The sequence below is a fragment of the Rhipicephalus microplus genome, chromosome 4 (genome assembly GCF_043290135.1).
Source record: "Rhipicephalus microplus isolate Deutch F79 chromosome 4, USDA_Rmic, whole genome shotgun sequence".
Taxonomy (NCBI): domain Eukaryota; kingdom Metazoa; phylum Arthropoda; class Arachnida; order Ixodida; family Ixodidae; genus Rhipicephalus; species Rhipicephalus microplus.
Window position 1 is genome coordinate 142,735,101 of NC_134703.1, and position 122,717 is coordinate 142,857,817.

Here is a 122,717-nt window from a genome sequence, read left to right on the forward strand (position 1 = left end):
CGTTTCACGGCAATGAGTTTGGCCACAAAAAAAAATTGTTTCACCTTGAACACGTTCAGTGTTCTATTGGTCCACGTCATAACCCCATGTATATACAAGTAATATTCATCGCAATAATATGCCTCTCACCCTACAACAGCTAAGTCCCTTTTGAGGAATTCGTCACCGGAAAGGGCCGCACTTATTGAGCGTGGTAAATGCGTAGAAACACAACGTGGGCAAGCATCGTGTTTTTTTTTTTACATCCATAATTTCTCAAAATGTCTTTCTTTCTATATCTGCTTTTCTTTTTCTCTCTCTTTCTTGCTATCTCTGTACTCGCTTTCACAGCATTTTGGAGTTGATTGATTGATAAGCGGGGTTTAACATCCAAAAACCACCATATGTTTATGAGAGACGCCGTAGTGGAGGGCTCCGCAGATTTCGACCACCTGGGGTTCTTTAACGTGCACCCAAATCTGAGCACACGGGCCTACAGCATTTCCGCCTCCACGGAAATGCAGCCACCGCAGCCGCCGTGACCTGCGGGTCAGCAGCCGAGTACCTTAGCCACTAGAACACCGCGGCGGGGCACTATTTCGGAGTTACCGTATCCCATGTTGGTCCAATCACCGTGCGAGTTCTGGGAGCGAAGCACAGGATGAAAAAGAAGACGTGGACGAAGAAGAGAGCCCGTGCCCGTTCATGATCCACCTCAGATATTCAACAAATTCTATTATTTCTCTCCTCCCCCTTTTTTTCCTTTTTTACATTGCGCCAAAATAATTTCACAGCCAAAACACAGTAATCATATATCCCTAGTCAAGAAAACCTAAAAGTATTGACTTGCATTAACCACCGGCTTCTTGGCCAATCCCCCTTAGTGGGTGAGAGCCACAAAAGAAAGGAACAAGCAAGCAAGCAAGCAAGCAATCATGATTTATCTTCGCGCGTCGCAGAACATGACTAGGCTTAAAAAGGGCCGTCCCTACAAGCGAGCATATAAAATTTCGTGAGCAGGTTATACCATCAACAAAAATGGACAACTTATAGCATGAAAATAATAATTAAACTCACAGTAGCTGTCATTGCGAAGACACTGTATTTTATAGCCTTTCGTTCATGCATGCGTATATCATATTTTGCAAATAAATATGGCGGGACATGTATCCCACGCACGTATTTTCCCAGCAATGCCCCTAATAAAAAGTGCTTCTTATTATCCCACGTGCATCACCCCTCTCTTGTAGCTAGCTTTGAAGCTATTTCATATGTTAAAGAATAACATGGATGGGTGTAATATCTAACAGCCACTTTCCTCAGATGAAGTCCACTATATATACTGCCATCTACAAACCGCTACTTATTGCCAAAACTTGCAAATAAATGGAGCAAATGTACTGAAAAGTTTACATTTGTGCTTTTTGGAGCTCGCTAACAAGTCAGCCCAATTTAAAATATCAGTTTTGCACATTTGCACATTCAATGCCATCGATTCACTGGAGTAGCGAACTGAAGTGCTTGGCATTGTGACATTATTTCTTCGTGTAAGTTATAAATATGCCACAGTATTGCGATAAGGCGTGTTTCCCGTTCACGTATCATTTTTTGATATTTGGATACTCGGCGTTTGGCGTTTGCATACTCATCTCGACCGTATTATCAGGCTTCGTCTCAAGTCTATTGACTTGCCCCTCCTGCCTCTCTCTCTCTCTCTCTCTCTCTCTCTCTCTCTCTCTCTCTCTCTCTCTCTCTCTGTGTATGTGTGTGTGTATGTGTGTATGTGTGTGTGTGTGTGCATGCGTGCGTGTGCGTGCGTGCGTGCGCGTGATTGTGTGTGTGTGTGTGTGTGTGTGTGCGAGCGTGCTCACGTGTTTATATTTTTGCCACTTGTAATATCACCAACAACTGATAACCATAGCTGACGTTTTACGTCGAAAAACAACGATATTATAATGACAGACGTCATAGTGGGAGGTCACAAAAATTTTGGCGACATGGGCTTCTTTAACTCGCACCTTCATTTGAAGTGCATCAGTGTTCTTTCCATTCCGCGCCACCTAAGTGCGGCGACTGTAGCCAGGAATCAAACCCATGGCCTGGAGCCTAGCAGTGCGACACTGTACGTGCCAAGTTATCAAGGTTTGTCCACTTTTAACCTCATTTTCTGAAATAACGATACACTAAGCTAAAGCTTAGACATGGCTACGACAGTTCCATTGAGAACGTTGTGCACAGCGCTTAATACGCAGTTTTAAGATGGGATCATTTGTAGTCCATATTAGTCGGCCACTAAGCTGTCGCCTGTGAGATATTCCACTCTTTGCAAATAACTTCCAGAACAGGAGTTCACGTTCGCCATGCTGACGCACCGACGAAGGCTCCACAGGGAAATTCGCGGCGAGCCAGACTCGTCCTCCTTCCTACCGAGCCGAATATTCGCAAGAATGGTAGTATCACATTAGTTCCGAACCGCCTATGTAGGCCAAGGACTGGGCTACATGCGAGCTTTCTTATTTACAACTGATAGCTTTTATCTGTGGGAGTGTGCACATACGAAGGCCGGTTATCGCCCGCAAAAAAGAAAAAAAAACAGGTTCTACACCCTTTTGTCTCGCCTCTGTTCGCGTGTGACTAAAACAAAGGAGGCGCGCAGAGAAGCCGTTCGTGGTATATTTTCTCAAGGAGTTTCTTGTTCGTGCGAAAATAAAATAAAAAATCGCTCACTCTGCCCATTCTTTCGCTCTCCCTTAAAAAAGCGACGGGATATACTAACTTCGTAAAAAATGGTTTCAATGGCTTCCAAAAATAAATGAGACTCATAATTTCGTCTTTCTGCTGCTGTTTCTGCATATCACGATTTCGGTCCGAAATCGGCCAGCCTCACAAAATCTTTGCCTCTCACTCAAACTTCAGAACGCAACGTTACGCTGTTAAGAGAACTACCGTACGCTTTGTAAGCACCCGCACTCGACTCGGTCGGCACGAGTCGTCGGCACGGTCAGTGTTCTTGCTGTACAGACTGAGGAAAATGATACTTTAACGCGTCCAGCGGCACGTTCTGGAAGTAAACAGCCCATATTTTCTGGCGAAGTGCAAACGTATTTGCCGACGAGACGTGGCATTACTGTTTGCATGGTCCTGTTTGTCTCGTTCCGAAGTAGACGCTATTTTCGTCGACAGAAAAGACCATTTAGGCTGCCCCGAAAATAAAAGAAAGAAGCACCCAACTCAGTCATTAGGTCGAGTTCAGCGAACTTGGGATCATTAACAATTCTGACGAGAAAGAAAAAAGAAGTTGAATCCTTGGAGTTTGTAAAATAAATATTGATATCCCATATTACTTGTAATTGTAAGATCGACATCTAATATGCCAGAAGGCAAGATTTGAAGTTTGAAGTTGTAGTTTGAAGTTTATGACAAATATGCATGAATGGCAAGGACAGTGGGATAAAAACTGCGTACAGGCTTCTCGTACACTAATACCAGTAGCATTAAAAAATTCTCAATAAGCAGGATACACTTGCTGCAATGTTAAAATAGAAATACACAGAGCAAACTGATAAAAATAGGCACACATTTTGAAGAAACACAAAAGTAAATTTAACATTCACAATAACAGTTCAAGTAATGCGTTTTCATGAATACAGCATATTAAAGATACTTTAAGAATATGACGTGTGTGGATACAATGCGTACCATTTGCTTTAGCATATGGTAGACATTGTATATACAGTGGTGTATTTGCGTACTCTTTGTGAAGTAAAGCAACCACTCACTATATATTTTCACATTAGGGATAAATATTGTACGTGTTAAGTATTTTAGGAAATAAGTCCTGTAGGTTGACGAGATATTCGCATATGTACAAGCGCCTGATGATGAAGCAGTACGAACGTGGAAGGTGAAGCTCGCCCTCGAGGATCTGAAAGACCAGCGCCTGCTTGTCGCCAGGGCCAAGAAAGCAGTCGAAGCCAGAGGACTTTGGACTAGAAAACCCTCCCATCCCAGGGCTCCCTATAGTCTATTGCTTGGTATACTGTTTTCAGAATAAATGTTTGTTTTGGGGCGATGCTTCTTATGGTCGACGCTTGTTCGTCGGCGGCGTTGGCGTTGTGCGGTGTAGCCACTGCTGGCGACAACCATGACGTTGATGCTCATGATGATGAAGAACAAGTGAAGACCACATATTCTCTTGCTGCCATCACGGAACACCACATTCAAGGTACCAACTATAAGCCATGACGATGACGCTGGTGACGATGATCACGGACGACAGGCTTGTGCAGTATATGACGTCTCTATATGCTCTACGATGCATTGCGTCATGGCCGTAAGCAGCCAACAACCACAAGGAGATCGTGCACACAGACCTCGCCTTTGCGAATTTCAGGGTATATCCGATAAAACATCCTTTTCTAAACGTATTCGATTGGTAAAACAATTTTATTCTTAAGATAAGCAGACGTACGTTTCATGGCTGATCCGCCGTGGCGAGTTGCGCCAGAAATCCAATAGCCAATCAACCTACCAACCATAAAGCAGTAATAATGAAGGCAAAACGAAATTGACAACTCAACACAGCGTACCATCTATGGCCACTAAAATTTTCATAGGACTGCGCACCCCTTTGTTACTTCTTTGAAATGTGCTCAAACCTGGTCTTCGCCGATTTCAGGCTAGGCATAATACCACAGAGCAGTAATAAAGAGGGCAAAACGAAATGGACAACACAGCAGAACAGATCACTTATCACCAATGAACATTGTATATAACTGTACACCGCTTGGCACACATTTACATGCGCAACTGGTCAATGTCATGAGTGATTTGCGGTAACACCGAACGATGGCCCCCTGTTTCACCCATTGGTCGTTACTCATTTCGTGGATAAGCCGTGATTTTTCTCTGTCTCTCCACCCGCTCAAAATCTGTCTTTTCCAATACACGGTTTCAAATATTTACCTCATTGCTTTCTTCCGATATTACTGCGGCAAAGTGCGGCTGCAAGTATTGCAGCCAATTGTCAGTATATAATGATTCTTTAGTCATGCGCCCCTGTCGTTTTTGTTGAGTGGTCTTTGGAGTGCACACACACAAAACAAATTAGGTGAAACTTTTTTCTCATGATGATTCATGTTTATATGACTTTTTACAGCGCTTCATGTTATGCGAAGGAAAAATTCATTGTCAAAAAAAAATACTTCTACAGGTCAAAGTCTGAAAAACAGGACATGTAGGGTACATTTAGTCACTTTTTAGTTTGCCACCGACAAATGATTTGGGAAGACGTATGCTTAAGAATATAACATCCCCCAGAGAATAAATGTTTGCTGAATTTCTGTCTCGTTTGGCGAATTTTCAGACTGCCTACCGACTTTCTCTCTGGGCTCGGCAGTTGACCCTATGGTCACAAGTTCGATTCCACACGTGCTAGTCGATTATCCATGGAGGGGAGATGCTACAGGTCCATGCATAGTGCGATGCCAGTGAAAGGAAGACACCACATAGTCAACATTTCCGGAGCTCTCTACTATGGCGTGCCTCGTATTCATATCCGTGTTTCAGCATGTCAAACAAAAGACACTGTATCAGTGCTTCTCTCACCTCTATTTTCCGCATATGTACTGACATCAGCAACGATAGCGGCTAGAGGTGAAGACAAAACTTGGCTGATACAGAAAACGTGGTACATATACAGGAGGTTCAACTAAAAGAAAAAGGGCGCTCCTGTCTCACCTCGTAGTAGTTTTATACATCCATACCTGTTATGGTGACGTGAGGCTCTGATACGTCCCCCGCCCCCCTTTATAAACTCCCTAAATGAGTTACGTTATGGGAAATTATTTACCGAATACATCCAACTTATTCGATGAAATCAATGTGCAAGAAGAAAGTGCACATTTATAGTAAAACTTTTGTGGGAATATACAGTCGTTACGGCTACAATTTGGGCACGTTGCTTAAAGGCGTCCATTCTAAGGGCAAGCGTTGTCAGAGGAACCAATGCTCAAAGAGCGTTGCCAATGTGTTCATTTATTAAGAGCAACAAACCTTTGAGCCTGTTCTACTCAACAGCAATTGTGTTATTTGTGACATTCAATGGCGCTTCCCTTTGGCACCGGTTTTCTGCCGACTGTAACGGTGTATTCAGAAACACTCCTTGATTTGAACTTGACTTTCCAAAGCCTCAAAAGCAGCGCGTTAGAAACGTGTTTGAGTGTTTCAGCTGTCTTACACCTTCTCAAGCATCGCGTCCAAAACGGGTTTGTGCTGCAGTGTAGGCGATGGCAAGTGAGGGAGCGTTTCTGAATAGCCTCTTCTTTAATGACCCATTGAAGTTTTAAGGAATGAAGACTTGAAGAAACTGCAAGGAGGAAGCGCCCTTTCCCCAGTCTCCGAGAGCGCACCCTAATAATCTCTAAACACGCCGTAGATTTCTGGCGCGGGTGCACCTTCCAAACTATCCACGTTGGCCGCAATATCTGCGGGCGTTCACAACCGGGCGCGGTAGCACTAATCCGGCCAAGGTGGAAATGAAGCGGAGCAGCAAAGGGAAATAAATAATACCTGCTCAGAGGCAACGTTCGGTGGTCCGCATTCGCTCCAACTCGGGGGGTTACCTCATTTTTTCTTTCACTATTTTGCTTCCTCTCAGAAATGACATTATTCCTTCTGCGCGTGCGCAGAAGACAGCCGTCGCAAGGCTGAGCGAAAGCGCCGCTGGTCCCGGCCTCCTGTTCCCGCACGCGAACTGCGCCAGACATTAACGCCCTCCAGTAGTCTCTTCCTATAATTTTGGCGACTATGATATGGCGTTAGAAGGCTACGGGTGCCTCTACTTTTGGGAGAAGAGATGGTGGTGGCGGATGCCTTATATACGTCGTCGCCTTCACTGCTGCTTCGACAACGCGCTGGTTGGTTTTCCCGGCATCGCCGCTGGCTGATACACGCTCGGAGGGCCTCCCAGCGCTTTCATGGCCAGACGCGGTAGACTAGTTGTCGTTGTTTGTTCTTTCTCCGCACTTGTGGTATAGCTTCCTTGTGTCCGTTTTTTCGCGCCGAATTGTGCGACCATCGGTGTACGAGAGCGTCGGTTTTCGCTGCTACCCGTATGCCCAGATGTAGGTGGCCGGTCAATGACGCCCTTTTCGCGGCAGCGCGAGCCAGAAACGTCCGCGCGAATAGAGAAGAAAACTTGAGCGATACAAGAGAGGCGCCAGCCCGTGCCGTATACCACTTTCAAGCGCATGATCAGAGGCGTTCCAATGAGTGTTTGGGTTCTTCATGGGCATGCTATGTACACACTTGCAGCATAGTTATTTGTTGGTGAGTCGTTTTAAAACTGCCAGAACATAAGAAGTCAGTTGTATACTAACACGCAACACGAAGTTTTTTTACCGATCATCATGAGCCACCAAACGGTCAGATGTGAAAAACGTATGTAGACTGGCAGGTACGTAGAAAGAGGTGGCGCATGTTTTCGCATTCACAGTAACAGTAAAACTTCTACAGCTCAGTGAAAATTTCAAAATTTGCACCTGATATCTCTGAATGTCTGTTCCTGATATTTTAGGTGCTGGTAGCCCAAACGTTTACGATTTGCTCCTACTGCCTAATAAGAAGTGCATGTAAGCCTATATCTGACAGACGCAATCTTTATTAGTGTTTTCATAGATAAGGACGAAAAATCCCGACGTACTGGCTCAGTAACATGGACGAAAAAGGAGGTGATGGTTACTGGCTTCCATCCAGACAGGGACGGCGCCATCGAGGGGCACAGGGCGCAACCACCCCAAAAATTTTCGTCCGCCCCCTCTTGCTAACTTCGCTCTATCGAGCATGTAGTCAACACACCAAGCGTAGCTTTCCCGCCTACATTTCCCCCTGAAGAGTCCCACTTGTCGTGGATGCTTCCCTCCCCGAAAAAAAATTCTCAAAGGTGCCCCTGCAACGCAAGGATAACGTTACGAAGTGGAAATGTAGTGCAGACGGTAACACATTTGCTGCATATTGCTCAAGGCAAGAGATAATTAATGAGCACAGCTATTAGCCAATGAATTTACGGCAAAGACATGAACATATTTTCGGTTGCCCACGCAGCTCTCTTGTTATATACGACCGCTGCTCCTTTACATTGCCATCCGCAGCACTACATCAGCCACAGAATCGTAAAAGAATCGACACGTCAGACATACCAACTCCAAAGGTGCTTAGCAACGATAAGACATAGTGAGGGCGGGAGTTCCTCTTGGAGAAGAAAAAGTGGTGGTAAGTTGTCGGGCAACGCGATCTGCGCGAAAGGTTGAAGTTCGCTTATTTGGAGTTGCTCGGCCGTGACTTGTCACGGCGCAAAATGGTGCGCCTTGACTCCCCGGCTGGTGTGCGCTACGTTTAAGCTTACTTCTGAGTGTGACATTCCAGTGTCTTGCGTTCGTCAATTACCACTGTCTGTACAACAGATAAGAAGTGGACAGCACTCGTGTTCCACACAAGTTGTCGGAATATTTGAACATGCGTCAATCAGGTACACTTAAACGCGATAAAATTTGTAAAAGATAATTAAGTGTTCCCGGCTACAAATAATCAGGCACAAGCGCATAAGTTATTGAAAGTAAGATCATCATCATCAGCCTGACTACGGTCACTGCATTGCAAAGGTATCTTTCATGTACCCCCAATCAACCTGGTCCTGTGCTTTCTGCTGCCATGTTATACCTGTAAGCTTCTTAATCTCATCGACCCTCCTAACTTTTTGTCTCCACTTGGTGCGTTTGCCTTCTCTGGGAATTCAGACCGTTACCCTTAATGACCAGCGGTTATCCTGCTTTCGTGCTACGTGCCCGACCCATGTCCATTTCTTCTTCTTGATTTCAACTATGCTATCCATAACCCCGGTTTTCTCCCTGACCCACTCTGCTCCTTTTTTGTTCTTGAGGTTACACCTATCATGTTCCTTTCCATCGCCCGCTGCGTCATTCTCAATTTGAGCTGCACCCTCTTTGTAAGCCTCCAGGTTTCTGCTACGTATGTTAGCACTGGCAAGATGCAGCTGATATATACCTTCCTCTTTAGGGTTAGCGGCAACCTCCCAATATAACGGCAGTATCTTACAGCAAGTAAGATACTTCCGTTATATTGGTGATGCGTATGTATACTACGGAACGGCGGTACTACGCGTTGCCCTCGTATTGTATTCATGTGCCGCGAGCAGTGGTTTCCTTTTTTAGAGCGGGGTATTTAGTGTGATATGGCAGGCGATTTCTGACGGCATAATCTTGCGATTACTGCAGAAACAGATGACAAAACGACTATGTTCATGAATTTTTTAAGCTGGAGAAGAACAATACATTTCGACATTAGGACATGTTGGTGCTTTTTCCTTAAACTTACTGTTTGTTAGCTTGCATCGTTTTACGCCCGAAAAAGACATTAGTTTCATCAAACATGTTGAACAATAAACTACCAACGCACTGGTCCCTTTCCTAGTGAGGTATAAATGCCACAACAGATAAGTAAGGTAATGTAAACTAAATATGACAATTTCTTTAGTGATTCGAAGGTATACAGAGAGCTCTACGAGGAAGACAAGTTGTTTGGGCAACGTTTAAATGGTCACTGTTGGGAATAAAGAAAACTAACGACAGGTACAGCATGAATATAAGCCATGAGTGCTGGATTGCTTGGTTGCTACCAGACAAACGAACCAGTGGTCTGCCTCCGGGTCTCATCCTGCCTTTTACTACAAGTCTACGAATTACCGAAACCCGGGATTGAACCAGAAGCCTTCAGATATACTTATTTATATATATACGCTATTTATTTTGCACATCTTAATTCTTGCATGAGCCTAAAAGCACTGCTTTATATAGGCGCGAGCGCATAAATATGAAAATATTTATGCATACTAAAGTAAACTAGTTGCGATGATGTTTATTAGAACAGAGGAGTCGCAACGAGGTCGCGACGGAAAATGGGCGAACAGCAAGTCTGGCAAAGGCGGCACAGGTTCTCGCGCAATCAGAGCACGGGCTTTTCGTTGTCTTCCGAAGGCGCATACGCATTGGTGCGTATGCTCCACTACAATACCCCCGGGGTGAAGGGTAGCCATCCTGGTGACTCAGGGAGTAGGCACAATGAGGGGGTCGTAGTAGGGCTTGAGACGGTCGACGTGTACGGTCTCGCGTCCTCGACGGCGCAAATCTGGTGATTGTGTTAATGGCTCGATGACGTAATTCACCGGGGAGGTCGCGTCAATGACACGGTAGGGACCATGGTACCGGGCCAGAAGTTTAGACGACAGGCCAGGAACGTGCGGGGGCACCCAAAGCCACACAAGGGAGCCAGCACAAAATGTAGGAGCTATGCGGTGAGCGTCGTCGTGTCGAGTCTTTTGTAGGCCTTGAGCCTCACTTGTCAGAGACCGAGCCAACTGACAGCAGTCTTCAGCGTATCTGGCGACTTCCGAAAGCGGGGAGCACTCAGATGCATCAGGGCGATACGGTAGTATAGTGTCGAGTGGGTGGGAAGGTTCGCGGCCGTACAATAGAAAGAACGGGGGAAAACCGGTAGTCGCTTGCGTCGCGGTGTTATAAGCGAATGTAACAAAGGGCAATAAATACAGCGTCCCAGTTAGTGTGGTCGGAGGAGGTGTACATCCTCAGCATGTCGCCAAGTGTGCGGTTGAACCGCCCAGTAAGACCGTTTGTCTGTGGATGGTATGCGGTAGATTTCCGGTGGATAATGTTGCATTCAGCGAGGATAGCTTGGATGACCTCCGACAGGAACACTCGACCCCTATCATGTGAGTAATTCCCACGGAGCACCATGGCGTAGAATGAAGCTGCGGAGAATGAAGAGTGCAACTTCGTGGGCGGTCGCTGCCGGTAGAGCTGCAGTCTCAGCGTAGCGTGTCAGATGATCGACTCCGACAATAATCCACCGGTTTCCAGAGATACTATATGGGAGGGGGCCATAGAGGTCTATACCCACGCGGTCGAATGGGCGAGCCGGGCACGGGAGCAGCTGTAACATTCCAGTAAGGTGCCGCGGAGGTGTCTTGTTCTGTTGGCAAGTGGTGCAAGACTGAACGTATTTCTGCACAAAGCGATACATTCCTCGCCAGTAATAGCGTTGGCGCAGCCTTTCGTAGGTTTTTAGGACACCTGCGTGAGCACTTTGGGGATCTGCATGGAAATTCATGCAGATGTCAGAGCGCATATGAGTTGGGACAGCAAGGAGCCACTTCCGACCACCAGGCATGTAGTTACGGCGGTACAGAATGTTGTCTCGTAAGGAAAAGTGGGCTGCTTGCCGGCGTAGCGCTCTCGTGGAAGGGACAGCAGACGGATCGGTAAGGTAGTCGACTAACAAGGCAAGGTGTGGGTCTTTACGCTGCTCCGAAAGCATGTCAGTCGTGTCGAGTGGTGACAAGGTGGTAAAAGGGGGAGACAGAGAAGCCACATCTGGTGTTAATGGCGATCGCGAAAGTGCATCGGCATCCGCATGCTTGCGACCGGAACGATATACGACACGGATGTCGTATTCTTGCAATCGAAGTGCCCAACGCCCCAGGCGTCCGGATGGGTCTTTCAAGGTGGACAGCCAACATAGAGCGTGGTGGTCTGTGACCACGTCGAAAGGATGGCCGTAAAGGTACGGGCGAAACTTCGTCAACGCCCAGATTATGGCCAAACACTCCTTCTCTGTCACGGAGTAATTCAATTCAGCCTTCTTGAGAGCGCGACTTGCATAGGCGACTACGTATTCAGCTTGGGTGCCTTTCCGTTGTGCCAAAACTGCACCAAGACCGATGCCACTTGCATCGGTGTGAATTTCTGTGGCCACAGCAGGGTCGAAGTGACGAAGAATAGGTGGTGAGGTCAGCAGGTGGCGCAGCTGGCGAAATGCGTCGTCACATGCAGGTGACCATGCAGATATGCCTTTGCTTTTGGAAAGCAGACTCGTGAGAGGTGCGATGATGGACGCGAAGTTGCGCACGAAGCGACGAAAGTAGGAGCAGAGACCGACGAAACTTCTTAGGGCTTTCAGTGATGTGGGCAACGGAAAGTCAGTGACAGCTCGAAGCTTATCGGGATCCGGAAGAACACCGTCTCTGGTGATGACATGTCCCAAGATGGTTAGTTTTCGTGCTGCGAAGTGGCACTTCTTGAAGTTAAGTTGTAGGCCTGCAGAAGTTAGACACGTCAGAATCTCGTGGAGGCGAGCAAGATGTGTCGGGAAATCAGATGAAAAGACTACGATGTCGTCCAGGTAACATAAGCAGGTTTTCCACTTGTGGGCACGCAAGATGGTGTCGATCATGCGCTCACATATGGCAGGCGCGTTGCAGAGCCCAAATGGCATGACTTTGAACTCATATAGGCCATCCGGCGTTACAAAGGCTGTTTTAGGGCGATCACATTCAGCCATTGGCACCTGCCAATACCCACAACGCAGATCCAAAGATGTAAAGTACTCGGCGCCTTGTAAACAGTCAAGAGCATCGTCTATTCGTGGTAGCGGGTAGACATCTTTTTTCGTAATATTGTTTAAGCGGCGATATTCGACGCAAAATCGTACGGTGCCATCTTTTTTCTTGACCAGAACCACAGGTGATGACCAAGCGCTTTGAGAAGGCTGTATGACTCCACGTTTAAGCATGTCATCTACTTGCTCCGTAATGACGCGGCGCTCTTCGGCGGAAACGCGGTAAGGACGCTGTCGCAGAGGCGAATGTGAGCCGGTGTCAATAGTATGAGCGATAGTGGTGGTGCGGCCCAAAGCAGGTCGAAAAAAGAACGAAACTTGTTAAGGAGAGCAACAAGTGGGCGGCAATGCGAGAGGGGAAGGTCTGCGTCAATAGCATTGCCGAAGGCTGACGAACTTGATGGCTCAGACGGATGAATGATTGCAGCAATGTGACATGGCGTTTCGTCGGGAAGAATAATATCATCGATATGGTCGACAGGTTGCACATATCCTAACGTTTCACCACGAAGTAAGCCAATGGGGTAGTTGCAGTGGTTGGTGACCAGCATTACGGTTAAACCAGACGCAATTGTAAGAACAGCAAATGGGAGAACGATGCCCTTGCGTTCAGTAAAAACCGGAGATGGCGTAAACACCACCGTGCCGTCAGGTTGCGCCAGACATGAAAGGCTAATAGGGACCGAAGCTTCAGGAGGCAAGGTGATGTCGTCATCAGCGATGACTTTGCAGAGCAGAGGAGAGCGGTCGGGTGGTGGAAATTCACATGTTGGCACAAGGGACACTTCGGCACGGGAACAATCGATGATAGCTTCATGACGTGATAAGAAATCCCAACCCAGGATAAGGTCATGAGAGCAAGATGGTAGAACAAAAAACTGTACGACGTACAAAACGTCTCGGATGACGACGCGCGCCGTACACACAGCCGAGGGATGAATGCGTTGCGCGCTAGCCGTGGACAGCACCAAGCCACTGAGAGATGTGGTCACTTTCTTCAGTTTCCTACAAAAGTTTGCGTTCATCACAGAAACGGCGGCCCCGGTATCAATTAACGCTAATGTGGCGACTCCCTCAACATCGACGTCAACAACATTTTGCGGCGAAAATGGAGGCCTTGGGAATTGCGCACAAGTTGCAGTTCTTGCCTCCGGAACTGCACTGATTAGTTTCCCTCCTCAAGAGGTGGTCGACGACGCATGGGCGATGGCGATCGGCGACGAGGTGATGGGAAACGAGCAGTCGATGGGTGGCGATCCGAGTCGGAGTGCTTCTGTTCATATGCAGACGTGGTGGTCTGCTGCGGTGCGTAGGTAGGAGCTCCGAAGTATGCGTGCGCAGGCGTGGGACGGCGGCGGCAAAAGCGTGCAATGTGGCCAGCGATGCCACACGCGAAGCAGATGGGACAATTTTCTCGGGTGCGCCACTCATTAGATGGACGGAAAAAGCGAGGTGGGGGCTTGTAGACTGGAGGCGAGGCCGGAGGAGGTGGAGCCGATAAGGCGACTGGATGCGGTGGGGGCCGCGCGACCACAGCTGCGTAGCTGAGAGGTGAAGGCGGCGCAGTTGGTGCGTAGCCAGCAGTTGAGAGATCAGATGGCACCAAAGTGCACGGGTAAGAGGCCGGAATTGTAGGAAGTGCATTGCAAATTTCAGTGCGTATGGCCTGCTGCATATTCGAAGGGAGGCTTGTCGTGAGCGCGTCACTATGCGGCAGCAGGGAAAGCTGTCGGGCGACTTCCTCCCTGATGAAGTCTTTAATCTGGTTCGACAGAGTTCCTTGGTGAACGTTGCCATTGGCGAGTGCGACGGCCGAGATCGAATCTAGTGATGGGACACTCTGTCGGGCGATGGAACGCTGACGACGCAATTCATCGAAGCTCTGGCCCAGGCTTACGAGGACTGCCACCGTGGTCGGGCTCTTCGCCAGCAACATCTGGAATGCGCCATCCTCGATGCCTTTGAGAATATGTCGAATTTTCTCTTCTTCAGGCATGGATGAGTTAACACGCCTGCAGAGGTCGAGCACATCCTCAATATAGCTAGTAAAGGTCTCACCAGGTTGCTGGGCTCGGTGGCGCAGACGCTGGTCAGCGCGGAGCTTGCGGACCTCTGGTTGGCCGAACGCTTCGGTCCCGAGGGTCTTGAAGATGGACCAGCTGGCGATGGCGGTTTCGCGGTTGGTGAACCATAGCTTGGCGACGTCAGCCAAGTAAAAGATGACATCGGCAAGCTTAGAGTCGTTGTCCTATTTGTTGCTGGCACTTACGCGTTCGTACAAGGAAAGCCAGTCTTCGACGTCTTGCTCACCACTGCCGCTGAAGATTGGTGGGTCCCGCTGACGGGTAGCACCGGGGCAGGTCGACGGGGCAGCCGATGGTGCTGGCTGTGCTGGGATGGGCTGGTTGGCGACTGCGTCAGTCATGTTGTACGGTAGTCTTTCGGCCAACTTGCGAGAGCGGAGCTCCAGGTCTGCTTAGGGATCTCAGCAGCCTCCACCAAATGCGATGATGTTTATTAGAACAGAGGAGTCGCAACGAGGTCGCGACGGAAAATGGGCGAACAGCAAGTCTGGCAAAGGCGGCACAGGTTCTCGCGCAATCAGAGCACGGGCTTTTCGTTGTCTTCCGAAGGCGCATACGCGTTGGTGCGTATGCTCCACTACATAGTTGACAGACAAGTTATCTTAACACATCAACCAGCAGCATGACATTGGAATCTATGCATACAACATGAACAAGTTTTCGCCGTCATTATGTCCTTTCAAGTATAGTGATCTAATCACTGACATTGTAACTAATGAAAATAGGAAGACTTTTCGCATGATAGAACAACAGCACTGCTGATAAATTGTATTACGAGCAAGAATGAAGTAAATAAGTAAGTAAAAAGATTATCCATGACTGTAACACTTAGCATAAGTAGTATAATTACAACAAATGGCGTGATTTTTTCGCATAGCAGTTTTGCTGCACGTTTTACTGAAGGTGATTCAACCTTTCAGGAATATTTTCTTTTTGTTCTTATAACTCTGTGTGAAACAGCAAATAAAGACGTACTCAACAAAAAATACGCAACGTCTGTCCTTAATCAATTATTGCTTCACCAGGGGCACAACTACAACCATCTCTGTCCGATGTACAGTAATATATTTCCAACACAACCAGACATTTTCGTTTCCATGGTACTGAAACTTGACGCACCTCAGTTACTTTGCTGTATCTGGAAAAGCTAACCAGGCACTATTGTGCGTAAGAAGTGACATTGCTATATAAATCGACGAAAAGATGACCCTCCAGCGTTCTTCACTGGTCTTAAGGAACACAAATACTAGAAAAGGAAGAAGCTGGGGACATGCAAATCAGGCTTCAAGACACCAATACCTGAAGTAGTTTTATTTGCAATAAACGGGCCAGACATGGCTTAACTTAAATCCTTTCCTATAGTCTTATCATCATGAGCTAAGAAACTGATGCTTTGTGTTGGACCAAACGCGATATTGTGTCCAACTCGATAACTATTTTCTCCTCCGCTTCCACAGAAATAAAAGTAACTTTATTGTCATAAACAAAAGTCTTGAAGCACTTGTTCAGGTTCTGTGCAGCTGCAGCGGTACTTTATCTTATTAATTTTTGGTAAAGATTCAATATGGCCCAATGTATCTTATGCGAGTTGAATTTACAGCCACGCTGAACATGACGGTGTCTTGCTAATGATAGCTTGGGCCAAGATATATTCACATATTTCTACTTGCAGCACCACACTTACCGAGTCACATTCACAAAAGTTAGTGTGCTTCGTTAACCACGAACACCATTCCAATAGGAGCCCATCACGTTACATGCTATCCATTGCCCCATCGCGGTGGTCTAGTGGCTAAGGCGCTCGCCTGCTGACACGCAGGTCGCGGGATCGAATTCCAGCTGCAGCGGCTGGATTTCCGATGGAGGTGAAAATGCGGTAGGCCCATGTGCTCAGATTTCGGTGCACTTTGAAGAAACCCAGGAGGTCGGAATTTCCGGAGCCCTCCACTACGGCGTCTCTCATAAACATAGGGTGGTTTGGGGACGTTAAACCCAACATATCGATCAATCATTACAAGCTATTCGTTACTTTGGTCTCATATATTATGCATATCAATGTGAAAAAGAGAGAGTAGAGAACAACCTATGAAAAGATGCACATTGCTGGAAATCAAGGAAACTGCATGGAGAGCCTACTTCGCAAGCATAAAACCTTGAGGTCTCTCGCGAAGCCTTTTTACGCGTATAGTTAAAACAGAACTATATTACTGCTTGAAAATGTTCAGGGGGCTTGAAAACACCTGCGCATAGTGCTGCACAGAGATTCAGACAACATTTATCAAGACAAGAATTACTAGAATATAATACATGCAACGCTCTCCTATCAAGAGTAGTGTATAAACGGGGAACCTAAAAAAGCCTCAACACCTTAAATTTAAACATTTTTGTGTGCTCTAAAATGCATCTACCATTAAAAACGTTTCCTTAAGAAGCGGGGTGTTGTTGATTTCATTTCTAGTAAAGCCACTTTTCTGAAAAACTCATGAGTAAATCAAAACACTACAGTTAATTATTCTTCACATAGAAACGATCTCTTTAATTTTCGTCTTTAGAGGCTGCCTCATCAGTCGGGCTTATACGATTTGAGCCCATACAATAACGACGCGAACATTTGGGTAGTTGGCAATGCAACTGTAGAAACTGTGTTGTATGGTTTGTGTTGTTGATATAAAGGTCGTACAAGTGTCTTTTCAAGACCTGGAGGAAATTTTGAGTTAGAGCAGTGCGCTCTGAGAACTTGCTTACTGACGAATCAACCACTGAGTCGATGTCATGCCGTGAATAACATTCAAGCAGACACGAGAGGCGATGATTAGTATTCAATGAAAACAATTTATTGGCCAGCTGGAAAAATACACTACATAAACAAAAAAAAATGTCGGTGACGTCAACCGGTATAGAAGCGCATGCCTATTTACAGCAGCAATAAGTGCAGAAGAAGAAAACATAGCACTAACAGAATATCAGAAACGATGCATCGTTCACCCGTACGGAAAACGTTTTCCCACCTCAACAGGTCGCGTAAATGCGTAGTGCACAACGCAAAAGGTATCCCCCTAGAATGGAGAAAACATCAAAACAAAGTACAAATAAAACTGATGTGTCAAGTTCACGTGTTCACGCTGTCTGGTAGTTTAATGGGGCCGATGGGGCAGTAGTGTACCGTTGACGGGTTAGTAGAGGCTGCAGCGGCGTGGTGACTGAATTAAAAAAAACAGTTGATTGTACAACGCACCAGAGCAAACTATGACAGAGATTAGGTTCCGCAGTGCCTCAGGTCAAGTGCTGCCTGCTTCCACCGGCCATATTTTTTTTAACAATCAAGCGGTTAGTTTGCCGCCTCGTGACTTGACCCGCCAGTGAAACGTTGGTTAGCCTCTTGAGAGCTAGTTGAAAGAAATCAAGCAAAAAAAAACATCGTTGCGCTAACGCGCAAAGGTCGAACAGGTGTCAATATAAATTAGAAATACTCCATGCTCTTTCGTGTCAAACGCCAAATGAACGGGAGTGATTGCCCTGAGAAAGTTAGGACAATAATAGGGGCAGCAGTTAGAGCACCGCGACTATCAAATGCCAACAGCGAAGAGTGGTAGGGAATAAATGCACACATTGGTCAATAGCGAAGAACGTGGAAGTGGTGAGAACTTTGTTACATAAATACGTATTAACACACAACATGAAACCAGTTCACGACTAGCAGGAGAGCAGAATGTAGCAGCAGGAAGTGGTCGGGTAAGGGCAGCGGCTCCTGGGCTCGAGTGAGGACAGCTTAGTTATCGACATACGCTCAACATTCACAAGTTCAAGCACACGAAAACGGTGTTCCTAAAGGCGCACTCACACGGTCATCAATCATACGTTCAGGTGAGATGAATTGGGTGATGGTTGTGATGGTCAGTGGAAAGTAGGGAAGGAAGAAGGCATGGGGACTTGTGGCGGAGGGTCAAATGTCGGGGACATGACAGGGAACACAGAAGTGGCAGAGGAAAGTTATGAGTCCGTTGGTCTGCTCAGTCCTGGAGTGTTGACGATGAGGCTGCTTTCGACTGGGGGGGGGGGGGGGGGGTAGCGTGGAGGAGCCGCTCGCCAGCGACACTACCACCAGCCGTGGCCGCCACCGCCGCCGAGGAAGTGTGCGCCTCCGTAGCCTCCGCCTCCGTAGCCGCCGCCTCCACCACCGCCGTGGCCGCCGTAGCCGTGAGACTCAGGCAGAATGACGTGCTTGTACGCGCTGTGCGACTGTACCGCGTAGTAGGCCGGATAGTGCACGGGCACCTTGGTGTGCTTGGTGATGTGGAACGGGATGATGGGTATCACCTTGGGATGCAGCGCCTTGGCAAGGATGAGCAGCTTGGCAAGCTTCTTGTGCTTGAGCTTGTGCATGGCGTGGGCGTCTTGCACCGCTACCGTCGCCACTAGTAGGGCGACCAGGGCTAGAGCCACTATCCTCCTCGACTGCTGCATGGTATCGGGTGGCTGCTACGGCTTCTGCGGGACCCTTCGTTGGCGCTTTGCCGCCACTTCTTCGCTCTGCTCGCTCACACGCTGCTGCTGTTTGGACAAGTGCTGCGAGTGCTTCCCCAGAAGTGGAAACGCTGCCTTCTTATACCCGCACGGCTCGGCTGCTTCGCCGGTTGACCTATATGAAGTCATTTCCATTGACATGGTAAGGAAGCCGCGACAACGCCTCTTCCACACACATACGCCGTCAGAGAATGCACTCGAGGCGAGGAGGATCAGCTGAGCGAGCTAAAAGAAGTGCAGGATGATGAAGAACGGGCTTCCCTCTTTGACTTTCTCCTCCACCCCCACCATGCCTCTCGGGATCACTGCACTGTTGCACCTGGAGCCAAAAAAATCTGCCAGCGAAGGAAAAGGAGTGGGTGACGAGAGTGAGCTCTGCCTGTGTTTGCGAGATGGCCGGCTGGCGGTAGTGCGAATCGTCGGGGCCCCTCCTTTCGTCCGCCGCCCCAAAATTTCTTCCCGCACCGGCAACTAGAAATAGCATCCGCACAGTGGTCCACATATGCAAGCGCGGCGGCCGCCGATCGCCGCCGACGAGCGTGAGGGCGAGGCCCACACAAAAGCAGCAGGAGCAGCGCGGCAAACGGCGTCGGCGAAAAACGCTTCCTGCTCGCTGCTGCTGGTCGGTCGGACGCCCTTGGTCCGCCTTTCCTGTGCGCCGTTTCCCGGCGGCGGTCACGGAAAACAGCTCACGGCATCCACCGGAGAGCAGCCGACGAAACGATGAGGGGCCTGGAAATGGACGACGGCCCCTTTCTCTCCCAAACGGACTTCTTTTTTTTCTTACGCTTTCCCGGCACGGCGGCTGGAAAAGGCGTTTTCCTTTGCCGCCGCCAGCGTCCACTTTCACTGCCGGCCAGGCCCGGCGGGGGAAACGTGCCGGCGGCAGCGCGGAGCATCAGGAAAGAACAGAAAGAGCGTACGTGCGAACTGCGGAGACGATCGACTCTCCCATTTTCCGCGCTTCTCCGGAGAGGAACAGCTGTCGGCTCTATCCGGAGGCTGCTTCCTATCGGCACACGTAGGCAAGAGTGTTTATACGCGCACTCGCAACCGCAAAAGAAGGTCAGCCTTCCTCTCCTGTACAAACGTGGCAGCAGTTGCAGGACAGAAAAAGAAATAACGGCCGTGGAACTATAGTACGTGTCGCATATAACCTGTCGATTCAGTTTGGCGGGACGACGTGTGTCGGCAACGCCAGTACCCGATCACGGGAGTCAGGCATCTCTCCCCCACCTCGCGCTGTTCTTCGTCCTCCTCACGGCTGAGCAGCGAGCGTGTTTGTAGAAGAAAATGGATCACGGCTCACTGGGGTTGAGAGGCGCACTCTGCGTACGTGCATGCATGCATGTGTGTGTATATATTTATATATCTCTCCACCAACCTAGGAAGTGAAAGTACGGTAACGGAGTCAGAAATAAACTTGGCACGGGCTCGCTTTAATCGCTCGGCCGCTGCTGACTTCTAAAAGAGAAGACAGACGTGCTGTGGGAGGCCGAGCGAGAAGTATTGGTTGCGTGGTGGCGGAGAGAATATGCCTCTTATTAGGAAGCCGTTGTTTGCGAGCGGCAGCTGCCGCTTCCTCGAGACGCCTTCCTTGCGAGCGCCCGTTTCCTCTGCAATTCTCCCTCTGCTTCAAGCCCGCCCGCTGTGCTGCGCCATCACGGACCTTCTCGAGTCATCGCGCTGAGACATCGCACGCGCAGTTCTAAGGGCGCCGGAAAGAGACTGTGCAGCGTTGAAACAACGCAAAAAAATGCAGCCCATACTTGTCACAGTTTGCCTCTGTGCGTGCGTACTTGAAGAGGGTGCGCACGCAAATAAACACAGTAAAGTTGGAGCATGGCATTCCTTGCTTTCTCGTATCCTTGGCCTCCAAACGGCTCTACCGACGCAATGATAGCGGGTGGAGATTTGAAGTTTTGTCGATTTTCTTTCGTTAGTTGTTGCATTTTTCTTTCGTTTACCAAGCCTGGCTAAACCCGAAAGTGGAGCCAAGACAAGGCCATGGTCACTGGCTCGCACGAGCCCCGCAACCGCGAGGAGGCACCACCATCGCCCTACGAGCGGTGCTGCCACGCGGCAGATCACGTGGGTTAGAATGAGAAGTGGCAAACAGATTGTCTGCACAACTAGATTCGCATAGGTCATTGAAGGCGACGGTCGGAAGGTGCACTGCCTGTCGCGAGGTGTAAGTGTAAAAGGAGTGGTCTCTCTTGGCGGATGACGTGAACCGTGACACAATTGATGCCCGATGCCTGAAGCAGGTGTGTGTTTCTGACACATGGATACCTAAGCATCCCGAGAACTCCAAGTTGAAGGTAAGTAAAATGCACATTTTTGAGAGAACTAAGCATTGTGCGGCAAATTGATTGGTATGTGGGCTCTAACGTCCCAAAACTACCATATGATTATGAGAGACGCCGTAGTGGAGGGCTCCGGAAATTTTGACCACCTGGGGTTCTTTAACGTGCACCCATTCTGTGGCAAATACTACATGGATCATGTCACCTGTGTAGTTTCATTGATCTCGTTATAACTACGTTAGCACAACAGCATTTTGTTAATTAAAGCCAGGAGTCCATGATTGCCATGCCCACGTCGATTCCGAGAGTAAGTACGTGTGATGCTGTTCATTTATGCCGCCGGTTCTGTCATATATCACTCATGCAGCCATTTTACATATCCTCTTCATATACGCATATGCCTGCTATATGTTTACACGAGATAACGCAATGCATTATGTCTGTTTTTGTTGAAGCAACACAGTATTACCTAGGTCTAGAAAATTCTTGTAGTGTTTTCGCTGGCACATTTTACCTTACGAAGTTTTTGAGTGAAGGACGTATTGCACACGCATTCGGACCGTCGAAAAGTCGCCACCTGCCATTGCCGAGTGTTCACTTCCGAAAGCCAAACGCTGATAATGCATTGCTTCACAACATTATGAACTAAGCACACATGACCTCGAAATATACGCGTTAACTATAAAGCTGTGCCAACTTTCGTAACGTTCTATTGCTTTTCAGCGCATCTTGCGCAGTGCCTTTGTTCACAAATTTCGATTAAGCATTCTTACAAATGTCCTCCGACATATGTACTTTAAAAACGCATAAACACCGCAGTGAAAATGTTGATTGATCTAATTAAATGTGGGGTTTAACGTCCTAAAAGCACCATATGATTATGAAAGACGCCGTAGTGGAGGACTCCGGAAATTTCGACCACCTGGGGCGTGGTAAAATTGTAACTATGGCGCGAATCTTTCTAAGATCTCAAGTCAGTTCTCACAATTACAAAGTCGGTTAACTACTTATGCTGATCTTCATATATATTGATACATTTAATCATGAGTTGAGGTGCCGTACCTATTAAACATTGATACGTTGATAATTAGGGAGATGTAGGCATTACAGAAGGAACACTGAATAAGTGTAGCAATACAAAACACGTCAAATTTCTTGGTAAACGTAGCAGTGCATGTATTCAATATGCAATCACTCCTGATTACATTCTTTGCACTAAAGTGTAGTACGGCGTTTTTAGCTAGCAGATCACTATGGTGTCCTGCAGCGCAACGTTCCGAATTTTGTTTATGTTTTCACTGATGAGGAACAATCAAACTCTGCGTTTCGTCCCATGTGCCATAATTCAGAAAGACAATGGTTACTTCTAGGGTTACAACTCCCGATGAAAGTCTCTCTTTTAGAGAAGCATGCATACCATAAGACGCTTTCCAACTCCTGAGGCTACTGGCCGTCCCTGAGTGCTTCATAGTCGTACAGTCATAGATTGTTTAGATTAGAGTGCACCCATGGCGCACAACGCTACCCTTGCAAGTCAACCACGTATCGGCAGTATGTGGCTTGCGCAGTTAGAAAACATCTTTTAATCTTGTATTGAAATGAGCTCTTAACAAACGTGTCAAAGAGGGCATATATTTTAGGCTGCGTCATACTGCATGGAAGCCGAGTGAATACAGTAGACTAACTTTCTGTAATATTTTCAAGATGAAAATGAAAGCTACAGATAAAAGGTTCATTTGGTGCTCAAAGCGTTTATATCAGTTTTTGGTAGGATAGCAATAGCACATCAGAGCAGTAGTTACTAGCACCAGGCTTCAGAAGAAAGGCAAATAAACTTTTCCCCCAACAGGAATGAACATCGAAGTGACTTAACGTCGCTGCTAGTGTCGTCACAGAAGTAGGCCTGTGTCCACTAATGAAATTGTCATCGAGTATGCAGAGTTACTCGTTGCGCAACGTCGGGCATTTTGTGTCCCCACTTCTGCGAAGTTCTGACTAGAAATTGGCTATTTATACGAATGTGTTTATCATGACAATGAAAGCGATTTCACTTTGATAAACAACATGTCAGCGCGCAATGTGTATTGCGCAAGTGGTCGTGGCAAAATTATACATGCAGTGCGAATGTTGTACGGGGGACTCAAACCAGACAGTATCACTTCAATATCTCTCCTATGCTAATCATATATACCAGTGGCAGGGTGGTACCTAATGATTTTGCTCCTGTTTTTATTACGTACATATTGAAAGGACCTAAAGAACCAAGTGCATTTATTTTTGCAATGCCTTCGAAATCTAATTTACGCTTTCCTCACTATCCTGCGATACATTTGTAATCATTGCAGCCGTGAAACGCATTCCATTTAGGTACCACTAAGAATGCTGGTATTAAAATGCTATACGATGACCCAGGAATCAGCCAGAACTAAGATATATCTGGTCACATTCACAAGCCACAGTATGCGTTCAATGTCAGTTTATTATGCTTAACAGGATTACCTAACATAATTACAGGGCCACTAGTATATAAGCAGAGCCCTTCATCACATAATGACCACTGACAATGTTATTTTATCGCAACGACCATTTCCTCCGGTTACATCACATTTCGGTAACGTTATAAACATTTGCTTTCCAGAATAAGATACAACAGTGTGACACCTCGCTTTATTCTCACGATAATAGCTATCTGCTGCATAAAGCTTACAAGTACAAAATTAGATTTTTTTGTTTTCCACAAAGGCCAACTTGATGTTTGCTCAATGTAGCTACAAGATAGTTGAATTCCGATGGTTCACATGAACATGTACGTATGCTCCGTTAAGTGAGAAACGGGGCGATTTCAAGGGCTTAATTTTTTTTATTCGACACAGCCCTGATGTGAATGAGCAAGAAAAGTGGTTACAAGGGCCGCTGCTTTACAACGCCTGGTTGAAATGCACAGATAAACCAGGTAATGTGTACGAGACGACGACCACCGCCGCAGCTCAATTGGTCCAGCATCGAACGAGTCATTCGAAGGTCGCAGGTGTGCTCCCTCCGAATAACAGTCTCCCTTCTTTTTCGCTTGAAGATTTTCACGTTGATATCGTAATTAGTATACCAATAACGTCCCCCGTACTTTCCTTGGCTTGATTGTGTGTTTGCTTCCTTTACTGTTGTATGGAAGTGCACTGTACGTCTCGGCATACATCACCAAAATTTCTAGAAGACCGGTGTATTTATTAATACCCTATCATCAGTTATGCTCAGTTCAGGAAATATAAACCCACAATTTCTCCCTTACTAGATCAGTCCTGATAACGTACATGCCGGCAAGATTAGTGCACGGGCTGTTGTATGAGAGTGTAGGTTCGCATTTCCCAAGCATGCAAGACCATGATTTCGAATTCATAAGGCCGTAAGTTTTTCGAATATTTGGTTTCCATGTTCGTTTAAAATACCACTACAGGTTCCGCTGTTCACTGAACACTGAAATTGCGATGTGCCTTAATTTGACTGCGTTAGCGTTATGCATTGTGTAACAAGTGTAGTTTATTAGCAATAATAAGTAGGAAACCTTAACAACGAACGAGACGTATCACGAACACAGAAGCTTAGAGAAAAATTGCGAGTCAAAGGAAATGTCTGACAAGGAGGAGCGTTGCTGGAGCAAACGAGTGGGATAAGCGTGAGTGAAAATTAAAGGAAGGAGAGAAGAAGGGTGTGCAGCTCACGAACACACACAGGCGCTAAGTAGATTCTTGAAAATGCACGAGGATTTTGTTACTTCACTCGCTTGAGGAGAGTGAGGGCATGGCTTGACAGCCACGAGGTTCAAAGTTTGAGAAGCCTCCGAATCTTTTGTTCATTCAGACCACGATTTTCATCACACTCCTCAACATATTACCTTTTTTTTCTCTTTATTTTTCATCTTTTTTCAAATCGTAACGAGGACTACTAGCCAGAAATTTTATAAAGCCAGCATTTTCATTTTTTTTGCTACTTTCGCTGCCATAAATATGTTGAAATCACCCTCGGCAATCCCACAATATCTCGCATTCTGCGTTTGTACTTTTTCCATTCATGTGGTATCGCTGGATTTTATCTTTAATGCACAGTTTTGTGTTATTGAAATGGTCAAGAATTCATCTGATTGCGAAGCCTTACTTGGCGGACAGAAGTCCTGTTTACCGTCGCTGTGTGGCCTGCTATACGAGATGGTGATATACACCCTCATAGTTGGCTATATATTTAATTATTTATATGTACGTGGGAACAATGCTTGTATGATGAAGGAGAAGGATACGTGATGATGGCGGGTCTTGATCAACCATTCTGACCTTACTGAAAAGGCCGTCGAACGCAGTCGTCTATACCTCCACATCAATTAAATGACTTGCCTGATGCGTGTGTTACAAGAAAGTTTGTTCAACATTTCATAAAGCGGAATATCCAAGGCAAAGATGAATCGCAACTACGACATGACCTTCATCATATTACATTCATTTCACACTCGGGATTCGAAAATGGGCATGTAGTAGAGGCGACGTCATTTCCTTTTTTGGCTTATGGATGTAATCACCAGCCTGTTCCCATACGATTTAGACACCCAGTGGTGACACCGGCACCTTTTATGCACACCTGAAACCTGATTGATTGATTGATTGATTGATTGATTGATTGATTGATTGATTGATTGATTGATGTGTGGAGTTTAACGTCCCAAAACCACATGATTATGAGAGACGGCGTAGTGGAGGGCTCCGGTAATTTCGACCACCTGGCGTTCTTTAACGTGCTCCCAAGTCTGAGCACACGGGCATACAACATTTCCGCCTCCATCGGAAATGCATCCGCCGCTGCCGGGATTCAAGCCCGTGACCTGCGGGTCAGCAGCCGAGTACCTTAGCCACTAGACCACCGCGGCGGGGACACTTGAAACCTTCCTGCAAAACTTTACTTCCCATAGCACTGAAAAACCCGGACGCATCTTCTATAGCCTGTTTTCACACACATCCATTTGTTATGAACGAAACCAATGCCTAATTACACGGCCACCTTCGACTTTCTCATTACAATCTACTTTACCCCAAGCGCCTCCTTCTTTGTAAGATCTAGTCAAATAATCAAAATGCTTTTTTTTTGTAATTTCTCCCTCTCTTCGCAACATTTATTTTTAACATCTATCATTCCCCTCACCCCTTTCCCCAGCTTAAATTTTCTTCCTCCTTCCTTCTTCCTCCTGAAAAAACCTTTGACGAGTTTATTGATTGAGCCCTCACGCTGAAAGAGTTAGCGGCTTTGTGTTAATAACGCAAAATAAATGTATATTCGTTCCCTTTCCCTGCTCGCTCTTTCTCTCCTTCCCTCAAAATCACCAAGTCAACCCACACCTTTCATTGACCATGTTATGTGTTTTCCAGTGGTTCGGGGCCTCGAGTTTTTATTCTGAGGTGTTCAATGAACCACAGGGTGCTTCCACGTGTCATAAGAGTGGGCTCCTGAAATCAAAACTGCACACATAATGATGTAACCTGCCGCCGCTCCGCTTGACCTGTGTTACCTCAGGGCTCTTCAAAGGCTCGTGTGATCCTTGAAAAATAAGCTGCCTCTGGGAGCCGCATAATGCATTGCGATCTCAAGGCTGGAGGCTGCTCAATTGCAATCGCACTTATTACGCGCAAGCGAGGTCGCAAGTGGGAAACGCATCGGTTATATACTCAACCTCGACAACCATGATCACTCTTTTTCGATGCGCCTGTCGGTCTGCGCCCGTGACCTTCTGGCCAATTTTAGCGGCACGGGTAAGCAAACTGCGGGCCACGGTCACTCTATAGCGTCGGAGTCTTCAATGTACAATTACGACATGTCCAGCGAAACGTAATCGGCGGGCTACTGTCTCGAGCGGCATAGCACAACGTTTTCAACGTCTCGCAAAAGTGGATGCGGGGTCATCGTCTGAAGATAGCCGCATGACAGAAGCTGCGCCGTCGGCATCCCGATTGAGGAAGGCGCATCTGTACATTGAAGGTCAGAGAATTCCCGTGACCAAGAAACCATACCATGACGTACAGAGACCCATAATTACGTCACTGTAGCAATACAAAGTACATAATTTGTGGCTCATCGGCATTACAATAAAGAAAAGGTTACGCAGATCGTACAGCACTTACCGTGCACTGTAGGAGAGAGCTAGGTTATTTATAAATAAGTTAAAATAAAAATATTTGGCACAAAAGTATTCTAAACATGTAAATAATAAATGATAAGACACGACGGTAGCACAGAGAAAGTTACACCTGGCTGCAGGGTATAAACTATAACGACTTCAACCTAACAGAAACAAGAACGCTGCCCGCGTGAAAGAGAAACATGGACTGTTCTTCTCATAGTTTCAAGACTAGTGCATTACAATTGGCTCTGCAAGAGATTGATATGTGGGGTTTAACGTCCAAAAACCACCATTTGATTATGAGAGACGCCGTAGTGGAGGGCTCCGGAAATTTTGACCACCTGGGGTTGTTTAACGTCCACCCAAATCTGAGTACACGGGCCTACAACATTTCCGCCTCCATAGGAAATGCAGCCGCCAGCTCTGCAAGAGAAAAGACAGCGCTTCTCCTTGATTAGCAAAATGTGAGCATTAATCCGAAAATTTCCTCAGCATTATCCTTCATGGCGTGAGCTTGCGAAGACAAAGAATCGTCATGTGATTTGCGTTTACGAGTGGGTTGTCCATGGAGTTTTGTTTAACGCTCTGGGACAGTATTGGCGTCACTTAAACCTCTCATATTTGTCACTGCTTCGAGAACTTCGATTTCTAAAGTAGATTACGGGACGGTTGTGATGAGGAAAATGGGGTCCAATTATCCTTATCAGCACTGAGTCTATGAAGCTTTCTCGGCATACATCACCAAGATTTCTAGAAGACTGGTGTATTTATTAATACCCTATCATCAGTTATGCTCAGTTCAGGAAATATAAACCCACAATTTCTCCCTTACTAGATCAGTACTGATAACATACGCGCCGGCGAGATTAGTGCACGGGATGTTTGTTTGGATGGATGAAATTCATTCCACGACTTTGAGTTTTGCTCCACGCAGATAACGTAATCAGTGCATTTGGCTTATCACAAAACTTTGTATAGCTTCATAGACGCAAATAAGCAAATGTACAAAGTGCCAAAGTGCATTGTATTTTGGTGGACTTGAGAATGATCCGTTTCTCGTTACCCGTGGTGTTTGTCGAGAGGGGCGCTTTTTTCAGTAGTGCTAAATGCTCAGCATCGAGCCAATTCTAGGCTCCCCACATTTTTGTGCCTCCCACTAGTCGGTGATACCATGACGCTGCAAGCCTTGGCCACAACTTCACTTCACACTTTTACAATGAAGACAGCTTGTCCCATAGCCACTGTTTTTTTTTATTGGGGATGTCAAATGTCGCACTGCACTTTTCTTCAATGGTTCCCCACATTGATATAAAGGTTCCGTGTGCGATATACAAAGAAGCGACTGTATTTGTATTTCACGCCTTCAGTATTTCCATTTCCGCATATTCAGCCCTCAGGCAAAAAATGGAACTTTTCAAGGTCGATGCTTGTCCGCTGGCGTGCGCCGTAGCCATGATGACGACGATGATCATGAAGAACAAGATGATGATCATGGACAGTGACTGGCTTGTGCAGTGTATGACGTCGTGGTATACGCTACGATGCATTTCGTATAAATTGAAACAACCAAGGACCACCGGGCGAACGGGAACAGACCACGTCTTTGCGAACTTCAAGTTACATTCAATACCACAAAGCAGTGATAATGAGGGCAAAATGGAACTCACAGCTGAACAGAACATACCCTTTATGAACAATAAGCCTTGCGTATAGCTGTACACCGGCTTTGCCACTCACATGCGTGAGTGGTCAATGTAACGGATGATTTATGGCAACGCCGAATAATCCCACCGCTTCGCCCACTCATCATGATTCACTACGTGCTTATGCAGCGTTTTTTTTAATACTTCACAATGTCAAACAAAAATTTAAAAACAAAACTTGAAATTATATGAGTGACAGCTGCTGCGAGATGAAAGAAAGGCCATCTTAGCACTTTGTGGCTGTGTATGGTACGTTTGACTCGTAAATCCCATCTATGGTGCTAATGAATGTAGCGATTTCATACTTTTTTAAAAACTCTGAATCTCTCTAGTGCTTCATGAATTCACCCAAGGGAACCAATGTCGCATTCAGGATATTTTATTGCCCGCCGGGCAGAATTTAACTATTTGGTTTGCTGTCTGATGTGTTGTCTTTTATGCGCAACAGTGTAAGGCTTGGAAGAAGATTTTAACTTGCGGAGCTTTAGTTTGAGTGCTGGACGTGGTATTGGTGATAACGGTTCCCGTATCTACAGTATTCAGAGTTAGAAAAACAGCTTGGATTGTATGATTTGCAACAGTACGTCCTTGAATCTACACGAGAAAACTCAGTGCTGGGCCTTGGTGCATTGCAATGAGCCAAACTTAATGTCACAGATTACTGTTTTCCCAGGTTCTAGTGACCACAGGGCCGTTGTCGCAGAGATTAGCGTACAGCGTGCACAGACATCACAGGATCCACGAAGAAAAGTGTTAGGCTACGACAGAGGAGATTATGTTGCCATTATTACTGAACCAGAAGATTTCTTTCCTACTTTCCAGCATAAGTCAAAGGTGCGCTATCCGTTGGCTATGTGGTCAACATTCCACGACAAAATACTCCGATTGGTCGAAAGTCATGTTCCATGTAGGTACTTGCGCAAAAAGAAAACGCAGACACCTTGGTTTAAGGCAGAAACACGAAAACGTGTTAGGAAAGCTAGACACGCGTATGAAATATTTTCAGCCAGCTATTGTTTGGTAAACCACAAGTGGTGAGAATAAATAAGTAATTCATTAAAATTAACAAATATATCTGCGAAAGATTTTTTGTTAAATAAGCGAATACCTAAGAAAACCCAAAGTCATTCTGGAAATAAATAAAAAAAATGCACCGATAAGAAGATATATCTATACCAGCTATCACTGTCGATGGCAAAGCCTTGACATCAGACTACCAGAGGGCGGAAGGTTTCAATCGATATTTTCAGTCAGTTTTTTTTTTTGCATGAAACTACTGAGCAGGTATTGCTTCTGAACGATACCACTCGGAGCAATATGATAGCAGACGTTGAAACTGATTCTACGGACGTCGATACATTATTACGCGCTTAGATGCAACAAAAGCCATTACGCCTGGTGGACTGTCCCCATTAGTTTTCAAAGACTGTGATGACATAATCGCTCCATATTTAAATATTATCTAGGAACTCTTCCTCGAAACTGGTCCTATTCTCCATGATTGGAAGACAGCAAACGTTACACACATTTTCAAATCTGGCGGTAACAAAACTCAGAAAATTACAGGCCGACCTTATGGTATGTTGTAGAATATTTGAGCACATCTTACATAGCAATATATTTACATTCCTTGATTCAGACGCTTTCTTTACTCCCCACGGTTTTCGAAAAGGCTATTCCTGTAACACACAACTAATACAATTTCAGCATTTCATATCCAAAGTCTTTGATTAGAATGGTCCTGTAGACGCGATTTTTCTAGATTTTTAAAAAAGCACTCGACACTGTGTCCCTTTAGCTCTTGGATATAGGGCTCGCTGCATTGGGTATAAATAAAAGCATTTAAACATAGATATGGAGTTGGTACAACCCAGTCCGTTCTCTTAAATAATGTCAAATCTTCGTTCATAGCCGTAACTTCGGTCACTCCCCGAAGGAGCGTTTTAGGACCCTTACTGTTGGTAATCTACAGAAACAAGTGTAAAACCTTACATCATTCATAAAGTTAGTTGCTGACGACTGTGTCATACGCAGCGAAATCACGACTGAATGTGATAATCACATTTTAGAAACTGACCTACATCATATAGAAGACTGGTGTAAAAAATTGAAAATAAATTTAGGTATTGAAAAGTGTTGTAGCATGAGCTTCTCAATGAAAATATATAAATAACATCATCCATATAACATCTACGGCATACTTATGAGTATACACTAAGATTATAGGTATCTCAGTTTTCATTTCACTGAATCGTTTACATGGAACTAATACACTGACATGGCCATAGCAAAAGCTAGTAGGATGCTTTACTTCATTCGCAGGAATTTCAAACAGGTGACACGCGAAATCCAAGAAAGCTTATATTTTTTGCAGGTCAGATGTGTACTTGATTATGCATGCGTAGTATGGGACCCCCCCCCCCCAAGACTATCTTATGAAGAATATAGAAAAACTTCAGAACCAAGTGGCACGGTTTCTTTTAAATAATTATAGCCCCTACGCCAGCGTTTAGCAAATGAAAGCCACTCTGGGATGTGATCTATAACGTGTGCGTAGACAGAATCTACGGCTTAAACTGTTGCACCAGATGTATGTCTCTAACACCAGAATTGATCACCACAGCTACATTGCTCACCCCCCCCCTCAACACACACATACACTGAATATGCTAATAGCAAAAAGGTATCTACCTTAAAATGCAGATCTAACGCTGTCTGCTACTCATTCTTTACAAAAACAATAAAAGTGGGACAGCTTAACTGACGACTTAGTAATTATAACAAATAGTGATTTATTTTTTTCTATGCTGTGAGATTGTTCTTGCATTATGCATGTACTACGCCTACTGAAAATGTATTTAGTGATCCATAGTTATGTTCTGATAAATGTGACGGTGATTTTGGTATCCATGTTCATATATTTTGTTACGAATTCTTTTGTACTGATTCTTCTGAGAGTGAATTCCCACTTACGTAATGTCTATATAGCGATGTAGGTAATCTGTAAATAAATAAATAAATAAGTCTTCCATCAGGAATAACAATAGCAGACGGGACACTCGTGCCGCCTATCGCTCGGGGTAGCTTTGAGCAATGTTTACTCTTTTCGAATTGGAATGGCCAGCTAGCGGCCCGACATGTGACACCTAGCTTCGAGGAGACAACCGGCCATCTTTGTGAGTGTCCCCGCTTCAGTGCGCCAAGGACTGAGCGTTAGATAGGCTGATAGGCTTGGCAATCACCCATTGTCAGAGGATAGGCTATTAGGGCATAGGCCGCGACTGTCTTCGGCACGGAAGGCTTTCAGTAAGGGCCGTGGCGGTCAAGGACTTTTCGCGGGCTCGCTTCAAGAAGCTCCTCGTCACAGCTCACCGAGATCAGCGGGTGACCAGTGGACGGGGACCGAAACTTCTGCAAGAGATGGACCTAACCAGGGAGAACGAGCCACCCTGCTGAGACTCCGGACCAGCTGCGTGCGGACCGCAGCCTGCCGCCACCTTAAGGGTTTGTAAAAAGTCCCCGGCCTGCAGCCGCTGCGGTGACACGAGACCCTCAAAAATTTCCTCTGCGCCTGTCCTGGCGTGACGCAGGAACATTCTAGATTCACCACAGCCTACCGGAAACAGGGCATTCCTGCATCCACACTGGAGCACTTCATCTTTCCGCCCCGTCATCCACCAGCACTGCGGAGCCTGGTCGTGTTCCTCGACAAGACGGGAATATCAGCCTACCGCTGAGACCAGGACCCCTGCCACCCCTGCCCTTGCTGCCGGCTTGCCATCCATGCTGATGATCGCCTGGCCACTTCACCTATAACACCTACACCGCTATTCACTTTTCTACCACTTCCCCCTCCCCAAGACGCTGCGCAGTGGTTCCTAATGGGGTGCAGAAATCGGGCGTCTCAATCGTTTTCGAACCACCACGACCAACGACAACATTTCAATGTTGAGTTATTTTTTTGCACACAACTGCTTCAAAAAATGACTTCCAAAGGGCCCTGCAACACTTTATAAGAATGGTCAGAAAACACTGCCGATCACTATAGTCGAGGCTCCGGGAAGACGCAAGGCAAGTATTAAAGTGCAGCATGCGGCCTGAAATTCTTAATGATTTCTCAGTCAGCTAAAAATGTCTTTCTCTGCTCTTGAAAAGTGGTGATACAAGCTAAAGATTTACTATTGCATCCGCTATTGGTTGATTTGAGCATGGCGCGCTTGGTCGTTACCCAGGCCACCGCTAAAGGCCGCGACTTGTCTACGCACACGCACGCACCAAAAAGCCGCGTATTTGAAGAAAATAAAAAAAGAGAGCGAAAATGCTCAAGGTCGCAAGGCATGCATGACGTATTTTATATTCCCGTGCCATTCCTTTCTGCTTACTTTGAGCCAGGGGTGTGGCCACAATTTTTTGTGGAGGGGGGGAGAAGGTGTCACCTATTTAATTTCAGGGGGGGGGCACCACCTTCAAATGGTCATTTTTTGCTCTGCTCTCTATGCTATGGTGCGAGAATTCGGGGGGGGGGGGGTAGGTGCGGGCATAGGCTTGGTGTGTCGCTAACTAGCCACGCTACTGCTTCCAGTGATTTAGTCGAGACGAGAGAAGAAATTATGCAATTCCAACGTGCGACAAATCTACTGTGCTCCCACTAGACAGATTCTGAAAATCGTCGCGGCAATGAGTTCGTGAGACAATAAGCTACCTTAGTGCGTCCATTTCGTGAATAATTTAGAAAGTGTTGCAGGGCCCCATTAAGTCATGTCTGTTTATTGTATAATTGTTCTTCTTTTCTCCTTCTTTTAACGAATTATCTGTTTTCTATCATCTGGTTTTCTCATACCCTCTTCCGAACACAGTGAAGCCAGTCAGTCTGAGACTTGGCTTCCTTTTTATAGTCTTTCTTGGGGACCTTCGACGAAAAGGTTTTTTGAATAGAAGCTACTTCTGCTAACTGCGGCGTATTTCAGTTGTAATTTAAGTCTGTTGATCAGTTTTCGCTGCTGCCTTGGAGGGGATGGATGTAGACCACCCCGGGCGCCTGCCGGCACCAGCGGCGTCAGCGGTGGCCGCCTCCAGGAAGCGGATGGGACAAGCGAGCGACAGCGACAGTGAAGATACTCATGCTTACTATCTCAGCAGTGAGGACTTCTCAGATGACGGTTTCCAACCTGTGCTGAGCCGCAAGGCGAAGAGAAGGAACATGAGGACATCCTCATCCTCAACTATTCAAAGTGTAAGTGAAGCGCCAAATTCGAACACTTATACCATCCTGTTTCTGCCTGCACTTCCTACCATCAGCATGAAACGCCTTAACAGACAGTCTATGTCTAGGTCTCTGGAAACGCTCGTGCCAAATGAGATCACGGACATAAGAGTGAACGTCAGAAGTAACATACTGGCTGTGGACGTTTTGCACGCAAGTGCGTTGGACGTTCTGCGCAGTGTAACTGACTTGGACGGCAACCGGGTGCGCTCTCATTATCCCTTGGGATGTGATGTAGTAACCGGCGTGATCTACGACATTGATGTCCCTATTTCCAATAAGGACTTAGAACTTCTTGTCAAGTAGACAACTGATACTCCAATTGTTGATGTCACCCGGCTAGGCAAGTCTTGCTGCGTGAAGATGGCGTTGAAGAGCACATCACTCCCCTCTCATGTGAAGGTGGGGTACTTCAGACATGCTGTGCGGCCTTTCATTCCAAAGCCTCTCCAGTGCCGTAAATGCATGAAACTTGGACATGGGAGCAGCGTCTACGAGAATTCAGTGGTATGCCACCGCTGCGCCGAGCACCATGAAGCGGATAAGTGCGTCGCAACTGTCAAGAAATGCTCTAATTGCAATGGATCCCATGAAGCCATATCGAAGGACTGCCCGCGGATTCAGAAGGAGATTGCCATATTGAAAGAGATGGTGCGCGATCACTCATCTCATTGAGAAGCCGCAGCCAAAGTCAGAAGGCGTCGTTCACGTCGACGTCGGTCTTCGAGGACGCCCGCTACCTCCTCGACACGTTTGCGTGATCCCTCATCAGTACCACCTCCTTTGCCTCCCAGACCGCATGCCGTGGGAAAGGCTGTAAAGGACAAAGCCAGTGAGCATACCCTAACTGCGACAGAGTGGCCTGCACTTCAAAGGGAAGCAGCATCAAGCGAACCGAAGGAGCTTCATGACGGCCAGTCCGCGCTCCCGGTTCGAGATCTTTCCAACCAAGACAGGCAAGTGACTGCAATCGTCCCGGTTCGAGATCTTTCCAACCAAGACAGGCAAGTGGCTGCAATCGTGCAACAATTAATTGCCACGATTCGCACGCTACTGAGCAGCATACAATCTCCGTCTGCTAAGAGTGCCCTGCAAATACTGGATGCACTGAATCCAGTTCTTGCTCACTTCGTATAAGCACAATGGCTCAACAAAATCTCATCTTCCGCACTGAAGTTAAAAGTGCGTCGATTTTTTAGTAGAATGCCAGAGGCATGAAGTCCCGTATCTCGGACTTTCGCCAATTTGTTCGGGCCAATCAATTCCCTATACTTGTCATATGTGAACCAAACGTATCAACACCTTATAGATTGTCTGGTTATGAAGCTTTTTGTTCAGCCGCTTGCGAAGAACGAAGCAAAGTAATTGTTTACATTCGCGCAGACTTGACTTATCTTTCGCACCCAATAAGTTCAAATGACGACAATCAGTACGTGTGTCTTCATGTGAAGAAGAATGCAGTTTAGTTCACGCTTATTGGTGGATATATATCTCCGTCATCGCGATTTGACTGCGACAGATTAAAAGACATCCTAATGAGAACCGATGGGCCTTGGATCATCGCCGGTGACTTCAACACCCATCACATGCTTTGGGGGAGCACTGGGATGAATGCCAGGGGCTGGAACATTGTTACATTCGCTTCCGATTACTACCTTTCCATCATGAACGACGGTACCCCCACATATCTGCGGGGTCTCACGTATGGCAAATGCCTTGACCTGACATTGGTGTCAGGGTGCTTCTCTCACAAAGTTAAGTGGTTTGGCGATATTGAGACTCATGGGAGTGATCACATACCACCTACGTCATGATCGATGGTATCATAAAAAATTTCTCTTCCGGTGTTGCAATCAGCACTGACTGGTCGATGTTTACATTGCGTGTTGAGAACGCTTGCCAAGAAGGCCTCGCCTGCAGCCTGGAAAATACCATAGCGGAAGCTATTCAAGCATCCAAATGTAAATAACCATTTTTGTCTAAAGTAACACAGTTTGACATCGAACTGGAAAAATTACGAGCTATACGAAGGCGTGCTGAACGACGATACAGACGCACAAGATTAATTTACGATCTGAGGGAAGCAAGGCGGCTCCAAAAAAAGATTTAACGACGCATTTACAAACTGGAGAGCGAACGCTGAAAAGCATTCTGCGAATCTCTAGACCCTCATAAACCGCTGTCATATATCTGGAGAACAGTTCGTGGTCTTCGCTCCTCTCCACAACAACGGCACCCCTTTAAAGCTTTGGCACTCCGTCATGGAAAAACAGAACTCGAGGTGGCTGAAGAATTTTGCACGAGAGTTGCCGGGAATATTATGAACGAGAGCATCGACGCCGTGATCGTTTCTGAGACGCGATTACCAGAAGTGGACATTCCGTTCACCATGGAAGAACTGGAAGGTGCGTTAGTCGCTTCTAAGCGCATGTCATCGCCAGGTCCTGATGGTATTACTTATAGTGCGTTGGGACACTTTGGACAAAAACCCAGAAAAGAACTTTTAACATGCTTCAACAACTCCTGGCTCAGCGGCAGTGTTCCCCGAGAATGGAAAATAAGTCAATTAAAACCACTTTTGAAATCGGGAAAATCACCATTGGACTTGACAGCGTATCGCCCTATTTCCCTCGCAAGCTGCCTCGGAAACGTGATGGAAAGAATGGTTCTATTTCGCCTCAAGTGGTACTTGGAATGATACACAAAATACCCTTCTTGCATGGCAGGCTTTCGTCGGGGCCGCTCCTTCATTGACTGTGTCCTTGACTTATCGACATTTGTTCAACAAGAAAAAAGTCGCAAGCGCATATCAGTGGCACTCTTTCTTGACGTGAAGGGTGCATATGATAATGTAGCTCACGATGCCATCCTCACTTTTCTCGCAGCAATGGGCACTGGTGGACGAATGTTTCAATGGATAAAAGATTATATAACTGGCAGAGGTTTCTTTGTACAAGCATGTGAGGGTACAACTGCCCAACTTTACACCTACTGTGGAGTACCTCAGGGAGGTGTTTTAAGCCCCACATTGGTCAATGTGTCCCTCATTGGTCTGGTGAAGGTTCTGCCAAAGTCGGTGTACCTATCCACATACGCCGATGATATTTGCCTCTGGAGTGCTGCAGTTACTCGCCCTCAGGTGCGTGCATGGACACAGTGGGCAGCAGCCCTCACAACAGCCTACCTTCAGAAACAAGGCCTAAATATATCAACTGTGAAGTGCGCGTTGATGGCGTTTACACGCAAACCAATGACGCCATACCCTGTTTATATCAAAGGGCAGAGTGTCAAATATACACGGACGCATCGTTTCCTGGGCATAATAATCGACAGAAGCCTTTCGTGGAGCCCACATTGTGCGTACTTGAAGAAGAGACTGCTATCTATTGTGCATATAATGAAATTCATGTGCGGGAAAGCATGGCGAACTTCTTTGGCCCCTATGCTACAGCTGTACAGGGCCCTATTTCTGGGTCTATTGCGCTACAGCTTGCCGGTACTGACTAACACTTGCAAATCGAATACTCAATCATTGGAGAGTTTGCAGGGTCAGGCACTGCGTATCTGCTTAGGACTGCCCCGATGCGCTTCTACTTATGCCACAGTCATGCTTGCCAAAGACCATCCGGTCAGGACATATATAGTTGTGGATTGCCTCAGAGCACACATTCGACATGCTAGCCGTGTCCCCGACCACCACTTGACCCTTCTACCCTCCGGAAGACCACGTGCTACGTTTTCAGACGTCATAGCCAAGCACCTAAACAGCTTTTCATCAGGATATACGCCAGCTACGAGAATGGCATGTCCTTTGTGGTGCCTCGACCAGCCGCAAGTACGTCTAGAAATTCCGGGTATCGAAAAGAAAAGCAATCACTCCAGAGTAGCATTGAAGCAAGCAACACTGCTATTATTACATGAGTTGTACTTGGACCGAACGCAGATATAAACTGATGGGTCCGTCTCGTCCCATCAGGTGCCGCTGTAATTCCGGCTGCAGCAATGACAATCAAATTTAAGTTGTCACATATGACTACATCTATGGCATCAGAGCTTGCTGCTATAAGGGCTGCTTTACAATATCTCGTTCAAGAACGTCCAGGAAAATGGGTCATATTCTGTGATTCGAAGGCAGCGCTTCAGAGTTTGCAGTCTGCAATGCGTAGGAGGAGTCATGACCAACTGGTACAAGAAATAAGACATTGCCATCATGAAGCTCTAGCACGAAGGCATGATATTATATATCAATGGCTGCCTGGACATATCGGTATTACCGGAAATCAATTAGCCGATGATGCAGCCCGCTCAGCCCATGAAGAAACCCGTGTAGTCCCGATTCCTCTATCAAGGAATGATGCAGCAAGACAACTTTACCTGCTGGCTTGAGATCTCACACGCACGTTCTGGTCGTCTACCAGCTTCCAAAGGTGTCAATTTTATGAACCGGATCCTTCGCTCAAGCTAAAGCTACCATCACAACTTTCCCGCTCCGATGCGACACTGTTATGCCGCCTTTGGTTGGGTGTTGCATTTACAAAGGTGTACTCCTTTCGCATTGGTATGGCAGACACTCCTACATGCGACTTCTGCGGAGCTGAAGAGACCATCGAACACGTCTTGTGCAGCTGCGCTTGCTACGACACACAGCGATGCCAGCTCCGGATGGTTTTGAATCGACTTGACCCCGGACCATTTTGTGTGCAGAATATACTAGGACCTTGGGCATCTGCCTCAGTTGCGCAGAAAGCAACTAAAGCACTGGTACTTTACCTCAAGTCAACAAACCTGAGCGACCGCCTGTAGACTGTGTGTGCTCCCCGAGTGTGCTCGTGATTGTGTGTACTTTCTCATCTTTCTGCAACCTCTTTTCTCCCCTTTATCCCTTCCCCAGTGCAGGGTAGCAAACCGGATGTGCGTCTAGTTAACCTCCCTGCCTTTCCTTGCATCTTTATCTCTCTCTCTCTCTCTCTTCGACGAAAAAATTTTGGTCTCTCTGTTTGTCTTTACATTTGTCTGTTTGTCCGTACTAACGATACCTCAAAGGGCATCAAACGGTCAACCCCATTCACAGCGCCCACCAATATTGCTCAAGGTTTAGCGTTCGTAGTTGTGCGATTGTCAATTATTAAAGCAAATATTGCGCATATCTGAGGCGCCATAACATGTCTATGTTTTGTATTTCTGCCTTTGTACTAGAAAAGGACATACACAAAACACTCTAAGGACTGTAGCGTTTATCGCGCTGCGCTGACAGTGCAACGCGATGCTCAAAAAAATCGGTCCCGTATCTGCATGTAATCCGCAAATGTCGTCGAAAGACGATAGTTTTGCGGGTAGAGAGAGTGAACGAAACATTTATTTGATGTTCTGCGCAAGAAAATTGGTGAATATTCCGGAGGCGCTCGTTTGATTGCCTCGAGCGTGAAGCAGAGGCGAACGAGCGCATCAAGTCACGTCACACATCAAACATGAGCGCCATCTGGCAGTTTTGTATAATTGGAAAACAAAGCGCGTGGCCCTGAGACGGGCGTGCGCACCCGTCCCGTCTCAGAGGTGATAAGGTGGAGAACGCAAGGCGGTGGGTAGGTGCTACCACCGTGTCGTCTTAGCACAGCGTTGGAAACACTCGCTTCTTCGTGCAAGCGTTGCATGGTCAGCGCAGCGTGATAAGCGCTACGGTCCTTAGAATTACTTATGTATGCCTTTTCTAGTAAAGGACGAACATGCAGAATATATACGTGTTGTTATGGTGCTTCAGATATGCGCATTGATGGCTTTTTAATTGACAATCGCACACATATGAACGCTGATTCTTGAGCAACATTGGTGGGCGCTGTGGATGGGGTCAGCCGTTCGGGGTATTGGCTTGTGCTGTTTAGAATACCCGGTTCGCGGTAGGGGTGGACAAACAGACAAATGTACAGACAGACAGACAGACAGACAGACAGACAGACAGACAGACAGACAGACGGAATGACCAAAATTTATGCGTCGAAGGTCCCCAAGAAAGGCTATCGTCTTTGAAAGGTATTTCCAATGCTTTGCTACCTGCCCGTCACTTTGCGTTCTGCACCTTATCACCTCCGAGACTGCCGCGCATCTTTCTCCGCAAGCTGCACACCTTCGTTTTCGAAGAAAACTGCCAGATGGCGCTTGTGTCTAACGTGCCTCGATGCGCTCGTTCGTCTCCGCTACACGCTCGAGGCACTCTAACGCAGCGCTTTCAGAATAACATTCACCGATTTCCTTGCGCAGAACATCAAATAAATGTTTTGTTCACTCTCCCCAGACGCAAGGCTATCGTCTTTCGATTACATTTGCGGTGTAACATGCAGATTTGGCACCAATTTTTCTTTGCTCACTTCTCAATATTCATAACATAACATGATTGGCTAGATACGTGTGCTACGACATGAGCCTTATTGCCTAGAGTAATACAACAATAGGCAGTTCAACATTCAGCTGGTGTGTCGTAATGGCGTTTGTGTTGACGAACTGTCGTCGAAAATTGCCTAACTTAGTTCTGGCTAGTGCTGGCTGGTAATTGCTGATATTGGCTAACTGTCATTTGGTGCTGGCTAACATGGGTCAGCTTTGGTTTGGGGTTACTGATGTTGGTAGTACTACATAATGAATGCCAACCATCAGCTAGCAGTAACTAATGCTGTTTGATGATGCCAAGTGTTGAAGTGCTGAAGTGGTGATTTGAGTTGGACAGTGATGAATAGCGCTTGCTAATGGTGGCTGCTGATGGCTAAGCTTACACTGATATTATCTTGCTATCAGATGAATGATGTTGACCAGCATTGGCTAATTTTAGCTGATTGTCATGTATTGTTTCCTATTGCTTTCCATATGATTTGCTAACTGGTAGCTAGCGCTCTGCAAACTTACCTAATTGTTACCAACTGTTTGCTACCCCTGAATCGCATTCGCTAAATGTCAGCTAGTTTTGTGTCTAGTACGTTCAAATTACCACCCCTTATTGCTATGGGTGGCTAGCACCGGCTAATGCTCCTAAAGTGTCAGCTCATGTTGGCTAGCACTGGAAAGTAGAATTGAATAACTTTCAGCGTCGTAATTCTGGCTAATTTTTATTAACTGGTGGCTAGTGCTGTTTATTGCGGTCTATGGTCTCGTGGTGTTGCCTTTCCTAGTGTCGACGCAATGAATACGCATTACTCTGCCCACCACTTACGGCTTGGCGTTGGTAGACTGCGAAGGAAAGCGCCAACTTGCACTATCTGTAACTGCCGTACTTGTCATAGTACAGGCTAGTGATGCTATGAAAGAAACCCGGTGCTCTATTGGTGATGGTAGTGAGCATCAAGGAGATAGAGAACGCATTGGGAAGACGAGGTAATTAGAGAAGAAAGTGATCGAGCCGCAGTTTCTAAGGAAATTTTTTTCCGCGTGGCAATGTTCATTTGCCATCAGGGATGCGTCATAACGTGCAAAAAGTGTTCACCAAAAAGCTTAGTTTTCTTTTTCGTTTTCTTTTCAGTGGACCGCCAAATCATTGTTTAACTTTTCTCATTTCAGAGTCGGCGAATCGCAGGAATACCATGGTGCCCACAGTTATGTTGGCTTGATGAAAAACGCGAACCACTGTGCGTTTATTACGAGCCTTGTTCCTGTTCTGTTCATAAACCCATCGCTAAGGTCACCGCACATAATTTGCTTCAATAGAAATCAATGACTCAGAACCGTAAGCTTGCTGAAGTAAAAATAACCGTAGGCATAATTCGTCCATCGCAAAAGCAGCGTCAGTAGGTGGTGGCACTGCACAGCACGTAAGCCTGCAAAACGCTTGCCCTTCGAGGAACATATATAGTTTATCGATACTTACGAATATTTACTCCAGAAACATGTCGTTGCTTTGAGCACTTGGAGTGAATGTGGCCACCTAACAGAAAATTGTTTTGTTTTGCAGAATCGGCCGTGACTGTACGCGGTGGCTGGCAGTGGTTCCACAGTACATGCACACGTGATTCTTTTACTGTTACGGGAAGTTGTCTTCACCAGTGTATGTAAGCAGACGCGTGGCTGTGTGGCAGAACACCTGCTCTTTGCATCTCTCTAGATTTTTTCAGGCCCGCACAAGGTGATTTCTCCCTCACCACCAACAACTCCGACCCCTCACCGACACCAAAATCACGTTAACACATGTTTGGATAGCCACGAACGCACAGCAGTGCCAGCTAGCTAGCAAGTTATTATTGTGATAGCAATTGTATGGACACTATCGGCTGGATTTCGCCGTTGGCGTCGGCGTCGATATCATGCACCGTATATAAATACGTGGCTATATATATATATATATATATATATATATATATATATATATATATATATATATATATATATATATATATATATATCAAAACGCAAGAAAAAATCCCAGTAAAAAGGACTTCGGCGTGCGGAATTGAACGCGGGACCTCCGCGTCGTGAATGTGGGGCGTTAACCACTGAGCCATCGAAAGGTTTTTTTTTTCTTTATTGCCTTGCAAATCATGACTGTTCACATTTTACATATTTACATATTGGTCCATATTCAAGTGCGTCACAAAATACACCCACAGAATTCATTGAGGTACCGACAGCTCTTGGCTGACTATTAATCAATACTTGGGCATTCGTAACAATCGCTCAATGCACCCAATCCAGTCTGGCACATCCTCTTGGCTTTTCAGCATTTCAAGAAAATGGCACACAGATTTGCAAAAATATTGGCGCACAGCTAGAACTTCTACATCCGCGTTTTCAAAGGCACATCGGGTTTTCCATATACTGTGCAGGCCCAGAAGCATGATAAGATCATAAGGTACAACTGCCTCGTTTTTAACCGAAAGAAAACGGATGCCATGTGGACGTAACGGTAATTCTTTTTTCAAGGTTCTTTGCAGTATATCCCAGAAAAAGACCCCGCTCCAGCAATCTATAAACAGGTGTTCAATTGTTTCCGGTTTATTACACAAGTGGCAATTTGTGCTCCATGGCACGAATATTCCCTTATCCTGCAACCACGTTTTAACTGGTAAGGTACCAGTATGTAATTTAAAGAAAAAAGTTCTGACCCCTGGCGCTACAAGCATTCTTTTAACACGTTTAAGAACATCCTGTCCTGGGCCTGCACAATATAGCTGACGGTACAATGGAACAGGCAGTAAAACATCGACAAGGTCTCTATACAATTTTTTACGTGGTACTTCAGCCAGATACTCTAACGAAAATCTTACTGACAAAAAGCGGAAAGACGAAACAACTTCTTTTAAATACCCTTGTATTGGTCCTTGCATATTTGATGATGATACGAGAAATCCCGGCAGCACTCTAGATAACCTTAGTTGTATAACAGTTCTCAAAAAGGGGTCATCCACATCACGCAGAAAAAGGAAACGATTGACAAGTTGTCTTATGTACAAATGAACTAATCCGAATCCACCATCTCTAACTTTTCTGAAAAGGTTTGTGCGGCTTGATCTTTCCCATACAGAGCTCCATATGAAAATTGCAAATACTCTGTGTATTTTCTGTACACTTATTCTACTGCAGTGCCAAACCTGCATTACGTACCACAGCTTGCTCACCAGAAACAAGTTGCATGTTGTGGCCCGTGCGAATATCGAAATACCCCAACCTTTCCATTTTTCTACATCATTGCGCAATGCCTGTGTTTCTTTTTTCCAATACGGTTCACTGTCATGATAGAACTCCAGCGGCACTCCTAAATACTTCACTGGTGTTTCCTGCCATTTAATGTTTAGAAATACTCTTGGCGTGACGTCCCATTCCCCATGCCAGAAGCCAAGGCACTTATCCCAGTTCACGGCACTACCACTCACCTAGCAAAAAGTTTTCACGGCATTTACAGCATGCATTATACTCTCATAATTTGTACAGAAAACTGCAATGTCGTCTGCGTATGCGAGGAGGCTAACCTCAGCTTCATGCAGTTTAAAGCCGCTTATTGCAGGGTTATTAATTACACTTAAGCAGAAAGGTTCAATGAAAATAGCAAAAAGCAGGGGCGATAGTGGACACCCCTGTCTCACTGACCGCAGCACAGGTATACGCTCACCCGCAGTTTTATTTAATACCAGTCTCGTCGTGCATCCAGTGTAAGCCATGCGCACTCCTTCGCTAATCAAACTCCCTACGTTAATGTGCTCAAGTAATGAAAGGAGCACGTCGTGCGGCACGCGATCAAATGCCTTTTCGAGGTCAATTTGAAGCATGGCAACATTGAGATGCATAACGTCACAACTTTCTAGGATTGATCGTGCTATGTTTATGTTGGTCGTTATTTTCCTTCCCTTTATGCCACAAGTTTGGTGGAGCCCAATCAATTTTGTCATAACTGTCTGGAGTCTTCTGGCCAATATTTTCATCAATATTTTATAGTCAACATTAGTTAGGCTAATTGGTCTATATGCAGTAACACTTCTTAACTTCGCGGGATCTTCTGTTTTAGGTATTAAGACCGTGTGGGCTGACAAAAACGATGGTGGAAGTTGTTTACACTTAAAAGCCTCGTTAAATACCTCCCTCAAAATAGGTGAAACTACGTGTTTGAATTCCTTGTACACTGCAGCACTAAGGCCATCTGGTACTGGAGACTTACCATTGTTTAACTTATCAATTGTTTTTTCAACTTCTCGCTCTGTTATAGGCAATTCTAAAATTTTCTTTCTTTCGTCATGAAGTCTTGGCATTAATGAAATGAAATCGCTATTAAAACGTTCTGCGTGTACACTGGTTGGTGTGAATAACTCTTTTTAATATTCGAAAAAAGCACCGGCTATTGCTTCTTTCGTATGGCACCTTGTTCCTTTATATTCTATTTCTCTTATTTCATTCTTACAGGCATGTCTCTTCTCAGCTCCAAGAGCTCGTTTTGTTGGCATTTCTCCCGATACCAAGTTTTCTGCTCGAGCTCGAATCAATGCTCCACAATAACGTTCTTGGTCTATCAACTCTAGCTTCTGTTTAGTTATGTTTATCTCCTCTGAAAATGTTCCGGCCTGAGTACACTCAACCGCTACTAACTGTTGCAAGTTTTCACGCAAACGCACTTCAAGTTCTTTTTCAGCATGTCTCAGGATACTGGCTCTCTCAAGTGCTTTCAGTTTAGTGGTCTGTTTAAATATTTCCCACTTATGTCCCCAGGATTCAAGTGTTCTATTTGCTAAGTCTTCTATGCCCTCTAGAAAAATCCGATTAAACTCTTCATCCTTTAGTAGCTTTACATTAAATTTCCAGAGGTCCCAAGAGAAATGTTTGTTATTTCTTTTATGTTTACCCATTGAGAATGAAACCAAACAATGATCACTAAACGTAACAGGTGTAACTCTGTAATCATGGCACGAAGGAATGATTTCGGAAGACACATATACTCTGTCAAGTCTAGCATGGCTTGAACGCTGAAAGTGGGTAAACATAACCCCTTTTCCACTGCAAAGACATTCACCCACGTCCTCTAGCTGAGCTTTCGCCACCATATCAATTAGAACGGCAGTGCTTAAATCTCTGTGGGCCTGGAACTTGATTTATCTATACTCGAACAAACGCAGTTGAAATCCCCAGCCAAAATCAGTTTACGTTCACATTTTAAATACACATCAAGTTTTTCAAAAAACTCCTTTCGATCTTGAATTACAGTGGGTGCGTACACACAGATTACTCTCCATTTTCCTCTTGGTAGGGATAAATCACATATAATAAAACGACCCGCCTCGCAGGTAGTTACAGACTCCACTTTCGCATTAAGGCTCTGCCTAATTAACAAGAGGCAACCTGCAGATGTACCCACTGCGTGACAAGCGCACACATCAAACACTCTCGTGAAAGGCTGCACCATTCGCTCAGCGTGCTCTTCACTCTCTACTTTAGTTTCCTGTACAGCGACGATGTTCAGATCTTGTTCTATAATCAGGCGGTAAAGCTGGTTTTGCCGCCGTTTGGCAGAATGCCCACGTACATTTAGCGTCGCCAATCTAATCGTCGCCATCGTGATGAGAGAAAGCCGAGCGAAAGACGCTTACCTTACCAACACCTGAACAACTGTCCGGCCGACGCTCAAGGCGTCGTCCCGTCGCCGCCGCGTGAAAGCGACGACGAACGCAGGCGGCCAGCACCCCGAGACTTTTTGGAGCCAGCCACTCGCCACTTCCCTTGATCTTCCTGGGTCAGACGCTGCTGGGACGCCGCGTCTTTCTCATTCAGGCGTCGCTTTACTGGCGTAGCTTCAACTGTATCCATGTCCGAAGTAGCGTCGGACCCGATGACTGGTTCAGCCTTGTGCTGGGTTTCCATTTGAGTCGAACGCCGTTGCGTTGGAGTGCCCACAACCGTATTTTCATCTGTGCCTGTGTCTTGCTTAGGTGTCTCCGTCTTTTCCTCGCTGGTCGCCACTGCATGAGACGCCTCCTCTCCTGCCTTCGACGCAGCGGCCCTCTCTGCTTCCTCTTCATCCATGAGCAATTCACTGTGGTCGGCATTTGTTGCTCGACTTGCTGCACTGGCATAGGAACGAGTACAGCCCGCCTGCTCATGCCCAAAAGCGCGACAACCAGCGCACCTGGGCACCCTGCAGTCGCGACGAATGTGTCCCGTGTTCCGGCAACGCAGGCACAGCGGTGCTCTTCCTGGCACGACCACCAGTGCCATGCCGCTTCCGAGACGCATCTGGTGGGGTATGCGATCCGTAGTAACGCCTTCTTTAAGTAGTAGCCGAACGAATCTTGTGGTTGACTAAACTCCTTCGAAGTCTTCGTCTCTCCACTTGTCGCTGATAACTTCTTTCACTTCACCGTACTCCCGGAAAGCACGCCGTACAGTCTCTGCGTTGACGTCAAAGGCTACCCAATGCAACTTGAGACGCACCTCTTGCCTTTCTGGGTCGACGACGACGCAGGGCCGGTCTTTCACGGAGAGTAGGCCAGCGTCCAGAACTATCTTCTTGGCTTCATCTGTCTTCATGTTAAGAAGCCAGACGTGCGACATCTGAAACGCTCCTATGCCGCTTACCTCTTAAATGATGCCTAGTTCCTTGAGCGGCTTTCGGAAATCATTAATCCCGTACGGACGAGCTGCGATGTCGCAGTGCAGAACCAACGTGCGTCTGAGTCCTTCTCCTGTGGGCAGTGCTGGCAGAATTAAACGGTAGTCCTTGGGAAGCGATGTGCACGAGAAACCACGGCCAGCGTCGGCCGCTGTAACAGCTCTTGAGGAGCCTGCCATCCTGCGTCCGCACGCGTCGGTGACCAGAAGCAGAATGATGAGCCATCGAAAGGTACCTCCTTCAATGCTCAAACGGCAAGCTATTCATATCTACCACTTACCGCTCTTGGTGGGCATCTTGGCAGGGGGGTGGGGGGGGGGGGCTATCAGGTTTTAATCATTATCAGTAAGCTGACGCAGTGAGCGCGCGGCGGCTCTCATCTCTCACGCGTAGTTTGGCCCGCGTAGAGAATAAAGGGGTGTTCGCTCGATTGCGCGCCCTTATCTTGCAATGCAGATAATCATACGTCTTGGCTAGCCTTTGGGTTTCGTTGAAACGATTCTGTTGTAGCTACCACACAAAGGTCACTGCAATCGTTGCAAAGCTTCTGTTTGCGAAAAGAGTACGCTTTTCAGACAGAGCGAAGTAACAACTGGGATGCTTATGCACGTTCATCTGTACCTGTGAGTACGTTTCGTGCGTCTTTGTTCGCGAGAAACACGGGGCACGTTTAGATCTCTTTGCCATTCTGCACGTGACCTCCAAATTTGTTGCTATCTCGTTCATTGCTCCGGCTTTGCGGCAAAGCTGCGACTTTTTTTTGTTACAATGAATCTCGTATTTCATAACTGTAGTGGCTTTTTTGGGTTTTTCTCTCTTTTCAGAAAAGTGCCCATCCAGATGTTTGGCGTGAAGTGGTGCTTTCAAGGTAAGGAAACAATGTGGGATAAGCTAACAGAAGTTCATCCTCCATTGTAGATGTACAATATATACCTCTATGTATAAAAATCACAAAATTCCTTCGGGGCCTTGAACAATTTCATCAGCCCTAAGAAAGTGGCTGACTTCACATCCTTGTTACCGTGATGTACACAGCCTTTGCTATTGGAAACTCTCACGTAACCTAAAGTGTACGCCTGGTGTTGAGAAAAGGACAATCCACCGTCCCCATTGCGAAGCTTACCGTTGACCTCTTGTCTATTTGAACATACCCAAACCCAGTCCACTTGTCCTGCCTCGACTCCACTACGCTCCTTCATCTTTATGTCGACGCCGTGTACAATTTCTAACATCCTCCGCCCCGACAAATTGACTTAGATTTCCCTGAAGTTCTTGAGCTGTCTCTATCGTTCTTCTACAAATTTGACTACATCCTCCGTGACCCCACAGTGACGCCTGACGATGAAGAACACTCAACACGCATTCGGATTCTAAGTGCACGCAGATTGTTCGACAGTATTCCTACGAGTTCTAAGCCATGTCCTGCGGGTGTCCTCTTGCACCTAATCTTCCATCGATGCTCCCGGCGCTTGTGCCATATCCGTGATTTAGAACGCGTTGATCTTGATGAACTCGCGTGGTCGATAATCGGTTCTCTTTCGCACGAACATTAATGTACAGTCTCTTCCATGAGATTCTTCATTTTCTATTCTTGGATGCGTACAGCTTCGAAGTATCATCCATCTGTGCCCTCCTTACTCTTTGCCGTTTCCATCGCCGCTTTTATACCGTATCGCCATTTCGCACTTTCACTGTGACAGGCTGTACAATCGACATTCTTCTCAACCTTCTCGTCTGTAGCTTACACGAAGGGCAGCGCTTATGACAAGTACGGAGGACATGCTTCGGTCTCATGATATTTTTTGTATGTCTTCTCGCTTTATGAATACACTTTGATTTGTCTCCGTCCGGTACTTTCGCACATGGCGGCGGGAACTTCGTCATATCTGAATTTGTAGTCTTCGGCGAGCACCCATTCTGCAAATCCGGTGGATCACCTTTTAGATTGGTTACTGTCTTGTCAATAGAGTAGTGCACGCTGACGAGAGTTATGAAGTCGTGGAAACGGTCTCGAGCCTTTGATGTTTTTTTTTTCAGTGGTTATCCTCGAGATTGTAATTTCAGCAGTGGAAATACTAGGCTGTCTGCTTTCAGTGTGTTTCATTATTCGTCGTGAAGTTGACTCATCAAGCGTATGTGCACATGTGACAAGATCACCATTAAGGAAACATTGGCTAAGTGTTAGTGCTATACAACAGGAGCCGATTTTTCCTTTCGCTTCTTTTAAATCCATTCTTTGATAGATTCCAGATCAGCTTGTCGAATTTTTATTGCATCTCCGATCTTGTACTCTGCTCTGACAATTGCTCGAATAATCTGGTCAACATAATCGTCTGCTTTCTCCATCTCCGCTACTTAACGATCAATGGGAACAGAATCTTCTACCTTCTCGTCAATTTCTCTGAGATTCCAATACTCGTTTGTCAAAATTCGGTGAAATTTCGTCGACTCACTTATTTAGGGGCGTTCCAAACGCAGGAGACTTGATGCTGACAATGTCTTCCATGACGGTCTTTCGTATGTGACTACGCCTTTCGATTAGCGCCTCCATAATGCAGTCCAGTGTCTGGAAACGTAAAAGCAAACGGCCGGCTACGCTACGAGGTGAAGAAGGCGTCACCGTGCTATCCTTCACAAAGCATCACACGATGGAGCTCCGGACGTCACCGGACGTCGCCGGACATGTCACGCTCCATGGTCTACCTCAAGAGTAGGGTTAGGCCTCGCATACGAGTTTCACCCAACGGCGGCTTCAACACACGTCTTGCTGGCGGCAGATCTGGTCAAGATATCGTGAAAATCCACTCTGTGTCTCCTCTAAAGAGCTCCTTCCTCCCGGGTTTCACGGCACCAAAATGTTGAGGAAAGGACGAGCCACTATGCCCATAGCGAAGGCACCGTCGCTGATGCTGACGCTGATGACCTCAGATGGATAGCGCTCACCCACAAAAAGGGGATGGGCCAAGAAACAGGTGGCAGGATACTTAAATGAAACTAAAATGAAATAAAGCCATTCTGAAAAACTTGTTTAGAGATAAAACTGCCAATAAACAAAAATGGTTGCTGAGCAAGTGGTCAAACCATCGATCTCTTGTTTACTCGAACATACCCAAACTCAGTCCACTCGTCCTGCCTCGACCCCACTACGCTTCTTCTTCTCTTCATGTTGGCGCTGCATACAATTACCAACACCTGGTTTTTGTAGGGGGAAAACAAAGACTTCTCCAAGTCAGTGGTATTTTCTTAGGTACTTCTATTTACTGTACACCATGCAGACTTGATCGATAAGCGAACAACCACAAAATGGCGTGCACTTAGGGGGCAGGGGGGAGGAGTGGCGTAGGGGGTGACTACCCCCCTTAGTTACTATAAAAGGGGGAAGGTGCAAAGTTAGACTCATACATAGACATAAAAGAGAGGGGAGGTGTTGCAAGAAACCTTCATACCCATCTGTAAAATGTAAGTCCAGTAAAATAACCAGTCAAAACGCACTTTAAAAACAAAACAAGAACGCTTTCAGTTGCAATAATACACTTGAAGCAATGATATTATAATAGGTAATTATAATATAATTTTAGTAGCATTAATTACAACATAGTTTTCACACTTAGTCTGTAGATGTTCCTAAAGGGGCCATGATAAAGGAAATGAAGCTGCCCGGTTGTAATGCTCACTACTTCTCGTCTGTCGATTCCTGAATGTTTTCGCACAACATTAAGCTTATATTTATTATGATGCGTTTCAAATACCAGTCTTCATTCTCTCCTCAAAACGCCAATGTGTCTGCAGGCCGGCGTTTTAAGTGGCCAGTGACGGCATCTTAATACACGTGAAGTTGTAGACACATCAACATCCTTCAATTGCTCTAAATTAAAATCCATGTGAAAGCTTCCAGTTGAAAGAAGAATACGGTACTTTCTTAAAGTGTCGCTTAAGACACAAAAGCCTACTACGTTACAATAAGGATGGGAGAATATGAGTGGTCTCCCCTCAATGACGCTCACCCAAGCATGCGAGTATAGCAGTTTATAGCAGTATCTGCCAGGCGGCGCACTCTTCAGGAGCACATGAGAGACATTAGGATAATTTGAATGCTTACGAAATCATCCCTGGAGACCTACCGAACTTTCAAGCAGGAAATCGCAAAAGAAAAGATCTACGATAATTCTCGGGGTAGTTATCTGCTATTTGAGGCCAGAACGGGAGTACTGTGGACCAAGACGTACCGAGCCAAATACGAAAGCATAGACCCGTTATGTAGCATGTGTGGAGGGGAGGAGGAAACGGCTGAACGTTTATAATGTTCTGTAAAAGGGCTCCACCCTATAGTCCAAACAATGGCTCGGAATTTTTCAAAGCATTGGGGTTCAGGGACAGTGAAGGCAAAATAGACTTTAAACGCGTAGAAATAACCAGGAGGAGGCTAACTGATTGGTGCCTACAACCAAGGCGCGAGTGAAATTCAACCCTTCAACCCATAGTCATAGTACTTAACTTTATGGCTAGGTGGCGTGAGCCGCTGCCCGATCTAAAGGGCACAGTCAAATACATCCATCCATCCATCGATGAAGCAACTTGAGGGGACATGCAGCGCGATACGCGTGGTCATAAGCGTGCGGAAGGGGAAGAGAGGCAGGAGGGACAACTGCCTCTCCTAGTCACTTTGGAGGGGGTCCAAAGTCAGCCCCATACATTTACATGATAGGAAGAAGGGCCGTGTGACTTGGGTGGGGAAAGGGGGGGGGCAAAGTCAGCCCTATACATCAACATAATAGAGAGAGCAGAAGGTACTGCGAGAAACATTCCCTCCCCCCCTGCAGCGTAACCCTGCGCATGCCTCTACACGTGTCCGAACATCGAAAATGCTTGTTTTGTCCGGCAGCGGCGAACTAGAGTACTTGTTTCATATGAATTTCACCTAGTCGAGCAGCGCAGGGTAAAACATATTTTCCCTATCGTGGCCAGTGCTGGACTAAGATGCTTTGAAATTGCATCGTGATTCAATGCAAGATACTCGGACGAAAACTGTTTTATATAGAGGTACAAGGTACTACTACTACTGTTTTATCCGATATGACACTTTCCAAATGTATCTGGAGACACATTCCATACATTCGCATATTTGTTGTTATAGACATGTATAAGGTAGCTGCGAACGCGAATGCACAAGAATGTTCGTTTGGAAATTGCTAACTGCAGCCAACGTTGTTTTACATAGCACATGTTCAATCTTATACTCATGATATCGTTCAAATCACTGGCGGGTGAAAGCCACGGGATACGAAGCAACCCCATTCTTATATTATGCAGACTTCTTAGTGAGGTACCACGCCGGAGACACTCTGAAACTCTAGCGTACCCCAGATTTACGCCATAGACGCCTGACACATCGGAATACGAGGTGAAGGACAGTGGCTAAGAGCAAATGTCATGACACAGACACGGCTGAAAAGGAAAAAAAAACAAGGCAAAGACGATAGAAAAGGGCAACTTTTCAACTAAGAAAGAAAAGGGCAGCTTATGTCGCGAGCGCCACGACGTGACCCTAGTCCACCAATAAGGACCGGCCTACCTTATCGTGTGCCCTCATTCGCAGACTCCGGCAGAAATATAAATTATGTTACTGCCTTGGGTTTCATTTACGTGTCTTAGCGAAGCAGTATCACCTTCAGAAGTGGAGTTCAGCCACTGTTAAAAGTTTTATGTGGAGGTGTGCCGGTTCATTAATTTTGTATCGTAAAATGCCCGATGCATTACTTACTTTATCAGAGATACATATACTTATTCGCGTTTGGAAGGCGTAATATTCAACTAAAAAATAATAAAAAGTGTCTATGACGGCATTTAAGACGCACATATCTTTAATACTGCCCAGGATTGATTACAGGCTCATGAAATATTTCAGGCGCAAAAGAAAGGGAAGGGGAGGGGCAAACAGAAACAAAGACGTGCGCCCACTCAAAGCGAAAAAGTTCTCGCAACCGCATGAAACGGGCGCGAACAATGCCCCTACCATCATCCCCGGATGGATGGATGAATGAATGTGATTGTACCCTTTAACTCGGGCGGCGGCTCACGCCACCTAGCCGTAATACTTAGTGAACTAACCATTATACTTATTTTTTTTCCTTTAAATAGTGAGGTTGAGGATTCGTACTTTGCAGTGAAGGGTTTATTTTCACTCGTGCCTTGACTTGAGCCACCAATCAGATAACCTCCTTCTAGTTAAGTCTACCCGCTTAAAGTCTATTTTGCCCTCTCTGTCCCTAAACCCCAGTGCTTTGAAAACCTCTGCGCCATCATCCTGTACTATAGGGTAAAGCCCTTTACAGAACATTATCAAGTGTTCGGCAGTTTCTTCTTCCTCTCCACACGCACTGCATACTGTGTCTATCCTTTCGTATTTCGCCCGATATGTCTTGGTTCGCAACACTCCCGTCCTGGCCTGAAACAGTAGAGAACTACCCCGAGTATCATCATAGATCCTTTCCTTGGCAATTTCCTGCTTAAAAGTTCGATAGATCTCTAGTGCGGACTTCTTAATCATGCCAATTCTCCACATGTCAGTCTCCGTTTCCTTCACTTTCTTCTTAACCAATAGTTTTTTTGGTTTGGCCACCTGCTGGTTTCTAAGTATTTACCAGTCGATTTCCTGGTTCGCTTCCTCCATTTTGTATTGACATTCTTCATGTACAAGTAGCTGAAAACCTTCCCAACCCAACGCTCCTCCCCCATTTCTCTCAATCGCTTCTCAAATTTCATCTTGCTGCTAGCTTCCCTGCCCTGAAGTGATGTCCATCCCATATCACCTTGTACTCCCTGATTTGGTGTATTCCCGTGAGCTCCTAAAGCAAGCCTACCTATTCCACGTTGCTTAATTTCTAATCTTGATTGAACTTCTGATCTCATACACAAGACCGCATTGCCGAACGTCAGCCCAGCAACCATGACCCCTTTCCATATTCCTCTCACAACATCATACCTATTGTAATTCCACAGTGCCCTATTTTTCATCACTCCTGCATTCCTGTTACCTTTAGTCGTCACGTATATTTCGTGTTCCCTTAGGTACTCGGTCCCATTGCTTATCCATACGCCCAGATATTTGTATTTATCTGTTATCTCTAGCGTGACCTCCTGTATGCTAAGCTCACTACCTTCATTATCATTGAAAATCATGACTGCTGATTTTTCCTTACTCAATCTAAAATCTAACCTACTCCCTCATTACCACGGATGTCCATCAATCTCTGCAAATCTTCCTTGTTGTCGGCCATTAGCACTATATCATCTGCGTACATTATTGATGGTAGTGCCTGATCAATGAGCTTTCTTTGTTTGACTAAAGAGAGGTTGAAGCCCAGTCCACTTCCCTCTAATTTGGCCTCTAATCCTTGTAGGCACATCATGAATAATAAGGGTGACAGGGGACACCCCTGCCTGAGTCCCCGTTTTACCTCTGCAGGCTTGGATACCTGTTTTTCCCACTTTTTAACTACCTTGTTAACTATATAGATATTCTTTAAAAGATTAGTGACTTCATGTTCCACGCCTAGTGTGTCCAGGATTCCCCACGATTCCTCTTGAACCACGCTATCGTACGCTCCCTTGATATCCAAAAATGCTAACCACAGGGGCCTGTGTTCCTTTTCTGCTATTTCGATGCTCTGCGTCAGAGAGAACAGATTGTCTTCCTACCTCCTGTGTTTGCGAAACCCATTCAGCAGTTCCCCCAGCACACTCTCATCCACTATTCATGCCTGCAGTGTTTCCTTTATAATCTGCATCGCCAGCCTGTAGACCGCTGATGTCACTGTTATAGGACGTTAGTTGTTTATCTCAGCTTTGTCCCCCTTTCCTTTATAGATCATGCTCATCCTTCTAAGATTCCATCCATCGGGAACTTCACCATCAATTATTAGTTTGCTCACTGCCTCTCTCAAAGCCTGCTTAGACTTCGGACCTAATGTCTTTATCAGCATAATTGGAATGCCATCTGGGCCTGTTGATGTACTACTACGAACCCTTTTCTCAGCCCTTTCGCACTCTTGTTGAAAAAATTGAGCCATTGCACCACTTGATTCATCTTTGTCTATTGTGGTGCATAAAGCACTTCTTTGTTGCAATTTTTCTGTCACCCTTGTTCTTATTTATTCAGTAGTTTTGTTCGCTTCTAGCCTAGCACCTTGGGCTGTAGTTAAAAACCTCTGCTCTAGGCTCGTCTCATTTCTTAGGGAGTTTAGATGGTTTCAAAATTTCGCAGCTGCCTTTCCAATTTTTTTATGTACTTCTGCCAGGCACTGACCTCCCTTTCTTCTAATCTTTTCATTGATCAGAAGGGATGCATCCCTTCTACAGCTTAGAAAAGTTTCCCATTTTCTTTCAACATCATCTGTCGGTTCACCCCGCTGCTTAGCATGTCTGTGTTCCCTAGAGGCTTCCTGACGTTTTGCTATGGCTCTCTTAACTTCCTCATCCCACCAACTTTTGGGTTTGTGTCTTCCTTTTCGGGGTGACTTGTCACGCGTCTTAGCAAGCTTTAGCTCAAACAGTACAAATAGATTCGTGTATGTCCACACTGTTTTATATTCCTCCGTGATTACTTTCTTAATTTGTTTAGTGGCTATTTCAGTTTGCCTCTCTGGATAAAACTTTTCCTGTAGTTGCTCATCTTGTCTCCTTCCAACTTTCACTGCTCTTCCAAAACTTAGCTTGATACGTTTGTCATCACTACCGAGACTTCTGGAGCCACTTTCATCTATGTGCATTCCCCTGAGCTTATCATACATCCTATGTGACATCAGTGCATAACCTATCGTCGACTGCAGCCTTCCTACCTCACATGTTATTTGCCCTTCAGTACTGTTGCAAATGATCAAATCAAGGCTTTCAAACATATCCATGATCATTTCACATTTCACACATATCACACATATCACACATTTCGCACATATCCATGATCTCTCACCAGTACATACAGCGCCACTCCTCGGAGGATGGCCGAAACGCACGCAAGTATAGACAACGTTTTCATAGCAAGTGAAGTGCAGCCGTACGGAGACCTTTCATTATCGTTCCCCGTGGTTGTAACCACTGTAAAAGAACCCTTGGCTCTATTGTACGACCCTGCAGCTCGGCAACGTTGACGATTTTAAAATGGCGCAGTTTTTGCGTGTTTGTGCACAGTCCATTGTTGAATCGATTTCTATACAAAATTTCGAATACAAGCGTGGTTGAAAATATTCGAAAAACGTATCATGTCTCCTCTAAACTTTCAAATACAGACATCCAGATAACACATATCTACGTACATTATGGCTTTCGTCACTGATGCACTAACCATCTTTCGAAATGTAGCCCTCATGGTGATGTGTTTCCCGTGGGGCAGCCTAAACGAGAAAATATCTCCGCTTGCACCCTGAATACGGCTGTGATCAGTTTGGTGTCCACGTTTCACGGTTTTCCTGAGAAATAAAGGGCTGGTCTACCGCGGATATTTCGCTTTAGAAATCCCAACATCCACCACACAGGTTGTCTCTTCTTGTTCACGACACCCTTTTAAAGGATATAGGAAAGCCACCAGAGGGACGCGGGAAAAACAAAACAGACAATCAGGTGCGTGCGTGGTTTTTTGGCGCGTGCCGTTATTAGTGCTCCGGGCTCGGTGAGACCCGGAGGCTGTGCTGGCAATGGCAGGGGATAGGCCACTGGCTGGGATAGACGTGAACGTTGACAGATTCTGCCAGGCCTTGCTTTAAAGCTAAACGCTGAGGCGCATGCGTGGCCAGCTCCCACAAGGACAACCTCGTTTTCACAATATTCTCAAAGGAATCCACCAGGTGGGGAAACACACACAAATAACTTCATTGGAATTCTGAAGGAAAAGACTAGAAGAGGCAGAGGCCTGCATATCTTGCAATGCTCTAAATCGGCCGGCCCCGCGCCCCCTTATTCATCCAGTGAAAATTATATTTAGAAGTGAAGTTGTTTGAGCTGTCGCTAACTTGTGCACTGTCGAAAAAAACTATTGTTATCTTGACTGGCACGCACTCACTTAGTTTCCTTTATAGTGAAGCCATTAAAGATGTTGGTAACTTAGCTGGGACTGCGTCGTTTCAAACTTCTCATGTGTGTGTGAGCCACAGCAAATAGACAAACGCCACTGCCCTGCAGGTACAACAGGGGCGAATGTCAAACGAAAACGAAAACGTGGAAAGGCGAAAGAGAAAGATAGAGATAGAAAACAGAGAAAGTACAAGAAAAACAAGGGGATATATAAAAAAGACCAAGAAAAACTAAGAGAGATACAAAAGAGATAAAGACAACAAAACATTAATTTACAAAAACACAGACAGAGAAAGTACGAGTAAAGAGAAAGACATACTGAAGTGAAAAAAATACGAAAAAAATATAAAGGCAATAAATATATGAAAAAACAGAAACGCAGGGAAATACATTAAAAGAGAGAAAAACAAGCAGTGAGAGAGAGAGGCTGAAAGAGAACAAAGAAAAAAAAAAGATCGAGCGTATGCCGGCTGATGAAATAATGTAGACAAAAAAATTAAAAAAGAAGAAATAGAGAAAGAGAAAGAAGCAGAAAGGAAAAAGGACGCAAAAATATATAAGAAAGGAATAAAGAACTAAAGAAGAAAAAAAACGAAGAGAAACGCGGAAGGCCACCCAGCTGCCTTTTTCTTCAGGCTTGTCGCGATTACTGCGACGTTGCCATAATTTTTTTCTCCGAATGTTTTTGTAGTTGTTGAAGCATATGAATCTTTTTTTTTTTTCAACTTAATGCGATCCTCTTTTTTTACCAATATATTTTGGTGGTTATTGCGGAGCTGCAGAAAACCACTACTCAGAAAAGTTGTAACATATAAAACCTCGAAAGCACTGAATGACTGACGTCACAAAAGTGGGTTTAGGCCAACTAGGCGCCTCTTGCCAGTTTATTAGATGGCAACACGCATACTTTATTTGTGGAGTGGCTGTGCTCCAACGGTTAAATACGACATGACTTTTCTGCCCCACAAACGACGAGCTTTTATAAACGCAGGTTCACATTACTCAGCTTTTTGGCATTACCATTACTGCTCAGTTATCTATCATCCCTCATCAGTCCACATGAATCACTCGCACATTAGTACATTGGTCACTTGAGAGTAAGTTTCATGTGTGGTCGGCGCTGGACACAATGTTGACATGCCAAACCGAATGGACTTGCGATCTTTAACCGCCACCCGTGGTTTAAGAAGAACAAGAACTTCTAAAGGCTGAACAGGTTTGTGTTATGCTTGAATTTCCCGAACTGGACAGGCCTGGTCTAAATATTGCACACTGCAATGAAGCCCGCCTAAATTTAATAGACACTTCTGAAGTTTTGGCAAATAGTTCGATGAAAGTGAACGTAGGATGCGTGCGATGTTAATTCTGGAACTAATACGAGCTCGAGTGACAACGTTGCGTGTGAATAATTAGGCATTCATAAAACCCAGTGCGTTACCCCGATGGTCAATTCTATCAACGATTGTCGACTGGGCTGGCCCCTACCACTGCACTGCGATTTCATAGCACATGTTCAGTGCAGTGCACTCAGTGCAGTGCAGTGCAGTTCAGTGCAGTGCAGTGCACATGTTCAGTGCAGTACACATGTTAGTGCAGTGCACTCCACTGCACTGCACTGCACTGCACTACCACTGCACTACCACTGCACTGCACTGCACTTGAACTTGGGTATTGAAAAAAAAGTAACAAGTAATAACGAGGTTCATATTTAACGCCTTGCGCTTTGCTTTGTCCGCAGTTACAAACACGTGAAAATATCAACAAGCCACATCCTGGGCTATTAACAGCCGCCATAGCTAACAGCCTAAAAACTAGGCTGTTTACTTTGCCGTTTTTATCTCTATTAACCAAACAAACAGCGTTACGGTGGATACCTACGCAAAAAAAGAAAACAATAGGCCTAGTGCATTCGGCTTTTAATGATCTTGGCAGTGTCCCATCAGGATGTACAAAAATAAGAATACATTCATATGACACGACAACATGGCAGCGCCCGTGCGCCCATAGTAAAATCAATTACGTGTTATGTGCATAGTTTGCGTTATTAAAACGGTGTTTTTACAGGGCAAACTATGCCAAAAAATCTTCATAGAGTTAATATACAGACTCTAGAGGAAAGCTCTGCATAAGGCCCATGCATTAAAATCTATAACCACTTGGGTGCCGCCATGATGGAACGATACTCAGCTTTTGGATGACGTTATGCACTCGCACTCTTTACTGCATGCTGCAATAACCCCTGGACATTTTTTTCTGTTTCGTGGATCTTTGTTACATTGCAGTAAGAGACTGTCACATGAAGTCGAGTTTCTGGTTCATGAAAACAAAAAAAAAAAACCACAGACGACGAGACATTGTATACGACCGGGCCGGCGCGCAAGCAAGCCTGCGCAATCAACTTCATGCCAGCAAACGCTCTATCCCGCGCGCAGCAAATTGCGGAAATGGTCATTGGTATCTTTTTGAAATGTTGTTGATACAAATTTCATGCAATTTTAGGTGGTTTATAATACGTGAGCACGCTTGTTTTCGGTTTGTACTGCGAAAAAGTAAGTGCTTTTGGTGTCTAAACTTAACGCTTCTTCAAAGGGGCCCTAAAACACTTTTACAGCATGGTCAGAAAACGCTGCCAATTGGCAGTGAAGTCTCGCGACAACACGCGAGCTAAACATTATAGCCCAGCACGCGGCCTGGAATTCACAATAAATTATCGAAGTCAGCTGAAAATTGCTTTCTCTTAACAAATCACGGTGTGTGCCCAAAAATCACACGTCAACGACCCATCTATCAGCCATTGGCTGATTTGAATATGGCGTGCTCGCTAGCTAGAAAGATCGCCATGGGAGGCCGCTACTTGTCCATGCATGCGCGCGCAATCACACTGAGGAAGCCGTGCATTCGAAGAAAGAAAAAGCAAAAAGTGCTCAAGGTCGCGAAGCGCGCGTGACGTTTTTCTTTGGCCCTGCCATCCCTCCCTGCTTAGCTTCCAGTGCTTTCGTCGGGACAAAGAAAGAGAGAATGCAAGGTAATTGACTAGAGTATAAAGTTGGGCATGTTGGTAAGACATACTTAATCGAAATGATCCCATTTTTTGTGCCCTATAGATATCCTCACCTTCATCAAGGAGCGGTTTAGTCCCCTTGTTTTAACCCATGAGTTGCCTGTTCATAACACTCTCAGACTTTTAGATATCACTCTCACGTTTCACCTAGACCACATTTGTTGGATGTACAAACCGAGGAGTAACAAACCCTTGCTTCCGTACCATTCCACCCATACTAAGCTCGTAAAACGAGGCATTGTAAACATGTGCTTTAGTAACGCCTTGCATAATTCTTGTCCACATCTGATGGCAGCTAGTTTCAAGGAACAAGCAGAACGACTTCTGGACGCTGGCTACCCCTCTCCCGTACAGGTTCCCGTCGCGGGAATTCTGGTCAGGAAGCTTCAGTCCTCGCATCAAGGTCTCCCTCATGTTGAGCCAGCGAGTCGTCAGAAGCTGGCCGTAGTGCCTTATCTGCATTGAATTTCCCACAACTTGAAAAAGGTTGGAGAGTGGGCCAATGTAAAGGTGGTGTTTTCTGCCCCGAAAAAGCTCTCGTACTTGTGTATGAAAGTTGTTTCACCTGCTAAACCGGGATGCTCTAAAAAGCACTTAACACTGTTTGTCACATGCGCGCAATTTGTAATCTATCAGATACCTCTTTCATGCGGTAAACACTGCATAGGACAAACTGGCAGGTGTATTAATGACCGGCTCCGCGAACACGCTTGCAACGTAAAAAATGGTCGAGATGGTTTTTTGGCACTACATTGCAGCACGTGTGACTGCAAACCACTTTTTCATAGTTCGGTAATTATAAGAAAAAACAGAAATAAAGTGACAAGGGAGATTATTGAAGCAGAAAGGATCAGTAGATTAGGGCTGAACTGCGTCAGCAATCCTTCTCTCGGTCTTTGTGATAAAGAATTGTCGTTTTTGAGATCATAAGTTTTTAGCGCATGGCAACAGAGGGTTTTTCATCTGTTTGTCTGTTTTCAAATTTCATGAGCATATATATGTACGCTCCTCGAAATAAAGTTTTGTTGGAAGTAAGCGCTCCCTTCTGACCCTTCCATTGTCCTATGTTTCAAAACGCGCTACGCCAATTAAGAGAATGCAATTGCAGCCTGTGACAAATTTTTGTAACTACACTCGCACTGGACGTATTCTTAAAATATTCTTGTGGCGTTGACTTCGTGAGGCAATAAGCTCTTCCAGTGAATTCATTCCATGGTTACTTGAAAAAGTGTTCCGGGCCAATTTAAAGTATTGTGAAGGCAACATCGGCAACGTTCTAAGATGTGAGTGCTTTGGGGGTTAAGCTTCTTCGACACTGCTGGTCATCTAGAGTCAGTATATGAACTCAATGATTTTATTTGGCGTATGTAGTTTCCGTCAAACGAGGGTAAAGAAAAACAATTTTTTTTCTAGATACATGACTAGCGCCAATACGAGAAGTTTTCGACAATGACTCAATTAGTCTCCAATCGACACTCGCTTACATTAGTAGTAATTGTTTGAGGGGTCGAATTAACGCCATGATTATTATGGGAGATGAGTTTTGTTGTTGTGACGATGTATTCTGAAGAGTGGAACTTTGTTAAAGGCATTGCCCTTTCATCTTCGATAAGGAATATAATATTTGAAACCGTTTTTTTTTTCAAAGTGAAAGTGACTACATGTTACGGAAAATAAAGAAGCACGGCAATCGGCTGTGCCTACTTTTTTTCTTTACCGTAACCTTTAAATGGGTACTTAACCGGCCTTCGGGCTTGGTGGGAAGACATAGCCATATAAAGTGCTTATGTTCTTTGAGTGTACTGGATCATTCCCCAAGGCAACATGAGGACGAAACATGTGTGTTTCCCCAATGTCGCTATTGGTCATTAACCTTGTCTCCTTAAAACGTCCGTCCTGTGTGTATTCTATCAGTGACCTTTTTGTTTCTCTATTTGATATGTTATCGTCCTGTATATTTCTCTAAAGTGTCGCAGTTCCGTCACTGCGACAGTTTCCTGAAGTGTCCGCCTTCTTTGTGTCCTACAAACAGCCTCCCTTAAGCAGGCCAGCTATTAAGCCATATTATTGTTTGTATGGAGCGGAATATCACAGGCTGCAACAATTGGGATGTACATGTGCGTGCATAGGAAAATCTGCCAAATTACTCATTTACTTGGATTCGTGACGAGCTGTTGTTAATGCTATGATGCTTGTGGGTTCTAACACCAGAATAAACGTTCGATAATGTGAACTCAGAATACTGTAACAAGACTGCACGATACAATTGCTCGCGGGCACTATCCCTCACCCCTAACCTCGGCCCATGCTGGGCACACCCCTCCCGTGCGCACAGTAAGGCCCGTTAGCGGGCCACGCACATCAGTGGTGCGCAGCACGTGTCGCGCCTTCCATGGTATGGGCGTTATCCCCATACTGTATGGCTTAGAGCCTTTTATATATAATATTCAAACCGGCAAATTGTATTCATCCAAAAAGCACGATATGATTACGAGAAACACCGCAGTGGTGAGGGGCCCCAAAAATTTTGTCCTCATCAGGGTTTTTATTGTGAAACTAAATCTAAGCACATGAGCCTCATTTTTGCGTCGACTGAAAATTTGGCCGCCACTGCCGAGATTCTTTCTCATGCAACTACAGCAATGTGCACCGCGCACTGAAAGCGGAGTCCATTCTATGCCATATCAATCAACGTGCACTTTTCCGACCATCACGAGTATGGCTGAAATCATTTCCAAATGTTTCTCGAAGATCGAAGCTCGAGCTGCTGGTTTACTTATGTTGTCCACATTTTTCCTGTCCGTTTATGAGAGTCTGTAGTCTTGCGCCGACTGAGATAGAGGGTGTCGTACATTTTTTTTTCTAGACACATTTTTGGGTGCACTCGATAAAATGTTATTTGCTGCAAGGTAATGAGGTAATGACTCACTTATGTATAGAAATTCTTCGAGGGATTTTTGCACGAGCAAAGTTGAATAACGATGCGGAGTTCGATCTTTTTCCCGGCAACTCATGAAGCTCAAAGAGCACAAATAAAATATGCGCTGGTGGCCTCTTTTACATGCTACAAGTGAAATGTGACTTAGGCACTGATGGTATAGTATATCGTCTGAAAAAATGCAAAATTGACTTTTTTAATTGAGAAAAACCTCTGTATTCAGCGTCAGAAAACTCACTTTGGTGTCCGTATTGGAATATGCACGGTCCAGATTGCCGTGAACAGGCCGCCAAGCTCGGCTTGGCGATCCCTACGTGGGATTAGCAGGGTGTCGTGGGGTCCCCACTGCGTCTTCTCTGGACCAAAATAAAGTTTTATTAAGCGTCATCATTATCATCATATCTCATTTAAAAACTATGTCTCATATAAACATAGAGGAAGTTACTAAACAGAATTATTTTTTGACCTGTGAAATGTATTTTTTTAACTAATGTATCTCCACCAGCTTCTGAAGTATACGTAACTCAAGCGGTACGATGCACTTGCAAGGGCAATCTTCAGCCGAGCCCACTGACCTGAAATGCAGACGGCAAACTTTTCCGATCTGTTACAAACTGAGGTGGACTACAAAGGATGTAGCCAGAGTGTAGTTACCAATTGCATAGAAAAACAATATTGGGGGGGGGAGGCTGTGAAGGGGGGTGATTTTGACCATACCTTATGTGCATCTGTGTGTGCGTATGTATGTGCGCGCATCTATGCACGTGCACAACTGCGTTGTGAGGAGCGAGAAGAGGGTAAGTCCGGCAGCTGCTTTGGTGTCCCTTCCTGTCTACGCCAGTGTTGATGACTCTCAGATGAGTCATTAGGCCGTTGCAAAAGTATGCAGTATACAACAATATTACGTTACCCACAACCTAAACGAGACTGTCGGTTAGGCTACTATAGTTGTTATTGTAAAGTTTTTCTTCACTTGTGTTTTCCTATATGACAGGCTTTGAGACTTAGGGAGCAGGGTGCTCTCCTGAAAGCAGGAAAAAAAATCAAGCATTTGTATTACGAGAGCGTTTATCAGTGTACTGCGGGAATACTACTAGTGTCCTATAAGACTTATGTACTGAATATGAACAAATATTACTATGAAGTGCATAAAACACACATTATGCATTGTCGAAACTCCGCAGGGAAGCAGTGTTGTATATAGGAAAGAAGATGAACCAGTACGAACAAACCGTTAGCCAAGCTGAAGAATTTTGTGACGACGCTTCAGTTCGCCACGTTAAAAAGGCGCAAAGCTTATCTACTTTCAGAAAGAAGAAATGAATGTACATGTTGTGTTAAGTGCAAAGTCAAAGCAATGGGATATCCTGTACAAGGCACCGCAAACTTTCGAGCTTGTCATCATTGTGGAGCGGCGGATCACCTTGCGAAAAATCCTGCATGTAAGCCTCGCCGGCGCAGATGTCGTCGTTGCAAGAAAATTGGGCACTTAGACGTTATGTGCAGGTCGCCTGGATACTCTGCGAAAGTTCGACAAGTATGACTACAGCAGCTCTCAGTGAAGCGGCAAAACAGTTTGTGTTGTCAAGGGACACAAGCATGACATTTACGCATACATCGTCGTAGATGGTCACATTATCTTGTTTCTAGTTGATACGGGATCTTCTCTCACTATTTTTGTTGAAGAACTCTATCGTTAGTTTTTGGAAAGCACTTGCCCTTTGAAGTCGACCACAGTGTAGCTTTTCGACTACTTCAAGTCAAAGATAAGAGTTCAAGGATGTTTTGTCGCTTGAACTGTGTTTCTCGACAGAAGTATTTGCATTCTTATGTTTGTTGTATCTGAATGCACTACTCTATTGGGCTTCGACGACATATGGTCAATACAAATGAACATTGAAGGTAAATCCTTCCAGTGCCTCGCATTGTCCTCCGGCACTCCTATATTGCCAACTGAGTTACGTTTAGAGTATGAGCATCTCTCTGACCAACATCTCGGACTTTCCAAAGGATTCAAACACAAAGATAAGCTTCGCTAGTCCATTCCATCCGTTGCCAGCGAATTACGACAATTGCCGTTTACCCTACGTGAGCAGGTGTCAGCTGAGCTGCAGATACTTGAAGCTCAAGACATAATTGAGTGCGTTGATGCCTCTCAGTGGGTTTCTTCTATAGTGGTTGTTCGGAAAAAGGATGGCTCAATACGAATGTGTGTTGATCTGCGAGAGCTTAATAAAGGTATAATTATTGATAGCTTTCCACTACCACAGACAGCTGAGCTGTTGCACAGCTTAGCCGGCGCCAAGCGACTCTCGAAGTTGGATTTGGCGTCTGCTTACCATCAACTTGAACTCAATCCTGAATGTCGTAATCTGACTACTTTCATTACGCACGACAGGCTTTCTCGCTTCAAAACAGTATGCTTCGGCTTGGCTTCAGCGCCATCGGCGTTTCAGAAGATGATGCATCTCATACTGAAAGGGTGCAAAGGTGTACTTTTTTGCCTAGACTACATTACCGTCTATGGCCGTTCTCGAGAAGACCATATTGCAAGTCTTAACAATGTTTTGCAGTGACTTCCGAAATCAGGCCTTAAAACTAATTCACGAGTGCGTTTTCGACGTCAAGGAACTCATGTTCCTGGGCCATGTTGTGAATGGCGAAAGACTCTTTCCACTAGCTTTATCTATCCAAGCGATCAAAGAAGAAGCTCTGGCGCCTTCAAACATAAATGAAATTCGTTCCCTATTTGGCCTGGCGGGATTTTATGCAAAGTTCGGTCCCCATTTTTCGGATGTTATGGAACCTCTACGGGCATTTATTTCATGCAATGAACCATTTGCTGGACGTCAGCTGCCGAAGAGAGTTTTGTCCACTTGAAATCACTCCTGAAAACTTGCAATGTTCTACATTTCTTTGATTCGAACCTTCCCGTAATCGTCACGACCGATGCCTCTGGATATGGCTAGGCGCTGTGCTACAACAAGAGAGCAAGGTAATTATACAGACGGTTGCCTTTGCCTCCCGGACTTTGAGCTTACTAGTACGGAAATATCCTGCAAGAGAACGCGAAGCTTTAGCATGCGTTTGGGCTTAAGAATATTGGCACGTGTACCTTTGGGGTTGCCCTTTCGTCCTGCGAACTGATCACAGTGCCCTTGTTACCTTCTTGTCTACTAAAGGTGTTAGACATCAGCCATTATGCATTTCTCGTTGGTCAACGCGACTGCTGTGCTACAACTGCACTGTAGAGTACCGCAAGGGAAGTGAAAATGTGGTGGCTGATGCACTTTCTAAACTGCCTTTACCTGGAGAAGCCACTCAGGTCTGTGACGATCAATTTTCTTTGCCTTTTTCTCTGATGCTAACCATGGCATTATTGAAAGCAGTGAGTGCATCTCACAAGATACTAGCAAAAGTCATGGAATTCCTTTCATTATCCTGGCCTGAAAAAAATCTCTGGAAGCAGTGCCGATCCCACATTTCCACGTGCGTGCAGAACTATCCATTGTGCATGACTTGCTTCACCATGGTGAATTTATTGTAGTTCCAAGTAGCCTTACTCGCCGTTTGACTAAAGTGACACGTGAATCGCATCCGGGGATCAGTCATACGAAAAGTAGACTGCGAGAGTTCTACTGGTGGCCTTGAATGGATGACCATGTAGAAGAACTGGTTAAAATATGTCTTGTTTGCCAGTCATGTGACAAATCTGCACGGCCTACTGCAGCCCCTATGCAGCCAGTAACTTTTCCTGACAAGCCTAGAAAGAAATTTGCCATTTATATTGTCACGGGGGTGAGAGAATGAATGAAATAAATATATATACAGAGTATACAGGGAGAGTCAGAGGCCGCTGCAGCCAAGATGGAGGTACAACAGCAACAACAACACGAGCGTGGTCGCTTTCATCGTCTTCGTCGTTTACCTGACGCTCTCTCGTTGCCGATGTCGTAATATGTGACCCCCCCCCCCGCCACTGATAGCGCCGCCTCGGCGCCTAAATGAGAGTAGGATCATATGCGGAGATGTGTGGTTTCAGGCGGGTCATGTGGACGACGTCAGTGGCAGGTACGGACGAGGACGACTGACTGTCCAATGGAGCGATCTCGTACGTGACCTCAGTAAGCCGGCATAAAACATTGTAAGGCCCTGAGAAGCAAGACAGGAGCTTCGAAGAGAGGCCAACGCAGCGGCATGGTGTCCAGAGGAGGACCAATGAACCTGGAGAGTAGGAAACTACTCTGTGATGGCTATCGTAGCGGGCCTTCCGAGAGAGCTGGGAGCCGAGAAGACGATCCCGTGCAATTTGGCGGGCCACTTGAGCCCGAGCTGTGGCATCCCGGGCGTACTCTGTAACCGTTTTTGTAGTTGATGGGAGAAGAGGCTCGAAGGGTAACGCTGGACGGCGGCCGGATAATAAATAGAAGGGGGAGAAGCCAGCAGTGTCATGGCGTGACAAATTGTATGCGAATGTCACATAAGGCAAAGTACTATACCAATCAAGGTTATTTTCAGAAACGTACATGGAGAGCAATGTTGCCAAGGTTCGATTTAAGCGCTCGGTAAGACGATTTGTTTGTGGGTGATAGGCTGTAGTGAGCTTGTGACGCGTCGAACACGAGCAAAGGATGTCACTTACTACTTTCGAAAGAAATGAGCTACAAGATCGGTCAGCAGCTGTCATGGAGCGCCATGGTGAAGAATTGCGTCATGAAGCAAGAAGTCCACGACGTCAGTGACACAGCTTCTCGGTGGCACTCTTGTGATAGCGTATCTTGTGGCGTAATCAGTTGCTACGGCTATCCACTTGTTTCCAGTGAGAGAAGTAGGAAATTGTCCAACGAGATCAAGACCAACGCGGCGGTAGAAGAGGACGGTGGGTACGCCTTTTGGTTGTAACAGACCAGCTGGTGGCAAGGTGGGATGTTTGGAGCGCTGGCTGGACTCACAATCAGCAACGTATCGGCACACAGAACGGTAAAGGCCAGGCCAGAACAATCTACGCCGCATGCGATTGTATGTGCTCGTGACCCCGAGATGTTCAGCGGTTTGGGCGTCGTGAAGCTGTTCAAGAACAGCGGAACGGAGTGTCGCAGGAACTACGAGTAGTAGCTCTGGTCCCTCGGCGCTGGTGTTGCGTCGGTAAATAATGCCATCGCCTAGAACGGACAAGTGTAGCAACGGGTGTACGTGGGACAAACGTAGACTCTGCATGATAGACTACAAGTGGGCATCGCTGAGTTGTTCCTTGCTTATGTCGGAGAAAGCCGACATGGTGAAGACAAAAGGGCCAGAATCATGTGCTGAAAGGATGGGTGGGTCTACGGGGTGACGGGATAGACAGTCGGCATCCTGGTGCATTTAGCCGGATTAGTATGCCATGTCAAAGCTGTATTCTTGTAGTTTCAAGGCCCAACGGCCAAGTCGTCGAGTTGCATCTTTAATGGACGACAGCCAGCTCAAAGCATGGTGATCTGTAATTACCAAAAAGGTGCGGTCAGACAAGTATGGTCACAATTTTCCCACTGCCCAGACTAGTGCGAGGCACTCACGCTCTGTAATGGAAAACTTGCTCTCCGAAGGAGAAAGGAGGCGACTGGCATAAGCGATGACGCGATCCTGTCCTCCTTGCCGCTGGGTGAGAACAGCACCGATTCCATGTCCACTGGCATCCGTACGAACTTCAGTATGGGCTGGCGGGTCGGAATGGACCAAGATGGGTGGGCAAGTAAGTAGTGTTGTAAGGGTGCTGAAGGCAGTTGCTTGGTCAGTACCCCAATAAAAAGCGTGTCTTTTTTCAGCCGTTCTGTGAGTGGTCGGACAATGTCAGCAAAATTCTTCACAGAATGTCGAAAGTAAGAACAAAGGCCGATAAAACTCCGTACATATTTTGCGGAACGTTGTACGGGAAAATCTTTACCAACTCGAATTTTGTCAGAATTAGGTGGCACACCTTGAGCACTGACATGGTGGCCAAGCACAGTGATTTCCAGACGACCAAAGTGACATTTGGAAGAGTTGAGCTGAAGTCCTTCTGTCTGGACAACCTCAAAAACAGCCAATAGGCGGCAAAGTTGGCTTTCAAATGTAGGTGAAAATCAGGTGACATCATCGAGATAGCAAAAGCACGTGGACCATTTGTATCCAAGCAGGAGAGAGTCCATCATCCCTTCAAATGTAGCTGGGTGTGATGGTTAAGAGACGTTCGTCACTATGTTTGTTGATAGCGGACGAGAAAGGATTAACATCAACAATTGATGCGAACAAAAGAAACTTTATATTGCACACTAGAGAAGAAAGTGACACTTTCTTGTTGATGAGCTGCGCGAACCAATGGCTCTGCGCCTCCTGCGCGGGGAACACGCCCCCAAGCAGCTGCAGCAGCCCGATGAAGGCCAGCGTCGGGTGCGGCAGGTGCGGCGGAAACACCTACTTGTACAGGCACACCTTGTTCTGCTCGAGTTTGTGCACTTCCTGGTCCAGGAATGGGAACGTCGAAGTTTGGGTCCCCGTCGTCCCGACATGATGCGGTCGTCGACGTGCGCGAGGGCAAAGCACACGGATGCGCTACCGTGTGCAGCGCCATTGAATCGGACGTCGCGACCAACCCAGCAGCCTGGGTCGCAACTCCCGAGGTCCAGGATCAGGCCATGGCTCACGAGGACAACACCCGGTAGGCCTCGCCCACGAACCTGCTCGCGGCCACTGCACCCAGGCAGGAGCCGTTCAGCAGGCCCCGTCCTTGGACCTTGTACAGGCCGAAGGACTCGACCTCGAACCGACACACCGGAGCTCGACCTGGCCGACACGTACGTGTCCCACGTCCGGCTCAGGAACGCTCCCAGGAACTCGTCCTCTCGAGCGGCGCACTTCTTCGTCTGCCTTCGTGGCCTCAACCCTCGAGCTCGCCTTCGCACGTTCCTTCTTCTCCTCTTCTTTTTAATTTTTTGTTATCACCTTCGTGCCACCTGCCCTCCGCTCGTCTTCTTCAGTTTTGGTTTGCCGTTCCTCGGCGTCTTTAGGTCCTTTCCTTACAATTACCCCTGCTCAAGAAAGTTGTTTAGGGGGAAAAAAACTTTTCACAAGCGCGCGAGGTGGAGTACCCAAAAGCGAAAATATTGCCAAAACAATAACATTATTTACAGAAGTTCATTGCGTAGTCTGTAGAGTCTTCTGCAGACATCCGTTCTACCACGGTCAAGGCTTCTCCCGTTAGACACAAGCTCAATGACAGGGCCCACTTGTCGGTTGGCCAGCCTTGGCTCGTGGCAACCCTCTCGATCTTTCGCTCTCTGGTCCCTCATTTCTTTTTCCTCAGCGCTCACCCATGCCAGCAAAGCCTCTCCGCTCAGCCCCAACTCCTTCTCTAGCTCAACTAGCTTTCTCTTGTCGTCCATTCTCGTTCGCCACACACAAACAATGTGAGGCTCTCAGATGTAACGCGAGAGCTTAGTCCTGTCGCGGACGCCAGAAATTGTGATGGTTAAGGGACGTTCGTCACTATGTTTGTTGATAGCGGACGAGAAAGCATTAGCATCAACAATTGATGCGAACAAAAGAAGCTTTATATTGCACACTAGAGAAGAAAGTGACACTTTCTTGTCGATGAGCTGCGCGAACCAATGGCTCTGTGCCTCCTGCGCGGGGAACACGCCCCCAAGCAGCTGCAGCAGCCCGATGAAGGCCAGCGTAGGGTGCGGCAGGTGCAGCAGAAACACCTACTTGCACAGGCACACCTTGTTCTTCTCGGGTTTGTGCACTTCCTGGTCCATGAATGGGAACGTCGCAGTTTGGGTCCTCGTCGTCCCGACATGATGCGGTCGTCGACGTGCGCGAGGGCAAAGGTGGCACGGCTGGAACGGCTGACTGCACACGGATGCGCTACCATGTGCAGTGCCGTTAAATCGGACGTCGCGACCAACCCAGCAGCCTGGGTCGCAACTCCCGAGGTCCAGGATCAGGCCACGGCTCGCGAGGACAACACCCGGTAGGCCTCGCCCACGAACCTGCTCACGGCCACTGCACGCAGGCAGGAGTCGTTCAGCAGGCCCCGTCCTTGGACCTTGTACAGGCCGACAGACTCGACCTCGAACCGACACACCAGAGCTCGACCTGGCCGACACGTACGGGTCCCACGTCCGGCTCAGGAACGCTCCCAGGAACTCGTCCTTTCGAGCGGCGCACTGCTTCGTCTGCCTTCGTGGCCTCAACCCTCGAGCTCGCCTTCACACGTTCCTTCTTCTCCTCTTCCTTTTCATTTCTTGTTATCGCCTTCGTGCCACCTGCACTCCGCTCGTCTTCTTCAGTTTTGGTTTGCCGTTCCTCGGCGTCTTTAAGTCCTTTCCTTACACTGGGGCATTACACAATCCGAATGGCATTACCTCTAACTGCAAAAGTCCATCCGGTGTAATGAATGCGGTTTTCTCACGGTCTCGATGATCGACTTAAATCTGCCAGTATCCTGATCGTAAGTGAACACATGAAAAGTAGGCAGACCCATGTAGGCTGTCGAGAGCATCGTCAGTCCGCGGCAGTGGATACACGTCCTTACGTGTTACTTTGTTTAAGGGACGGTAGTCTACGAAGAAGCGCCAGCTGCCACCCTTCTTCTTGACTAGCACGACCAGCGATGTTCATAGACTGTAGGGAGGTTCGATAACGTCTTTTGTGAGCATTTCTTTAACTTCGTGCTGGATAACTTGTCCCTCAGCTTTAGACACGGGATAAGGACGTCGTCGAATGTGGCTGGTGTTTCCAGTGTTGATCTTATGAGTTACAAAGGATGTCTAACCCAAAGGGCGGTCACCAAAATCAAATATGTCACGGTAGAATTTCAGCAGGTGCTGTATATAAGCTGCCTTTGCTGAAAGAAGGTCAGTGGCGATCATCTTGTCGATGGTGGTATCCGCTGCGCTCTTCGAGGAGCAGAACGGAGCAGAGGACGAAGAAGATTCGGCAACGAACGCTGAAATGGCGGCATCTATAAAAGAAACTTTTGCCAAAGTCATACCATCTGGGATAACGTGAGCGCACCAGCCGAAGTTTAAAATCGGAAGAGATGATGTATTTGCCGTGACTGTCAAAAATGTGTGAGGCACGGCAACATTTTTGGCCAGCAGAACGTCAGCAATAGGTGTCAGCATGTAGTCACTTTCCGGAACAGGAGAGACAGATCTCGTGATCACGTAAGTAATAGCTTGAGGTGCTAGGCGAACGTGATCTGCAGAACACAGACGAGGTTGAGCTGATGTTGAGTCGTCAAGGTATGACGGTAAATCAAGTTGAAGCATGCTGGTTCCACAATCAATAAGGGCCAAGTGGGCGGATAAAAAGTCCATGCCGACGATACGTTCATGGGAACATTTCTCGAGCACAGCAAATAGCACTGTCGTGGAGCGATCAGCAACACTTACGGAGCGCGTTCCAATCACGGGACACGTGCCGCCATTAGCGACCTGAATAAGTGGTACTGTGGGTGGCGTTAAAACTTTCCTAAAGCAGCAACGAAGTTCTGAATTCATCACTGATATGTGAGCCCTTGTGTCCACAAGTGCAACAACGGGTGTGTCGTCTACTTCAACGTCAATAAGGTTGCGTCGAGTCGGCAGCATGGTCAGAGGATTTGGCGGCAAGTGGTCGATGCTGCACTACCTCCGGGAGCTGCATCATCTAGTTTTCTCACGGCAGGTGGTCAGTCAGCGACGTTGGTCAGCGAAATTGGGGTGAGCGAGACGACGGGCGACGGGAGAGCGGTGAACGGGACCGGTGAGCGTGCGGAGATGGAGAGCGACGACGATATGGCGGCATAGAAGGAACGTCTTCACTGGTGGCCCGAGGTGACGCCCGGTAAGTTTGAAAGCATCCGTGATTCCTCTCTGGGCGATGGGTATACCCACAGGATGTCTGATACCAATACCGAGTGTTACAATGGCGGGCCACGTGTCCGATACGATGGCAGTGGAAACAAATCGGACGATCATTAGCAGTCCTCCACTCAGCTGCATTGCGAGGGCGCGCCGGAAGGTTTTGGCTTTGGGCATACGAAACAGGGGGTTTAGTACGGTCGATCGGCTGACAGGGAGCTGTGGTGCACTCGGAGGCCAGTCCAGCATTGGAAAGTTCTTGTCGCACAATGGCATGTACCAGTGGCACCATCTGAGGGCTAGAGTCACAGGCATGGGACCACGTGGACGCAGGAGACAGAGCTCCAAGTTCACGTCTGATGATCTTAGTCACGTGCTCTGCAGTTAACGGCGTCTGTAGTGCAGGCCCACCTTCGCACGACCAGGTTGCTGCTGTGTTTGGTAGTCGAGTAAAATGGTGGGCGATACGTCGGCTTTTAGCGGCCTTAAATAGCTGGCACTCCTTGATGATGGCATCGACCATGTTGCAGTCCTTGCTATGAGAAGGTTGAATGCATCATCTGCAATGCCTTTCGATATGTGCGCTACTTTTTCGGTTTCTTCCATGCCATTGTCTGCTTTTCGGCAAAGGGTAAGCACGTCCTGTACGTAAGTCACGTAGGACTCTGCTGACGTTTGCGCACGAGATGCCAACTCCTCCTTAGCCGCTGCCTTTCTAACCACAGACTTGCCAAAAAGGGCACGCATCTTTTTTTTGCACGCTTCCCAGCTTCCAATTTCATCCTTGTGGTTCTCGAACCACACTTATGCTGTTCCTTTCCAGTAGAACAGGATGTTGGCTAACATAAGAGTTTGTTCTCAGCGGTAATTCTTAATTGTACATTCGTACAACGGCAACCATTCTTCAATGTCGACATCATCAGTGCCACAGAACGTGCCAGCATCTTTTAGCTAAGGAAAGATGACAGTTGTTGTAGTCGCCTCGGCGGGAGCGAGTTCCTGGTTTGCCATGGTGGAAAAATCGAAGCGTCGGCCACTGCAGAACTCCGCTATATCGTGTTGTACCCCGCCCCTCCACCATGTATGTGTCATAGAACGAGCGCTCAAAAAGGGCGCGCCGCCAAATTCTCGCGATGAAACGCCGGAGTGACGCCGCGAGGTCAACAATAAAAAAAAGAAAACAAGCATGCAAAGACTCCCCGGGCGCGCGTCCTTCTCCCCTCGGAAGCGTGGGTTCGCCGATGAACCTCCTCTCATCGGCACCCGAGCAAGCCCTCGAATGTTGTAGATGGAAAGGGGCGGGGTGATGCCGGGTTGCGTCATCCGTCGCTGACGGCCTTCGAACCATCTCACCCTCTCCCCAGCCTTCGCTGCGTATCGCGCCGACCAAATGATGAGAACTTTCTGGAATCTCGCGCGGAAGGTATTTATTCGAGCAGCCGAGATGGGAGATCAGGAGAAGACGGAAGTTAGTGCCAGAACGCGTTGGGTATCCCGCCGTGTAGTCGGCGAAGGTTTTGTCCGTAGAGACAAAGCAGGAGAAGAATATGATTTCCACCTGAGGGGTGACGACTCGAGCTACAGGCAAGAGTGTGTGTTTACCGCTATCGAGCGAAGACGCGTGGCAACAGCTGCGTGTGTGAAGCCGACGTGTTTCCGGTGAAGAAGGTTGAAGCTTGGAGAGTGGCCAAGTGAAGACGCGAGGTTTTCTAGAAGAGAAACTTCGGGGGCAGTCGAGGTTTCCTGGAAGAGAAACTTCGGGGGCAGCGGAACGACAACAACGCTGGACTTTGAGTGAGTGATTCTCGGAAGAGTATCATCCACACTTTTGTTCTAAGAACTTTTGGCTGCATAGGTTTTCTATATCTTTAGTTTTTAAGCGTCTTGGTTGTTCAATGCATGCGACTGCATTGTAGTGCGTATTGTTGTCTGTGTCCGTTGTTTCGAGTATGGCTGATTGTACTGTGTAGTACGTTGTTTGTTTGGTGACATATCGTATTCAACTATTGGGGAAAGTGCATACTTGTGTATTGTTTTTGATCTGCCATTATTGAGAATATAATTTTGTTTTGTTTATCAACTCTCGGCTCTGACTTGTTCTTTGGGCCGCAGCCGGAGTCCGCTGGCGCGCCAAATAAGACCAGTTCTAAATTGTCCACGCTTTCGTGGTGCGGTTCGAGGGGCCGATGCCTCGGCCCTTGGAATCAGCCCGGCGATCACCTCCTTAATTAACGGGACCTGTGACATCATGTCATGTAGGTAAGAGAACGAATGAAATAAATATATTTACAGATTATACAGGGAGAGTCATAGGCAGCTGCAGCCAAGATGGAGGTACAACAGGAACAACGCACGATCGCGGTCGTTTTCATCGTCTTCGTTGTCTACCTGATGCTCTCTCGTTGCCGATGTCGTGTAACAATATTATTTGTTCCTTTCAGCAAGCTCCCATATTTGCCATTATGCGGTGACGCTTATTGATTATCAAAGCAAATGGCCAGATGTTTTTTTGTGCAACATGTTTCTACGGCGGCGGCCAAGAACTTCCTGTTACAAGTGTTTGCTCGTTATGGCTACTCGAATGAAATTGCTTCGAATCTCGGAGCACAATTCAGCTCAGCTGAATTTGAGGAGTTCATTCCGGAACGTGGCATACGCCATAGCTTTACTTCTGTTTACCACCCGAAAGCAAACGGTCTTGTAGAAAGGTTCAACAGAGTCCTCGAGTCTGTTGTCCAGATGGCAGTATACGAGCGGCATGATATCCGTGTCGCCATTACGAACTATTTGTGCGTCCACCGCTGCACACCTCATGCCACAACGGGAGTTGCACCCGCCGTTCTCCTGCGTGGACGACTGCCGCGAACTAGCTTAAGCATTGTTGGGTTACGCGATTCTTCATTTCACGAAAATCCAGTGGAGTCGATGAAACAGCTGCGTCAGCATGTCCAAGAAAACCAAGCTTCTTCCAAACTTTACACTCACTGCTGTCGTAAAGCTCGGACCAGAAACTTTGTCGTCGGCGACCACGTTCGTGTGAGAAAGACATTTGTTCACGCGGGCAATCATCCTCGCACTTTTCGTAACCAAAGAAAATCATTAGGCAGCGAGGGCTAGCCTTATTTCTTTTGGGAGATGATCGCATATAGAACTCTTCGAAATTTCAAGCAGTACACCCAGAAGCCGTGGGGATGCTGACAAGTAGCCGGCCTGGAATTCTAAGTTAGAATCTGTTCTCATCGGACGAACCTTTTCAAGGTAGCGCACCTGCGACACTGTCCACGTACGCCACGACAAGGGACCCAAACCAACTAACCATCTTTACTACGGTTGGAACCATCTTCACTGCAGAACAAAATGTCCAGCCAGCCATCACTGAAGAGTCAACGACGAGAAAAAAACTTCATTGAAGCGCTATGACCTACAAAAGCTTTGTTTTTTTTTAATCAGCCAGGTAAAAGTTGTGTAGAGGGCCGGTACTACGAAGGACAGATTTGGTGGGAACAGGGAGAAGACAAGGGAGAATAAAAATGAATTGTGCTTTGGGTCTATGCGCGCTTGTCGTGGAATGTTACATTGGCACAGTCTGGCAGGATAGAAGCCTCTATTATGCGTATAACACTGAGCATATCGAGAAATGGAAGCCACCAGTCGTATTTTTCAACATGTGAAGTGGATGAAGACACGAAATATGTTCTGCCTGCAAGCATCACGACTCCCAAGCTTCGCGAGTTCATCGCTCAGAAGGCAGGAAAGACATTGCAGGAGATCGATGTTCAAGCATCAGTGAAGATAAGTTTGAAGTATATTGAATTTCAGGAGCCTACCATGGTGCCACTGGGCCAGCTCGTGACAAGAACTTCATCGAGCCAAACCAGTCTTTTCCTGGACGCCAGCCGCCTACAAATTCTTCGCTTGGGAGCGACACGCTGAGAGACAACAGCAACTCATGGAAATGATTCACACAGTTATTCAAGCCCGACAAGAGAAGCAGATGGTAAAGCCCGACATATTCGAAGGAGAGTTCTCAAGCCCAGAAACTTGAATGCAGTTATATGAGCTAGCGCGTAAAGAGAACGCCTGGCATGAACATTACGAGCGCATCAGAAACATTCGTCAGTTTCTCAGCGGACTTCCCAAGAAGTGGCACAACATCCACTACGATGCACATACGACAGATACCTCGAGCCAGTGGAGAGCGAGCTTTTTGGCAGCCTTTGAGGAAAGCCCTGCTGAAAGGTCGGACCAAACCATTTTTCATAAATATCGCTCAGGAAAGCCCCTAGAATACTTTTACGAGAAAAGGTGAATTCTTCGCATGGCGAACGCTGAAATACCAGTGTCTGCTTTAGTGCCATTGATTATCTATGGCTTACCTAAAGAACTGTAGAGGAAGGTGCAAGTAATGTCATCAAAAACCATCTAGAAGCTATTGGGATGTTCCAGAATCATCTGTACTAATTTTACACTGCGAAATTTGCGTGGGACAGACGAGACTTTCCAAAGAGCACCATGGAGGACTCGCGAGCACGAAAACCATCATCACTAGAATCGAGTAGACAATGTAATCTCTGATATCAACAATGACGAGGAACGTGCCGTCTCACACCTAGAAGCGAAACAAAAGAAAAACGACTAAAAGAGGTTGTCCAGTCCGACCTGACGACGACAATTGAGACTGTTTTTCTAACCGCTCTAGCCTCGTTTATATCGATTTCAATAACAACAGTAACGATGTTGAGGCATTGGTTGATAGCGGTGCCTCTGTATCAGAGATAAATCAGGTGCTTGTTAAAGATGAGGAAATCAAAAGAGGCAGACCGGTACAGGTACTGAGTTTCGACGGGACAAGACAAGTATACAATGAATGGGTGAAAACAACCGTTTCTTACCAAGGCTATACGGCTAATGTCGACGCTCTTGTCATTACGGGATGTGACTCTAAATTCCTATTTTGAAGACCCGATATGAAGACAGTGAAGTTAAATTTTTATTAGAATGATAAAGTAACTGAGGCACAAGAGGCGTGCGCGTCGTTTCACGTTGCAGACCACCTTACTAGGTGTGAGAAAGACGTACGTTAAACATGTCTTGAACTTGTCTGTCTATGCAACTATCCACCGACTACAACAAAATTTACTGTTCCCTTTAAGCACAGAGATATTACGCCGGTCAGAAAAAAGCCTTACAGCATGCCCCACGAAAAAAAACTGGCTGAAAGCAGAAATCCAAAATATGTTAGATGCCGGAATAATACGGCCATCTGTGGCTACGTTCACCTCGCCTATTACTTTGGCTCCAAGAGAAGACGGATGTTTGCGACTGTGCGTTGATTACCGGATCCTAAATAGCCAAACAGACATATTTCCGTTTCTGATGCCCAGAATTGATGAAGTAATCGAAGAAACTGGAGGTTGGAAAGCAATTTCTCGTATAGACATCTGCAAAAGATTTTGGCAGATTCCGCTGGAAGAGAAGTACAAAATGTACACGGCTTCTGTCACCAATTGACGAGTACGAATAAAATCGTATACCTTTCGGATGCAAAAACAGTGCGGCATGGTTTCAAAAGATGATGAATAGTGTTGTCAAACCATTTTTTGGATTATTCTGCAATGTATACGTAGACAATATCATAGTCTATTCCAAAGATAAAACATGACACGCGGAACATATCTGTGTTGATGGCATTAGGGATACCAAAGCGAAAGTGAACTTAAAGAAAAGTGAATTTTTTAAACAGAAGATTACATTTCTCGGACACATTTTGGACGGCTTTGAAAAAAAGTACGAAAAAAGAGTCCGTACAACATGTACGATTGATGAAGAAACCCGACATTGTACACGCAGTCAGAGTGTTTCTTGGTTTCGCAGGACATTTTAGATGGTACATTAAACATTTTCCAGCACGAGTGAAGCCGCTGAAGAACTTGCTTCGTAAAGACACAGATTTCATACGGACGGAAGAATGTGAGAGGGCGTACGAAGATTTGGTATTAGCCATATCACCAGAGCCAGTACTCACACTACCGGACTTCACTGTTCCATTTGAACTCACAACGGACGCATTAAACTACGGCGCAGGTGCTGTGCTGTACCAACGAAGAGTGTCACAAATGGAAGCAAAAGAGAAAGACGTCAAGTGATACACATGGACGAAGTCGGAACAAAATTATAGCACCACTGAAAAAGAGGCATGGGCTGTTGTACTGGCGATTAGGTATTTTCGATCGTACCTAGAAGGCACGAAATTCAAGCTGTTGACTGACCATCAGGCTCATACCCATTTGCTAAATGGTTCTCAACCGAAAGGTCGTGTCGCTAGATGGATAAGCGAAATTCAACAGTTTGATTTTGAGGTTGCACACAGAAGCGGACAAGATTTGTCGAACGCTGACGCCCTTTCTCGGCTTCCGACTGTCAATAACTGTATGGGCGACAAGAGGGTGAACTTACTTCAAATATGGGATGGCACCGAACAGCTGATGTATATGGACGGAAAGTTTCACGTAGCGGATACTGTGAAAAAAAAACGCTTCTTCACCTTTATCACGACATTCCAGAGTCAGGAGGGCATGACGGCTTCTGGTGGACATACTATAAAATGAGGAGATTTGCGTGGCCCGGAATGAAGAAATATATTGGATGGACGCATAGATGGTCGCACGAATGGTCGCACGGACGGTCGCACGGATGGACGCACGGACAGACAGAAGCAAGAACAAAAGGACGAACGGAAGTACGGACGGGCTGACGGACGCTTCGCACCACTCATCATCGTTCACTCCGTGGATATGCCGTGATTTTTTTAGTATGCATTGATGAATACTCGCGGATGCTAGCTGCCAAGCCAGGAAAAGAAAATGCCGCTACTGTCATATCTTGAGCAGAGACATGTTTAAATGGGTAGGCAGTGTTGTGTCTGACAATGGATCCGCGTTCAAGGTCCAGACATTCACGAAGTGGGCAAAAGAAAGAAACATTGCCCTAAAGATTACAGCACCTTAGCACCCATAAGCTAACAGCCTTGCGGAGCGTGTCACCCGAGATATCAAACAATATATAAGAAGTATGTACCCAGGATTTCCTGGAGGGTAGAAATGTTGCCTCTAAGCAGCTGTGTCGCACCACAACAGGTCACATACAACGACTTTTGGGTGCAGCCCTTAATACGCCTCCTACGGGAAACCTGCTTATTTACCTGCAGATGACACACTTGGCATAACAGAGAAGCTTCGCTTGAAGGAAACGAAGGAAACTTTTGAACAGCAAAAGAAGCAGAGAAGCTATGAACAGAGCATTTGACAAACGTCAAAGTACAAACATTCCCGCGATAGCACTAGATGATATGGTTCTGGCGCGGAAAGGTTATGGTGGTACTAACATAAAACTTGTGGGTCCCTTTACAGTGATGAAACTGGCCACGAAAGAAAGTGCTGAAGATCATCGGCTACATGAAGGAAAATGTTGAGATAGAAATAGTAGTAATTTCCAAAGTCATCCTTTATTTGGAGCGGAGGGATGAAAAAAAGGCCGGGAGAGTGTAGTGGGCCGGTACTACGAAGGACGGATTTGGTGGGGACAGGGAGAAGACGAGGAAGAAGAATAAAAAGCAATTGTTCTTTGGGTCTATGCCTGCCTGTAGTGGAATGTCACATGTTGTATATAGCACAGAAGATGAGGATGACTGCGTGGCATGAGGAAATAAAGAGGATGATGTTAAGGCATCGGATGCATCGTTCCTGTATGTTTTAAAGAGAACAAGTAGCATTTGTAACTGTAACTCTCTAACGTCGTGGGGTCGAATCCCGGCTGCGGCGGCTGAATATTCGATGGAGGCGAAAATGCTGTAGGCCTGTGAGCTCAGATTTCAGTGCACGTTATTGAACCCCAGGGGGTCGAAATTTCCGGAGCCCTTCACCACAGCGGCTGCGGCGGCTGAATATTCGATGGAGGCGAACATGCTGTAGGCCTGTGAGCTCAGATTTCAGTGCACGTTATTGAACCCCAGGGGGTCGAAATTTCCGGAGCCCTTCACCACAGCGTCTCTCATATTCATACGGTGGTTTTGCGACGTTAAACCCCACAAATAAATCAAATCTCCAAAGCTAGGATGGTCCCTATGGATGTCACTACACTGACCACATTCCTTCTGGTGCACTTCTGTTGGCAAAGGAGCGACGAAGATAACTCCAGTACCAGAGAGCATCACTTTTGCCATCTGTATCCCAGATCAGTGAGCTTGTGCTGAAGATTGCCCTTGTGAATGCTTCGACAGACAGACAGACAGACAGACAGACAGACAGACAGACAGACAGACAGACAGACAGACAGACCGACAGACACAGAGACACAGAGACAGACAGACAGACAGACACAGAGACAGACAGACAGACAGACAGACAGACAGACAGACAGACAGACAGACACAGAGACAGATAGATAGATAGATAGATAGATAGATAGATAGATAGATAGATAGATAGATAGATAGATAGATAGATAGATAGATAGATAGATAGATAGATAGATAGGTAGATAGATAGATAGATAGATAGATAGATAGATAGATAGATAGATAGATAGATAGATAGATAGATAGATAGATAGATAGATAGATAGATAGATAGATAGATAGATAGATAGATAGATAGATAGATAGATAGATAGATAGATAGATAGATAGATAGATAGATAGATAGATAGATAGACAGACAGACAGACAGACAGACAGACAGACAGACAGACAGACAGACAGACCGACAGACAGACCGACAGACAGATACGCTCAATGTCGCCGAAGCTCGCTAAGAAATGCTTCGCATTTAAAACTTGGAGCGAGCGCATGCTCAGTATGCTATCCATGGAGCGTTACACCAGGCGACGAGGACACCATACTACAGCACACGACAACATACCATGGCACGGCCGCGAGTTTACAAAGGCGAGCGGATAGAGCCACCCACAATGCACCGCGGCTCAACGCTCTTGGAGGCTATGCATTTCCGCCGGCCTAACTGTATCATCGCGCTGTCGCTCCCCGCACTTTCGTATAGTGTTGCCGGAGGCTGCTGCTGTAACCTAGCGGGGGGTCGCGCTCGCGGGAAGCCCTGCCAGGGCATATGGCCCTGCAATCGGATGCTCGCGAAGTAATCGTGTGCGGCTCGTCTGACCGAACGTGCTGCGCTGAGTTAGATACTCGTGAAGAAAGCGTGTGCCCCCACCTCCCACTGTCGCAAAGCCGCGTTATTCAGGACGCAATAGAGCCGAGTCGCCACTACGCCTGTTGCCAAGTGCTAGGAAGGAAGCCCTGCGCCGAGTAGGATACTCGCGAAAGAAGCGTGTGCGCCCACCTCCCACTGAACGAACGCCCTACGCCGAGTTGGATACTCATGAAGAAAGCGTGTGCCCCACCTTTCACTCCCGAGTCGCAAAGCCGCGCCGTTCAGGATGCATTGAAGCCGAGTCGACTGACTACGCCTGATACACCTAGGCCTGCTGTGAAAAACGCCGCACCGGAGATTACTGAACTGCACTTGGTGAGTTTTTGTTGATTATCAGCATGCTGTTATTGAAAGCGCGTTTCTGATACTGTCGTTTTAAATAAGGCTACGAACTGAGTTCGGGCAGCAAGGACAGAAATGTAGTGGTGATACATGCGTGCGATCGTAAAATCCTTGAAAGCCTGCGCGCAAAACTTTGTCGTGCGTCACTACCACAATGTCAAAGCTAAAAGTAAAGCATGCAGCCTCAAGACATTGTCTTTAGTTGAACTAATGTGAGACAAGAGAATTAAACTTATTGGAAAGCTCTTCGCGGATGTTTTTTTTTTTTTTCACGGCTTCACTGCAATACGGCCCCGTATTCAGGTGAAGGCAAGTTAGACTCGCAGTTATCCTCGCCCGTTTGTGGTTGTCGCTTTTTTTTTCGCCCCCCCCTGTGTTATTATGTGATCTGAAAATAATCTGCCACACTTCTCTATGAACCTGTCGAGTGCACTCCATGTGGCTCTACTCTGCATGATGTCTCCTTTGAGAGGCTTCTTCAATAAAAGAATGTATTAGGGCAAAGCTTACTAAAATCACAGCTGCCAACTGTTGTAACCACTACACCCATGCAAAAATAAATATGCAATACATGAGATAATAATTTATTAACATGAAAACTGTCCCATGAGAGAACACTGAAGGTATTTACAGGAGAATGGCACAACAAAGATAACACTTTATGCGTCAAGCATAGACATGCGTGAATGTACACATTGGTGAGTTCGTGTATGAAGAGTCATGGTAATAACTTTGAAACGCAAAATGCACTCTGCTTGTAGTGCAAGCCGAAGGAAAAATGAGAATGGAGACAGGAAAGAGCGTACTCTTTCCTGTCCCCCTTCTCGTTTTTCCATCAGCTTGCACTGCTAGCAGAGTTTTCAAGTATGAAACCAACTAGTCTGCAAAAAAGTATTGATTCAAAAAGCACAAAGTCTTTGTTAGAATTTCAGTGGAAGTGGCATAGCAGGCACGTATACTAAATGGACACTATCTACACGATGCTATCATGCCAATGTGTGTAAAGTACACAGATGAAGCATGGTGCATACACAGGCAATATCGATTTGACTTTCTGTTGACCAGAAAGCACTATACTGCACTTAGGCTCAGCCATCTTGAGAATAGAGTAGGGCTCTGTTGTTTTGAGCTAAAATTGAAAATGCAAGTGGCACATCGATACTAAAAATGTGGGCTCGGTAGTTGGCCATCATATAATGATGCACTGGATGATGTGGTGTTCACAGAAGGGCATACTATTGCTGACAGCACAGGTAGTTTGCCGGGTTAACACATAAGTGTGCATTGCAGGGAACTTGGTGGTGACAAGTGGTGTTCTGGTACCGTTTTATACATTGAGTGATGTGGGCCGACAGCACTGAGGACCAACTCACCACATCTAGTGGTGACCTGCAGGTTACGGCATTGAAATCATGGCCGCGGTGGCAGTCTCGATGCAGCACATTGGAATGAAAGAAAAAGGATGAGTGCACTATACAATGTAACGGCGTGTCATAACGCAAAATAGCTCAATCGGCCGCTATCAAGCAAGGTATCAAATAAAAATAAACAGCAAACAACAAAATGGAGAAGATGAATTAAAAGAAACCATGCTAAGTTGTCAATCCACTGTAATGTTGCTAATTAGACGAGTCGGAGCAAGAAAAGTACGGTTAAAGTCTAGAAAAGTGCGCGACTACACTTTCTGGAAGCTAATAGCAGTTTCTTGAGGTGCCTTCTGGGAGAACCTCATAGGATACTTCAGTATTTCGCTGTAAAACCCTGTAAGGCCCGAAATAGAATCATAGCCCAAAAACCTTCTCCGAAAATATGTCTGTGCCCCAACGGGTGTTTCATAAATGATATTGTTACTGGTAGATGACTGAAAACAGGTATATTTACAATATATGCAGTCACAGTAATGCGGGTAAAAACAACTGCGATAGCGAGAGCAGGCACCACCTAGTCCTTCACTTTTTCGTCCTCTCTATGTGAGCGGCACATAACGTTACCCTCCGGCGGTGAATGCACCGACTCGGTGAAGTCAGAGAAAGACGGTATAGAGGTGGTTATTATACATGTGCGTTGCAGCAGCCCGGTGTATGACATGGCTTCAGACGTACAACGTAAACGATGTTGGTACGCGGTTGAGTCGACGAGGACAAAGACAATTCAATTTCTTATGTCACGAAGGTCACTTGGCGGTGCATAGGGTACGGTTCGGAGGGTGGGAACAGTAGCTTTGTAAAAAGCCCAATACAGCGTGCTGGAGACCACAGCACAGGAATCCTGGAGGAAAGTGAGTGTTTATATGACTGCTCTCGTAACAAAATCGTTGGCCCGCTTGCAACTCGGTTAGCCGAACGCACAGAAGTTGACGTGTATGGTCGGCATGGGCTATAGCTTATTGAGCGTATTCAGTGGGTGAGCATGTTGAAGGAGGCATCATTGGTGTCCATTGGCAACATGGATTTCAGTCAAATAAAATAAAGGCGAACAGCCAGCTGCCTCGTGTTACGACGTATATGTTGCACAAGACTAAGACATCTTGTATGTAAACTATGTACGGCTCCATTGAGGTTCGGGCACGGCACGAGAGTTATGTTGGCGTGCAACGGGCTTTCCGAAAAGGTTTTTTTAATTTTTTGAAGCACATTGGATGAAGCACGAGCCAAAAAAACGAGCGAACCTCTTTGAAGAACGTGTAATAGGGAAGTTGATGACGGCGCGTATTTTTGCTGGATCAGCTCGTTTACTTGCAGCGTCAACAAGATGGCCAAGCACGACGATCTCAAGGCGCAAAAAGCAGCATTTTGAAGAGTTGAGTTGAAGATCAGCAATGTGAAATACTTGCAATATGGCCGACAAGTTTTGCAGGTGACTAATGAATGTAAGGGGAGAAAACTTCGATATTGTCCAGGCAGCAGAGAGGCATGTGGACCACTTGAAACCCCTCAGTAGAGAGTCCATCACACGCTCAAATTTTGCTGGCGCATTACACAACCCAAAGGGCATGACTTAACTCCCAATCATTTTCATCGACAGCTATTTGTCAATAGCCCAAACGAAGGTCGATGGAAGAAAAGTACCGTGCACCAAAAGGGAATCAGTGGCGTCGTCTATTCGCAGCAATAGGCAGAAGTATTTTTTGATTTTGTTGAAGTGCCGGTGAAATGCCGGTAGTCGACGCAGAACTGCCAGGTGTTGTCTTTGTTTTTTACAAATACTACGGGCGACGCTCAAGGGCTCGAAAATGGCTCCATGATGTCCTTAGAGAGTATTTCATCAACTTCCGTTTGAATGACGCTGCGATCGGTCGCCGAGACATGCTAAGGGTGTCGATGAATGCGTGTTGTGTCCGCGTTGTCAATTCGATGCCTCACTAGATATGTTTGTCCAAGTTTGGGTGAAGCGAAATCAAAAGTCGCGGTATGACTCCTAGGAAAGGCGTAGGTCTTGGCTTTTAGAAGGGTCAGGGTTCGGGGCAATCATGTTTTTGAATGTGTCATTAGGTGTCGGGCCAGCAGCAGGGCTGCCTGAAGGCGACTGTGGGGCATCAATGGCCAGAGCAACAGGGTTGTTTGCGTCTAAAGGTGATATTGTGCCCAGCGAGATACCTTCAGGAAGCAGTTGTGCGCAGCATCCAAAGTTCAGGACAGGTGTGCAAAAGTTGTTCGCAGAAACAGTCACAAGATAGTGAGGCAAAACTAATCTTCGCGTCAGTAGAACGTCCAAGGAGCAACGTCCAGAACAGCAAAGAGAACTGAGGTGTTGTGGTCATCGAAGCTCACATGCGCAAAGCACATTCAAAGGACGGTAGGTATACGGCTATTGGCTTCGCGAACAAGTGATGAAGCGCGTGTAACGACTTTACGAAGACGACGAGAAAGGTGAGCACTCATCAATGATTATTGGGCCCTTGTGTGGATGAGTGCTGAAACAGGCATGCCCTCTACATCTACATCCATAAGCTTTTGTCAAGATGCCAGAGTTAACAGAGGATTTCCGAGTCGATCAGTCAAGGCAGCATCACCTTCCAGGAGCTGCACTGGTCTGTTTTCCCGAGGAAGGACGGTGAGGGGGAGCGACGGGACATAAGCAACCGAGAAAGTCGTTGGGTCTGGGAAGACGGCGATGGCTCGTAATGTGGGGTCGATGTTCGGGCATTAGTGTTCAGTGGATTGCCGTGCAAAGGGGAGGATGAAGTGTCGTCTGGACAGTATGGTGCACGAGGAGACGATGGCCGACGATCGCGACAATAGAGGGAAATGTGACCGGCGCCATTGCAGTTGAAGCATATCGACCCGTCTTCTCGCATGCGCCACTGGTTCGAATAATGGTACCCGGAATAAGTCAGTTGTGGCTGGTAGTATGGAGCAGGGCTGACGTAGAACGACTTTGTGCACATACAGGCTGGATGCCTGCATTCGCCAGTTCTTCGCGCACGGCGGCCTGAATTAATGACACTGTCGGGTGGGCCTCCTCGTGAGAATTAGCCTGGGGAGCAGATGGAGTTGCTGCCTCGATATTGCGCCGCACGAGACGCAGGAAGTTTTTGGTACAGGGCGGCGGCTGGATCTAGACGTCTTTGCACGACGACGTGGCAGCAGTGGTAGGGAGCTGAACAAATTGCTGCGTAACATGTTGGCTTTTTGCTTCTTTGAAACTTCAGCACTCCCTGATAATGTCGTAAATGGTGGAGCAGTCTTTGTACACGAGCAAGTGAAGGGCATCGTGAGCGATGCCTTCATTAATGTGGGTGACTGTTGGCTTCGGCCATTTGGCTATCAACTTGCCGGCAGAAGGCTAAGACATCTTGTATGTAAACCATGTGCAGCTCCTTTGAGGTTTGGGCACGGCACGAGAGTTCTTTCTCTTGGCATGCAATGGACTTTCTAAAAAGGTGTTTCATTTTTTTTGTTTACATACGTCTTTTTTTTTGTTACGTACGTTTGAATTCTCCTCATGTGTGTCGAACCACACGCTGGCCCTACCCCTGAGGTAGTACCTGACGTTTGCAAGCATCAAAGTCGAATCCCAGCGAGTGGTCTTGCTGCTGCACTCTTAGTTGGCCAGCCACTTCTCCACCTGGCTGTTATCAGTCCCGCAAAAGGGGCCTGGGCCTCGGAGGTGGGTCACGACAATGTGACTGGGTGCATTCGGTATAAGCGGGGGCTGGATCAGCAGAATTGTCTGCCGGCATGATGGACTGTCCAAGAATACGCCCGCTGCGAAGTTCCGTTGTGTGCTCTTGATGTGCCCAGCACCTCCACCAAAGATGTTACGGGGAGATGACAGAAAACGAGTGTATTTACAATATTCATAGCATCAATACTGCGGTTAAAAACAACCACGATGTCCAGGACAGGCACCACCTAGTCTTCTAACTTCTTCGGTTTCTAGGTAAGCGGCACATAACAATACTGTAAGTGTCGTGGTTTTGGGACATCAACCCCCCCGCCACTCAAAAAACGCAATTGAAGAGATCGTTACTCCTGGCGGTAAGGCGAAACAAAAGTCGCTCGTGGTGGAATGGCATAATGTTACTGCACAACATTGATGAGTATCTGATTGTGACTTGTGAGGGCCACACCTGGTGGATCCAAGAGACTAGTGGGTTTAGTGGGCACCATTCTTTAACATCGATTGATATGTGGGGTTTAACGTCCCAAAACCACTATATGATTATGAGAGACGCCGTAGTGGAGGGCTCCGGAAATTTAGACCACCTGGGGTTCTTTAACGTGCACCCAAATCTGAGCACACTAGCCTACAACATTTTCACCTCCATCGGAAATGCAGCCGCCGCAGCCGGGATTCGAACCCGCGCCCTGCGGGTCAGCAGCCGAGTACCTTAGCCACTAGACCACCGCGGCGGGGCATTCTTTAACATCAGCTTTGACAAGGCTGTATGCATGATACTGAGGTAGTAGTTAAGAGCCAAATGCTTCTGCCTGTGGCTAAGGTGACCAATTGTAAGGTTATGATATTACAGCTAATGCGAGGAGTCGTTCTCGCTTTGGTTCAATCAAAGATGAAGCATCAAGTGCAGCGGTGGCGATGAGCTGCTCCGTCGCATAGATTTAGGTTCACTTTAAAGAATCCCACATGGCCTAATTTGATCCGAAGTCACCCACTGTGGGCCCCGTCGCGGTGGTCTACTGGCTAAAATACTTGACTGCTGACCCGCAGGCCGTGGCATTGAATACCGGCTGTGGTGACTACATTTCCGATGGAGGTGGAAATGGTGTAGGCCAGTGTGCCCAGATTTGGGAGCCCGTTAAAGAACTCCAGGTGGTCGAAATATCCGGAGCCCTCCACTACGGCGTCTCTCATAATCATATGGTGGTTTTGGGACGTTAAACCCCACATATCATCAGTCGCCCACTGCGGTGTGCTTCACAATCATATCATCGTTTCGCCACATAAAACCCTAGAAATGATGTTTGAAACCAAGTTGGCTCTGTGCTTAGAACTGTCGTGAGCCCAGTTGGTGGGAGGCAGCTGCCATTCAGTGCAGCCTTGCACCAGGCACATTTTTCTCCATGCTGTGGCTCAAAGATTGGGGCCTCTTCTTTGCTCTCTTGGCAGCTGGTTCAACTGCTGGGCGCCCTATAGGGACCCTCTTAGACCCCTTTGTAAGCCCTGGCCTACGCCTAGCAGTGCTGGTCGGTTGCACCCTTATGTGACGGGCCCGGCAACGTCTTGCTGCAGCGGTAGCCTTGAATGCCAGCATCAGTCCTGTCCCATCGCTGCTGTTCTGAACACGAGCAAGCTCCTCTGCAAGGCCCTTCACGATATCAAGGTGAGCTGGATTGTGTGCATTCATAGAATGCACACGCCGCAAGTGGACCTCCAGGAACTCATATGCATGTTCTTGGGCCTGCACCAAAAGTGATGAAAGAAATATACTTCAAGTGTACAGCACACCAACAAGAACTGCACATTTATTTTGCTCCTCTCTTACTGCAGACAACTGCTCAAGAATAAAGTTCAAGCTGAGGAGTCAGTTTAAGTTAAGGTTTTCCTGTCACCTGTTTTTACTATTCTGTTAGTAGAAATGCTGCTAATACCAACAATTGGTGACCTGTAGTCCCAAACATGGAACAATACGACACCAATAGTGTTGAAATCTTGAAATCGCCCTCAGAATGATGACATCCACCAATATGAAATTGTAAATTCGTGAGTGCGGTGGAGCACAATAATATGCTTACAGGAATAAAAAAAGCCTTGACTACTCTTCAGTAGCATTCCTTATGTTTAATTGAAAAGTACCGTATTTACTCGATTCTACCGCGCCCTCGATTGTAACGCGCACCCGATTTCCACCACGAAAAAAAAAAAAACGTAAGACATCGATTGCAACGCGCACCCATTTTTCTCGCTGGCCCGCACGATCACACCACTCGAAAAAACGACTCCCTTCGGGAGCGTCTTGCATTTATATAGGAGGTACGGGCGAAGCTTGTGCCCATCTGACGTGTAAGAGAGCATTGCCATCACTGTTGTTTTACCGTGGACCGATGTCAGCACGCGAACTTGCTTCGCCTCCTTCTTCTCGATGGTTGTGGTGCCAGGCATGTCGAAGTAAAGAGGCGTCTGATTGGCATTCCCGATTTGCCCAAGCAGGTAGCCGTTGTTGCGCCGCAAGTTTAGGACGAATCTCTGAAAACTGTGAAGCTTTTCATCGTACTCCTCCGCAAAAGTTTTCGCATATGCATGTTCCCCTTCGGAAGGGAAAGCCTTTCCTCTTCATAAAGTTAGTTAGCCAGCACCTGCTCGCTTTAAACTGGCTCCGCATTAGACCTTTTTCTAAGACTAATTGCATAGCCCGCACTTGGAGCAGTTCTGTCGTCACGGGCCGCTGTGCCGCTCGCTGCTCAAGCACATACTCGCCGAGCAGCTCTTTAATTTGCGGAAACCGACCCTGCTGTGGTCCACTGAAGCCTTTGCGTGAAGCTTTGCTGTCGACAATCTTCTGCTTTTGTTTCCGCCGGTCCCGCACGGACGTTTCGGGAACTCCGAACGACCGCGATGCGGCCCGATTTCCGTCCGTTTCTGCACACGCGATGACTTTTCTTTTAAAAGCGTCATCGTGGTGCACTCGGGTTTTTGGAGTCGGCCCTTCCACGCCGTAGATGCTAATGCACTACTAGATGACGAACTCCTCAGCACATGTACGAAGTGCCGCACATGGGAAACACATAGGCAGAAATGGCCGACGCACCATGCCGACGCACGTAGGGGGCGGACATTTTGGATTTGCCGATGGCAATAGATTGACCGTAATTTTTTTGTTCGTACTCGATTCTAACGCTCATGCGATTTATGAACTCGCTTAACAGGAAAAAAGGTGCGCGTTAGATTCGAGTAATTACGGTACTTCAGGGCCCTTTCAAGGGGCTTGTCCTACCTGGGCAAGTTGGGCTGCATCAGGCACCGACGGTACAGGTGCGAGGTGTGTGGCCTCTTGCGTGCTGGTGCCTTGCATTGCTTGGAGTTCGTCTGGCTCCTCCTGCTGGGCACTGATACCTGCCGTGGTTCTGGAACTCCTGCTGGGCTCCTCCTCTTGGAAGGGTTCGAAAAATATCCTGGGGGGACACTTCTCGCCCAGGGCCAGCTGTCCCAGTTGGTACCGGTCGTCAGTACTCAGTGCCGGAGCATTCGGAAACAGTCTCCGTACTTTTTCTGCACCAAAGCCTGGTGCTTACAAAATGCACCTTGTTTACCAAAGAGACACGTACATAGTCCTATGTTAGCATAGACCTCATAACTGGAGCTGGGGTGTGTCGCACTAGGCACAATGTACTGTCCCTGGCCTACCACTTGGATGGCCTCGGCTGCGTCTTTAGGCATTCTCGACAGCAGCCGCTTGTACAGCAGTTGATGGGCTGCAACACGGCTGTAGGCGTGTCGGAGGATACGGCTTTCAAAGTATTTCTCCCACACCAGAGCCACCGAGTCTACGAGTGCGACTGCATTAAATGCTTCGACTCTGTTCAGGATAATGTCTTTGAGCACGCGTATGGTTGCCTCCGCAAAATTGTTGGTGTTGTGGCCCCTTGTCAACACGTCCAAACGGTAGAGCTGCACCCACTCTTCTTGTCGGCGCAAGAATGTCAGAACTCTAGACACTAAGGCATCGTGTTGTAGGGCCTTCACTTCGGCAGTGGCAGCTTCAAGTTTTTCTGCTGTGCCTGCATACATGACCTGCAGATAGCAGGAAATTTTTCAATAAGGTGCTCGTATTTGGATATTTTCGCTTTTTTTTAACTGCATCATAATACAGATTCATGCTTCACTGTCTGCATTGAAGTCACTTTGTGATCTGCACATGCTTGCCCCAGTTCAAAGGGCCAGTAAACAACCCCCAAGGACCAAAAATCAAAAATATGTGCACCTTTGCTCCGTGAACATGCTGCCTCCTCAAGGATTTTGCAAATACTTTATTAAGGAATTCACAGGGGTTAAAACATTGGTTTCAGCTAGTTTCAAATTTTCGTGCGGTCTCGCCATCCTTCTCTTTCAAAGGGAGGAAAAAGCGTAGCCTGCCGTCGTGACTGGTTTAACCCAATCGATGAGCTGCGTGCTTGGTCAAGTCGCCGATCGGCGAATTTGTGTCACTGCTCATGAAAGGAGGATTGGTCAGGTGTAGGGAAGGAGCGCGGGAATTTTTTTTCGAAATGGAGGCTGTGCACGGTGTGCAGCGCTGTAATCTGGAAATTGATTGCCGCGGTCTGCTCTAGGAATCGCCAAGCGGTGGTTCATAAAAGTTGATGCTGCTGACATTTTCTGTACGCTTGTGCGAATAGGGAATTTTAGGTTCGAAGTGAATTCGAAGCGAATAGTGATTTTGGTCGAATAATATCTAATTGAATTGTAATAGTATATATATTGCATATTATAACCAAAAAGGGGGCATATTTGTCATCGCCAAACAAACTTGCACAGATCTTTAAAAATTGAAACAGGGCCTATGCAAAGGCCTTTTTTATTCATCAAAGGAAGTGGCAACAACTTCGAATTGTAGCAGCATTCGACTTTTGGTGCAGTACAAGTAATAGCCAGTAAAATATGCTGCGTTTCAATTTTTTTTTTACTTGGAGCATATAAATCTGTGTAACGAGCTTTTAAACTGAAAAAAAAAAGCAGAATCGATGTCATTGTAATTCTTTATTAAAACCTTGAAGTGGGGCTTTGCTGCAGTGCGAATTTCTCTTGATTACGTGTTTTCACGGCTTAGCAACAATTCACTGCAGTGAAACCACTTTTACATGTGGTCTAATATGCTTGGGTAAGCGCTGTCATGGTTTAGCATCCCTCCACTGCCGTGAAACTACCTTTACAGAGTGTAACATGTGGACTAATATACACCTATTTTGTTTGTTTTTAATCATTCAAAATTTTCAGCAATTTAACTTCGATTGAAATCAAATTTGATTACTGCATTATTCATTTGAATATTCAAAGCATTTGAATATTTGTACAAACTTCATTTTATGGCATTTGAAATCATTTGAACCCACCAGACGTTTACTGGTGTACTTTTTAAATGTGATTAAAATGGACACAAATACTGTCTGCATTGTCATCTGCAGATTAGGGCATCTTGTGCGGCATACTCTCCAAATTATATCACGAGGAAGTGAAGGTAATTCATGCACTAGCCTTGCAGGACAGCTGTGCTTTTTATACACCTATGCTGCCATGCCAGCGCCATCATCTTGGAAACATGAAACGAATGCTAAAATAGCAGACCATTGTGAATTTGTTCACTAAGTGCAGATGCAACGAATGCACCTCGTATCTTAGAGCTAGAGTTACAACTAGATTGCAAAAAAACTTGCCAGTTGGAAGGCAGACATGAATCGTCTCCTCTGGTCTTTGTCGACAGAGTTGTGAGATGTCGTCAGCCAGCGCCACTCCGCTTGTGCCACATGAAAATTGCACAAAAGCTGCCTTGCTGATGGCCATGTCTGCTGCAGGGCGGCCTTCTCAGCACTTGAATTGTCACTCATGAGTACCTGTGGGGCCTGGCAGACAATGCAATAAAGTTGAAAGCTGTTCATAGTTATAAAGGCATAAAAATGTCGTGGATGTTGTGAGAACAATTTTTGTGGGTGAATCTAAAAATATAAATAGCCTTGGCTAATAATTTTCTATTGAATTTGAGTTCGCTATTTGCTTTTTAATAAACTATAGAGAGCAGTAACATTTATGGTAAGTTTCAAGGTTAAAGACAAGTGTAAGTTTGCATCTGTTACCAGTATTTTAAAGAGAGGAGAGAGTTCGGGCAATAGGTCCACGAACTCACTCATTGGCCAACTCACACGGACTCACTCAGACTTACATTATGAGTCTGAGTCTGGATAAGCACTATTTTTGTGAGTCGAAGTCCGAGAGAGTTTGTTTGAAGAAAATTTTAGTGAGTGTGAGTCCGATCGGGTTCGGCTAAGCAAAATTTTGGAGAGTCCGAGTCCGAGTGTGTCTAAAGCGCAAAATATATTTCTTGAGTGAGTTCCACTTTCTTTTGCCGACTTGAGGTTCCACCTAGACATTTTCAGCATTACTCAGCCTTACCTAGATTCACATTTATACTCACATCTATGCTTAGGTATTCCAAAGCAGTGTTTTTTATACACCGTTTCAATATTTATTAATTAGACGTTTGAATTATACAAGGGGGCGCCTTGGCAGTCCCAAGCTAAGTCTTCCAGAGAATTTCTCGACTATTATATTTTAACATCTCCTCCAAGAAAAATGACTTTACTGGTTTGGAAGCACTCGGAACTCGTTTTCGAAAATGCTGTGTGAAGCGGCACCAAGAAGAGCACCGATTACATCAGATATTGGCGTTAAAGAGCATTGACACCACAATCAAAGAAGCTAATTCCATTCTGATGAACTCATGAGTTGACTCAGTAGTACTCACTCACACTCAGGTCCAGCCGTGAGTCTGAGGCTGAGTGTGTGCGGTTGAGTAATGTTTTGGTGCGTTTGAGTCTGAGTGAGTCCGGCTTAAGAACCTGTATGGGCCTGTACAAAAGCTTACAGTATTGTTAAATAAATAAATATGTGTGAACGAGAGTTTGGGTGAGTTCAGCTCAGAAAAAATTTCGTGAGTGAGTACAATAAGTGGAAAGTTCAATATACAAGGTGCATTTGATTTACCTGCACCAATTGAAACCGGTTCACGGCTGTGCATGCAAAGTTCAGAAATTGTGAAGCGCAAGTTCAGTGGTGCAGGCACAGTGCAACACCCAAAACGAATGACGATGTGCTGATGCAGGCCTTATTTCTGTTCACTTAGTTAACACCGTTAAGGTAACACTGACCGATGGCCAAATGATTATGCATACAGTTTATGAGGCACAAACTTCTTAGCAAAAAGCATACAGTTTATGAGGCACAAACTTCTTAGCAAAAAACACATCGTGTTAGTGGAGGCAGGTACGGTGCCTACACCAAAGTATTGCGTCGCCTGCTTAGCTGCACGCGCGGCTGCACCAAGCTGGCACTGTCAATGTGGGAGGGGCGGGAAAATCGTGAACCAGCGCTGTACCTCTTCTGCACCTTTAGAAATGAATGGCAGGGTTCAGAGGTTGTCAATGCTGCACCGCTGAAACGAATGGCAAGACGCAGAACATCGTGAACTGGTTCACGTGGTGCAGGCAAATTGAACAGACTGATATATTTCATGAATGAGCCTGAGAGAGTTCCACAAGCTATGCCGACCTATGGTGTGGGCACATGTTTTAGCTTGAGAAACGCTTATCTAGCCTGAGTGAAATGCACAGAACAGGCACACTTCACCCACAATGATGGTGTCACATGGGAAAGATTAGAATTCATAGCCAAATGTGTGATGATGATCATGAGAGCATGTAGGTGATTTCTATAAATGCCCACAAGAACCACAAAGGCCCTCTCCTGTGGCTTAGTCTGTGCAGTATTGTTTAATTTTGTTTTTGTCACAAATAATTTCTGTCCTGGTACAACTTTTTTTTTTGGTCCAGCTTAATGGAGCTATTTGCTATTGTGTCATTACTTACACTATGAGAATTCAGAAATGTCTTCAAAAGTAGTTACAGAAGTTCCATAGGAAACTACAGGTTTTCCCGCTCACTTTGATCCAAGTGGCAGCTTAGATAATCTGCACACCATTGAAATAATCTCAGTGTCAACCTCTTTAATCCATGTGCCAAACATTTAATCCAAGCCCCAACATATTTAATCCTAGTGCCAACTCAATCAGGCCGCGTGCCAGTGATTTTAATCCAAGTGCCACCATGTTTAATCCAATCGCCAATGACTTGAATTCAGGTGCCAGTCAGTTCAATCCATGCACAAAAAGCACAATACGGAGCGTAAAAATGGCAATGCATTTGAAATGCAGTTTCTACAATATAAAATACTATAGTCGGAAAGTAGAATAAATCATTATTATTAGTATTGGCCGCTAGTATTCAAGGAAACAAAAATTCCGTGGTTCGCTTGAGCCATGTGTGCAGTGCTTATACTGTGCTATGTACAAGTTTGTAGATGAGTGCTTGGCCCGGGTGGAGTCATTTTAATAGCAATGAAAGAAAAAAAGCAAGGATATTTTGTGTTCGTCAACAAAGCTCATAATTAGATTTGTATAGCACTACATGTCTGGGCCAGGTCATGTAATGCGGCAGACATAATATTGTTATTGGAGTGCCGGGATGCATAACAAGATATGAAGAACTTGACTGTGGGCAGTAGTGAGTCAGAAACAGGTACATGCTCAATAAATTAGGGCAGAGCAAATTAGAAATCATTTAAGAAGCTTTCGTCCTGCAGGGCACATAAGACAAACTCGTCACCCTGATGTGGAAAACAGAAGTCATATTTTATATTCATATTAGTTATCTTTTATTCAAACAAAATTATGTGTAGTCGATGAACGCGTGTTTCAAGCAAACACGCTTCAGGAATACTAGCGTTGTCTTTTTATATGAAAACGGGAGTTTCTCTTTTGATGCTTTTATAAAAAACTTAATTCCAAATGAACCGAAACAAATGCAACTTGAGTTTTAAATGGTTGTTTCTGATTTCAAGAACGAATGAATATCAAATCAAATCAAACTTTATTTATTTACCAGACAAAAACTGGAGGGTCGCCAAGGCTAAAAGCCGCGAGAAGGGCTTGACAAAGGCCCTGGTGACCATCTGTCTATCACCGTTATCACCGGGCTGAGCAGACGACTGCGAATGCCTCAGCGAATAAGTAGCCGAAAGCCGTCTGCTTAGCAGACGACACGAATCTATGCATATGGGATGGTGTACATGGTTAGCCAGAATAATGCAGTAGCGACGAACCATACACTGACTCTATGAGCAAATACTCTTAGTACCCATAAATGCAATTAACACACACTGTTCTTTTTTTATTTTGAAGCTATGACACCAAAATGTTAGGAGGAAATAGCAATGCGCACTTCATTTCATAAGCGCAAGCATGTATAGGTGGTGAAGGAAAAGTTCTTCCTGTGACTTCATGTTTATGTTATTTTCACATTTATACTGTATAAAGTGGCAAACTAGTGTTTCTAGTGCGTGGATTAAAATGACTGGCACATTAATTAGTCATTGGCAATTGGATTAAACTCACTGACATGCGGCCTCCTTGAGTTGGCGCTTGGATTAAATGTTTGGCACATGGATTAAATGTGGCACATGGATTAAATGGGTATGGCATGGGCAAAAAAGAAAATGTCACACGTGCCTTTTGTCATTGAAAACTTTCTCTTTGTTTTTTTTTTTCGCTTTGAATACATGGTTTTTTCTGTGTGATCGCGAGCACGCGTGGGGACAAGTTGCGGCCTCTCGCGGCGATCCCTGTAAGGACCGAACGCGCCATGTTAAAATCAGCGAATGGCTCATAGATGGCCTTTGAATGATTTTTTCAGCTTCCTCCGTCATTTGTTGAAACGAGAGAAAGCAATTTTTAGCTGACTTTGGTCATTTATATATTGCAAATTCCAAGCCAAGTGCTGCACTATAATATTTGGCCCGTGTGTTCTCGGGACCCTCTTCTACCAAATGGCAACATTTTCTGGCCATGCTCAAGCCATGCTCAGGGCCTCTTTAAGACAAAACTGACAGCGGCAGCGTTTGCTCGACAAACACAAAAAAAATGTCAGGGTGCGAGCAGGGCCCCGCCGCGGTGGTCTAGTGGCTAAGGTACTCGGCTGCTGACTTGCACGTCGCGGAATCGAATTCTGGCTGCAGCGGCTGCATTTTCGATGCAGGCAAAAATGTTGTAGGCTAGTGTGCTCAGATTAGGGTGCACGTTAAAGAACCCCAGGTGGTTGGAATTTGCGAAGCCCTCCACTACAGCGTCTCTCATAATCATATGGTGGTTTTGGGACGTCAAACTCCACATATTAATCTATCAGGGTGCCAGCAGGAGTCAAACCCAAGCGTAATGCGAGGCAATCAAGAATTCTACCACAGAGCCATGCTAGATCTCGGAACTATTTTTCAAATAGACCGTAATGTTCGTAAAACGTCAAATGTGGTTGCAGTGCTGGCTATGCAATCTCATAAAGATTACATATTTACTCCTATGCTACAACCTTTATGTTGTGTAAACGTGCATTGTAGTTAGGTGCCATGCGCAGAAGTGGATTTATGTACCAGTGTCCAGGGCTACCATCCTTGCAAGCACAAACCCTTCATATCAGCTTATCACTTCTGGTGTTGCTAATACTCATGTTACTGATGGCACCATTGTGCAAATGCAAACAACTGGTTATAGAAACATCTGCAACTGTTCAATATGCATCTGTTCCTGCAACATTTGTACATATATTTAGCATCATTTCATAACATGTCGCTGAATAAAAAAATTTACATTACGGCCACCTTTTCTCCGCATGCTTCACATAATGTGAAGTCCCAAAGTATATGGGATCTGCTGAATTTTTTTTGTTAGTTTCGCATCTGTCAAATAAGGTGTTCTCTGTTTCGGCTCTACTTCTCAGTCTTCAATGGTATGGCGCCAGGACCAGGATAAGATAGGTTTAAGATACCTGACCATCTTCCTGAACAGTGAGAGCAATCGGTGCCACCAAGCTAGGCGGAATGTGCCGCCATGCAAACGAACAGGAAGGAAGCGGAGCAAGCTGTTCAAAGAAACATATCAAGCCGTTCATCCAGTGATTCATATATGTCATAATTCAGTGTTCAAGCGGCTGTGTGTCTGTGGTACAGACTGGGCGGTGCATCAGTTATAGGCCTCGCAAATGTGTCAATTCATGTTAAGATTGGTGTTTGTAGTAATTTAGCCACACATTGTGCTAGGCATGGCTGCAGCATGCCTTCGTCTGTCGGATGTTACAGTCCTAAAATGCTGTTGTCAAAGGCTCGCACGGGAGATATTTGAGGCTTTTGCCATCCACCAAAGGGGCCATAGATGTGTGAGCACTCCGCTACTTAATCTGTTTGAAAAAGAAAAATCAATTTGATATGACGCACATGACTGAAGATTTGTAATCTAACCATTTTTTTGTATCCGTGTATCCTTGATTTTGTTGATTAAATTTCAGTTGGCAGTCAGCGCCCATTTTTGTATTGCCTTCCTTTGTCCCGTTCTTGCGCTTTACGCTTTTCTTTTTTTTGTTTTCTCCGAAGTTTAAATGGCCTCTCTAGATTGACCTGTGTGGCTGACACTCTGTACAGCTCTGGTTGCTGCTGCTGTCATGCTTTCCGAAATTTCAACACTTCCTTTAATGACATTTACAACTAATCCTTTCAAGTAACAGCCAAGAAGAACAAAATGCCTTTGACAAAGATAAATACTTACATTCAAACATAGGCCGGCCAGTATGAGGCATCTCATCTCTTTTTTTCATGTTTTATATTTCACAATTTGTTTCCATGGGCTGACTCGCGAGCTTCATTAATGCTGGTTCCCTGTGAATTGATGCTGATGCAACGTGTCAGTTGGTCTAGATTGCCAACTTATGCCTTGAACCAAAAACTTTTTAAAAATAAGTCAGTGTCGCTTTCAAAGAAAATAAATAAGGTTTTTGTTATTTCTTTTATTTGGTCATGTATATGTTCTTCTTCCCCCCTTTCTTTTTCTTCATTTTGGTTTTTCTATCAATCTGATCTGGTTTTCTGGTTTTGCCACTTGAAACTCCGACCACCTGTGCACCTCTTGGGCTTTAAGTTTGCCATACTCAAGGTTACTCCAAGTATTTGATGTTTCTGATTTCACAGGAACATAAATTCATCAAAAAGTTGTGGGTTTCAAAGTAAATACATAATTTCTTATTTCCCAAGAAAATAATGGTAAATGTATGCTCTGACTGGCAGGTGCAACGTACAACCAAGCCACTGGCATGAATCACAAGTAGATGAGGCTTTGTGCTGAATGTGTCTGTAATTTGTCATAGCTACAACTTCACCATTCACACATTGAAAATGAGTGCTTATGAATACTGTTTTACGTAGAGGACAGATTCTCCCACAAGTTTAGACATATCTTGAGCTTCATACAAAGAAGCCTTTTCCTCCAGTTTCAGCACTGGGTCGATGTAAGTACCACCAAAACAGGCCTCCCTCCAAACGCTGTGCCAGTGATAGACCGTTCTTTGAGGCGGATTTAAAGGCGCATTGGCCAGCTTTGCAGGGCCATCATCTTCCATAGAGAGCTTGTTCTCATGCAGTCTCCTTGCTTCACTAGGGGTCATGCCTTCGCTGAAGTAACGGAGGAATGTTTGCCTTGTTGACCTGGTGCCCCGAAGTAGCCGCAGAGCATCCGCTGAGTCGGTGCTGTGGCTGTGCCTGTCGTCGATTCGTATCACTGCAGAAAGAGGCACCTCTCTCTGCAGATACTTGTCCCTGCGTTTGATGTCAAGCGTGGTCAGCTTTATTTTTAGATCAACTTTGGCCATGCACTTGGCATTGCGTGGGCCACTCTTCTTCTTCTTTGTGTGATGCTGGCAGCGCCAAATTTTGTGAAAAGCCATCCTGCATGACACACATGGGTGCAAATGGGGATAAGCTCTTTCATAATGCACTGCTTTGTAAAATATAATTATCTAAGTAAGAATAACTAGAAGTACAAAACTCTTTTCACAGTTGCACTGCTGTAATAGCTATGCTTTTATCACATTTGCAGCTGGCTGCTCGTATGTTGTATTCTGTGCAATGGCATGGCACCGTAGGATTGCATGAGCACCATATGAGTGGTTGTCGCACATCTCACTGGGGCACCCCAGAGGTGCTTCAGCCGCCATGCCATCATGAAGATGATGGTAGTGTTGAACAATCGTTCGGCTCGGTGCACGCCAGGAAAGGACTCTGTCTGTACAGACTGTTGACTGAAAGCAACAAAGAATTGTTCAATACTCACAATAACCTTTAACTTCAGCAATTGTGACATATTTTGGGCTCCACAACTTAGTGAATATTTTTTGCCCGACTTGACAATGTGTTAAATAAGTTGTAGTTGGTATTGTTTGCGACGGTCCCCTCTTCCCCTCCCGAGCCAGAAAAAAAAAAGAGGCATCTAGAATTTGTGGCAGAATTGCATAGAGACGGGCAGTATATGAACGTGACATTAACATCAAGTTGGGTATTTATACCAAGAGCCTGCTACAACACATGGCAAGTTCAGCTACCACCCTTTTCAGCATCGCTGGTTAGGCCAATACTTTTAGCTTTTGCAGAGCCTGCTAAGTGAAATGACACATCATGTTGCAATCTATATGCACCAAGCAAAGTTTTATGGTAGGGCACATGCTTCAATGCTGAAGTTGCCACATTCAAGATACTGCAGTGTGCGCATGTCATTGCAGTAGTGCAAGACCGGTTGCAGCAGGCAAAGTTTCCGAACAGATGGTGGTTATACATGAATATCGTGAGCTCAACCAAGAGCTAGGTGGCTTTTGTCAACTGCCTCTTCATTATCATTAGCTCAAGCAAATAATCTCTGTTGAGTATTCAGTTATTGAGTTAAGATGGCTTGTTGGGCAAGTTGGTATATAGTCTTGGTGGGAACCCCAGCAGCATCAACAGAATGCAGAAGCAACCAAGGCAAGAAAAGACAGGGACAGGAAGGACGCTAGGCTGCCAAGTGGCGTGTCTACTGCACTGTTGGTATTCCCACCTAGATGTTATTGGCCTGGAGAGATTTTAGGTCTATGCAGCTCTTATCTGTGTTGTTCAATGAGCACTAAAATTTACAGCAGTAACTTGGAGACCCTGCTACATTTTTCAAGTAGTCATCTAATGGCTATTTAAAGGAGTTCATTGTCGTACGAATCGACTGCCGCAACAATTTTCAGTGTCAAGTATGGCCAGAGTCAATGGGGTTGGTCGCGTTTTTAAGTGCTTTCTGTACTAGCGAGCGGGCTGACAGCTACACAAGCATGTATAAAAAAAACGCAAGATTAGGCACACCTGTTCTCCAGCGTGCGTCGCCTTTTTTTTTCTGGGAATGCTAAGCTACTTGCAGCGCGAGCGAGCGAACATTGCCGCATTTTGTGACGGCCGCGGTAACATTGCCCATCACGGGGTGTCAAATCAGCCAGTGGCCATCCACTTTGAGTTTATGGCACGGTTAGGTTGACGGCATCATTGGGGGGAGAGGAGAGCGAACGATTTAAAGGTGTTTAAGAATTGTAAATTCTGTTTCATGTGCTGCACTATGTTTGGCTCACATGCCCTGAGGAGCCTAGACTACCGATTGGCAGCACAATTGAATATGATGCGCAAGTAGGCGCGTAGAGGACACGGGACAGAGCACGTTTTTTCGCCATGGTGAAAAATGGTCGAGCACTCGTGTTTCGATCGCCTACCACTTTTTTTTTTTTGCCGAAAGACCGTAAAAACGTCTTGGCGCACGCTCAGCGTTAATTGTGCCTCTTCTGTCCAAATGTTTCAGTATGTAGCAGTTTTCACATCTCGGCGCAATTGCCGCAGCAACCTCATCACCGCAAATGGAGCTGCCGCCATGACATCAATAAAATCGCCTTGTAGCGCGGCGCGGAATTTCGAAACTATGATTTCAGGTGTAAGCCCTGTGTAAATGATCGCTCAAACGGCTGTAGTGCAGTAAATGGCATCGACAATGCAAACCCACCTTTCCCCAGCACTCTGGGCGCGCCAGACAATCCAAGAAGTGTTGGTCTGTACGCTGTACGCTTCCATCCATTCATTGACGGCGTCTTCGTCGGCCAAGTTCGCTCGGAACACGGACTCGTGTTTAGTAGACTGCTGGTCATCTCTTACGACCTCAAGTGGCTGACGCATCTCCTCCATTGTGCCTCGATATTGTGCAACAACGCGATCGGCACTCGTACAAACTTGACAGCCACAACCACAGTGGTAGGACGAACTTCGTGGAGCGATCACCCCCAGTGGTCTGACGTCACCGCCGATTTAGCATGTACACTGTGGCCAGTGATGTTTCATTCTACGCCGAAGAATTCGCGGTCATAGACATGAAAATTCCCTATTTCGGGAATTTTTCCCTGTTAACGTTGACGAACGTTTCAGCATATTTCCCTACATAACAGTACTCATTTCCGCCCTCATCTACGCAAACACTATAATTACAAGTGTATGACGTACTGGCCACTTTTGAAATCATGACTAGCCCACCCGCTGCCGCACAACAAAGCCATGGTATATTCATTCATATAGTGAGAGTACACTGCACATTGTGGGCTTCAAGTCTATCACCAATAATGAACTAGAAATCACTCCGCGTATATCAAATCTCAAGGGTTCTGCTAGCGTGGTGCATGCACCAGAACCGATAACAGCAGATGAAGGCACACTGTGACCGCTAATTATCGGTCGTCATATGAGAATTTAACCATTCCTGAAATACCCTGCAATATTGCGAAGATTTCTTTTGGCTCAAAATGACAGGCGAATATTCCCCGATAAAACAAAAATTTCCTGCACGGAACATCACTGAGTGGCTGCGCCTGTGAGACATACTTCACCGTGTGTAACCGCTTTGAAAGGTGGTTTCACTACCGCATAGGTTCTCTGTGCGGTGAAACCAACCACTTCGGGAATATTCGCAATGCCGTGAAGCGACCTTTCAAGACTGAGTTAGGTTATAGTGCCTGCAACCCTGTTAATTTTAAACAGCGAAGTTCATTGGACATTTGTATTTATAGTGGGATCATATCATAACATCCATCTATATTAAAACACGTGTGGGCTGTTATCGCAATAAGACCAAAATTTTTTGAGAAAACTGAGTTCATGTGTGCTACAAAAAAAAAATCAAGCAATGCTTTATACCGCACGGCACTAGCAATGAAGTGGCACCTCGCTTCCAATTTTCTTTGTCTATTTGAATAGAACCATCATATGCATCATTTATAAATTTGTTGTACTGTTCTTGGGTCATTTATTCTCAAATTGTATATTCTGAATTTTCTTTGTTTTGGAAATTTTGGGTATGCAGTGTTTTTATTTCATAACTTGATAAGACAGATGCTTGGGCTAGTTGGTGATAGGGATTCAACATATTTGTACAGCACAAGACTACGAGTAGTTACGATGTAACTACAGATGAAGAGACAAGGACAGAAAGAGCGCTGACAACTGAAATTTTATTAACGAAAATGCTGGAAATATATACTCATGACGGAACACCACCGCGCAATGTATTGCATCACAGCAAGACAATCATCATCTCATTATATGGTTACAACGCCACAGCTCAGCACAAGTTCACAATCAATTGTGTCAAAGCCAGAAACTCGCTTTCTTTTTTAGTCAGAGCAAGCGAAGGCATGCTGAAACATCGATCACCCAGCATTTGCATTTAATTGGCCTCCATAATCTCTCGTGTTAGCTGCTGACGGTGTTTGGCTACAACAGTGCACTTTTCGAAGTGTTGGAGGGCTCTATTAAGTTTCAAAGCTTGTTATATGAGCCAAGTAGGAAACCTTTAAACACAAATATTTCACTGTGTACAACTTGCAATGTAGTCATATTTAAATCATACATTTAATAGAAACTTGCTTCCACTTTGCTTCAACCCAATGTAGCGTAAGTCAGAAAAGCTTGTGGAGCTTGCTCAGACTCGGACTCGATAAACATTTTTGGGAGCCGTACTCACTATCACAAAAATTTGTTCAGCTGGACTCGCTCGGACTCACTGTCTTTTTCGACCACAATGCCAGTGCTTTTTAACACCGAAATTTAACGTAATCGATGCTCGTCTTGGCACCTTTTCATATGGTGCCTTCGAATACGAGTTACGAGTGCTCGTAAACCAGTAAGGTCGTTTTTCTTGAAAGAGATGACAGCGCAATATATATTCATCACGAACTTTTTTTTTCATTAAATGTATGTAAGGAGAGGTTATCACCAACTTCCTTTAGTTGTCAATGATTAGGGAAAGGTCGAGGCCTTCCACCATGTAATTCATGCCACTGATCAATAAATATTCAAATAGTATATAAAAGACACGGCTTTGAAATATGTGAGCATTGACGCGAGTATGAACGCTGATCTAGGTAAAGCAGATAGTAATACTGAAGACGAGTAGGTATGACCATAGCTTGGCAAACAAAAATCGAACTCAGATTCCCTCAGGAAATGTATCTTGCACTTTGGACTCGCTCGGACTCAGAAAACGCCAAAATTTTCCAGAGACGGACTCATTCAGATGCACACTCACAGAAATGTTAACTCATTCTGAGACTAGCGTCTCGATCTGAGTTAGAGTGAGTAGACTCTGAAGTGAGTTCACTAATATCTACAAGAAAGAGACATTCCTGGTATAAGAGCAAAAAAGGACACTGCTAAGAGGCGAGGAAATTGCACAAGCGTATGTGATCTTCGTACAAGCCTAATTCTTATTCGTAAAATTTTTAAGGTTATTGGATCATAATAAAAATGCTTGATTTAAATGATTCAACCAAATTACTACTTTTTCAACCTCACATAACTATTTGCCCATCACTAAACCTTGCAGTTTTTGCTTCTTCTGGCTGTTTTGGACAGGTGCATGGAAGAAGTTGTGGCCGAAAATCACATGCATGTTTTCTGACAGGGCGAACTGTTGGAGGCCTATATTTTTCAATCAAATGTTGAATGGTAGAACTGAAGATTACCAAGCATATACAAGCTGTATTGTCAGGTTTCATGCATATTTGGAATTCGCTGCGAGGAGGGCTTGTTATATGTAATCAATTTGCAGTATTTCTAGTGCAATGAAGCTGTGATATTGTGGTACAATTTTTTTTAAATGGACTGTCTACTGCACAGAACTTTTTGCTTATTATGGTGAAAATGAGAAGACTGTTAATCTCATCAGCACCAGTGAGCATGTTTTTGTACCATATAAAAGGAGTAATTTTGATGTTGAAAATCTACAAAGCAACTGCTGGCATCACCCAGCAGCTATGTGGTTCTATTTATCCACACAGAAATGCTCGCAAGTAGGCTGATTTTGCTTAAAAACAAACATGTTTAACTTGAAATTGCATTTCATTCCCTTGAGGCAACTTTAGACGGCACAAGAGAGTACTTTTGCTTGTTTTATCACGCGTCCAAAGAGGCACCGTGGCACTGCCGGCGAGACGGTCGCGTGCTTGCCTACGGCGGAGAAAAGCGAGTGCTGCTTCTGGCGCCGCTCTCAACAACAACAACAAAAAAAAGTCTTTGGCAAGTATTAGCACAACTGATTTCAGTAAATTTTCAAACCTTGCCCGTGGGTCCAGTGTCATCTAGTAATGTTGCGCGAGCCTTTGTGCTTAAAGTGCACAACAGTACTTACCAAAGTTCTAACATTGGAGAACATTTTGCCATCAGGTTTCGCTTAATCATGTTGCCCATGCTGGCTCTCATCCCATATGCAACGCAGAACACATAAACACAACTGCAAGACAGCGGGGACATTCTGCTGTTTTGTGAAGGACATTTCATGTTTGTTTTAGTTGCATGCACACTTGGCAGGAGTAAAACCACTACTGTTCGTTTCACAATGCTGGCGTACCAGTGTTGCTGGAACAAACTCTTCCCCTCAACTGTGGTGGTTTTTGAGGCTAACTAAACAAAGCTGGAGAAACTTCGGTAATACATTATCTGACAATTTCCATGCTTTATACGACCAGAACGGTGTATGTAGTATTATTGGTGAAGGCCTTGCAAAAACTGCACACGGTTTCAGTTTTAGACTTTCACACCTCTGTGATCACGTCCACCAACCATCGTTCCGGGCGTTCATCACTCCGATGGAAGAAGACTGAACGCAGAATAAAAAATTTTTTTCCGAGGATTTCTACACACTCGCCAGAGAAGCCGTTGGAATGTTGGACACTTCAGACGTATGCTTTTTATTGCGATACAAAACAGCAAAGCAGTGGAGGACTATCATAGTCACTTGAAAGTGAAAGACTTACTTGGGGTGCTGCCTTGCATTCTGGCCTTCAGAGCTTGCATTTGAATGACTAAATTACTTATGAGCCCAGACTCGGAGAGGACACTGCACTTGTTTCATCATGAACCTTTACCTACACGCCCAACTGGCAGTCATCCTACATACTTATGAGCGCTAAATAAAGCTAGAATAGATTTATCGTCATTGTACCCTACCCACCAGAAGCTTCAGATGGTCTCGTCTAGCCTCTTGATGCCAGTGGGGTGTGTGAAAAATGATGCAAACAGACAGTTTTTATTTCACTTGTGTATTTGCTTACTTGTAAATAATAAAATCACCAATGTTCATTTTCATGGGTTTGGTACAATAAGGACATAATAGTAACATGCTGTTAATACAAAATAATTGAACTCTCTTTTTTTTTCTTGCAAATGGTGCTTTCATTCCTTATTGAGCCACCTTTGCTGCTTTTCAGTGCACAAGCTCCATCATCCATTGCCGCGCACCCTAACAAGGCAGTCCTACATGCCCATGAAGCAAAGAAAAATGTGAGCCATGTTAACTCAATACTGTGTGCCCACAGTTGACATGCATCTCCATGTGCAGTACCCTATAGGTGTGCTGCTTGCCGAAAATATATCTGGTAAGCTTAGTGATCAAAATATGTCATCGACAATGCACTTCTCATGGTGTTGTATGCATTATGTCTTGGGGTCCCCTTTATTGTGGGCACGGAAGCGCGATGGAAAGAACAGCCAAAGGCTTACGCACCTGTCTTTTCGTCTTGCAGTACGTCGCTGTTTTCGCGGCCGGCGTACCAGTGGCTGGTCTACGGGAAAGCTTCGCGCTCTCGGACGGAATTCGTGAAGCCGCCCCTTCCCCGGATCTTCCATTATCGGACGGAATCTGTGCTGTTGCCCCTTCACCAGACCTGCCAGAAACAGCTTGCTGGGACCTGACCAACATCGTCGAGCGCCACCTGCAGCACCACCAGTGCGCAGCTGCGACATCAACGTCATCTCGTCCGGATAGGATAAGACCCAGCATCGAGCACTATCACTGCAGTGGGCACGGAAGCGCGATGGAAAGAACAGCCAAAGGCTTACGCACCTGTCTTTTCGTCTTGCAGTACGTCGCTGTTTTCGCGGCCGGCGTACCAGTGGCTGGTCTACGGGAAAGCTTCGCGCTCTCGGACGGAATTCGTGAAGCCGCCCCTTCCCCGGATCTTCCATTATCGGACGGAATCTGTGCTGTTGCCCCTTCACCAGACCTGCCAGAAACAGCTTGCTGGGACCTGACCAACATCGTCGAGCGCCACCTGCAGCACCACCAGTGCGCAGCTGCGACATCAACGTCATCTCGTCCGGATAGGATAAGACCCAGCATCGAGCACTATCACTGCAGTGGGCACGGAAGCGCGATGGAAAGAACAGCCAAAGGCTTACGCACCTGTCTTTTCGTCTTGCAGGTTAGTTACCTTTCTAAACTGCCTTGTCGTAGCTTCCGATCTGATGAACCCTTTATTGTTGTGCTTCCGTGCCCACAAGCCGTTCTCTTGCCTTTTTGTTCTTTGCTACTACTTCTTTGTGGGGATGTAGAAAGCAACCCAGGTCCTGACAACTTAGCAGAACTAGTGAAAACGATGAAGGATTTGAACGAACGTACAAAAAGAATGGAATCAGCGCAAACAACAATATTGGACACCGTATCTGTGTTAAAAGAACAACAACAGTCAGTTTCAGAATCAATGAACGAAATAAAGGACAGACTGGCGAAAGTTGAAAACCAAACCTCCGTTTTCGAGCACTGGCAGCATGAAATGAAAGAACTACGCACCACTGTTGAGCGCCTTGAAAAAGACACTAGTAATATGCATTCGCGTCTTGATGACGCAGAGGATCGATCGCGGAGAAACAATCTTGTCTTTTATGGAATTCCAGATGCCGCAGATGAAACTTCTTCGGAATCGGAAAAAAAGATCATCAACCTCCTGACTAATACTATCCAAATTGATGTCACAAGTTCTGATATATGCCGCGCTCACAGAATAGGACGCTATGATTCAGCGAAAGCTCGACCACTTATAACGAAATTTGAAACATTTAAAGAGAGAGAGCTGGTTTTTTCAAAACGAGGTTTGCTAAAGAGCACTGACATAGCAATGAGCGAAGATTTTTGTCAAACAACGCGCAACATAAGAAAAAAACTAATAGAATACGGTAAATCAAAGACCACGTCCTTCAAACTTCGGTATAAAACGCTGACATTCGATGGCAAATCTTACGGATACGACGAAGCGAAGAACTGCATTTTCGAAATACACAGAAAAAAACCCACACACGAGCATGAACGTAGCAGAACTCTTCGCTCAGGTCGTAGGTTACCGCCGAGTTAGGGACATCTGAGGGGAGGAGCCATAAACGAGTGCAAGTGTTCAGTCCTTTTTACCAACATTCGTAGTTATTTTCCCAAGAAAGATGAATTCTGTGGTATAATTGATGACTGTAACGCCGACATTATTGCACTGACAGAAACCTGGCTAAGTAGCAAAATAACAAACCCCGAACTCTTTGAGTGTGCAAACCGTTATACTGTTTACCGAAGTGACAGAACTGGTAGGATTGGTGGTGGCGTCCTGCTCGCTGTTAAAGAATCCATAAATTGTTCTCTTGTGCCAATCAACTCGAATTTAGAGCTTATTTGGTGTTGCCTAACAATTAGTTTTAAGAAAATATTATTAGGTGTCTGCTACAGATCCCCATCAAGTGACTCATCTTTTTGTGATGACATTCACGACAGTTTAAATGCGGTTACCATGCGTTTCCCGGGAGTTCAAATTATACTCTTGGGTGATTTTAATTTTCCTGACATCATCTGGTCTCATTCGATCCCTTTTTCTAACCCCTCAACGGCTGAAGCCAATCGGTTCGTTTCAGTTTGCTCTGACTTCGGCTTATCCCAGATAGTCAAACTTCCAACACGTGTAACAAAAAACAAATCATCACTCCTTGATCTGATTCTAACGACATCAACTGATAAAGTTTCTACAGTAACACACATGCCAGGGCTGAGCGATCACGACATCTTGCTCTTCACGATTACAACACCTCATCAAAAGATAAAGCGACAGCGGAAAAAGATTCGAAATTATAAAAAAGCTAATTATGAGGCCATCAACAATGAACTGTGCCTGTTTCTGGCCACTTTTTTACCTAGTTATCTAGAACGCTCCGTCGAAACTAACTGGTTCATTTTAAAAAATAAAATCGGTGAGCTAATAACCAAATATGTCCCCCTTCGGACTGTTTACGCTAACAATAAATCACCATGGTATAGTACATAATTGAATCGATTATCCAATAAGAAAAAACGTTTATTCCGCACAGCTAAACTTCACTCAACACCGTCTCATTGGCTAACATACAAAAACGCTGCAAGCTCATATCTCATAGCACTAAAATCAGCCAAAGTCTCCTTCCTTAAATCCACGCTTCCAAACTTAATACAGGCTAACCCAAAACGCTTTTGGGAGATTATCCGGGGAAATGCTCATAAAAACGGTATATCACTGCTGACAAGTTCTGGGGGCCCTGTACCGGAGCATATGTGTTCTACTCTGCTCAATGAAACTTTCGCTTCGTCATTCTCATCACCTAACCTTCCCGGTCCGATGCCTGAGATCCATCCTACTCAATACCACTCAATGCATCCCATAATCTTCAACTCCACTGGTATCAAAAGCATCATTCAGAAACTAAAATCTAAAGCATCATGCGGGGTAGACGAAATCAATGCAATCTTTTTAAAAAACACTGCCGAATATTGCTCAATCATACTAGAACATATTTACTCGCAATCTTACAACTCGGGTACCTTACCGTTTGACTGGAAAACTGGCAGAGTCATCCCTATTTACAAATCAGGACCATCCCATGACCCACAAAATTATAGACCGATTTCTCTTACATCAGTGCCTTGCAAAGTTATGGAGCATATAATTTACACACATCTGGTTAATTTTCTCGAACATAACAACTTCTTCACGGCTTCGCAGCATGGATTTCGCAAAAACTTTTCCTGTGACACTCAGCTCATAGCCTTCACTCATTTTCTCCACTCTAATCTAGATGGCGGTTTTTTAACAGATTGTATATTTCTCGACTTCTCTAAAGCATTCGACAAAGTGAACCATGCACTGCTACTTCATAAACTAAGCGTTCTAAACATCGACACAGCTGTAATTAATTGGATTCGCGCCTTTCTAACATCACGTGTTCAGTTTGTAGCCGCTAACGACGTTAACTCCTCATTGATTCCTGTTGATTCTGGTGTCCCGCAAGGGTCTGTGCTTGGTCCCTTATTATTCCTAATCTATATTAATGATTTGCCTACTAATGTCTCTTCGAAAATATGCCTGTTTGCAGATGACTGCGTCTTGTATAGAAAGGTGACGGATGCCGCAGACATTTCACTAATTCAGGAAGATCTTAATAACATAACTAAATGGTGTCAATTATGGCGTATGGAATTAAACGTTAGAAAATGCAAAAGTATGAGGATTTCCAGTGCTGAAGTGACTTCCCCTACTTACACACTTAATAACATCCCACTAGAATGCGTAACATCGTACAAATACTTGGGTGTCCATATTACCAATAACCTTTCATGGAAAACTCATATTGATTACATAGCCACCAAGGCCACTAGCACATTAGGATATTTTCGCCGGAAGTTTCCTCAAGCGCCATCTTCATTAAAACTACTACTGTACACAACTTTCATTCGTCCGAAGCTTGAGTATGCATCGTCAGTATGGGACACCGGATATCAGAACCACATAAAATTACTAGAAAAAATACAAAATCGCTCAGTCCGTTTCATTTTAAACAATTACCAAAGAACTGCGAGTGTTACTAACATGAAAGACATTCTACACCTTCCATTGCTATCACATCGCCGAAAACTATCTCGACTCTATCTTTTCCATAAAATCTACTACCACAATTCATATTTACATTCTATGCTTCTTCAGCCACCGCCGTACATTTCATCCCGCATCGACCATCGCCAAAAGGTAAACATTCCACACAGCAACACCGTCGGCTTTTCACACTCATTTCTCCCCACAACGACCAGAGACTGGAACAATCTGCCTGCATCACTCACAAGCATAACTAACACCAATAATTTCAAAATCGCACTTCGAAGTTTCATTTCGAGTTAACATCGTTCAGTGTTTGTTTCATACCTTTAATTTTTTTCTTTTTTTATATGTTTCCCTTTTGTTGCTATGCTTCTCGTATTCTAGTTTTGCGAGTGGCTACTTTTTGTCATTTTTTTTTTTTTTTTTTCATTATATCTCTTTTGGCAGTGCATCCAATGATAAAATCTTGTAATTCTTCCAGGACAGTCCAGTGTTTTGATTCCTGTGTTATTCATTCTGGTTCATTGGCCTTTGTTCTTGTAACTGATATTTGTTTAAAGTGTCATCGTGATAATTCATTTCTGTATTTTTAAAACTATAACCAAGTTATTATTACGTGTTAACTTTCTTTGCCCCTCCCCTCTTCAATGTACGTTTGTACCCTGAGGGTATTTGAAATAATAATAAATTGTGCTGCTTGTGTGCTTCTCTGTGTGTTAAATTTCCTGCCTTCTTTTTGACTTGTACTATAGTTCTGATACATCTAGGATTGCTGACTGTTCCCATTTCCTCATATTTCCTTGTAAAGTTCTGAGAAACTAGAATAAAAATTGACTTGAAAGCAGGTCACAGAACTCGATACTTAAAAACACTTTGGTATCTTTCCTACTTGCAGGCTGGCCACCAAAAACAGTGTGAACCTCGGTGCTAAGGGCTTGAATGCCACTGGGTTGTAGTGCCACCAACAGCAAGGGGATCGCGTCGTGATGGAAGAAGGGGATGCGCGTGATCACGTGCGATGCAGCAGCAATACTGGCGCGAGGGGGACAGAAAATAAAGAAAACATTGGTTGTGTGAAAACCTGTAGAGTCTTTTTCTCACATGTGCTACACAAGGTATACTAACGTTCTCCTCATTGTGGACATGTACTGTGATAGGGACAGCAGCTGCCTTTGTGTAGTATTTCTGAATGCTTTGTTGTTGTTACTAACACAAAGCTGTCACATAACTTAACCTTTACTTCACTAAAATTATAAATGAACTGTAATAATTACAAGAGCAAGCCTAAAAATGTTGATGCTTCATGTTACTTTGCCTGAAAAATGTTAGTTTTTGAAGCATGAAGTTGGTTTTGTTTAATCCCAAACAAGCAAACTCCACTTCTTAAAGGAGTGCCAACCCCTGATGTCCGACTAAGTTGGCATAAAAAGGACTGAATCATCGGCTTTCAGTGCTTGCAAGGAATGCTGGGTGAATGTCAACTGTTTGACACGCTATGTACACAATTGTGTACACCCCTTGATTTTTCTATTTATATAGGTAGGGGCTAAGAAACATCAAAATATATTGACCTTCTAATCTCTTTATTTAACTTCGTTTTGCAGCATACAGTTGCATATTTATTTTTATTTTATTTACTCTCGAAATCCTTACGGTATTAATAGAGGGGACTGGTTACAAAGTAGACAAGGAAAATGCAGCATCAAAAGTTACTAAACAAAGAATAAACTCATCATTACACAATGTTAGCTGTGTAAGGACAACAAACACAATACATAATTCAGCCTGTAAATACAGAATGTTAGTTAGTCTATTTTGGATAATTACAGAATACTGAGTAAAGTTTATTGGAAAACAATTACTAATAGTGACATGTCTTCAGGTAGTTGGTTTCAATGTACCAATGTACAAGATGAAAACACTGGGAGTTGCATAATCCGATGCCAACCTTATGGCAAGGTCACTGCAATGTTCATGTACTGAGGATTCAGGATTAGTTGGTCATGCGGGGTGGTATGACAGAATAATTCGTGAAATGAAGCCAAACAGGATATTTTCCAAGGGGGTGCAAAAGAAGCAAGGCTTCGGCTGGATTTCATTGAAGTTATACCAGCAATGCAATTACAGTGAGAAGGTTTCAAGCGGATGGAATTATTCTGTACAAACAAGTGAATCAAGTTGTCGTGGCAAGGGTCTCGCTCAGAAGAGGCATATTCAAGTTTGGGACGTAATAATGTTTCATATAGGAGTAGTTTTAGTTTATATCGGGGTTTCGAGAAGGTGCAATGTATGTAGCCTAACTTGTAATCGGCATTATTAGTAACATATTCAGTGTGAGGTGCCTGAGGTAAGTTCAATGAGATAAGAACACCTAATTATTTATATGAGTTGACCCGATTGCGTAGGACATTTACCTTGTATGTTAGCAAGATGTCTGCATATCTTCTTATGCACGTTTGCTTACAGTTACGCATGTTTAAATCTATTTGCCATGTGCTGCACCAAGCTGCTACAGTGTTGAGGTAAGATTGGAGAAATTAACTGCCATTACCACTAGTTATTTTATTGAAAATTACGCAGTAATCTAAAAAACATTAATGTTTGAAGAAGTTGAAGATTACAGGCTCAAGGTCGGCGTCGGGTATCTTTTTTGGCACTGGAGCTGGGTTCATGGCTTGATGGGGGCGCCCAGAACATAAAAGAAACCACCTCCACCAGATGTCGCATAGTTGTGATATGGACTAAGGCAGCAGGCGGCACTTCCAAGATGAAATTTTTTGTTTGGCCATACTTGTGGCCGAGAAACAAAATCAAAGACTACAGTAAAGCACAAGTTCGGTTTCTTTTTGAATGCACCTCGTGTAATGCAGCTATTTTTGTTGCAATAGAATATCGAGTGCCTTGAAATGTCAGTTTCACACAAGTACATACAGTTCTACGTAGGTGGTATCTGAAAGGGCTAAGAGAGCAGTTCACTTTTATTACTTTTTTTCTTCTCGCAAGAAACCCTTGCACCACTTGGGCCGTAGCCCAATCATTCGCAAAGTTTGAGATTAGCTAGTTTGTATGACGAGACCTCAATGTCGAGGTGTTTCATGCATTTGGCACTGTAGTCACTGCCTGCATTGCTTCATTTATGGTGCTGGCAACAGTGCTGTAACCAGGGATATTTTAGGGGAAGAGAGGAACACATGCTCAGTACAGTACTTGCAACAACCCTGAATGGCAGTGAAAAACTTGTGCAAATACACATGCCAGTCATGAGGCATATGAACATCGATACTTGTATAATGCCTTGCTGAATCGAAACTTCGTATAGAGATTAAATAAGAGGTGTGAGCATAACATTTCACAGCTCTGCATTTGGATATCCTCGCACTTTTTGAAATTTATATTTCGGGCTTCTGGATTTATAGATGTCCACATCTCTTTGAGAAACATAAACTAGTATGCTAACAGTCGTCAAGCTTCTAATCTTCATAACTGCAAAAATATTAGAAATGTATGCAAAGGAATAAGCTATCTTTTATCCTCAATGCCAAAAGACATAATAAACTGGGTGTATTATGCTGTGTCTATAGGCGCTATTATGAATATTTTCATAGCATTACAAAGACTTAGCATCGATGTGTACAGCTGACTGAAATGCGTGGCCTCCACACTAGACCAGCAGCTTATGTTGGCAAGTATTTTTACATTTTCAAGGCCACTTGTGGCAGCCTCGGTTGGTCTAATTTTGTTCAGAATGCTTCTTCAAAATTAAGAAATATATTGCTTTTTTTTTTTCACAACAGCTTATAAGTCTTACAGGCGGTTTACTATTTCCTCTGATTTTAACATTACATTGCAGTGAAACGCCAAGTTCATAGGCTGAAGAGGTGTATAGGCATTTTAGACAACTCGTGCAAGAGCTTTCAGGGGTTCGCAGAAAATAGACATTGCTGGCATTAACCGATATATTTGCCACCATGCCTGTGAAGGCTTTGCAAAACAATTTCCAGAATATATTTGCCTTTGCTGCATTTTCTACCTGGCATATGCTGTGTTGCAAAAGGCAGTTGAACTATTTGCTGCATTGAATTCAATATCTGTTTCTAAAGTGTATACTAATGAATTGTAAAGTCTTATTGCATCTTGTAATCCTTGCACAAATCAGGCAGTCATATGCACGGATGTTTATTTGAACAGGTACATGCGTAAGGACTGGCTCTCACCTATACAAGGTTGGATGATGAGGGGTCTAAGCAAGCAATGATCCTGTGATACTTCGAATGGCATTTCACCAGCAAAGCGTTGTTTTTAAATGATGCAAAAGTAAAACAAGGTGTAATTGCAAGATCCTGGGTGACTTTTATGGTCTCATAGTTTCCTAAAAGTAACTCTGGCACTGCAGTCGTTTAGTTGCAATGGGAATGATGGGTACTTCACAGATTTGCCTAGTTTTCGTGTTTGCAGGCTTCCCATGCACTTGTGGCTGTGTTTATAGCTATGCATTGATTTTAAACCTTTGCTAAACTTTGTCTTGTGGCAAAGCGAATTCAGGCCACACGGAGCTAAAAGAACGAACATTAGACACATTCGTGTACTACCCATCCCTGCCATGCTAGCTGAAGTGCTGTGCGTTGCAGCTGCCACAGACACTAGCACCAAAGTTCTCTATGTTTCATTCAGAGCATGGTCTATGCTTTAGAACATCCTCCAGTGTATCTCTATGCATGGTCTGCACTCCTGCTTTTATTTCAATTTCATGTGACGGCTATGTGACACTTGTGGCCAGGAATGTTTTTTTTTTACTTGCCATCAAGTTTGCATGACTGCTTGTTGGACAAGGGCGGGTTGTAGAAAAAAAAAGAGAAAAACATCATGTCGAGGTGCTCGGTCGCATATTATAAAGTTGCGCGTGCCCTCACAGCTTCACCGCATTACACATGCATGCTGCACTGAAGCGCCAAAAAAGAAAAGAAAACACGGGCGCTTTTTTCTGCAGGACGCACCAGAAAAATTTTGTTTTTGTTCGAACCTTATTTGCGCCGATAGGCAATATTTAATCAGCGGCGTTCTTTCGCCTTAACGATGGCGTATTAGCTTGTCCGTGTAATAAACCAAGGAGGCGTTGAATATATGAACGGGCGAGGCCGGAAGCTTTACTTTTTTTAAGCCGCACAATGGTGTTTGGAAGGTCTTCGTGTGGCATGGCACGTTCCTATTCATAATGCGTAGCTTAGAAGTCAGTGCTGAGCATCAGCTAAAGCTAATTAACCCTGAAGTGACGACCGCGACGTAGCGGAGTGTGATTTTTCCGAAACCCCTTTTCTGACCAGCGACGAGGCAAGGCTTGCACAAGTACCTGATCGCGTCGTTTTGTGTTGATTGCATACGACTTAGTAAACATCTAAACTTACATCGTTGATAACAGGCCGGCAAAACGTTGGGCAGAGCGAGGAGCGCAGCGCAGCGGCGATACAAGGCGCGCGCACTGCTTGAAACATGAACGATTGTGAGATGTCAATCGTAGAGGGTTTTCCTTTCCTTGATCACATCGTTCCAGTGCCCACTTGCGTCATGAACGAGCCGGTTTTCGGTTGCGAGAAGCGACAGGTGGGCGCACCCGATTTCTTCGCGAGTATCCAACTCAACTCGCCGCAGGTCCAAAAGCCTTGAGGGGTTTCCTTTGTGAGCAAGGCGGCCCCCGCTAGCTGCAGCAGCAGCCTCCGGCAACACTGTACGAAAGTGCGGGGAGCGACAGCGCGATGACACAGTTACGCCGGCGGAAATGCATAGCCTCCAAGAGCGCTAGGCCGCGGTGCATTGTGGGTGGCTCTATCCGCTCGCCTTTGTAAACTCGCGGCCCGGCCCCCGTAAGTGCTCGGCATTTAAGTCTTCTTTTGCTACAGGGCAGGATGAGCAGCCAGTCGCGCTCGGGTGGTCGCGCTCGCAAATAACCACATTTTCAACCCCCTCTGGAAATACCGCGCCACCTTTGCACCGCCTTGAAAACAAGCGTGCCCGCTCGTACACAAGTCGGCCGCGGGATAGCGCTATTCAACTTCAGATCTGATGGCTCGGGAGTGCGAGCAGAGGCTTGTTGCGAGAACTTTGACAAACTTGCTCAAACTAGACACCAGCAATGGTGCGCCGACAGCTGCAATTTATTATTTTCGGGCTCTACTTCTTTTTATCGCATACATTAGAGATTTGGCAGTGGTTTCTGGCTCATGTTATTGCTCGTTTTAGTAGCACGAGAAGCATAGGAGTAACAATAGTATAACAGATCGTAAAGAGTGCTCACCGAGGGAACATGTCAAGCAGTAAATTTTCCTGTATGATTATTTTCAAAAAGCGCATTACCACAACAAATTTAAATACACTCCAGTCAAATGGCATGCTGTTTAGTTATTATTTTAAAAGAGTTGAAAAACCATAGTTACTTCTGGTTTCGCCACTTTCCAATATTAACACAAATTCAATGTTCAATAATATTATCAGAAATTTCACTACAGTGACATATATATTTAACGTTACTCTTTTGCTCTGTACTGCGTAATGTGTACTGCACTAAATATTTGCGTTCTTTCATTCTATTTTGAGGCACTATGTCGTCTAGCAGGCTCCCACCACTTATTGCTTTATAATAAAGCTAGCAGTTTGTGTCAAATATATAATAGAAACGGAAAGGCGTTGCAAGCAGACAATGCTTTTTTTTTTCAAGTGCTATGCAAAGTTGTAAACGTAGAATTTGTAGTAAATAATGCACAATCTGAGAGCGCCTTGAGAACATGAGCTCATTCGTCGAAACAAAAGGGCTTACCAACACCACCTCAAGTATGAAGCATTGTCCACAAGTTTCCCAGTTTGTTTCCTAGTTTGCGTTGTACTCTGACTCGACATTTAGCTCTTTCGTCCCTTATTGCAGAAAATCGTGCATCTTGGGTGCTTTGCATAGCAGCTACAACATTGTATTTTGTCCAAAGCATATTTTAGGAGTGAGAAAACACAACCTGGCGTTTGTGCGCATTGGGCCTACTTCTGCCATGTCGATATAATTTAGGTAAGTTCACTAGACCACGTTTGAGTGGCATTATCTGAGCACGCTATTGTGTGCTACATCCGCCAAGTTAAGCTTGCACCAGCTGCCTTTTACACAGTTTAATGTACAGGGACATTGAGCGTGCAATATGTGAAGAAAAACAAGGCGTGCTTTCCTACTTTCATTTTCTCTTTTTGATGCTCTCAATAGCAAAGTACATTCGGTAAGCTGACAGAAGTATTTTTAGGACTGTCTGTACACATTACTGTGGCCGCCGGCCCACCTTCTTTAAAGTTTAACGGCTGCTCTGCTAACCAATAGACCGATCCCACCAGACAATCTGCGCATGCGTGGGTTTACGACAGCGGGGCTGCCACAACCTTTGTTGGAGTACCTGTAGTACTGGGGCAGCTGCTTGCTGCATGCTTCAAGTACTTTGGTTTTTGCCGCGAATCTTCGGCACATAAGACGATTCAACGCAGTGAAAACCTAAGTCCGCAGATCCAGTGCACGTTACTGTATTACAGGTTGCACTGCATGTTCTTGTGTTAAGGGAAAAAAAAGCAGTCGAGAGTGCCTACATGTGGCCGGATCATCTCGGCGTGTGGATGTGCTTAAGTCGCTTCGCTGAATTCATATTAGTTTTTTTTTATCGAGAATTCAGTTCCATCATTCGAGCAAATTTCATTTTTAAGGAACGTCAGCTTGCGAGCGATACAAATTACAGTAGGCGGAAAAGAACCTTTTCGAACTCCGTGATTCAGAGACGTGGCAAAAACAAACCGATGGGACGAAAAAAAGAAAGCTTTTTGCAGATGCTTTTTGCAGATCTTTGTTTAGGCAACACTTTTCATGTAAGCTGTGTTGTCCACGCAAGTCTTCGATCACACTGGTGAGTTAAACGTGAATGACTACGAAACGGTCTCCGTGACGTAGGCTTTATAAGCGCGTCCATGAGACGTTGAGCGGCCGCATGCCATTTCATTAGTTTACTGTCACAGAAATTTGTGAACGGCAAAATTTTTTCTGGTGCACAAGGAATGAAGAGAAAAAGAGAGAATTATTTTAAGGGGAAGCTGGAGAGGTTTGCCTGGTTTTTCACCTGACAGGCTACTCCAGTTGCTGGGTGATGACAGTGATATATACAATAATAAACACGCACAACACATACAGTTACATACACGCATAACAGCCACATAACACATAAAGTTTCTCACACGCACTGCACAATTTACAACGTTTCGTTCAAGCCTGTGGCCTGTAAGAACGTCAGCAGCGCTTTTGTAGAGTCTAACGCACTGGCGGTGTTCTGCCGTGGGCAAAGAATGTTTTCTAACTCTAAATTTGTGTTCTGTTGCATTTTAAGCCCATCTTCAGAGGCTCTCTCTGATGCGTATTTCGTACACTAACAAAAGACATGATTGATGTCTTCAACGACGTTACATTGGGTACGAAATGCTGAGTTGGACAGTCCAATATTGTTCCTGAAGTAGTTCATATATGCAACGTTTAATCGGCTGCGGTGTAAACACGTTTCATCTTGCCTGTTGAGATTTCGCGGCATTCTGAAGTCACACGATGGATCGATCTTGTACAGAGGCTTATACTGTCGGCTGGGGTCTGTCCAGAGGAATCGCTGGAGGCGCCAGGCGTGTGCCGACACTAGTGTTGCTGCATCTTGCCTCGAGAAAGGTATCTCGACGATTTCTGTTGAAGTATTATGTTCAGCTTTGGCAGCGTCATCAGTCCGGACGTTACCTTGTATTCCGCAGTGGGCAGGTATTCACTGCAGAACAATGCGATGATGGAGGTCACAGGCTTTCTTGCATAGGCGTTTAATGTCCATGACGAGTTGGACCTGTGTGCATGGAGATCTCAGCGACTGCAGCGCTGAGTCAGTGAAGATGACCCAGGACTCGGCTGTCTGGTCAATGATGTAATTATTGGCAGCCCACAGTGCAGCCTGTTCAGTGACTGCAGGTGAAATGCAGTGACTGAGAGTGGCAGAGATGGTGACATTGGCAGATGAAATCCAGACGCCTATGGCAGATGATGTAGCCGTAACAGAGTCGTCTGTGTAAATATGACGGTGAGCTCTGTAGCAGTTTTCTAAATGCTCTGGAGTAAAGTGTCTGAGTGCTGGTGCGTCTTTTGCTCTTGAACGGAGGCACAACGGTGACTATGGTCCACGAAGCAGATTTCCACGATGGTTCCACATGAATTGATGCTCTCTGATAGTGTAGCGGGAGGAGGCTCCGCACAGGGCTACTGTCTAAAGCAAGAGGATGATCCGGCACTCTGGTTGCTAACGCAAGTGGACTCGAAGAAACTCCTGCTGCAGAGACAGAGAGAGAGAGAGAGAGAGATAAATAGAGAAATAGAGAGGAAAGGCAGGGAGGGTAACCAAGCTTGGCTCGGTTGGCTACCCTACACTTGGGGTGGGAGAAAAGGAGAATGATAGAACGGAAAGAGATAGAAAAGAAGAGGAGTAAGAAAGAGAAGCATGAATAGTCAGCTCGAGACTACACAACACGGTCTCGCACAGTTCTTTCACCAGCAGTCGTGAAGTCTGGTGGTCCTTAAAAAGTACAAGAGGGCTTTCGTGGCTTTGCGCGTATGGGAAGCCGTCGGCCAAAGTCCCAGAATCTTCTCTCCTGTAAGCGGCCGTGAATCCAGCTGACAGAGCTTGGCTTCCATAATACGTCGTTGGGTCTGGTATGCTGCGCAATGACATAGAATGTGCTCAAGCGTTTCCTTGCAGGTGCAGTTGTTGCATGCCGAGGAAGGAGGAAGCAACAAAAGGGAGAAGGCAGGGAAGTTAACCAGAAAGACATCTGGTTGGCTACCCTACACTGGGGGATTAGGGAAGGGGACATGCATGCCGAAGTGCTCGCCATTCCAAGGAGACGAGAGTACGAATTCGTAAATGCCACGCCCAACCTCATACGACACAGTAAAGTTTCAGCGCATCATGGGAGCCCGGATGGCAATTGAAGTTGCAAGTTTGGGTCGATCGAATACAGGTGCGTGTTGGAGAAACCCTGCGTATTCCATTGTAGGAGAGATATACGGCGAGCAAGTGATTGTAGTAACCTTGCAGCGTCCGTTCTCAAGAGTGGTATGGGCGTGCGCTGGTCTTGGTCATGAGCCGATCGAGCAGCTTCATCCGCGTGGTCATTGTCGACGATTCCGCAATGACTCGGCAACCACTGAAATACAATATTGTGACCTTCCTTGAGCGCTTCGTGGTAGTCGTGCCTTATCTGATATACTGATTGTTCGTGTAACCCGTGCTGCATAACAAACCTTAGTGACTGTAAGGCTCACCT

The 122,717-nt window shown here is 45.6% G+C and overlaps 1 protein-coding gene and 1 pseudogene across 4 annotated transcripts; one reads left to right on the forward strand and one right to left on the reverse strand.

Moving 5' to 3' along the window:
- The first annotated feature begins 20,015 nt into the window (after positions 1 to 20,015).
- On the forward strand, positions 20,016 to 113,441 carry LOC142814636 (uncharacterized). 4 transcript variants are annotated; one of them, XR_012894998.1, is made up of 5 exons: positions 20,043 to 21,397; positions 24,256 to 24,335; positions 48,393 to 48,436; positions 89,635 to 89,848; positions 113,257 to 113,441. XR_012894998.1 is itself a non-coding variant. In XM_075893703.1 (2 exons), exons 1-2 carry the CDS (start codon positions 108,141 to 108,143, stop codon positions 113,290 to 113,292), a joined length of 801 nt encoding a protein of 266 aa, XP_075749818.1. In that variant the 5' UTR covers positions 107,985 to 108,140; the 3' UTR covers positions 113,293 to 113,441. The 4 variants fall into 4 exon arrangements, 1 of the variants encoding a protein (XP_075749818.1); XR_012895000.1 differs by lacking the exon at positions 89,635 to 89,848 and having other exon boundaries at positions 20,016 to 21,397; XR_012894999.1 differs by lacking the exon at positions 24,256 to 24,335 and having other exon boundaries at positions 20,054 to 21,397.
- Positions 91,341 to 103,344, reverse strand: LOC142814423 (uncharacterized; annotated as a pseudogene).
- Positions 113,442 to 122,717: the final 9,276 nt, after the last annotated feature.

Bases quoted from the DNA above. Each gene is read 5' to 3' on its own strand.
- LOC142814636 (XM_075893703.1), top strand. From the start codon at position 108,141: ATGTCTTGGGGTCCCCTTTATTGTGGGCACGGAAGCGCGATGGAAAGA. The intron at 108,906-113,256 runs GTTAGTTACCTT...TCCTACTTGCAG, and splicing joins CCTGTCTTTTCGTCTTGCAG to GCTGGCCACCAAAAACAGTG.